Raw genomic sequence first — 144179 nt, forward strand, 5'->3', positions numbered from 1 at the left:
ATTTTACTATAAGTTGGTATATTTCATTGAAAAAAATATAAAAATGTAACTTAGACCCACATTACCCCACTAAACGGGGTAATGTGGGCCTATAGAAACTCAAATTAGTGGTCCTTAGACATCTTTAAAAATTATGTATAAACTTTTTTTGATGTAGTTTACTAAAAATGATATCTAATTATGATTTTAGGTTTTCTTCAAAAAGTATACAAATAGGTAAAAATAGGCTCAGATTACCCCATTTGGAAACAATAATTTAGCCCTAATTGGAACAAATGAAAGCACAAAATATTTTTCAAAAAAGTATTTATCAAAATATACAGTGCATGTTTAAATATCAACTAGATCTGATGCCAGAGCATTTACGACTAGCATTTTTGAAAAAAATGTGAACAAATATAATACAAAAGCGATATAATATTATAAAACAAATATAATACAAAAGTGACAGGTAAATTTAAATTAACATTTGAAACAAAAAAACTTGCAAGATTCTTTATATAATATTGAGGTCCATATTTATACAATAAAATACAATCTTACAACGAACCACTGTTAAATTTGAATAACGAAAATACTTTGAAAACAAAATTTAAAAATCTAATTATTTAGTTAAACAGTTATAAGGAATTTTTTAACTACTTTTATTCAAAACAAAAATCTAAACCAATACCAAAATGTAATCTAACATTAGAGTAAAAAAGAAGAAAAAAAAGAATAACAATTATTTTCATGAAAAATTTTCTAAATTATGTTAACATCAAGTACAAAGTGTATTGACTTGTTTATGTGTACTACACGTCTAGTATGAAGGTACTCGATAACAAGTCTGATTTCAGTCTTCTGCAAGTTCCCTATGACAACGTATAAGTAATTGCAACCTAACTTTTTTTCTTTTTAAAAAAAGTATAATATTTGAAACAGTTCGATACATTGATACATACTGAAACATATAACAAGATGCAAAAAGAATTAGTAAAGTATATTATTTGTAACTATAGAGAGATATATTGCAGCTTTATGCGTTTATTTTATCCAATAGTCGTATCATATTATATTTATATCATTTAACATCAAAGTTGTATTAATTTTTTGGATACTTACTTTGTAGGGTGAGGTGGGGCATGTTGGGACAGTGGGGCACAACGGGACAGTTATGTTTGAAGCTTATATCTCAGCAAAAAACCATTTTTTTCATAATTTTTTTTTGGTAAAACATTTTAAATCATTGTGCTTCACTATTTCAAAAAAAATTTATTTTAGAAATACCAAAATGCATCAAAAGTACCAAGTTTGCATCAATCAGTTTGCGAAAAACAAAATTTTCAAAAAACAAAAAAAAGAATAAATTTGTGGCATGAAAAAATCTGTAAAAATATTTATGCTAAAATAATGAAATTTAATTTTTCATAAAGAAAAATATGTTAGCTTAAAATCCATTTTATTTTTGTTTGAAAAACAATGCATAGAAACATTTAGTTTTGATCAAATATCTAAGATCATGAGAAGTGCTCCTTAAAAATTGTTTATTAGCAAAATGTTTGGGTGCAGAATAAATATTTTTGAAAATATTTCAACTTTTGCTTAAGTTGCTCATAATACCCTACCCTATACTATCAATTTGTTATTTTGGAATGGTTACTTCTTTCATTGTAGTTGTAAAGTATATATTTAGTAAAATAAAAAAAAATCGAAAATTTAAATTGAATTTCTAGAAGTTATTTAATTTCGAAAAAAAATTTAAATTGAATTTCTAGAAATTATTTAATTTCGAAAAAAAATTTAAATTGAATTTCTAGAAGTTATTTAGTTTCGAAAAAAAATGCTTTTCGATTAGCTAAAATATTTTCCAAAAAAAGAAAAAGAAATTTTCATAAAGCTTATCGAATTTTGAAAAAAATAAATAAATAAATAACTTTTAGAAGTTAAATTAATTTCGAAAAAAAATTTTTTTTGATTAACTGAATTTTTTTTGAAAAAAAAGATAAGATTTGAAAAGTGGAGTTCGCGCATTCAGTGAGTGCGTTTAAAATGTTCCCGTAAACAACTTTTGTACAAAGTGAAAAGTACTTGCAACGAAAGTGAAAAGTACTTGCAACGAAAGTGAAAAGTACTTGCAACGAAAGTGAAAAGTACTTGCAACGAAAGTGAAAACTACTTGTAACGAAAGTAAAAAGTACTTGCAACAACTGACTGTTAGGAAGTACATCCAGGAAACTGTCTTAAATCCATCTAACTTTTAGGCTTCGGCCTTTTTCTTCATCCTCAAAATTTATTTAAATTCTAAAAATAGTTCTTACCCTAACAGGTAATACACTTGAATTATTAAAATTATGGTTAAATTAGTATCACTTTTACTTAGTTATTTTTGAATATAAAATGTAGAATATATTAAATGTACACTGGAGTTCTTATTCCTTTTCTTTATATGTAATTATTTCTGTAATTATTTTGTAAGTATTGTAAATATCTGTAATACATCTGTAATTATTGTAAGTATTGTAAATATTGTAATAAATCTGTAATTATTATGTAAGCATTTCTAAATATCTAAATAAAAAAAGTTTAAATTTAAATAAAAAACTTTTCTTAAACAAACTATTGATGGACTCGACTTTAAAGAATATAAATTTTTTTTTTTAAATTACTTAAAACTCAACAGAGTTAATACCAAAGTGAAAATATATTGATTGATTACTTTGAACTTTCAAACAAATGTTTAAAACTTTAACTAAAGCATTGGCCACACTCAACTAGATCCGCATCAGCAGAACTGCGATTAACATTAAATGAAATAAAAAACGAGAGTGACCATAACTAAGTTGGCAAAAAACCTAAAAATATGTTTTTAAGTTTAAATTTTAAAAACTAGTGACAACTTTGTATTTAAAAATGAAGTTTAATTTTCCATGACTTTAGCAATCACTGCAAAGTCAGAAAAACAAAATTGTTTTCTCCAAAACAAAATATCATCTAAAGTCATTATGGTTTGACCATAATAGGAATAATTGTTAATAAATAATGATTCGATCAATCTTAAGTTAATTAATTATAAGGCTTATTTTGTAAAACACCCAATATTTTCAAGCTTATAATCTGCATCAAGTAAGAATAGAAAAATTATCAGATTATTTGTAGCAACCTCTCAAGCATTTGTTTTTAAAAATTACGTTCTTAATGTCTTTTAAACGTCTTTTAAATGTCTTTGAAACGTCTTCTGAATAGTTTTTTAAAGTTTTCTAAAGACATTAACAAAGAAAAAGAAATAATTATACCTTACGAAATGTTACCTTGTATGCAATTCCATCGGTGAGATGATTTCCAAAATAAGAACATTGACAAGCCCGCAAATCTTGATGAGAAGTTTCGACAGTTTGTTCACTATAGGACCCCAAAAGGGATCCTTAGTAACTGATGAAATCCTTGATATGGTAGAAGACAGCGTGAATTTTAGGTGTTAGGCTTGCACCAGTTATCTTTAAGTAACACCTTTTGAAATTTTCAATTTTTTCAGCGAAATCCGGCTGAAGGATGTATCCAAAGCAAGCCTTTGTCTTTACCAGTCCTTTGAGTGAGAAGTTTTTGTTGCCGCGGTGAGCTGGTTTCATCTTGTAATGCAGTATCGACAATGCTTAGGCAAAACTTGAGAACATCAATTCTGAGCTTAACAAAATAGCCACTAGAAATTTTGTGGGAATGAATAACATTATTCATAAGATTTGATAAATCATTACAGTGAGCAACAACCCAAAATGTACCAGAATCTCCTTTTCCGTCCATGATTTTTAATTCACTGCAGGTGAAGAAATCGCTCAAGTGTTTACCTGCTCTTATAAAATTCATGTAGAAATTTGGTTATACTATCTTGCTGCTTGATGTTTGGTTTACTGTTTTAACAAGTTTCTTTAACCCGTTATTTGATAGGCCCGTATTTAACTGTAACCTAAGCATTGTCGATACTGCATTACAAGATGAAACCAGCTCACCGCGGCAACAAAAACTTCTCACTCAAAGGACTGGTAAAGACAAAGGCTTGCTTTGGATACATCCTTCAGCCGGATTTCGCTGAAAAAATTGAAAATTTCAAAAGGTGTTACTTAAAGATAACTGGTGCAAGCCTAACACCTAAAATTCACGCTGTCTTCTACCACATCAAGGATTTCATCAGTTACTAAGGATCCCTTTTGGGGTCCTATAGTGAACAAACTGTCGAAACTTCTCATCAAGATTTTTATCAACATTAGTCGAAGTATAAGCAAAACTATAATCATCCAGAGTACAAAGAAAGATTGTTGCGCTGCATAATTGATCTAAACAGTAAGCATCTTTAAAGAACTGCTGAAATATTATTAGAGATTGGGCAGCTGAAATTCATAGCATACGGCTTATAATGAACATTTTTACCATCTTTAAAAACAGTATTATAGAGTATTTGAATAAAAAGAGTACATTGAGCTATATATTAATAAATATTTTGTGGAGAAAATCAAAAAACAAGCCTTAAAACGTAATCAGATACTATTTTATGGTAATACAATATAAAAAATAGGGTTTAAATAGTTATTTTTTCACTTAATTTTGAAAGTAAATGTATTTAAAATGGTTTCAAGAGTCAATACAGAAAAATTTAAGAGATCTGCTTTTTTGTTTGTTTTACCAACTGGTAGTCATTTGACCAGGTTTTGCACTTTTTAAACCATTTTGGATGTAGTTTATACCTTGGAAATGTTGATATGTTCACGCTATGCATTCATGGCCAGGGGGCCATGGTCTACCCACTTTTTTTTTTGAGGACATTTTGTTTGAGAAATGTAGGCTCTTTTTTTAGAAATGTTGTTTTTTATTTGCAAATACCAATAAAATATTTTTAATAAAAATTGTTGGTATTACATAGTAGAACACTCGTGTAACCATTATTTTAAAATAGTGACCGAATATCAAAGTAATTGGTAACGCTTTGAGGTATAAGTAGCAAAAAACTGACAAAATTTAAACTAAATCTGCCATAAATCCTAAACCAGTTAACCAATTAGACTAAAATTTTGTCAAGAGTTTGGTGTGGCTATTAGGCTACATTTGCACCAATTTTTATCAAATTATATAGAGTGGTTCAAGTTCGCCAAGTGTTTTTATTGGTGCACTATGAAGTCTATGTTTTTATTGGCACACTATGTGTAAAGTTACATTGCGTTATTCCTAAACAGTCAATCAAAGAAAGTACTCTTTATTACGCCATATTACTCCTAAATTCAAATATTATATATAAAAAATCTTAGTATTTTCAATTTTAATTCGAAGATTTCACACATCCAAACATGCAAAACAAGATCAATTTATTAGCATATTTACAAATGCCATAATACGAAACCTTTTTTCAAATTTATTCTAACTTAAAATAAATCTATTAAAAATTTTTTTTATATATATGAATCTCACCTGTATAAACAGAGACATGAAACGGTGATATGAAAATAAAAATCAAAAAACTTGTTAACTACCTAGTGGGCACGGGACATAAAAAACACGTCTTTTGAACGTTTTGGACGTCTTTTGAACGTTCAAAAGACGTCTTTTTTAAATCTGTTTCTCACTGGGTAAAAGATTTTTTTGTTATAAATAATTTTTTTTGTTATATAAATCTTAATTACTTGTTTTTAACTTTTATTGGAAGTTTTTTATAAAATTTTTTATACTCAACTGAAAGTTATTCAAAAGGCCCTCCGTGTTTATAAAAATTGTTACTTGATTCTACGCAGATAAATAGTAAGGAAAGTTCGAGCGCACACTTATTGGATGTGTCTATCGCCATCCACACATCAATCAATAATCTAATACAGTTATTAACAAATCAATTGCGCGTGCAAAATTATTAGTCGGCAATAGAAAATACACAAATTCGTATCGTCAAAAAACTAGTTACAGCAGCTATCAATAGATACAATAACTTACCATTCTCAATACATTTCAGGTAATGCTGCCTCATCTTATTATCTTTCATATAATTAAACTTAGGATGATACCTCAACACAAAGCTGTTGCATTTCCTTCTAGGAAAAGATCACAATCATTTTCAATTTCAAATCATGTGCAACTCTATGCACCAACAATGGTGCATCATCTTTACTTAAACTATTAAAGAGTGTATCATAAAGCTGAGCACACTTCGCATGTGAAGCAACATTTGAATGTGAAACAACATCGAATATGAAACAACATCATCACAGAAGAACATCTTAGAAGCACCTAATATGGTTTTCTAACATCACTTGCATAAAACTGTTACTTTCTGAAAAACCACCTGAATTAAAATAACTAAAAATACGCAAAGCCTAATTTTTAAAACTTTGTAACCCAGATATTTAAGAAAAATAATATAAAAGCAAACTTTGTGAGCCAGATTTTTTCAATTCCCAAATTCAAGGCCCCCGACTTGTCTAAAAATTGGTGAAACTGATATGATGACATCTCTATAATAATAAATTTGTTTTAGTATAAGTATATTAATTTAAACTATAAAAGTCCATCAAGTAAAAGGGTTTAAAAATAAGTGGGCCTAGGTATAATAAACTTTTTTTGAATTGTACCTAGGGTCACTTTCTGAAAATTTGGTTTAAATCCATAATATAGTTACAACAAAGACGGACACATAAACTTGATTAAAAGTTTATATTTTAAAAATCTTAGATTGTTTTCAATAAATTTTTCTAGTAATACATAATTGCAACACTTAAATATATAACAAAATTGACTAATAGTTCTGAACAGAATTTACAAATAAGTCTATGCATAAAATCGAAGTCCCAAAACAACTGTGGGTTTTGAGATGCTGAGACATAGTACAAAATTATCTTCAGAAACATTCAATAATATAAAATATACAATAACAAAAAACTCTTAATCATAAATTATATAAAAGTTTAACTTAAATAGTGGATTATCTGTACTCATACCATAAAGTTGACACTTTTTTATTATAATAATTTATTATTCCATCAGAGATATTCTGCTAAACATTTTCAACAGAGTAATTATAGACTGCCATTTTAATTATATAATTTTAAGATATTTAAGAAAATATGGTTATTGCTGAAATTTAAGCATTTTGAGTCTATACCTAATGGAAACAAGGCTAATTATTTAACGATAGATTTTACCTAGCTAATGAAAGCTTTGCACCGTATCTGCGCATGCGTGACGCTTGCGCGCAACTGATTGTCTACTTATTTAACGATCTACTTATTTAACGCGACAGTGAACGTATTATAGAACGCTGTTGTAAAACCACGGTCTCGTTGTCTCATTTTATTTTTACTTTGATTTAGAAAAGTTAAAAACCGGAACGTGGACTTTAGATTTCGATTATTAAAAAAAATGGAGAAACTAATCGAATGTTTTTGTCTAAAAAAATGCAACACTGTATTAAAATAAAATGAATTAAATTTTACAAAGTATTTTGTTTTATTTTAAATTGTGTTAAATTTTTTTTTTGAAATTATAATTATGTATATATATATATATATATATATATATATATATATATATATATATATATATATATATATATATATATATATATATATATATATACATATATATATATATATATATATATATATATATATATATATATATATATATATATATATATATATATATATATATATATATATATATATATATATATATATATATATACAAATCTGGTTTACTGCAACTGTTGTAGCAGTTTGCATGGCATGAAGGGCGTTCTTTATGTTTATATGGTGAACCAACTTATCCCCTTGGAGTACACCTCCTAGCACCATACAGAAGTTTGAATGTTATACCAGACCAACATGCACTTAACAAAGCTATGAGTGCACATTGTGTTAGTTTTGAGTGGGTGTTTGGTTTAATAACAAATTATTTTAAATTCATAGATTTTAAACAGTCTCAAAAGCATGGCTCCAATCCCATTGGAAAAGTATATATTGTATATTCATTAATACAAAACGCACACACTTGCCTCAATGGGAACGTTGTTTAAGATTATTTTGGTTTGGAAGCTCCCTCACTACAAGAGTATTTTTAATAATTCAAAATCAATATTAAATCATATAGATACTTCTTAACTTATTAAAAAAGTAAAAATATTGAAGCCTGGAAATATTGCCAAACTTTCATGATTCTTTAAAATATAAAAAGATTGTAAAATAAAGACTTGTTTATTCCCAAAAAAATGCTAACACAATAGTTTTGTTCAAAAAAATATAGTTTATTAAAAATAAAAAATAATTTCTTTTTTTAATAACATTTTTAACATTTCTGTTTGTTGAGCTAACATATGATTAAACATATTTTGAATATTATTTTGTTGTTGCTGGGCAGGAACTCTTGCTTCAGGTCTTTCTTCTCGCTCAATGCGCCTATTTTCTTTATCTGCTTCCATTTTTTAACGCAAAAATGTCAATATATCATTTGAGGATCAGCGAGAAGGTTTTGGAGACTTGTCTTCATTATTAAGGGTATTTCGTTTCTTTGTTTCCCCCTTAACGCTTCATAGCAGTATTTCTTACATCTAAAGCTTCTACACAATCTTCATCTACGGCATTTTTTTTCTTGATATTTTTCTTTTTTCTGAGCATCTGTGTCATCACTAATTTCAATTAATTCTTCAACGAAAACATCATGTTTAGTTATTTATTCTCCACCTTCACCAGAAAGTTTTTTTTGATTGATTGCCTGAGCAAGATGCTTTTTTTTATCTTGTACTCGTCTGCTTGTAACATAAAAATCAATTTTGTTTAACGAATCAGAAACCTGCTGCCACAGTTGCCAGCGTTCTTTACTGCTAAGCTTTTGAATTAAAACATCTAAAGCTGCTACTTCCATCACCATTATTATATCTTTTTCGATATTCCATTACGTATTTGTTTTAAATAAAATTAATTAGTTTATATATATTCTAATTCGAGTCAAGTCCTGATCATTATTTGTTGACAGATTAATGTAAACATTGATAACTTATTTTCCAGAGAAAAAACATTCATAGCCAACGTGTTATAAATAAAACTATTGGTCTTAATATATTATAATATTTAAGTTAATATGTCAATAACTTGATATTTACAAATTGTATTTGTATCAAACATAATTTATATAAATTATATATTTATAACTGATATATAATTTTATAATTTATATGTAAAATGCAATATATAATTATATTTGCGTAAATTATTATCACAATTTTATTACATTAATAATGCAAATATATTACCAAGTAAATTAGTAATACCTTTACCAAGTTGTGACATTTAGCAAAAGTATTACTTAAATTAACAATAAAATGAGTTTCACTGATATAAAATAATTCACTGTCATTTAAATATTTCACTGTCATAGTGTATTAGAAATACTTTTGTAGTTTTTGACAGTTGTTGACACACTAATTGTGGTCACACTTATTTGTTGACACACTAATTGTGGTCACACTTATTTGTTGACACACTAAGTGTGGTCACACTTATTTGTTGACACACTAATTGTGGTCACAACTAGTGAAATATATTACTAACATTATACTATAATTTTAGTAATATATTTCACTAGTTGTGATCACAATTAGTGTCACTAAGAGTCAACAACTATAATTTATAATAAATAAAAATAAATTTATAAATAAATTTATAATAAATAAATTTCAGTAACTAATAGTTAAATGATCTTAAAGATTAATAACAGTTCGAATAAAGTTGTATTTTGAAAAATCTTACGCAATAATTTCCTTTTTTTGGCTTGAATTTGATGAAGAATGTAAACAATTGAATTTGATGTTGCATGTGAACAAACATCTGGATTTGAATTCGGCGAAGTATAAGTACTATCCATCTTTAATTAGACGTTTTGAAGAATAAGTGGAAATGGTTCTTTTGAGGTTGAGAACACGACTTCAAAAAATCAAGACGTGAAAAATTATTCCGCACCAGTCTTATTTTGGGATTTTCCTAACACTTTTAACGTTCCCGTCTTGCTTTCTAAATCAGCCTATTATTTGTCATTATTTTATAATTTGCGTAAACTTGAATTTTAACATAATTCATCAGTTATTTCATTATTTTATCTTTTTTGAAACCCATAATACTTTTTATTTTCTGTTGAAGAAATATAGCTATATTTTGCAAAAGTATATTTGCAAGAATGATACAATCATCCAAGTTTTTTGATACGTATTTACAAACTGCTTCTACAACTACTGAGCAGTCAATTTTATTTAATGAAAATTACATAAAGATAATTTTTTTTTTTAATTTTACTTAGGTCCCCCAAGTAGTTTCTATGGCCTTATGACAGAGCGGATGAGCATTTAATTGGAAGTTCACACCTCCTTCCTAACCGATGTCGCAAAACTTGCCCAGAAGTGAGGTTAGAACTACAGATCCTTTGTTTCTGAGGCAAGTGCTCTACCACTGCGCCACGGCTGCTTATAATTTATTGTTAACTTCATTAAAGACAAATTTGTCTTTAATGATTTTATGTCTTTAAGGATTTTAATATTTTGTATTTAAATACTAAAACAACCCTGAGTAAAGATACTTTGTATGATTAAATTCGTCAACTACTGGGAAATTTTTAAAGAAGTTTATTAGTTTTGATTTATTTGTTTGCCAGTTTATGATTTATTTGTTTACTAGTTACTTCTTGTTACAATATTTTTATTTTAAGGTGAATTTCCACTTATACATTTTTCTACGGGAGTGGAAAAGGGATGGGAAAAGTAGGCACGTAAGCATGCGTAGTTTTCCATAGGACAAATTAAAACTTATACTACGCATGCTCACGTAATTAATTTTTTTTTTGTTTCCGTACAAAAACAGATGAGTGGAAACTCACCTTTAATTGGTATATAAATTTAGTTTACAAAATTAATAGCAAAATATATTTTAGCAAAATTTATTTTAATTCAAAGTTATCCAAATAAATTTAAATTGTATTAACTTTAGCATAAAGTTGCGTAACTTTACTCGCAAGAATACGCTGCAAAGATTTCTAGTTTTTAAATATTTTTAAACTGATAAAAATAGAAGTAGAAGGTAAACCAAAAAAAATTAACATACTTAAATGGTACATGAACGGCATCACCGGCGCGGTGAAAAGGATGTTGTTTGCATCTAATTTTTAAAGAAAACCTTTTGATAATTCTTTTGAAAATTCTTCTCTTCTATGTGAAGCCCGATTTACATAACTTGGGTGAATTGACAAGAATAAATTGGCATTGTATGCTACAATATCCAAAATATTAAAAAACATTGTAAATGGCCATCAATTACTCATTCGACGACATGAGTAGCATCTGACAACCTGGTCTAATGTGTCAACTCTACCTTTTTATTTGCTATAATCAAGAACAAGACGTGGTTTTTTAACTTGGTCAATAACAAATTTATTATTTTGATAAAAGGTTGATAACAATATGACTGCTTTTTTTTTCCTGGATACATAAAAAACTGTAGTAAAGTCATTTTGAAAACCAAAAATACCCGAGTAAACTGATTGATGTAAGCCTGGCAATAAACTTTAAGGAATTTATCCTTTATTTTTTAATGGTACTAGTATATGTCATATTACGCCCAAGCAAACCAAGTGCTAGATGAATATTTGAAAAAAAATTGTCTGCTATTATGTGTCTTCCATTTCCATTTAAGTGAATCAGTTAATTCAAGAACCACTTATGTACCTTGTTCAACATCACATACTCCATTTAGCCGACCAAAATATAATTGCAAGTTTATGCAGTAAGAAGACTCAGAATCACCTAATATTCAATTCTACATTCCGTATTTTCTTGTGTTATTAGTATAAACATCTTAAAAGGACAACGTCCCCTAAACGTAACTAACTGCTTGTCAACAATAAGGTAAAAAGGGACTAGTCCCTTTTTACCTTACTGTTGACAAGCAGTTAGTTGACTGTTGATTATAGTTGCTTTTACATTTAGCACAAAACATCTCCATTATATTTCTTAGAGAGGCAAGCTTGTCTTGAAAGCGCCTTTAATTTCTAGTTTCTCTTTCATCAAATAAAGTGCGTCGTTACAAGTTAAGAAATTGATCTCTTTGCATTGAAGCCAAAAAGATAGGGATGCCGTGTAGGATGTCGGTGTTACAACGAGTTTAAAGGCAAAATCTAAACTTTGGCCACAAACTTGAGATGCAAGCTGGTTGGTTTTCAAATAATATTGTGACCACGTCACAATATTATTTGTGGTTGATTAATATCTATTGCGGAAATTCACACCAATTTTTCATATATATATATATATATATATATATATATATATATATATATATATATATATATATATATATATATATATATATATATATATATATACATCTTAAAGGACAGCGGGGTATTTTACTACCCCAGTTGAGTTTATTTTTATTTGTTACAGTCGCAAATTTTTAGAAATCATATTTTAAGCAGTTTCTTCATCACTTTCATCAGAGATGATTGCATCAGCTTCATCATCAGTTGTGATACTATTTTCTTCATCACCAGTTAAAATTTCATCAACTGAGTCATCACTTGATTATAATTCATATAAACCAAAAATAATATTGTTAACTTCAACTGCTTCTTGTTTGTCGACTCAATATACTTATTTAGAATATTTATTTATTTATACTTATTTTGCGTTTAACAAACAATAAAAGGTAAAAATAATGTTCAAAATGTTTCAAGAATTATCATTTACGCTTATTTTGTATCATATTTGTAACATAATAACAAAAATATGCAACAACAGCAACCTCTAGTTATTACAATGCCTATATATGTAATGCATATATGGTACAATTAACTACTAAAAAGATAAATACTATCCCATACCTATTAAAAAAACAACTAAAGAACAAGCAAATGTGTAAATAACATTACTAACATAATTATTTATTACTATATCTACTGCATAGTAAGAAAATATGACTGGGATATAAAAATACGCCAGCTGTCTTTAAACTAACTAAATTTTTAATTCTCTATATTATTGATATACTAGTAAAACAAAAATATTTTACACTAACAACTTCTTTATATAATGCTAAAAGATTCTGAAAAAGTTTGTGGATGTAGCAAGTAAAAACAAACATATATGGGCAAATATATAATAATATGTATTTTTGTCTATATAAACCAAAAAAAAAACCTGAAAATTTTTACTTTTAACAATTAAAAATTTATTTAAATGAAATTTCTCACCAATAAAGCCACTCCCCCCCCCCTTCTTCCTTAAGATCCTCCTCCTTTTTATGATATTTTACTGCCTAATGTAATGAATTTTTACAGTTATACTTTTTTAATTAAAACTATCTGATTAATAATTTTAAAATTCATTATTAAAATTATTATTATTTATCATTAAAAATATTATATTTTCATGGGATTAAACTCGGACTAGGTACAAAGAAATTCAAAATTAAAGTAATTTTTTTTTAAATATGATAACTAAGCAAAAATATTTGAAAGGTATTAGTAATATATAAAAATCACTTTTAAAATTTTCAAAAAATGAGTTTTTGAATTGATTTTTTTTAACTGTGAAATTAGTTATTAGTGGTGCTCTAATGTACGTAAAAATGAATTCTTTCTGCTCGTCATTGTTGGTAACAAATTTTGCATAGTCTTGAATTAGTTTAAGAGCTCGTTCTACTGTTTTGGATTTTTAATGGCTTAACATGCTCAAACATGTGTTGAAAACTTGAGTTAGCTTTCAAAAACTTTTGAAAGCTAACTCAAGATGGAAACTTACCAACCGCCATCTTTGATTAATTATTTAAATAAATTTGTTTTATTATGGTCCTACTAAATCAGTTAAACAAGTAGTTGGTTTCAAAAGAGAAAATTTTTGAAAGCTTATATCATGTTTCCAGTTTTCTCTTTTATTTTTAAGAATTATTTTAAATTTTTTAGGTTAATCGCAATCTGACACTTTATCAGAAAATAGTGAGAGATAAGATATTTCTTCAGTTTAATACCGAAGGCGCCGATTAAATGTTTCAAGGGCAGCAACAGCAACATCATTGTCAATTTTTCTGTAAATAAGCATATTTTGTAGAATCCCAAGTCATTAAATGATTCATCAATTATGTTTTTACATGTAAGCTACATTTTCTCTTAAAACAGCATTGTAAATTTACAAAGCCGTGATAATTTCTCTATACAACTTTTTTCAATTCAGACATTTTGGATGTGTACAAAATTTTACACATTTATCTAGCATAATGGAAATCCCCAACTGTACATTTATTTGTTTTGTATTATTAATTGCAAACAGAGCCGTGTCTAGGCTCCTCCACACCCCCCAAATCGGGGAAGCCCAGCGAATTGAGCAGGTCCATTTGCAAACTTAGAGGCCCTTTTGTAAAAGTAAGGATCCTTATTTTTTTTTTTTTTTTTTTAGTAATACCTAATGAAAAAGTTATTAAGATTTCGGGGAGAGGTTTTTGGGAGGGAACGAGGGGGAGGGGGTTCGGACCCTGACCCAAAATCGCACATTTATCAATGAAAATAACTTTTTTATTATTCTTTTTTTTTTTTTTTTCATTTTTTTTTTTATTAAATAGTTAATAAACTACATAAGTTAATAAACTACATAAGTTAATAAACTACATAAGTTAATAAACTACATAAGATAATAAACTACATAAGTTAATAAACTACATAAGATAATAAACTACATAAGTTAATAAACTACATAAGTTAATAAACTACATAAGTTAATAAACTACATAAGATAATAAACTACATAAGTTAATAAACTACATAAGATAATATAAATAAATGTTATAAAAAAATAATAAAATTATTGAAAATATTAAATGTAAAGAAGAAAAAAATTGTACGGTTTTAAGCGCACAATTTTTTTTCATTTCATTCTTTCTTAGATTCAAAATCCTTTTAAATCTTTGAAAAATATGTTCAAAGTAACGCGTATATAAGCTAGCATGTAATAATACGCAATATAATCAAATTCCATATTCTAAATCACTACCGTCATAGTTGTCGTCGTACCGTCATATATATTGTCTTTTTGGTAGTCCACATCATTATTTGTACATCTGTTAAATATTCGCATACCAGGACAGACGAGTTCAGTTTTTAAACACTTGCATATATTATTATTGCTACAGTCTCCTTTACAGCGACAACTCTCAATTCTATAAGTGCAATTAATGCCGGTACGTTATCAATCATAATGGGCTATTTCGCAATCATAATGTGTTGATTCGTTGTTAAATTACCTTCAAACTTTGTTTTATTGTTTTAAGGCATGATCAGAACCAATATTCATGGGTAAGTTCAGACCATGTTGTAAGGGGCAATTTTTAAAATTTTTCAATTTAGTGAATGCAGACTATTTAATAATTGGGGAGATTTTAAGATGTAATGATTTGAAAGAAGCAATCACACAATTTTAAATTTTCACAACATAATTTTATTAAAATTGTCATTTTATTCAGATGGCCTAACTATATTATCTTCGTTTTCAAACAACTTGCTGTGTTGAATATATAAACTTACAAAAAAAAGACTTTTCTAAACCTTCTAAGGAAGAGGCAATCGCCCCCATTGTACCTTCCCCTGTGGATCCGCCCTTAGCAAAATTGTAGGAAAGAATGCCGGATTATTTTAAAGAGTAACTTTGTTATAGGTATTTCTACGAATTAATGTTTATTTTTTACAGAGCAGCCACTGTAGCACTGATGAATGACGTGCATAAAACTACCGCCCATGACCAAAATAATTTTATTGATCATTTGCAAAGTGGTAGGAGATTATTGCATTAAGCAAAGAAAGATCATGTTTCCAATGTTCCTATCAAGATTCTAGAATACATTAACATAAATAACGAAAAACGAGCTTTGTTAAACTAACATTTCATCAACGTAATTTAACATGTTTTTCATTTTCATTTTAGCATGTTTTTTATTTTTATTTCTTATCGGTTAGTTTTTGGGAGAGTTAAAATCATGAGTTTTACTAAAACAATTTTATATTCCCCTTGAAGAATCTGTCAAAAGGTGCTGTAAACTTCTGTTTCTATCAATACCTGATCAACTACTTTATCATTAAATTATTATTGTACTTGCCAATAACTTTTAAAAAAGCAAATAACATATGTGAATCTCTAAGTCAAAAAATGAAATTTTGTTTGATCTCATTAGCCTGTTGTAGCCGCGTGCATTTTGAATAAAGCTGAAGATCAAGAGCCACAATAATTATTATAACTGCAGTGACTCCAAAGTTAATTCACTGAACAAGCTTTCATGCAATGAAAAGTTTGCTCCAATTAGTTAATCAATCTGTATGAGTTGGTAGACCTAGTGTTACCGTCGGACAGCTGAAAATAAGGAGTATAAAGCACTTAGTGTTGGTAATTTAGCTTCCCTGTGAAACATAAAAAGTTGCTAAAATTCAATTGACGGTTTAAAATGAAGAAAGGTTGATCAATTAATACGGACACTCTCGAAAATAAATGCGGACAATCTTGAAAATTTTTAGGTTCATATTTAAATGTAAAATATTTTGCGCGCTGTAACTTGAGCATCATTCAGTTTTGGAACATATGGCTCCCTGAAATTCAGATTTCCTGTTAGCAGTCATTATTTCAATCAGGTTATTGTACGCGTTATTGATTTTGTTTATATCCATAGCAAAACTATCTTCAATTAAGTTTTAATAATTTAATAAACAAATAATTAATCACTGCATACTATTGCTAAGCTTAGAAGTAGTATTATTATTCCTCATTTGTGCGTGTTTGACTGCGTAAACTTCAAATTATGTAATGTTAAAACATACTTAAACATATATCAAGTTTTACAGTTTGACTTGAAAATTGCATTGCGTCAACCTCTCCCTAATTTTGATCTGTAGCATTTATTTTCGTTAAAAAAAATATATATATATATTGTTTTGAATTTTTATTTATATAAAACGGGGGGATATTTGTTGCGTATGTGTTGTGATTGAGATACTTATGTTATTTTATTTTTTCATTTCAAGTTTTTTTACAACTAAGTTGAGTTCCTGCAAGGAAAATAAGTATACGAAATGTTTATATATAGAATATAAAATCTATAGAACTATAAAATTTTTTTGTTTTGTATTTTAAATAACAAAAATTAAAAAACAAGCAAGCTGATGATTTGAACTTGCCACGCGGCGACCTTCACTTTTTTTAAAAAGGTAAGGGGTTCAAAAAGTATGTTTATATTAAGAACATAATTAAAAATTTTAATTTTTCATTTAAATTAAGCCATTTTATGAAACTTATTATTTTTAAAAATAATTAAAAGTTAAAACTATTTAATATTGATATAATAAGGAAATTTAGAGTTTTACAGCTATTTTACCACACCCCCGTCAAACATTGAAAACCGAGTGCGCTACAATGACAGAATTTAGCAAACCATAAAAATGGTGTTATACTCCGTATGGTATTGGAAGAGTCAACTCGGACGCCTTAAACTTATAGTGCCCGACGCATTTTAGATGTGCACGCGGTAAGTATTTTAATTCTTTATTTAACTTTCATAAATCTCTGAAATATCTTTGAATCTCTCTTTTATCATTATCATAAATACTAGCAGTAAGCAACCCGTAATACGGGTCATTAGTAATTAAATCATTAATTACATTATAGCTTGATATATTATCTAAAAAATATAGTTAAATACAAATTTACCTATAAATAATACTTTAAGTTTGGCACTCTACCAGCAATGTCATGTACAATCGAGTTACAAATATTGTTGAACAATTGTTTAATAATCATATCAAAAAATATCAGAAAGGAACTCGTAAAATATTTCTTATACGTGGTCATTATCAATAGTGGTATTAAGAAATACATAAGTGCTCAATAATTACATAAGTTTAATTAATGCTCGTTTTATTAATTCTTATTTAACTCTCTTTTAAAAGAGAGAGGGAACGAAAGACAGTGTGTCCAAGGCAGCATGTTAAAAACGCAATAAATATCTTTAAGCATAAGAAAAGTTACTGTTAATGATAATGAAAAAAACACAAAGCACAAAATAGCACAAAATAGCTATAAACACAAATAACCATTGTGTTATAGCTATGTCCATTGTGTTATAGCTATTGTCCATTGTGTTATAGCTATGTCCATTGTGTTATAACCAAATGCTATCAGTAAACTAAATTATTTTTCCCTTATTAAGTAAGCTCCAGCATCTCCCTGACTGCTGACTAATGATTAATAGAGTCGACTTTAGAGTATATAAACTTACTAAATCAAAGCCATGTTGCAACAGTTAGCAAAATAATCAAGTAATGAAAAAAAGCAACTAAAAAAAAGAGGGCATAATTATATGTTTGAATTTATAAAAAGTATAAAAATCATTCAAATTTAAGTCTGTTATTAATTGTTATTATAAATTGTAAAACTCATACTTAATTTTGTTCTAAAATGTCTGAAGAAAAATCAAATTAAAAGATTTTAACACGTCTTGACAACGAATTCTGGCAAGTAAGTTTACTGCTCATCGAGCAGCATTTCTTTCATTTCAATGACGAATAATTTTGATTAATATTACTACTACGATTAATATTACTATTGTTACAACTGAATAATAAATAAAAGTAAAAAAATCTTAGGAATAATGATCTTTTCTAAATTAAAGATTATATTTTAACTTAGGATTTATTGAAATCCATATCTTTGTAAAATTTTATATAGATAGCTGTATATATATGCTACTAATTAACATGACAAAAAAATAAAAATAAAAATACAAAGAGATTATGAAATGAACTTAGATGTTTATCAAAAAATATAAAACAATATCTATTAACTTCAATTTTATTAAAGATCAAATAACAATAAAACATGAAGAAGCAATCATGTTTTTTTAACTACATTCAGCAGAACTTATTCATTTTTTCCAAGAAAAATATGCTTATAGATACAGTGAAATATAAAGTATATAAATCATTCAGGTCATATTTTAAAAATCCAGAAAATTGTATGGGTTAAATATCCATAGAAATCCAGAATATATTTTCTCTTATTTTCCTCTTAATTTAGCTTTTAGCTGAGTTGTTATAAATTTCTTTTTTGATTTTAGTATGAGCGATTTGTATGAGACTAATTTTTGTATGAGCGATGAGTGAAAAGCTTATAAAACAAATATATTACAAAATCATATACCTATACTTGTATGTATAGAAAATATTTTGGATATCCGGAGAAACTAACAGTTAAAAAAACATCCTGAAAAATATAATCCCTGATAGTATACTGAAATGTAGGCACATTTAGGTATATAAACTTATATGTCAATATGCAACAATTAGCTTTCTATGTTAAATATATTAAATATATATTTAATATAAAATAAATTCAGTATATAACAAAAAAAATTGTAAATTACACCAACCAGGACCAGCACTAATGTCTAAAAGTTTTTATTACTATTACCCCTCCTAATAAAAAAAATAAAAACAAAGCGAGTTAGAGTGATTAAAAAGCACTTCAGCTCTTTTCAATGGCTCTAAAAAATCAAACATAACTTTCTTAGGTGGTTCCTTATTTCTTAAGAATCTAAAAACAGATAAGTAAAAAACCAAGAACAAACAAACATATATTTATTAAAACTAATATATTTAAACAAATTATAGGGGAGGGGGCTGGGGCATGTGCGCCACTTTTTTGAGCGGAATCTTGAGATGGGTTTTTCACTACCTTCCAGACAAGCAGGAGCTCTGTAACTTTCAGCATTAAATGCAAAATATCCACATTTTGTGTAATCTTGATAAATGTGTGTTAAAAATGTTTCCAGGGTAGATAACCAGAGGGCCACGGGGCTGGGACACCGGGGCCATGCCCCACTTATTTTCTCAAAAAAAAAATTTTTTTAACAAAGTTAAGATAAGTTAGAAGACTTTGTCTTATTTACACTTTTTCCGTTTTATTTAATTATTTACAAAATAAAATACAAAAAAATAAAGTGCCAGGTTTTTTTAATAATTGCTTAGATGCATTAACGGTGTAAGTATACAAACGCCCTGTTGTTCTTACAGGTGCATTAATGCTACAAATTATGTTGGTCATTGGAACCCAGCACTCATTTGCTCTAAATGGCCATAAAGGTTTATTAAAAGAACCGTGTGGGTGCATAAATGTTACCATAATATCTTGCTCAATATTATCAATTTCATTTATCATACCAACCCATTAAAACAAATCATATTTACACAGAATAAATTCACCGAATTCTAATGTATTGATGTTAATTCTAATTAATTTGATGATAAGGTTGAGATCTTTGAATAATAGAAAAAGAAAAAAAGTCTGTTAAATAAACATCTTCACTTGTTCTTTTAAAGCTAATAGTATCTATAGATTCTGGGTTAAATTGATGAAACCTTCTTGTTCCAGAAATTATTCTACTTAGCTGAAAACGTGTTTTCAAAGTAGTGCGCAATTCTATCAGTCTTTCTTTTTCAGTCTTGAAATAAAAAATCCCTTTAATATTGTTTGTACAGTAATCAAACATTTTATTACAATTCGATATCTTGTCATTTATGGGCCTTGGTAGACTTTCATTTGCAGTTAATCGTTTTACAGCGCCACCAATACCATCACATGGTGACTTACCATGATTTGTAGCAAAAAATGTCCACTCTGCATCAATGTTAAAATCATCTTTATGGAGACAGATATTGTAAAGGTTTTTGTGTTTATTTTACTGTGCAGCACAACCGTCTGAAAAATAAAGAATCTTTGAAATTTTAGGATGATATTCATTTAGATTATTAACTATTTGTGTCTGAACTTCATACACAAAACCAGTTTCATGCTCATTGTCTTCTGACATGAAGTAAAACAATTTTTCTTTAAGCTGGTCATCTTCGTTTAATAAATAGAGGGCAACTGGGTGTAATGTGCATTGAGTTTTGCACCAATGATAATTTTGGATTTCATTTTGAATCGCAAACGTGTAGTTTTCTGCAAAGTCGCCTAAAACAATACAACAGTCTTTTGTTAACTTTTCCTTTTGTTGCTTTAGGTATCTTGCTTGACATTTTGCAATGTAGGAATGAGTTTTTAACTTGTTTATTGCCTCTGATAACATCAATTTGTATTCTTCAATTATTGTTGTCTGACATATCAATGTTGTTCTGTTTGTTTTCTTCTACTGATTAAATGGCACCTCCTCCTCATTGTCATTGTCAATTTGCTGTGCATCCAGAAACTTATTTAAAGAAACTATACCTAGACAGTTCGGACATTGATGAATCATGCACTCGTTACTTGTCGCATCACAAGCAACTTTCATTACCAGATCTTTTTAAGTACAATTTAATTGCATAGCGTTGGTCAAGAGTATTCCATTTTGATAGTGGTTGCATACACAAACAGAGTGAGTCCCTGATGCTCCAACAGTTATACACCATTTGGGTCTTAAACTACAAAACCTAGAAAACCCGATAACTTCTTGAGGATATTTAGTTTTAAAAGAAACATACAGTTTTTTAAGATTACATAAAATTAGGCGCTTTAGCATGTGTCGTTTTTTACCAATACTTACATAATCTTTTTTAAGAGCCGTTTGTCAAGTAAATTTTTCATCATGGTATATATTGTTGACTCTATTTAATATTATTTCAGAAAATGTTTTACCTTCATTAGTTTTTTGAACTGCAACTTATTTCTTTTAGTTTGCACACTTTTCTAATTTGGTATTTTGGGACGTTTCAGGGACGTTTCAGGGACGTTAAAATATCGCGCAGCATAATTTCTTGACCAAAACTCAGGTGTAAAAGTTAACATCTGAATTTGAATTTTACGGTCAGAAACAACTAACTTTTCTTTTATTTCTGCTGTTAGTTTGTCGAGATTTACTTTCGCATTTACTTTTATCAATACTTTTGGCATGAGGAATTTTATGTTTCGGTTCTGCTTCGCTAAAATTATATGATTTTGAAATATGATCTTCATACTTTATTTTTTTTAACTTTAATTTTAGCAATAGATAATCGTTGATACTTTTGAATGCCATGAAGTTTTATAGGGGATACATCTATTATTTCAAGACTAACATTTAATGCCTCTCGTGATTGATTCTTTTTCAAAGTTGGACTTGAAACAGATTTCTCAAATTCACAAATATCTTGTTCATTAAATTTACTTATTATAGCATTATAGCAGCTTCGACAAAGTTGATATCCAGGCACAACATTTGGAAAATTGATTCTTAACTGTTTTGCCATATCTAATGTTATTGCATGACGACCTGAAATGACAAGTACAACTTGTTTTTAGTGATTACTTATGAACATGAAAACTGTTTTCTCTTATTTCAATTATATAATGCCCAACCAAACCAGCTTATTTTCAAACTTTTATAAACAAGTAGATTTTAATTTTATTATTCAAAACAGATTTTACAATGACTCTTTATCAACAATTATTTACCGTTGATTGTTTATCTTTTCGATTTATGCTTGTCCAATAAATTACAACATTTTATATGCTTCTTTTCAAAGTTACAATTTTATCATCTGTTATTCCAGATCTCCAAATTAATTCTTCTCTGGTATCTTTTCTATAACAATTAAATTTCTTTAAATCAATCTTTCAACAATAAATCAGATTATAACAAGTATCATTTAACAGTTTTCCAAATTCACATGTATTCTTACTGTAAAACCAACCTTGATAAAAGTAACAAAAAAACATTTAACATTTTATAATTAGCAAATATCAATTAAAATAATAATTTTAAAAAGTAATTTTTTTTTTATTGACGTAATGTTACGACTGGATGTTTTTTTTATCTTTGGATTTTATTTAATTAAACAACTTGCAGTTAACATTTTAGCATTAAAGTATAAAAACTTTTTTCAATTTAAAAAGTTTTAAATTATACAATGTAAAATTCTTTGAAAATCATTATTTTAGATGGATGACTGTTTTTCATACATCTACTTGCAAATCAAAATTCTAAAAAATATAAACTTTCTTCAGATATTATAAGTAAAATCATTGAATATGGAATGATCAAAAGCTAAATGGAAAAAGTATAAATCAAAAAAAAATTTGTAGACAATGTTTTCAAAGTTATTTAAACTTTGTTAAAAATTTTTTTTTGAAAAATTAAGTGGGGTATGGCCCCCGGTGTCCCAGCCCCGTTTCAGAGTTCAAGCTTGTCTGGAAGGTAGTAAAAAACCCATCTCAAGATTCCGCTCAAAAAAGTGGCGCACATGCCCCAGCCCCATAATTTTAAAATGCACGTTTATGGGCACTACAAAAATGCCGAAAGTTTCAGAGCTCCAGCTAATCTGAAAGGTAGTAAAAAATGTATTGCAAGATTCCGCTAGATGCCCAGTTATCCATATATGGAAATCCACCTGCTTGCAGATCAAATTCCTTATGTTTTCTGAAAGATTATTGAATATAAAATGACAAGTAATTTTTTTGTTTGACGAGTAATTTTTGATATCATCAAGATCACATGGGTTTCTTGAGCATCAAAATCATGTATATGAAAAATTGCCTAAATTTATTAAATTGATAATTACAGCTACTTTATAATAATTTTTTACATTTCTGATTATTTTATTGGATTCTTCACCCCTGAAAATAGCCAGGTACAAAATTTTAAGTAAAAATATCAAATATTTTTATAGCTATGTGACTTGGAATCTTTAAACAAAGATCACAATTCTGAGGGGACAAGAGGGGTCTGGCTAAGATCTGTTAAAAGTAAAATGATCATATTTCAGGATTATCTTAGAGACAGAAGCTAAAATTTTTAAGAAATTCTTGTTTTACTGAGTACTCTCAAGTGAATAAAAATCAGCCAAATCTGAGACATATGGTGACTTGGCCTGTATGAATTGACATGGGATTACTCCTTTAAATACAATAACATGACAGCGTTGCCACAAAATTCTAATTTGTTATTCTAAAAAAGAACAAAAATAGTTAATAGCATAACGGAAATTTCAAAGTAGTAATAACCAATTTTATGGAAATAGCATTAGTATAACTTTTTTGTTGCATAAAAAATGCATAAAAATAATTAGGCCTCATCCATGCTCTTATTTCCCTTTTAAAATATAAAACAAATATTAATCAAAATAAAACTGCAAAAAAAAAATAAAGCTAAAAGAAAGGCTAAAACAAACAAAATGTAAACGGTATAAAAAATTAAAAAGAGTGATCCTTTCTACTTTATATCTAATAATGTTATGTATAAATTGCTAAACTATTTTCTATACTTACTTCAATTATAATATGATCTTCATGATGATTACTTATCTTAATATGATTCTTTATGCAATATTTATAAACTAATAAATAATAACTAAATTCCAAAAGGTAAAAAGTTTTAACTTGCTTAATAGATCTTCCTCCGATGACCGCATGCATTTCGAAAAAGCGCTCTTTCAAATTCAGAAAAGCCTAGTAACTAATTAAAACTACTTTAAAACCGAAAGTGAAACGACGTTGAACGTGGACTCTAGCAATTTTATTAAAATTATAACTATTGAATATACTTTTATTTATAAATTGTAAGTAAATTTTGTAATTTTTAAACCAATTATTTTAAAGTTTCTAAAATTTTTAATGTTTTAGTTAATGAAACATGTTCTGTTTTGTAGATGATGTGTTAAAATTGTTTCTCGACAAGCTGTTAACTTTATAGAAGCTGAAGATGTCCTTTTTTAGATATAAGCAAGTTGTTTTTTAATTTTTATTGCTTTTGTTTTTGTTAGATATTCAATCATGTTTTATATGAATCTAACTATTAGTACAGTGTTATTGTCTGGTGGTAATATTCAGGTTAGATTTTATAAAGTTAAATTTACTTTTAAAGCATCTTTCAAATTTACTTCTTAAAAAATTTGCGTTAGCTTTTTTTTTTAGTTTCTAATTCAACAAAATTTTTTGTACAGAATGTTTAAAAATGAATAACAATGTTTGATTGTTTTTTTAATTTTAGTGCGATAGCTTATCACATATTGTAAGTTTTAAATTCTAATTTATCATTATCTTCAGTTTTAAAGTTTGTATTTATCTTAATGTAATGAAGTTATACATTTATTTATAGGTTTTTTAAATAAAATGTGTTTTATTGTTTAAGTTGTTGTGAAGTTGCAGTTTGTATTTTTCTGTCATGGCCAATGACATGGGTTTCATAGTGGAGAAGCACAATCGTCAAATTCTAAAAAAAGTCCTCTATATCTAAAATAGGCAATAAGATTTCTCCTCAATTTATATAAAGGAAAGGGATTACTCTTACTAAAAGCGAAGTTTGAGAAGTTAGAGTAGACAGTGGAAAATGCTTAACTACATCTACTAATAGAAGAGGTATTTAAATGTTTTTAGTGTAACGTGTATATTTTTATTGACCTATTTTTTAAATTATGCCTGTAAATAAATAGATTTGTTTAAAAATACCTTTTTTTTTTCTTTTAATATTAATTTAAATTTGTATTAAATTATGTTTGCGAAAAAGTTTGTTGAAAAGTTGTACATTTAGTTTTTACACTAAACACCATCAAAATTCAAGTCTGCATGCTAACTTGAATTTTGCATGCGCTGGGAGCAGCGCATGCAAAGTATTAAAATGGTTCGAGAAATTCTGTGACAGTGTTAATGATTCTCTGTGTTAAAATAATATAGTGTCATTTAAAACTTTGTGAATACTTTAAAATGCAGTTAATAATTTTCATAATAATCACCAGTTATCACTGAATTAGATATTCATAAGTATTCATAGGTCTATTAAGTACTTACAATATCAAAGAACTTAAAAATCAATTTTTTACTGTTTATATTCTTTATTGATATGTCCTTATCTGTTTAAGAAAACATTATTGTTTTAAATTAAAAGGATCATACTTTAAAAAAATTAACACTTTACTAAATTCTTTTTTTTATTTTTTGTTTGTTTTTATAACTTTACTTTTATTATCTCGTGAGTTTTTTTTTATTTTTAACTGCAAATATCATGTATTAAAACATTTTTAGTTTAGTTGTTAATCTATTTCTTCAGTTTTTTGTGCTCTACCGAATATTAAATGTTTACTTTGTCTACTGGTAAAATATGGTTTTAACTTAGTAAACTCTAATTATTCTAAATTTACTATGTTGATTATTAGCTAATAGTTTAAAAAAGAAATTAGTTTTTTTCAATCAAGGTAAGAATAATTTTATGTTCTGGTCGAATTACAATATTTTTTTGCACCCATATTTTGTCATTTTGTGTGATAGCTATTTTGTCTTTGCAATATTTATTTTTATGAATAAAATAAATTTTTTCTTTTCTTACAGATTTTGATTATTTTTAACAATGCTCTTTTTAACAATGAAAAACATCAACAGGTAAATTGGTTTGCAGTGTTAATCTTTTATAAATTTACTTTTATCATGTCATTATTTTTTTTTTTTTTTTCATTTTAGACATATCTTGCAATGCTTTTTCAGCATTTAGAACAAATAGAGGGCCCACATCTCATAATGTGTGGGCTTAAACTTAGGGCAAAAGCACCTCCTCCCCCTTTATATATATATATATATACAAATTTTTTTTTTTTTTTTAATATAGAGTATGGATCTTGTAGAAAGTAAAGTATGAGGAGAGAGAGTGGTGGATAAAAAAACGCTCTATCTATAATTACTACTTATGTAGTTGGTTAATCTAACAATTGTTAATTGATAATGCTAATTTAGTTTTCAATGTTAATTTTTTTTGTAAGTATATACTTTTCTTTATATATTTTGTTTTGTTATTATGTATAAATAAATTGATTTCCAGTTAATACATGTAGTGTATTTTTCATTTTTTTTAATTCGGTTACTTCTTTTAGATTAATCATATGAGGTGTTTGTTCAATATAAACATGCAATTTAAAACTATTGAAACTGTTATGTTTTGTTAATTTGTTAGTAAATTTGTAACAGAAACTAACTTTACTTTTACAAAGCTATTAGACATTTTTTGAAACCGCAATCCGTAATGGTTCTTATTTTATTTATGTGAAAAATACTCTATGCAAATATCTAACATAAGGTGTCTGTCAAATCAGGGAGTTCAAAAATCTGGATAAAAATTAGGTTATAATCAGAGAAATTAGGTTCAATTTTAGAGAAATCAGGGAAAATGACCCTTAACCAAACCTACGTAGTTTAAGTAAGTTTTATATTGTACACGTACAGGCCCGGATTTAACCCATTTGGGGCCCTAGGCAGATTCAAATTTTGGGGCCCCTAAAATGATATATTAATCCTTTATTCAAGAATCAAGAATGTACTTTTAAAAGCAACTTCAAATATTGACGCTCAATCAAATTTAAAAAAAGGACTTCGGTATGTGAAAATATGTTTTATTTTCAAATTTTACATTAACTTTTTTCTACACTTTTCCTTAGCAAATTCTTCATTCAATTTGTCGAAATCAATTTTTTTCATCAAATCTACATTATTTGATAGCAATGAAAAACTATTTAATGCATTTTGTATCATAGTTGATCTTAAATAATTTTTCGTAAGTCTTAACTTTGAAAAACTTCGCTCTCCAGAACAGTTAGTGAGCATCAAACATAAATAGATTCTTAAAATTGTTTCGCAATTCGGAAACACAATTTACAATTTTTTTCTTTAATAATTTTATATGATGATAAATGACTTATAGGTAAATCTTCACTTTTGCAGGTTAACTTAATATAATTATGTAAATGAATTTGTTCATTATACAAAGCTTCATCAATGTCTTTACTGTATTGCTCCACAATTTTTTGGACGTTAGTTTTTAAATGCTCATGTGATATGTTTAAATTTGTCAAAAATCCAAATAGTGCGAAAATATCCTGATAAGCTTTAGCCCGTTCTTTTAAGTTTACACTGAGTATTTTCAAACTTTTCTCAAATATATTTGTTTGAAATGCTTCTTTAGGAGTCAATTTGGTTTGTGGTGATTGAGAATCATCAGGAAATCTTTTGTTTGTTTGTTGCCTTTTGATTGTGTAGTCGGTGTCTGGAAGCAACTTTTTCGCTTCTGCTTCAATGACATTATAATCGCCAACTAATTTATCAAAAAAATCACCAAGAGGTGAGTATAAATTCGAACAAGTGTCTAGGGTAATTTTTGAATCTTGTAGACATTTTGAAACTAAATTTATTCGACTCAGGACGGTCTTCCAAAAAACTTTTAGTAATGCAAATGCAAATTCGTCCATCTTTCCAATCAGATTTCGTGCCTCCGCTCTCGAATCCGAGTCAAAACTTAAATCTTCCGCAATTTCATTCAAAAAATCTTCTATGTCTTTGTAGTTACGATATATTGTATTCACAGAGTTTGCACGAGCACTCCATCGGGTTTTAGACAAAGATTTAACAAACCTATCCGAAAATTTCTCTAGAACAGCCCATCGTTTGGTTGATGATGAAAAAAAGTTATACATTTGTTGAACTATTCAGAAAAAATGAATTGACTCTATACAACAATCAACACCATATGAACCAACTAAATTCAATAAATGTCCAGCACATGGTAAAATGGTGGCCGACTTATTGATATTCAAAATTTTCGTCTTCATACCTTTATATTTTCCACACATGTTTGGCGCGTTGTCATATGATTGTGATCTACAGTTGGATATGTCCGAGCTGAGAGTTGAATCCAAAAAATTGATGATTACTTCAGCTAATTTCTCACCCGAGTGATCCTCAACTTGCACAAAATTGATAAATCTTTCAATTGTTTCAAATGTTGTATCATCAACATATCTCAAGATAATGCAAAGCTGATCTTTTGTGAAGTATTATGAATTTTTTACTTCGTTGATAATCGACTGTAAAATTTTCTTGGCCATCATTGCAACGAGTTTGTCACAAACAGTCTTTGACAAATAATTAGTTTTTCCAGATCCAACATTCCATAATTTTCCACATTTTCAGATAGAAAAGGGTCAAACTTCGAAATAAGCTCCAGTAATCCTATATGATTGCCATTGGATTCTATGCCGAAACTTTCGTTGGATCCTCTGAAAGCCAAGTTTTTTTCTATTAAAGTACAAATCACTGCTACTACTCGTTTCAAAACTTGTCGCCAGTAATTTCGTTCCTTTCTGATTTCAGAGTCCAGCTGAACTTTTACACTATAATTATTTTTACAGCTCTAAACAGCTTGCACACAACTCTAAACAGCTTGGACGGGGTTATTTTTTTCTTTAATAAGTTTTTATTAATTTATTTTTCAGATCTGCAGCTTATTAGGACTCTTGCCCCATTAATTTTAAAAAAAAATCAAGTTTGATAGTAAAATCTTTTTCTATAGGAAAGAAAGTTGCCTCTTAAATGCGCAAACTTAACCAATTACTAAGCACATTAATAACTTACGTATCTCTATCATGCTCAACAAATTTTTAACGGTGTAATAATGTTTAAAGAAAATTTCAAAGCTTTTTAATAATTTTAGAAATTTTAAAAAAGCTTTTTAAAAAATTCTCTCCCTTTCGTTTATTATAGTATATTATATTATAATATCTTTATATATGTAATGCATATAATATCTATAGGCCTTTAAAAATGTTTTACTTTGTATTCTGGAAAATTGGAAAAAGTTTTTAAAAAATAATGAATGTAAACAAAAGGATTAGATCCCACACGAAGCACTTCAACCACTTTGGCATGCTATAATAACATCTTTTAACATTGTTTATTAAACAAAAGACTTATTTATTAACCTTTATAATACGGCATATAAATGCTAAAAATCAAATTTAAGGAGATATTGCCGCAATAAAATTTTTCAGTAAAAGTATATATGTAAAATTTGATATAACTTTTAATAATTTACATAACTTGAAGTTTACATGTTACCGGGTGTCTGCCAATATTTTAAAGTGGATTTCCCAGATTTTTCCCTAATCTACTACCTGTTTTTCCTGATTTAATTTAAAGTTACTAAAACTCAACTTCAGTAAAATCAGACTTTGATTCTTTTGGAAAAAACCTCTTTAATTGCAAAAATGTAAACAAATATAAAATGTAAATATAAAACCCGCATTTGAAGAACTAAGATAAGTTTATAAAAGTTGCTGAATAAAATTTTACGGCCCGAATTTACTTATAGGCAGACTAGGCACTGCCTAGGGCCCAAGATTTTGGGGGCCCCCAAGCATCAGGAGATCCAATTCCAAAACAAATAAATATTTGAATTGAAAACTTTTGATAAAAAATCAACAATTGTATTGAAAAAAAATTGAACTTTTTATATTGTGAGTTTGCACATAAGCGTTCATAATTTCAAATTATTAATTTGAAAAACATGTTTTTTCTACGGGCGCCATCTCTTAAAAATTACTTTAGTATTTTTTTAGTGAAAACATACACCCCTTTCTTGTTTATTCATAATTTGTGAAATTATAATCTAGGGTATAATCAAATTTTCAAATAGAAATTTTATTCTAGTTTTTATTTTATAAGAATTCTATTTTTACAGAATAAACTAGAAACTTAGATTAAAAATGATTTTTTACTGATAGTACAATTCAATAAAAAAATGTAAGAATTTAATTAGTGAATTATTTCATTCATTTCAGCAAAGAAATATAAGAATATTTAACTTTTTCCTTTATTTTAGAAAAAACTAAAAAATGAAGAGAACATATGAAAGCGGAGCTCAAAAACGTAAGAAAAAATCTGAAAAAGATGCGGAAGTCAAAAAATTACCAAAGCTTGATCAGTTTTTCATTAAAGTAAATGAAAATGCTACTGGATTGGAAATAAATAATTTGTCAGCAACCACTGAAACATCAACTCTAGCTTGTTGTGAATCATCTCCAATAAGTGTAATAACTTTAAATGATCTGAGTGCTCAAATTAATAGACAGAGTGATGCCGGACTATGGGCTGATTTGTCTAAAGAGGATGTTGAATTATGGATTCAAAAGGGGCCTGAAGTCTGTCAGAATATAAATGACACATTTTTGGCTTCAAAAACGTTGTATGCAGAAAACGATCGCTATTGCTCAAAAAACCTTTTCACTGGCAAAAAAAGTCAATGGTGAAGAAATTAAACGAGAATGGTTAATATATTGTGTTTTGCTTTGTGTGCAAGCTGTTTAGAGTTTCTCAGTTTGCCCTAGCAACGCATGGATTTAGAAACTGGAAGAATTCGTTTTCATCGTTAAAAAGTCATGAGAATTCACCCAAACTTTGAAAATTTTGAAAAAAAATAACGCCTTTTTGTTTTATTTTTTTTATATAAAAGTTGTAGTTATGAAGTATTGAACATTAATCGATAACTCAAAACAAAGATTTTTCTCTTTTTTAATGATTGAAATAAAGCGAAGTTATTAAAATGGTCGGTGTGGAATAGACTTACCATGACCAGTATTATACGGGTCATGGTACATGGTATGTTGTTCCACTTATTTAAATCATCACATGTTTTTGAAACTTTTTTATATCGATGGTAATTAATTAACTCATTTCAAGCAGGTATTCTAAATATTATTTAGACTGGTACTAATATTTAATCCTTTGATAATTAGCAACGTATACCGAAACGTTTAAAGTTTTTTAAAATTATTTATAATAGAATTTTTTTTTTTTATAGCTTTTAGGGAGATGAATGCTTAAGCTTTTTGTCTCAAATTTTTAGCATATCTTCCTTTTAATAAGATCTGAGTTTTAAATGTAGCAGAATTTTAATATCTCAAGAAAAAAACTAGTATGGCTGTTTTACCTTTTCAAAAATTGACCTTTTTTTAAAATACCATATTTGGCGGACATGTCCTTAGCACTGATCTCAAAATATAACTATATTTTGATTATATTTTGAGATCAGTGGTCCTTAGATTTTTTTTTTCAAATCTGTTCCATTGAAAATACTCATGCGCCTATTCTAAATGAAATACCAAAGTTTCACTTTGCCTTTTTTAAAAGTTTTTGCTGAATCTTATTCGGCGCAATCATATTTCCTGCTTATTTTGGGTTTTTTTTGGGTTATATGCAACAATCGTTGACCAAAAAAAAAAAATGTAAATTTTTTGTTTTCATTATATTGTATGTTAGATTACTTAAAAAGTTTTCTTCTATTGTCTATATTTAAATTGTGGGGTAATCTCTCTTAAAATGTAAATAATGAATATAGTTTTTCTATTTTTATACCTTGTTTTTCTACCTCTAACTGAAAAATATTGAAGTAAGGATTAAGTATAGAAAAGGTCGGTGTTGATTCCCAAGACCCGAATTTTACGGGTCATGACATCTAGTTAAGTTTTAATAATCATTTTGAAATTCATTTCAACTCTTTGAGCGCCTCGAGCTGTTATCACTGGCTTATGCTAATATAATACATAGAGCTGATCCTCACTTTGTAATCATTTCCTGTATCTAACATTATTTTAATCTAAACAATCTAAAATTATTTCTTCCTATTTTCCAAGTTGAATTATTACAGCATATAAACTTTTTTAAGAATGGAAAACAATATCAAAGCATTCAAATAATTTCATTCTTAAAGGTAAAAGTATGCAAAAATTAAATAACAATAGCAAAACATTTGATACTTGTAAAGCTTTAAAATACATAGCTTTGTCCTAATAGATTTAAGGAAATATTTCCGGGGAAAAATTAAGTTTTTTCTAATTTTTTTTTTCCATAATATAAACTTTGTAAAAATTATCATTAAATGGATTATTTTGTAAATAAAAACGCACAATTAGTGTTTAAGACGTTATTTTAAATTTGACGTAAGTTACAAAGCAAATGATAAACGCTTTTACTCCCAGTTTAATAAAAATCTATTTACCCATGTATCTCTTGAAGTAAAAAGTTTCAACATAAGTTTTTTTACATTATTTTGAATACCTGACTTGTTCTCTTCCGATTGGTGTGAAAAAATTTAATTTGCCTAATTTTTATTTAGTTCCTATGGGGAACAGTTACGTCATACCACCTGAAACGCAAAATGAAAATTAAGTGACACAAAGATCTCATATCAACAAAAAAATTTGCTTGTAACACGTATGTGCACACAAAGTTACATGGTAGCCTGCAAAATTGTAATAAAAATTGAAACATTTTGAAACTTAAAGAATATGATATGAGTTGACTAATAAAGAAAGATTTTTATGAGCCACGGGTAATTTAAAAGCTGTTTATTTATTATTATTTATTTACTATTATTTATATATTAATGTTGATAATAAACGCTTGTTGCTTTTTGTATTGAAAAAGTCAAATTTTGAAATTTGAATTTTTTTTTTTTTTAATATAAAAACACCTCATCTACAGTTTCAGGAGAATTTACAAAGCTTTGATTTGACCTTGATATTTCATGATCTTTGATTCTTGTTCTTTCAAGTTCATTTTTGAAACTAATTTGTTTAAAAACTTCCTGTGTATTTTTTTGGGGGTATTTGTTTGTTTCATGATCTTTGGTACTTGATGTTTTAAATTCATTTATAAAACAAAGTCGTTTAAGGGCTTCATGTATATTTTTTTGGGAGTGATTATTTTTTTCAAGATCTTTGATCCTTGATCTTTCAAGTTCTTTTTTGAAACTAATCCGTTTAAAAACTTCATGTGTTTTTTTTGGGGGGTATTTGTTTGTTTCATTATCTTTGATAACCGATCTTTCAAGCTCATTTTTAAAACTAATTCGTTTAAAGGCTCCATGTGTATTTTTGGGAAGGTAATTATTTGTTTCATGACCTTTGATCCTTAATCTTTTAATTTCATATTTGAAACTAATTTGTTTAAAAGCTTTATGCGTATTTTTTTTGGGGTTCAGCCATATAATTTTTACTTTGTTGAAAAACATAAAATTCATCTGAAGAAAGTTCAAAGCATTTGATAATAAGCAAAGCAAAAGCTTTTTATTTTCAATACTCAGATTACTACTAACAAGTCCGACAGTCACACACAAAATTACGTTTGACAAAAATAAAGAATAGGCTATATTTTTGTTTTCATTGTATGTTTTTGGAAGATTTCGAGCTTTAAACGATTGAATGCCGCATAAAAACGATAAAATTAACACAAAGCATAAATAAATTATCAAAAAGCTGGTTGAATCACAATACCTCTGCACAATAACCAGTTCATTATCCTGTTCATCATCCGGTTCATCACTCACGTTAACTTTAAATTTGCTATTATGAACAACAAATATTAAAGCTGTAAAAATACAAGGAAACAATATAAGAATTATAGCGATTTTAGATCTTAAATAAATCATTTCTATTTTAAAATGTCTGCAATCATTACAAAATCCAAAAATTGTAACAAGGCGAGTTGTTTTAACTAATAAAATAGTAACTATAGAAACGTGCAATAAGCTACTGCAATATATCCTAATAGCACATTTTAAATAAGCTTCTTCTTCAAATGTTAAAAACGGTAAAACAAACCATATAAGATGCATAATCATTTGCACTAATGACAATTCATAGCATGACGAACGGACAATTGGTGTTGATTTCTTTCTGATAAATGTATATATAAAAAATATTGATGTCAGTATGCCAAAACCAGAAGATAACAAAATTAAAGATGGGTTTAGAGATTTCCGACTATCATTAAAACTCCAATAGATAGTTATGGGCTCAACGCATTTTGTTTTATTATGATTGGCGAGTAAGTTTTTTTCACATTTAGTACAGCTTTCATTGACAACTATATGGTCAAATGAACAAGGATAGCAACTCCAACAACATTTTTGTACTTGTGGTATTATTTTACCATATCCTTGTTGGCAAGGACTGGAACAAACAGATATTTTTTTTAAAAGTTCAAATTTTGTGTTATTAATGGTATCTAGACATGTTGCATTGTATGACCATCTATCAACCAATAAAAATTCTGATTCATTGTATGTATAAAGTTCAAAATAAATAGGATCAAAACTTTGGTTTGAATTAAATTGTAAAGGTTTGGAACTATTTAATGTATAAAATGAAATATTTTTGATTATTTGTATAAACTTGAATTTGTCATTAATGTCATGAAGCTCTGTTGGAGCTGAACTATTGCACGAATATCCTTGATATTCGCAAAAGGCTTCAATGAAAACTTTTACAGCGTTTTGAACAACCAACACACCACTTAAATCGAATACTTCTTTGATTTCCTTAACATTTACATTTGAATTGTTGCCAAATCTGCTTCGTTCAAAAATTACTTTCAGCCATTCACTAGAATTTTCATAAGTTAGGCTATAAAAGTAATTTTTAAATGTCTGATCTTCTCCAGCTGTATAACTGATAAACAGAAGCTTATTATTAAGGGTATTTTTGAAGTTAAGAAAAAAAGAGTTTTTACCAACTGCTTTACTTATAATCCATATGCGGTCTGATAAGTTTAACTTTAATGCTTCCTGTAAAAAGTTAAATAATGGTTTAAATTGCCCCCAAAATACTATTACATTTGCTTGGCTTGTGTTTAGTTGTGTTGCAATTTCGGAATACTTTTGTGGGTCGTATGCTTGCTGCAATATTTCCAAAACATTTATGCAAATATCATCTCTTTCATAGTTCTGTTTTAAAATTTCAAGCCCAGCTCTCCCATATGAGCTATCTACTGCTATTACTGAAATATATCTCCAGTTGTATTTTTGTAAAACTTTTTTTATAAATTCAGCTTGAAAGTCATCAGTAGGAACCGTTCGAAAAAAGTTAGGATATAACTTTTTGTCATTTAATTCTAAACTCACCGCTGCGTAACTAATAATGGGAATGTGCTTATAAACTGATGTTAGTTCATGAACGTATATAGAAGTAGATGATTCAGCTGGACCTACAAAACCCAAAATATTTTTCACTTGATTTTGATTCAATTGGCCGTTTAAATCCCTGCAAATGTCAAAAATGCTACAAGAACTTTCATTATAAAATTTGAATGAATCTAATAAAGCAAGGGACGTCATATCCATATTTGTAGGATCATAAGTATCATAAATTACGTAATCAAGTAAACTCTTATTAAATAATTTATTTGCCTCCTCTATTGTATATTTCATAGCTTCCATCCAAGCAATAGTCCTGTTGTCTATTTCATTTGGTGAAGAGCAATTCATAGGAAACAAGCCAACAATTAGAAATTTTCCACCATCCGATTCTCCAATTTTATTTTTTGTGCATTTTTGGCATAAAGCAAAACTAAATAAAGCAAGTAGAAAAAACATATCGATTGCAAAAATTAAGTTAATATAAACTTATTTTGTCTTAAATGTTTGTTTTTCTAAACTTACTATTTAAATTGATTTAATAAAAAAATTATGATTAAACTATTCACCAGAATCTTTAATACAAAAACGTTATGAATGCTAACTAATACTTCAGTACTGAAACTAGTATTTGATGATTTTGATTTACGATAATTCAGTACTGAAAATATTATTTAATGTTCAGTATTTTAATATTCAAACAATAGATAATTTGGTACAAACTTTTATGCTTATAAAAGCCGCATTAAATGAACGGACGTTTTCATTGTCATCTATTAAAGGGATATTCACTCACTTAAATCTATGCGCAATTAAACGTTCTTGATTTATTTATTTATTTAGTTGCTTTTAAAAATTGACATTTCTAGGACATAACCACTTTGTTATATTTTTTTCCTTAAGATATTATGTTACTCACATAACACTATTTTTTTTTTTGGTTAAGAGAAGACGTTTTTAGTTAATAAAAATGTGCTTATTAATGTTCGCAAATAGGGCATAAGTTTAGACACTATTTGGAACACATCATGCCAAATAAAATATATACCATTTTGGCGGAGATATTCAATTTATACAAAGTTTATATCTAATTTTTGCTAATACTGCTTTATTGAAACTATTCACTTATTAATTTATTAATAAAATATTATTAGTTTATATTACATTTATTTATATTATGGTATTTAAACTATCTGAGTTTAAATTAAATCATAATATATACCCTTTAGGGGAAGTACTTGTTTATATTTAATCTATATTTAATAATAATTTATACCGTATAAATGGAGCTATTCGCTTTATGATTATTTTATAAACGATTATGATCTATGCCGTTTTAGTGGAGTTATTTGTTTTCTAAAAATATAAATCGTTTTAGTAGAGCTTTTCGTTTTATACTTCAGTTTGAGTTTAATTATAATTTATACCCTTTAATTGAAATTATTTGTTTTATACTTTTTTTGTTTTATCTCTTTTACTTGCTTATATTTGATTATAATTGGGAAAATATTCGTTTTATATAGGGATTGCAATCCCGGTGGTATTTGAACCTCTTTTTGATCCAGCAGCATTTATGCAACATTCTCCTGTGGTATTTGAACCTCTTTCACTACTTATTATACCTCCTACCTGATGTTTCCTTTCAGAGCTAAAATTTTTCATTGGTTTTTGAATTGTACTTATTTCAGTTTGATCTACGTTGTAGATCAAACCAGCAGTAATATTGTTATTATCAACAAGTTCTGTAAGTTTATTGAAAAATAGTTCAACTTTTTCTCTACGGAAATTGGTGGCTCTTGCCATAGATGTTGATTCAAGTAACCTCAAACTGAAGCAGGGGTGACGTTTCATGAATTGGTAATACCACTTCTTTCCAGCCACGCCTAACTCTTTGTTGAACTGATGAGATGTTTTATTCTTCTTAGCAATTTCAAATGCCAATCTGTTAGGTGTTTAGTTTTAATTCCAAATATACACGATTCGAGTTTCAAGACATGTTCAACTAACTCTTTCTCAATTTCAGGACGTAAATTACTACACCTACCAAAATGCTTAGTTGAGTCATTTGCATATACATGTTTATGTTCCACATGCTTTTTAAAGGTTGGTTTAGGAATTCCACATTTTAAACAAATGGCATTTAATCCGATATCGCTATTACGATAGGCAAAATTACCTTTTTCCATCTCCTCTTCTCTCCATGATCCTTATCTCTGTTTAGACATTTCAAATTTTATTTTTTGTTAAAGGGAATTTGATAAACTTTACACGTGTTTTTTAGCGGTCAAAATGGTAGCGTCGGTACAATTTAGGATCTGCCTTACGGTACAATTTACGCAACTAATCTGACATTCGGTTAATTAAAAAGTTTTACAACTAATAATAAGGTATTTTAAATTCTAGGTAGTTATTTTGAATTTAGAAAAGTTATGCTTTAACATAAATACACTAAACAAATCATATCTTCTACTTTCTTTAATGAAGTACGCTTAGCCATAGATCCCTAAAATACGAAATCTCCAATAACAAACCAACAAGAGCTTAATCTGGCCTTAATGCAGTTTGATGACAAAAAAAAACAGTTGTCTCCTTAATTTTATTCAGCAAAGATAAAAAAAAAATTAAAATTTTTTAATGGGTTGTAAAAATAACGAGTTATGTTAAAAGTACAATATAGGCATCGGTACAATATTAGCAACCTTACCCTACAACTTGCTGTAATTGATGTTCTTTATAAAAAAAGAGAATTTGATGCGAATTAGCCAGATTTTAACAATGAATTTTCTGACAGTGATTCATCCGAGAATGAGGACATTGAGGAAGATTTGTGGGACTGCAAATCTTCCTCAATGAGGAAGATTTGCAGTCCAACAAGTCTTCCTCAATGTCCTCATTCTCGGATCATTATCAATTTTAGGTCTTACATTTTCAACTTTGAACGCGTTATACTTCCTAAAGTCGCATTTTGAAGCTCAAAAAACATAATATATCTCCTTATTTCTAACATAATTTTTTAACATTAATTAACATGTGAAAGTTAATTAACATGTTAAATTAAATAAATTCATTAAATAAATATATTTTTAGTTAAATAAATTGTTGTTAATCTACTTAATACTATATAGATGTTGTATCTGTTTCTTAATCTCGGGATTGATGTTTTTTAATCCCGGAATCCCGGGATTGAAAAAGACCTCCGGAGTATGTTACATGAATGCTGCTGGATCTTTCGTACCTCCTATGCTAATTTTTAAACGCTAGAGATTCAAATATGAGCTCAAAAATGAAGCACCACCATTGACAATTTTTGGATGTTCTGATAGTGGTTGGATAGCCACAGATTTGTTTACTTTGTGGATTAGGCATTTTATAAACTATCTTTGTCTTAAACTTTTAACAGAACATTCATAAAAAAAGAATACTTTTTATCCTTGATGGTCATTCAACACATATAAAAATCTAGAAGCATTAGTTTTAGCTCGAGATTATGGAATAGTAATGCTATCTTTGCCATCACAAACTACTCATAGGCTACAACCTTTAGATAAATCGTTTTTCAAAGCTTTGAATTCTAAATATAACATTGCCTGTGATAAATGGATGCGAAGCTATTCAGGCAGATGTACTACTTAATTTCAAGTGTCTCAACTTTTTGGAGCGACTTATGCAAATGTCGTTGGTATGGAAATAGCTATTAATGGATTTAAAGACACTGGGATATGGCCAGTAGACAACTCAGTGTTTCAGGAAGAAGACTTGACACATTCCAAATTACTCAGAGTTGAGTTCAAATAAGCAACAATCTTTTCAAACAGTAAGTAGTAATTTTCGAGCTTTATATACAAATTGTTTTAATTAAAATTATCCAGTTGTAGTTGGTTATTCAAATTTAACAATTTTTACCTTTTTTTTTTATGTTAACATATTTTTCTAATTTTGAGATTCTAATTAAAGAAATATCAATACTTCCAATACGAACTTCACCACTTAAATAAAAAAAGAAAAATTCCAATACTACTCTTGTATTGACAAGTAGTCCTTATAAAGGTACACTCTCTAGCTCAAGATACTCCTCAAGATGCACTCTCTAGCTCAAGATACTCCTCAAGATGCACTCTCTAGCTCAAGATACTCCTCAAGATGCACTCTCTAGCTCAAGATACTCCTCAAGATGCACTCTCTAGCTCAAGATACTCCTCAAGATGCACTCTCTAGCTCAAGATACTCCTCAAGATGCACTCTCTAGCTCAGTTTTATCAATATCAACTAAAAAGATAGAACAGGGCCGGAATGCTGTAAAAAGGTTCAAGCATGTAAATACATCTCTTCATAGTGAAAGCTGGTTTTGTTACCTTAGTGAAAAAAATATAGAAGAGAATATGATAAAATGTCTTGCTTGTCAAGGCTGGTGTCATGTTGACTGTGCAGGTGTTAATCAAAAACAGAAACAACATATCCGCAACTATTGCCAAAAAAATAAAGTTTTTATGTACTTTACTTTGCATTATTTAGTATAATTGTTTTTAAAACAGTATAGTATATATTATTTTACATTATTTAGTATAACTATCTTTAATACCAGCCTTCCTCCTCTATTCTAATCCTTGCTAGCCCATTGGTATGCATACAATTTAAATAGTAATTGTACCATATTTGGGGATACCTGTTTTTGGCATTTTCAAGAAGAAAAAAAAATTCAAGTTGCGTAGAGTTTACTAAATAAAAAACTTCATTTTTTTAGATTATGGGCAGTTAGGTGTTATGTCATGTTATATCAGAATATTTCCAATGGCTGATTTTACAAAAACCATTCGTTTTAATCAGTTCTTTTAATCCCTTAAATCTGAAATCATAAAATATTTGCGAAGTTGTAAAGTATTTGAAATCAAGAAAGTGGTACAATATTGAATTACAATAGTACAATTAAGGATCTAGTTTCCTTAATTGTACTCTTAGCTCTATTTTTTTTATTTTGATTCTTTGGAACTTAACGCTTTTTAAATTATGAGCTTTTTTTAACATCTTTACAACAAACAATTTATCTACTAAAATAACTGACGATAATTTAACAACTATCGTCAGTTATTTTATACGTTGGTGGATCTGAGAACTGAGTCTGTGAAACAGTAAAAACTTCTTCAGTCCATCTTGGTGTGTACTCTTTTTCAAATGCTTCCTTCTTTTTAGTTATCCTAACTCTATCATGAATTGAAAACTTTGGTTTTATAGACTCTTATCGTGCATTTCCATTTAGATTTAATCAAAAAATACTTTCATTCTTTTTATCGACAGCTTCAACTGGTGTCATTTTAAATGAGGAATGCTTTGTGTTGTTGTATTTATTAACCATTTCATCTAAAACGTTAATATATTTTCTAGTAGAATTAGCTGAAAAGTACTTAAACATTTTATCTTACATTGTTCCATTCCAGCATTCAACTACACAACTTTTTTCTTTATTTTCAGTTGAATATAACTCAACACCAAGCGCTTTAGCATGCTTATTATAAAATTCTAAGCCTTTATCTACCCACATTTTTTGACACCTTCTTTTTTTAAAGATTTTATTTAAAGCATTAGCAACATCAACTCCAGTTTTACTTTTCAATAGAACAATCCATTGATAATAATCCACTTTGAAACAATATCTATCAACATTAATAAGTATTTTATACCATCATTGAATTTGGAAAAAGATTTCATGTCAACTAAATCAGCAGCCCATACTTCATCGATTCCATTTACAACAACTTTTCTTTTTCTGAAATGTTTTACAACTGGTCTATGAAATTCGTTTGCAAGTTTGTCAGTCCATTTCAGATCCTTCGGATCCATAAGAATTAATTTTTTATCCTTGTCTTTTTTACTGATCGTAGGTAGTTTTTTTGAGTAGTTTTAGTTTCAACACCCAATCCAAACTTTGCTTTAGATGATATAATTGGTTTTATAATACCTTGTTCAATTCTTTCACGTATTGTCGGATTTTTTATAGCATCCATTTCTTCGATCATAATTTAATCAGCTAAATTTCTTTTTGCCGTGCCATCGAAGTATTTATAAGCAAGATCGTGATGGGAAGCTGCATTATCAACTATCTATAGGTTTACTCCATTCCTTATATGCGTCAGTAGAAGTTACTCGTTCATCTAAGTTAGTACCAGGACCTGCAAAGTTCATTCCAGGTAAATGCATTTCACCTGGAAACTTTGACCATGGTAGTTTTATTTTACTTGTTGCTGAATTAATCGAACTCATAAATAAATCTCCTCCTGTTTTTGATGATACAAATTGAGTTTTTGTTTTTCCGCAAATACGCAAGTAAAAAAATATTTCTATTGTTTTTACTCACGATATTTTGCAAGTTTAGTGTATTTGCTTTGTTTCTACATTTAACGCAGTACATTTTTATATATAGAAAAAAAGATTTATAGCATTTTTATATATAAAAATGAAAATCTTAATTATATAAAAATGGATATTATAGATTTGTCATGGAATGCGAATAACAATAAGAGAAATAATAACAAGTTGTTTCCTAAGAGTATAAGAGGCATTATTGTTGGAAAGTCGGGTTGCGAAAAAACTACTTTATTATTGAATTTACTTTTGAGACCAGGTTGGTTAGACTATAATAATTTACAAGTTTTTGGAAAATCTCTTTTTCAACCAGAATACAAAATATTAAAACAATCTGTTGAAAAAAAATTACCAAAAGAAATTATTCTTGAACTATTTAAGTTACAAGACAAAATAGAAAAATTAAATGCAAACCCTGAGCTTATAATTGAAGACATTTCAAAAAATTTAAATGAGAAAACGGATATGGAGTGTAAGTTTTTTGAAACAGCAGAAGATGTACCTGATCCTGAAAATTTCGATATTCATAAGAATAATTTGATGATATTTGATGATTTACAATTAACAAAGCAAAATAAGTGTGAAAAATATTATATAAGAGGAAGACATAGTAATGCAGATTGTTTCTATCTTGCACAAAATTATTTTATGTTACCTAGGCAAACTATACGAGAAAATAAAAATTTTATTTGCTTATTTCCACAAGATTCAAAGAATTTAAATCCCATTTAAAATGATCATGTTTCAAGTGATATGTTAAAAAATGAGTTTAGAAATTTTTGTAAGAAAGCTAGGTCAGAGCCTCGTGGATTTGTTATTATAGATCTGTCTTCTAAAAGAGAGTATGGAAAATATAGAAGTGGATTAGATAAGTTTTATATACCAATTTGTGAATTTAAAAAAATATAAAAAAATATTTTCTTCTATATAAAAAAACAAAAATGGCATATTTATCAGTGAGCGGAAATAGCAGTATATTAAAAACTAAGTTTGCCCCTATTATTGAACTTAGAGAAGAAAAAGAATATGAAATGGCTTTAGTTAGTTTAGAGAGATATTACAATTTTCCTAATATTAATTCTTCAAACAACAATTTTTGCGCAAATAATGAATCAACTTGGAAAGATATAAACATTCCAGATGGATGTTATGAAATTAATGATATAAATAAATATATCCAATTGATTATGACAGGAAACGGTGATGCAAGTGGAGAAGTTGCAAATATTACAATTGAAGGAAATAATAATACATTAAGATCAGCTTAAACTATTGCAGCTGGTTATAAAGTTGATTTTACAACTTCAAATTCAATTAGAACTGTTTTTGGTTTTGACAGTGGAATATATTCAGCAGGCTACAATATATCAACTAATATAGTAAACAGATTAAATGTTAATAGTATACGAGTAACAAGTAATATAATAGGATCATCGTATGTAGGAACATAGGTATGTATGGAGGAACTGATAACGTTATATATTCATTTTTTCCAACTGTAGGTCCTGGATATAAAATTGTTCTAGAGCCGTATAACTTAATTTATTTACCAGTAATACTAAAAAAAATAATAAGAGTGGAAAATAAGTTGCTTGATCAAGATGGAAATCTTTTGAATTTACGGGGAGAAAAATTGTCTATTTCATTTCATATAAAAGAAGTAGAATAATTTTTTTGTAATTTTTTTAAAAATTATTTTATGTCATAAAATAATTTTTAAAAAAAAATTTTTTTATGACATAAAATTTTTTTTAAGTTTTTCTAATTGCCCTTGTTTCGCAAGGGCAATTAGAAAAACTTAAAAAAGCAATTGAAGATGGTTATGGAGCTTGAATTAAGTTCTCACATTCAGATCTAAATGGTGAGCATGTATTAGCTGAAACAGATTACCAATTGAATAGAATTTAAAGAGCATATGAAAAAGGTAAAAGCTTAATAATTACTTTAAGTAAAACACAACTAGCACACAATTCTCAAATAGATGGAGGATTTATTGGTGCACTATTACCTTTTCTTGGTACAGCCGGAAAATTTTTATTATCAAGCGTTGCTCCAGCACTTGCAACAGGCTTATTAACAGGAGTAGGTTCAGCAGCTGGATCAGCTATGGTTGATAAAATTGCTGGAAGGGGTGTTGTGTACTCAAAAAATAATGGAATAGGAGTTAAAATGACAGCTGCAGGAAATGGTTTATATTTGAGAACATGGAGTAAAGGAAGTTCTGTAGGTGATGGATTGTACTTACGTAATGGAAATGGATATATATCAACAGGATCAGGCTTATTATTAGGACCAAATTTACCATTTGCTAATATTCCATTTTTGAATATGATTCTGTGATTTCTCGAAATATTTTTTTTAAATGCAATATAAAGAAAAAATGCCAAGAAATAATCCGCCAGTACACAAATTTATTAACAAATATATATACCAGATGAACCTCTAAAAATACTTCTTCATTCTAAAGTACACAAAGATTTGGAGCACCCTTCAGTATTAATAAATGATAATAAATATGAAACATATGCACAACACGACATTACAACAAAATCTCTATCACACCAATATATTCCTTTAAAGTTTGGTATAGTAGTTAATGAAGGTGTTGCGTTAGTTTCATTAAAAGAAAAACTTAAATTAAAAATGTTAAGTTTAAAAAACTCTGTAATATCAGAAACTGTTGATGATATTATAATAAATGTTGTTATAAATTCTGATTCTGATCTATTGATTAAAAAAGGAGATAGTTTATGTTTTGTGAATTTATTGTAAACATTTTTTAAAAAATAATTAAAAAAAAAAAAATTATTTTTGCTTATTAAAATGGAGTTTAATTGCAAAAAGTTGTGTAATAATATTTATTCAGATATACCAAATACACAGAGTGCAAATGATAAAACTTTCAATAAAATATATCCAAATCTTCCAAGTGCACCTGATGAAGAAAATAAGATTATTAGTACACATATATATCGCCTAAACACAATTAGTGAGATTCAAAAGGAAATAGAGAGTGAGAGAGAAAAGAGAAATGTGTTTAGTAAAAAGTATAGATATTTCATAGAGCTGAAAAAATAATTTCAGCAATTGATGACTCATTACTGGCAAGCACTATGGTACTTGGAACTATTGGAATTGGATTTTTAGCAACAATAATTGCAGCACCAGTAGCTATTGCATGTGAAGGTGCAGCATTAGGAGCAAGTGTTTTATCATTAATAGGAGGGCAAGTTAATAAAAAATTAAATATAAAACAGAAAAGCATGAAAAGATTAAAGTACTTGCTGATTCAAAACTAAATGCAATAAGTGACTATATTCCTAAAGCTTTAGTAGATGGAAGTATAGATGACATTGAAGTTAAACTAATACTTAGTGAACTTGAAAAATTTAAAGCTATGCTTGAGCAAATTAAAACAAATTCAAAAGAATTAATTAATGAACAAACTAAAGAATCATTAATTAAACAAGGAAGAGATGAAGCAATTAATATACTCAAAAGCAGATTTAGTAAAAATGTAAATGTCAAACATAAAATAGTGTATTAAAATAAAACGTACATCACAACATAACGATTTATGTTGTGTTTTTTTATATTTCTTATAAAAAAACAAAAACGTCATTTCTAAAAATTGAAGATCCTGAAAAAAGAGACAAAGTTGTTAAAGATTTCTTAGAACTTAATAAAAGAATACAGCAGAATAATTTATATGAAAAGATGGGTGAAACTAATTTACAGTCAGACTTTTTATTCCTAGCTCGTACGAAAATTGTACAAGCTAGGAATAAAAGAAAACATAAATAAACTGCAAGATCAAGCTAATAAATTTACACTCACTTTTTCAAATTCTTATCCTGAAGCAAATAGAGAGATAATGATAACTCATTCTAAAGAACTATTGCCTTATCATGAAGAAAATAAAGATATGAGGCTAGGAAAAATTGCAGCAAGTTATCTAAAAATGTATGCTACTAGTAAAAAATGTACAGATACTACATTTGGGATACGTAATGAAGATGGTATATTCTATATTAAAAAAAAGCCAATACATATTAGTGATAATAATGTAACTATTGATGATGAAACATATTATGGTACTCCTGGTATTTGGGAGTTGTTAACAAAGTTTAAACCTGATAAGGGAATATGTAATAAAGATGACCTTAAAAAATATCGAGATATATTAATACAAACAGATGCAATTACTACTGAAAACCCAAACAAACCAAAGCCGTCTTGTAGTGGAAAATACATAGAAATAATAGCCCCCATTTGGAGAGATATAAAGAAAAATGAGAAGCGTGAATCAAAAGGAAATGGAATTGGAGGAAGAACAAACATACAAACTATAATTCTTCCTAGCAACCCTATTGCATTACTTGAAAGATTTGATTTATGTATAGATGCATTGAACTCAGGTAACACTGGAGCAAGAAATGAAGCTGTTGCAATTTGTGATGAATTACTACGATATGGTGAAATGACTAGTTCACAGTATAAATTAATACAAAATTATTTATAATATATCAGTGTATATAAAAAAAATATACATAGTACATAAAAATGCTAATTGTTCATAATAAGAGATATATAAAGAAACACGTTATTGGAGGAAGTGGTATATTCGAAAGTATAAGAGATTTATTTAAACGAATAATAGCGTCAAATGTAACAAGAGTATCATCAGCTATGTTGAAGAAGATGGCTGCTACTGATTTAGGAAAAACTGCAATAACTGCTGCTAAATCAGCAGGAAAAGAACCTTCGACATCAGCGATAAAAGGTGCTAGAAATGCTGCAGTTGAAAAAGGAAAACAAATAATTGATAAAGCATCTTCAAAAATAGTTTCACAACCTGTTATTAATAAAAAAATTGGTGAAATAATTACAAATTTGGTTAGATCTAATGATCTGATTAACAATCGATCTAAAAGAGCTAATAATAATGGATCTGAAAGATCTAATAATAATGGATCTGAAAGATCTAAAAAAAATAATGCAGATGATATAACAACAAATATAATTAAATTGATGACGGGTTCTGCAACAAGATCAGTAAAAAAAGTATCAAATGAAAATGCTATAAGAATAGAAGATCTAGTTAAAAAAGGACGCGGTCTTCGTCTTGCGTAGTAGACTTGCTAAATTTTTTATAAAGTTTTTTAAGAATTGTCAATCAAAAAATTTTTTTTTTATATTGTATATAAAAAAAAAAAGACAACTTCCAAAATATTAAATTTTACAGAAATGCCAATTGTATATAATGGAATTGAAAGATTTGAATTCCATGAATATGAACCAGCGGCTCGTACAAATCTAAATAGTGATGAAGAAATAAGAATGAACATTGAGCAACAAGATTTGTTCACACTTCCATCTGAAGCTTATCTCTTATTTGAAGGACAACTTGTTAAAGCTGATGGAACAGCTTATGCTAATACAGATGCAGTGACGCTTACAAATAATGGTATTATGCATTTATTCAGTCAAATATCATACCAATTATCAAACCAAGATAGAGAAACTGTTTATCACCTAGGTCAAGCAACTACAATGATCGGAATTCTTAAATACCCAGATGACTTTCAATTAGCGCAAGGATTAAATCAATTGTGGTATTAAGAAATTACAATTACTTGCTGATAACCCAGGGTTTGCAGTAAGACAATCATACATAATTCAGAAACCAACTACAAAAGGAACATTTTCATTTTGCATACCTTTAAGACACATTTTTGGATTCTGTGATGATTACAATAAAGTTATTTATGGGTTTAAACATACAATAGCTCTTAAAAGAGATGGTGACGATGACGCAATTTTTAAGCTTGCTGGTGTAGCTGCAGGAAAAGTTAGTCTTAATAAAATATCATTGTTTATATCACATGTGATCCATCAGATGTAGAAAGGATAAATCTTTATAAATCTATCGAATCAAAAGGGACACTTCCAGTAAGTTTTTGTCAGCGTCAGTGTGATACTATACCTGTTGCACAATCTAGTTCATTTTCTTGGAGATTGAGCGTAAAGACATCTTCTGAAAGACCGAGATAAATTATTATTGCATTTCAAACAAGTAAGGATAGAGACCAAAATGCTAATGCTTCAATATTTGATCATTGCGACTTGAAAAATATGTACATTATGCTTAATCAAGACAGATATCCTGCTGTTGATTATAATTTGTCATTCCCAAATCAGCAATTTTCAAGAGCTTACAGAGATGCAGCTGTGTTTAATGAAAATTTTTATGGAATGAATGAATTGATCACACACAGCAATATAACTCCTTCTGACTATAAAGATTTATACCCACTTTTTGTTTTTGATGTTAGTAAACAATCAGAAAAATTAAAATCATCAACAATAGATGTACAAGTTAAAGCAACATTTAATACAGCTGTTCCAGCAGGTATTGTGGCATATGCTGTTGTAATATTTGATAGAATGATAGAATTTCAATCAGACGGGAATAAAATGAATGTTGTTTATTAAATTTTTGTAAATTAAATTTTTTTGAAAATTGATGTAAAATTTTTTTCTTTATATATTAAAAAGAATGAAATACACAAAGAAGAGTTTAAAAAATCTATTAGAAGAAAGTAATATTTCAAAAACATCTGGCAATCTCGCTACATTGCTAATGATTGCTATGGAAAATGGATTATAGATAAAGAAAATATCATGACTGAAGTGAAGGAAGTAAATGAGAAAAGACCAGTTGGGAGACCTAGAATACATCCAGTGAAGGAAGTAAATGAGGAGAATCTAGTTGGGAGACCTAGAAAAATCGTGAAAAAGAAGAAAAAGAAGTAGATCCAAAATAATAAAGATTAAGAACAATAAAGAAAAAACCAGTCACTGTTAAATTGACTAACATGGAAACAGGAGAAATTAAAATATATAAATCATTATATAGTGCTATGCGTGAGACTAAGCATGGATGGAGATATCTTGAACTACGTGATGGAAAAGTTGATAATGGATTTAAGATTGAAATATTAAATTCTGAAAAATTAAAAAAATAAAAACTTGTCATATAAAAAATGGAAAATATACTAGATGAACCTATTCCAGATATATCATCTTCAGAAATTTTAACTCCTACACCTTTTATATATAGAACATTGACAATTACAAAAGAGCAGGAGATTGCAAAATATCAAAATATTACTTATTATTGTAGAGTACGAGGATGGGGATGTATTTAAAAACAGAATAAATATAAAAAAAGTATAGATGTTTGAAAAAAATTTACAAAGCACATGTAAATATTTTTAATAATAAAAATGCGGCAAGATTTTTTTATTTTGAAAAATCATTTAAATAAAATGAAAATTAAAAAAAAATATCTTGCTATACAAAAATGGAAAATAAAAAAGTCACAGAATTACAACAAATCACAAAAAAGCGAAAAGTTAAATATTATTATAGAATGAGAAAAAGTGATCTCATAAGAGCGTTAATGCACACACCTGTTGAGCGCACACAAACGCAATCTACATCAGTCGAACAGAGAAATATATTAGATGATCCTATTCCAGATATATCATTTTCAACAATTTTGACTCCTACACCTTATATTGCAACTAATACATCAATATCTCGAAAAGAATCAAATAATTCTATTGCAAATTGGATTATGTCTTTTGTTTCTGATAAAATTAAAAAAGGAGCTAATGAAAAGATTGAAGCATTAAAATCTAAAGTAATAGAGTTGTATAATAAGTTTTACAAAAACCCAATAGAATTTAAATTAAAGAAATCATCTGTTAAAAATGTGAAAAAACAATTTACAACTAAAGGGATAGAAGGTTACGATGCTTTATCCTTCATAAATGCTGCTAAAAATAGTGCTATTAAAGTACTAAAAGAAAATAAAAATTTTAAAGTTTATATAGTTCTCTATTGCGAAATGGAACGTACTGATATTAAAACAGGAGAAACTATAATCACATCTGCTCCATTTAGAACGAATAATCAAGTTGTATTAGAAGCAACAGATTTAGACGAGTTTTATGAAATATCAAAGCAGAAAATTTTAGAATCATTATCATTATATCAACAAGCAGGATCAGGTTGGAGATTTGTTTCTGTTGAAAAGATGGATATAAATATTATTGAGTATAATCCTATTAAAGCTAAATCATATATTCCACTTGATAAAAATTTAGCAAATAAAAATGCGATAATAATATAAAAAATGAAGATAATCAATGTTTTAAGTGGTATATTGCAAGAGCATTAAATCCAACAGATAATAATCCTCAAAGAGTAGATAAGGAGCTTAAAAATCAAGCAGAAAACATAATTTGGGATAAAATAGAATTTCCAGTATCCTTAAATCAAATCACAGAACTTGAGAATAACAATCAAGATATCAGTGTCAATGTATATGGTTATGAAAACTCAGAAGTTCATATATTGCATGTATCAAAGAATAATGATTGCAAACATTTAAAAAATTTACTATTAATATCGAATGGTGAAACTAATCATTACTGTTTAATAAAAAGTTTAAGCAGATTACTTTCTTTGTAAACATCTAATAAACATTGCAAAAAACATTATTGTAGAAATTGTTTGTTAGGATTTAATTCAGAAAAATCTTTATCTAATCATAAATGGCATTGTGAAACACATGATTCAGATAAAAATTAAATGAAGATAAAGTACGTGACCATTGTCATATTACTGGAAAATATAGAGGTGCTGCTCATCAAAATTGTAATTTAAATTATAAAATTCCAAAATTCTTTCCAGTGCTATTTCACAATTTATCTGGTTATAATTCTCACTTATTTATAAAGAAATTATCATGAGGAAAATTGAGTTGTATACCAAACAATGAAGAAAAGTATATTAGCTTTTCTAGAGAAATTAAAGTTGATGAGTATATTAAAGAGGGTAAGAAATTTGAAGTTAAACGTAAACTTTGTTTCTTAGATAGTTATAGATTTATGCCTTCTAGTTTAGATGCTTTATCAAAGAATTTAGCAAAAGACCAGTGCAAAAATATCGGAAAATTATACGATGAAGATATAAGTGATGATGATTGCTCACATGCACAAAATATATGGAATGAGTTTAATTGCAAAACATTTAGAGATTATCATGGCTTGTACAATGTTTCAGATATGCTTTTACTTGCTGACATCTTTGAAAATTTTAGAGATGTTTGTATGAATTGTTATAAATTAGATCCTGCTTGGTATTATACTTCATCAGGATTAGCTTGGGATGCAGCATTGAAGGAAACAAAAATAAAATTAGAATTGTTAAGTGATTATGATATGATACCAATGATAAAGAAAGGTATAAGAGGTGGAGTTAGTATGATATCAAATAGGTTAGGAACTTCTAATAATAAGTACATGGGTGATGAGTATGATCAAAGCAAACCATCAACATTCATCCAATATTTAGATGCTAATAATTTATATAGATGGGCAATGAGTAAACCACTTCCAACACATAGTTTTAAATGGGTGGATGAAAATGAAATAGAAAACTGGAAATCAATTCCATGTATATAGAGGTGGATTTAGATTGCCCTGAATATCTACATGACGAACAAAATGATTATTCACTTGCACCTGAAAGATTAAATATTGATAAAGTTGAAAGATTAGTCCCTGACTTGAATAATAAGAAAAAGTATATAGTGCATTATGAAAATCTTAAATTGTATGAAAGAGATTAGGATTAAAGATTACTAAAATTCATAGAGGCATAAAGTTTGAAAAAAGAGCATGGCTAAATGAATACATTGAACTAAATACAAACTTTAAAACTAAAGCAACTAATGATTTTGAAAAAGACTTTTTTAAACTCAGGAACAATTCAGTATTTGGAAAAACAATGGAGAATGTTGAAAAAAGAGTTGATATTAGATTAGCAACAGACAGAAATGAAGCTATTAAACTAGCATCAAAACCGAACTTTGTAAGTAGAACAATATTTGATGAAAACTTAATAGCAATACATATGAAAAGAACAAAATTAAAATATGCTAAACCAATTTACTTAGGAATGTGTATATTAGATTTGAGCAAAACTCTAATGTATGAATTTCATTATGATTACATAAAGAAAAAATATGCTGATCGAACAAAACTATTATTCACAAATACATATTTTTTAGCATACGAAATTAAAACAGAAGACTTTTATTCCGATATTTCTAAAGATATTGAAAGCAAATTTGATACAAGTGAGTTTAACCCAAAGCACCCAGCAATTAATAATGTAGGCTTTAATGTTGGTGTTAACAAGAAAGTAATAGGAATGTTTAAAGATGAGACTGGAGGAGCACTAATTGAAGAATTTGTAGGACTCAGATCAAAGTTGTATTCTTACAAAGCACACGGAAAAGATAACAAAAAATGTAAAGGAGTAAAGAAAAATGTTATTAAAAAGTATATAACACATGAAGATTACAAAAATTGTTTATTAAGTAAGAGAAATCATATTAGAAAAATGAATGTAATAAGATCATATTCACATGAAATTTACACAGAAGAGGTCAAAAAAAAAGCATTAAGCGCAGAAGACGATAAAAGAGTTATTTTAGAAGATGGTATACACACATTAGCATATGGACAATACAAACTAAAAGAAAATAGTTTATCGGAAAAATAGGCCAAAGAGCCCAAAAATATAAATATATATAAATAAAAATGGAAAATGACAATTATAAACTTATCAATGTTGAAGGAAAAATTTTACCTAATGAACCACTAACAAATTTTCAATTGATCGAAGCAGCAAAAAAACTAAAACTAAAACATTTTAGAGGTGTAGGTGTATTTTGTAGGTGTATTTTGTAGGTGTATTTTGTAGGAGATGAATTTCCTAAAAATACACAAAGAAAAGAATGTGGAATATTAAATAAAGGAGATTCAAGTACGCAAGGAATTCACTGGATTAGCTGGTATAAAGACGGAGATAAAAAAGTAAGTTTTGACTATTATGGACTACCACCCCCAGTTGAAGTTGTTAATCATTTAAAAAGACCTGATTATTATAATAGTGATAGAGTTCAATTTGGAAATACCTCGTTCTGTGGACACCTGTGTTTATATGTTTTAAAAAAACTAGAGAAAGGTTGTGATTTTCAGAATATTATTAATAATCTATGGTAATTTAAAAAAAAAAGTATAGTTAAAAAATTTTTTCTTTATATATAAAATGCCTGTTGATAAATTCGGACGCGACACTACTTCAGCTGTAGCTGTAGATGGTTTAACTATATCTCAAGCTACTAACTTGTTCATTAGGAGAGATGGACAAAGCAATGCAGCTAGTAATATTAATATGAATTCTAATAAATTAATAAATGTAGCAGAACCTTCTAGCTCACAGGATGCTGCTACAAAAAATTATGTCGATAGTAAAACACTTTATCTTAATGAATTAGGAATAAAGCCAAATTCAAGTTTAACATGCCTAGGATTAAAACAACAGACTATTCCACCAAATACAGGTGTTGATACAACAACAGTTTTTGTACAATACTCTGGTCCAATTATTCTCAGAAAACTATGATTAGCATTAGAAGGATCAGATCCTAATCATAATGTTCCAAGTAATGTATTTCTTAGAATATACGCAGATCATGCACTTTGCATAGGAGATTATTCTACTTCTACAGATTGTGTTGGAGATAATAATATTCCTTTAGCCCGGGATTTTTTATTTATACCTCTAGGTGGACCATTTTATGCAAACTCTTTACAAGGTTTTAATGCGCATACAGCTAATGCATTAGGAGGATGCTTTACACTAGATTTACTATTTACTACTAGTCTAGTAATTCAATTATAAATTAAACTAGTCAAAACGTTACATATTGGATACAACCTCATATTAAAAGAACTACATCAATACCTCAATCATTGTCACCTATTAAATTATACTCAGAAACATTTAGATTTATAAACATAACTTATGGTAAAGAATATATATTATTAGACACTACAGACAATGCTGGTCTAGGTGTTTATCTTAAATATATTAGAATGCATGTTATTGGAGTATCTGGAAATTGGTGGGAATCTAGAGTACGCATGTATGATGCATACAATTCTCCAGTAAATACTAACTCTGTTATACAACCTTGGACACCATATGATGGACAGGGTTATACAGTATTTCAAGGATTTGATTCGAATAGTGTATGTGGTAGTATATAATCTGGTTTAGAAGACTTTTATCTTTCTTCGTGGAACAGTGCTAGTATTAAAACATTTAATAACGAGTCATCTGGATTATTGAATCAATCAAAAGATACAATTGATTCTACAACTACTATCTCATTTTACAGAAATTTTTCTGATTCTATGCCTAGTGTTCCTACTGGAAGGAGATTAGTAGATACATTAAACTCTGGAGATACACAAGTTGGACAATCTGGAAGTTTTCATATGATAGGATATGCTTCATTTAATGCGTAGGACCTCAATGAGCTTAGATTTCAGTTATGAAATCAATTAGGCTTAGATTTCGGTTATGAAATCAATTAGGCTTAGATTTCAGTTATGAAATTATAGCTTAACTTAGAAAAATTATAAAAAATTACAAAAATTTTTTTTAGCTCAGAGTTTATAGTTTGTAACCATAATATATTAATATATTATGGTTGTTATACTACCATTATTTTATTTTGGCTCAGAAATTATAGTTAGGAAAATAGTTGAAATGAGTTAGGAATTTTATAGATAGTATAATGATTGAAATGACTTATGAGAATATAGATAAGTTTATAACTAAATATAATATGAGTTTATAAAGATATAGTTGAAATATAATATGAGAATATGGATAGGTATATGGTTGAAAAAATTTTGTTCTGGAATGCCCCTTTTAACGGGTGATGCGGAAGTTATCGGACAAATCCTAATTTCATTATTTGAGCATAATAATTAGTTTTTGTGGTTTGATGCGTAGGCATAAACGTTCTATAAAATATAAACTTTATTAATTAAAACACAATTATTTAAAATGAGGTTAAATGCAGATGAACAAGAATCTTTTCGAAAGCGACTAAAAATGTTTTTTGTAAATAAACCTAATATAAAAAAAAAAAAAAATCGTAAATCATTTTGAAAAGGAAGGATTTACTCGAAGTACAATATATGATAACCTAAAAAGACTTGAAACTGTTCAATCGTTTTCTGATAGAAAGCACCCTGGTCGTCCGACATCCTGGACTAGAGAAAAGAAAGCCGAATTAACGAGACTTGTTAACAATCGAAAAGGGGTCAGTCAGAGAAAAGTAGGTATTAAATTTGGTGTAAATCAATCGACAATTGGTCGTCAGTTAAAAAAAATGTATATTAAATATAGAAAACGTGAAAAGACTCCAAAATACACTATAGAACAACAAATAAAGGTAAAGAAAAGAAGCAGGAAACTAGTTAACTAACTCTATAGCACAAAATCGCTTCTAGTCATCAATGACGAAAAATACTTTTGTTTTGCAGGGGACAACATGCCTGGAAATTCTGGATACTACACAAACAACAAAAAGACATGCCCAGAAAGTGTTAGTTTTATAGGAAAAGAGAAATTTCCAAAAAAAATTATTAATGTGGATAGCCATATCTGACCATGGTATGTCCGAGCCATTGTTTCGCACTTCCAAGGCTGTAGCGATCAATTCATCAATCTATATTAATGAATGTTTAGAAAAACGACTTCTTCCATTTATTCACAAGTATCATGGAGACTTTAACTATTTATTTTGTCCAGATTTAGCAAGTTCTCATTATTCTAAAGATTCTCTAAATTGGATGGACCAATATGTTTATTACGTTGATAAAGAATCCGATCCCTCAAATGTGCCTCAAGCACGACCAATTGAAAATTTTTTGGGACATTTGGCACAGAAGGTTTACGAGGGAGATTGGCAAGCTTCAACAGAGCAAGTTTTGATTGATCGCATTAAACTAAAACTACAAGAAACTGATTTAAACTTTTTACAGTCGCATATGAAAGGCGTCAGAGCAAAATTGAGATCAATTGCAGATGGTGGTGTTTTTTCATATAAAAAATAATATATTTTTATTAAAAGATAAATGCTTTATTTAAAAAAAATATAATAGTAGTTTGTTTTTTTATTTATAAATAAGTTATTGATATTTTTATTTTGTCCGATAACTTCCGCATCACCCGTTATACTACTCCTATCAGATCAATAGTCTTTGTTATTCTTGCAGGAGCCATTCGGTCAAATCTACAAACAGCAAATGTTTTGCATGCAGAAAGTATTCAAGCTGGTTGTGTATTCCATCAGTTATCACAAAACCATTGAATTCGTGTGCCAGGACTAAATTATTTAAGTTTTAATTTTCGTAGTTTGATGTTTTAAATTATTTTTTTTGGGTACCGCAACTTTTTCATTTTAGTTTTTAATTAATTATTAAGTTTGTACAGTACAGCTAGGGTTGCCACCTTTAATTGAATATAAACTGCAATATTTTTAAAGGCGAAGAATTGCGTTGTTAATATAATGGAGGGGTATAAAATAATAAATTTTTAGGATAAAAAAATTATGAGTTTACTGAACAATGTTTAGTCCTTACATTGCTGCTATTTAAAAACACACATGTATAAAAGATAAAAATTTGCATTGCTTTATACTAAAAAAGCACTGCAAGCTTCCAATTCAAATTAATGGAGGAGCATTTACTAAGGCTGCAACCCACCTGGTACTTAAAGCTAAGATTTCAGCTAGTTAACTGAGGTAAACTAGCACAAATAGACAGTGAAGGTGAGTTTTTTTTAACTGCTTACAAAAAAAAGAATGGAAAACAGAATCGAATAAATAGATAATGCCCACACTGTACTAACGCTGTTATACCAAGCCATCTAGTGTTAAAAAAATCTTTTTACTAATCTCTGTTAGAGGTCTACGTCAAGATAAATTATAAATTATTTACTATTTTAAATAGATTACTATTTTATGGGATTTGATATGTACGTTGGATTTAGTTTGTCTTCCTATTTATTTATTTAAAAAAATTAATTTGAAATTCCAAAACAAAGCGGAAAAACTTTAAGTTCAATTTTGCTCGGAATTAAGAAAATTTATGGTACTAGAAGTAAAAACAGAAAAGTCCCAACAACTTCTATGAATCAATATTATTTCACTTCTTATCACTGAAGCTTCATTTTATATATAAATATTTCACTTTTAAAAGTTATAAACAAGTTAACTTTATACACGAGACATAAAAAGCTATGTCAATAAAAAGATAAAAAATAAACAAAAAATGACAAAAAAAGAAAAAGATGTTATGTAAGTTACGCTAAAGTCAATATATTCCACTTGGCCATGTTTTCATGCAAAAAATTTTTATGTAACGCCATAAATATCGTGTAACGCAAATGCGATATATCTGATATAATCAGGTATTTCATTAGTATTGACAGTATAATAATCCGCCTAACAAACTCATACATGTTTGTCATAAATTATTATAAAATTTGATCGAAATATCAAATACTACCGAAGTCTTTAAAAATGCATTAATTAAAACAGTTTGTCTAAAAAAAACCATATGGTTTGCAATCAACTATCACTTCTCTCAATGTTTAAATTCGGTTTGTTATAAATAGTTCTTCTATTTACAGTTTGAGCTCGATGATGCATAAGAGCTTTAGTTTGTTTACTCATACGAGTGTTATGTGATGCTTTTCCTTCGACATCTCCATATAAATTTGTTATTGTACCAACGGCTTTTGTGCGACCTTCCCTGAAAATCATTTTTGAACCTTTCTGTATAAACTCTGGCCCCTTAATGAAACTAAAGTTAAAAAGAAAAAAGATTTACGACATAAAATCAACGCGTGGGATTAGGAAATTTAAAATCAGAAAGAAATAAAACAACAAAAATAAATTAAGAAGTAAAAGTTTACAACTAACAATAAAAATAATAAAAAATACCGAAAACGGCAAACAGCTTTATCGCCTGTGCGAAGATGTTCTTTGTCCATAGAAACTATGGTTGCAGTTTGCCTTAAACTTCCACAGTGAACTATATATATATATATATATATATATATATATATATATATATATATATATATATATATATATATATATATATATATATATATATATATATATATATATATATATATATATATATATATATATATATCAAACAAATAAAAAAATTCAGACAAAATATTGTATAAAAATATGCAACGATGTTAAAGTTGTTTCCACATCGCTACGTAATTTTTATAATAGCGATGTTAAAGTTGCTTCAAAATCTGCAACTAATTATTTACAATAGAATCTCGATGTAAACTTAAAAAGCAGTATTTATTTTTAACTGCCTAATTATTTGTTTGGCGTTATTTTTTATTAATTTATTTGTTGAATGAAAGTAGATAAAAGTGACGTAATGAAACTAAAGCTTTTTATGGTATCTATTAGTTAAAGGACTGTTTAAAAGTTTTAAGAGTATATATATATATATATATATATATATATATATATATATATATATATATATATATATATATATATATATATATATATATATATATATATATATATATATAATACATTTACAAATATATATATATATATAAATAATATAAAAGTAAATATATATAAAATACAGTATATAAATATAAAATTGGAACATAAATAAAAAATTTGTTTCACCGTTTCTTTTACACAGTGTTGTAAGAAATAGATTAGAGAGTAAAACAAATGAAATAAAAAACATTTAAGCTTTAAACTACACACACACTTTGAAAAAGTTATTTATATTTTAACTGACTTTATAATACTTTTTTTTGCCTACTCACCCATAGCTTGATAACGTGCACTTATTGTTGTTGGATGGTGAAGAACGAGCACATCTGCATCAAATTCCCAAGTAGCAACTGCTTTCAGATCACGTGATACTAAAACCATTCCTTTTCGAATATCTTGTCTTTTAATCTAAAAATTTTGAGTCAATATATAAGACATTAAATAACTAAGATTAACAAAGGTTTTTCAATAATAGAATACTAATTGCTTTGAATCAAAATCAAATGTTGTTTTGTTGCACGTTTATAATGATGAGTTGAAGTTAAAGTTTTTATATTACTTGTTAGAAGCGATTTTTTTAAACAAAGATGAAAAAAAAAAAAGTTTGGGCGGGCAGTCTATCGTGCCAACTTAAAAATTTGTTATACTAATACTGGTGACGATAACGAAAGTTTAAAAAAAAAAACTACAATGATCTGAGTCTAGAAACAATATTACTCTGAAAAATTGTGTCTTACTGTCCCAAATGTGGAAAAAAAAATACATACTATAAATGAAAATAAATAAAGTATTAAAATTTTAAACTATATAGAAATTTGTCAGAAAAATCTAAATAAGTTTCTTATTATTTAAAAATGGTGACCAAAGAAAGTTAAAACTCTTTGAGGGGACCTTTCCTTTGAACTTCAAAAAGTCATAACTTTTAAACCTTAAAACATCTTTTCACTATATAAGAATTTCACAGATGAATTTTAGTCACATTTAAAAAAAATGCTAATATTGCCTCCAAAAAGATCCCTTTGGACCCTAATTCTAAGATAAGTGTTAAATAATACATTTATTACGGTTGGCATTACAGATTTAAAACAAAAACAAACATCAAACCTCTGCTTAGTATACTTCCCAAAAAAATGTATTAATAAACAGTATGAAATTTTTTTCATTTAATGAACTAGTTAAAAAAACATTTCAAAATTGATTAGAGTTAATCAGATTGTTTTAAAATGCCAAATAATATAAAATGTCAAAAAGATAATAAGTCAGCTAAATTTCTTTTTCAAACAGATAAAGTGACAGAACTTAAAGAAAAAGATATGGTGTTGAGTAGAATATATAAGTTCTGTTTAAAATCATCCAATTTAAGCAATGAGAAGGTTCTAATTGGTATCTGTACTAAATGTAGAAAAGCATTAGAAAGACTTGAAAAAGAAGATATCATACTGAGTATGATTTCTCAAAAGTCAAACTTAGAGTAAATGTATCATCACCTGAAACAATAAAAATATGTAAAAGGTTCAGACTTATTATTGGAAAAAAATTGCCCCACACTTGCACTCTCACAAAAAAAGAGTAATTTTAAAAGAGGAACTGAACAAAGTAGGGAAACCTTTTATTCTTGATTTAGTATTTTGAACATAAAATTTAGAAATTTATGTAAAATATCTAAAATATAAAAACTGAAAACCTGGATAAAAATTATTTACATATTAAGGTATACGAGGTTAAACTTTAATGCTCAAAAGTATTGAAAAGAAAATTTGCCATAGAGGGAACTAAAATCAAAGTTGTAACCAAAATAATTTTTCCAGGTAAATGACGTTTCTGCTTTTGATGTGAAACTGGCAAATATACTTTTTGTAATTGAAGAGTGCAGCATCAACACACCCTTGTCTTTGGTATAACAGCAAAGAAGAAATGCAAGGTTTTTAAACAGACGATGAAAATAGAACTCTGCCACCTTTAAAGACTTTTTTAAAAACTAGCTTTCAGCTGCATCTTATATAAACTGCATTAACTTTCTACTAGATGATCTGCCTAATGGCATAAAGATACAATGTTGAAATTCCAATGGAACTGTGTCAGAAGAATTAATGAAATCTCTATTCATTATGATTTTAAACATTTTTTGAAGAGTGGATACAAAGTTTGCAGTAACCTCAAAGCTAATCTACCTTGTTAAAGCAACAGGCATACCTGCTTTAAAACAGTTTTATAATATATGTGTATTTTTGGAAATTATTATTGATTGTAAATGTAACTAAACACATATATGTAAACATTTATTTGCATTGTTTTGAAAATAATTGAAACAAAAATTTCAAGATTTTTTGTTGTTCAAAAATGCTAACCTACAGATATGAGTTATCATAGTTTAGGACCAATTTTACTTTAAAATTAGGGCTCTAATATTTGTTTTAAAACACAAGCCTCAACGAACAAGGCCACTACGCAGAGAAATAAGGGCTTTTACTCCTTCCTTGGACGCCATTTTTAATTAATAAGAAATTTTTTTTTTTGCAGCGTGTTCCTTTATCACCTATCTTATACCCTGCTGCTACAAGAGAGTGCTACATCAATTATCTTATAGCCTGCTGCTACAAGGAAGTGACACTACATCGACTGAGATTTTGGTTGGGGCAGGCAGTCTGTTAAATAATAAAAAACAAGCTTTTAAAAAAGAGTTTTTAAACTTTTTCTGGTCTTTAAAACAATTTTCTTCTCTCACATACCTACTATATTGCTTATATGAATGCCACTTATTAAAAATTCATTTTAAAAATATGTAACCTTTTTAAGAGAAAATGACGCAGTCTGTCCTGCTTTTACTTCTTTAACAGGAAGTCGTTTTCTATGTATGCTTTTTATAGGTACAGGTTGAAATGCACCAACACCATCTGGACCAAGCAAAAGTGTATCATTAATTTGAATTATACCTTGTAACGTTGTGCCTGAAACAACGGTTCCAACACCCTAATATATTGAATATTTACAATATAAAAATTATATTTTTATATTGTAAAAATTATATTATATTTAATATATGCAATAGCAAAAAAAATACAATAACACACACAAAAACTAGCTCACTGGGACAGAGTAAGTGTCATCAATTTGAAAAATAGGTGGCTTGTCTTGAGCATAATCTCGTCGAATTGATAGTAAATTTAAGAAGCATTTTAACAAGTCAAGATTCTCTCCTGTTACATTTGAAATCTGGAAGATGGGACATATTCTATGAGATATAAATATGTAAACAAATTGCAAACAAATTTTGTACACAAAAAATGCAAAAAAAAAACTGAAAAAAAAAAATAAAAAAAAATAATATAATAAATAAAATGAAAAGAAAGTCCTTAAAGGTTTGAATATCTCAAGATTAAATTTTTTTAGCATTTTATTAAAGCAGATATAGCACAGCAGATAAGTGAAAACTTTTCTTAATAACTTAAGAACAACCTTTCTGAAGTAAAATTAGTTGCAGAAACAACAACATCATCTTGACTAGATACTATTACAGGAATTTTGCGACACCCTGGAGATTTTAATATTCGCATAAGTAATTTCATTGTTTCTTGAAGGATATTAGTTGGACACATGTCTATTTTAGTGACAACCACAAACACTGGTACATTAAGAGCCAATGCTAATCCTAAATGTTCTAAAAAAGACAATGCATAACTTTACTATATTGTAATTTTGTAATTTTACTATATTTGTAAATTTCTTTTATTTTTTAGACTTATTTAAATCTCTTTTTAATTAAACTGTTTCAATAAAGGGTAAAAGCAGGTGCAATGTAACGACTTGAAGATTTGAACAACTTTTGTATTTTCAGTTTTTATGAATTATCTTTTAAAAGGAAAACTATAATTTTTTTTTTTACAAAATTGTTTTGAGTTTTTTGTTTAATCATACAATATAAATCTATTTGGTTTTTAATTTAAATATTTTAACATAAGTTAAAAAGAGTTACTGTGTGTAAAATAATTCAAATTTTGTTCAATAAAATTTTGTTTTGACCTCCTTGTTATAAAAATAAAAACTTTCAGGGCTTCAACTTAATATGTAGATTTTTGTAAGCGACCAGGGCTAACATTTGACTAGGGATGGGCAGGTTTATGGCTGGGGCTGCCTAAATCTTGAAAAAACCCTATAAATAAAATAAATATTTCATCTTGGATTTAAATTTACTTTATGTTTATGAATACATATACATACATATATACTAAAATAGTAGAAAATCATTTATCAGACATTATCATTTTACACTGTGTTTCATCGGAATTAGGAAAAATGAGTTCGGCAATATATTGCTCACCTTAAACTGTTTGATGTCAGCAAAATAAAATTTGACGCAATGGAGTTACAATAAAACAAAATTAACAATATTCTTGGACAAAATTAATAATATTCTTAGAAACAAATTAAATTTACAACACTGAAAAAATACAACTAATGTTATAAATAGGTCCTCCACAATCAAAAATAAAAATGAATGTACATTTATTAAATTTGACATTAATGATTTTTACCCCTCAATAACTGCAGATATCTTAAGACAATTGATTTTTCAAAAATCTACACAGTTTTTCCAGAAGAGACAATTTGTACAATAAAAATTAAAGAAAAAAATAAAAACAACTGCTTTGATGTAACAATGGGCTGACGAAGAAGAATTTTGTGAATATTTGGACTATATATTTTAGATTTATTAGATAAAATAATTATTATAAATAATATAGGCCTTAATTGGAATGATGGCTTAATAGTAATGCATAAAAAATCTGGTCCACAGCTTGGTAAAATTAGAAAAGATACAAGAAAATGTTTTTAAAATATTGGCTTTCAAATCAAAATAAGCATAAATTTAAAAACTGTGATTTTCTTGATGTCACATTAATCTTCTCTAAAAATTCATATTGGCCTTTCAAAGAACCAAATGATGAGTTATTTTATATTAATATTAACTCAAATCATCCACCCCAAATTCTAAATCAAATCCCGATTTCAATTAATAACAGTCCTAATCAAAACTCCTCTGATGAAAATGTATTCAATTCCTCTAAATGAATTTTTGAAGATGCTCTTAAAAAATTAAACTCAAAAATTTTAAACTAAAATTTGACCCTGAAAAAAAAAGAACATAAAAAAGCGAAGTAGAACTAGAAATGTAATTTGGTTTAACTGCCCATATAGCAAAAATGTTTTCACTAACATAGGAAAAGTGTTTTTAAAATTGGTCGATAAGCATTTCTAGCCCTTTAATAGATAATACATTAAACTTTTAATCAAAATACAATTTAAACTAGCTACAATTGCACAAAAAAAAATGTAAAGAATTAGGGGACATCCAAAAAGGTCATCACGCTAAGTTTAACTAATGGCATGAAGTAGGAGAATGTTGGCTTTCGTACGCAGAGATTTTTAGAGTATTATTGCGCCTTATGTTAACGAAAATCTCTGTGGAAGGGAGCCAATAAACTTCTACTTCTGGTTAGAATTTAAATTCTGAATGACGTCCTTTATGGAAGACCCCTTACAAAAGGTCACATTAATGCTTTGCTAAACAAAAAAGAAATTTTGAATGAAAAAACAACAGAATATTGTAATTGTAAAAAAAAAAAAAATTGTCCAACGAGTGGAAAATGTTTATCAAAAACGTGGTATATAAATGTGTTGCTTCCTCTAAGAATGTTCCTGATAAATAATAATTGGCTTAACAGAGAAAGAATGGAAAAAACGCTTTGCTGACCATAAACCATCCTATAAAAATAAAAAGTATTCAAAAGACATCATGCTGTCAAAATACATATGGAAATTGTAAGATAAAAACATAGATGATTTAATATTGAATTGGTCCATCCCTAAAACAGCACCTACATATAACAATATTTCCGAAAAATGTATACTATGCATACAAGAAAAATTTGAAAAATTATATATGCGAAACAAGAATGTTTATTAAACAAAAAATCTGAATTAATTTCTAAATGTAGGCATGAAATTAAGTTTCTCCTAAAAAACTATAAAAATAAGTAAGCTTAAAAAATAGTTACATTAAATTAGAGTCTGATGAAACACAGTGTATAATGAAAAAAGTTTAATAAGTGATTTCTACTTATTTATCATTGCTCTGTTCTTTTAAGAGCATTGAGCACTTTCTTTTGTAAAATACATATCAAATTATTTGTGTGTGTGTGTATATTTATATATATGCGGAGCCGTAAGTGCCGGGGAGGGAGGGGGGTCAGGGGTCTAGACCTCCCCAATAATTTTTAAAAAAATATTTTTTTTATAAGAAACCTATTGTAAAATATATAGAATGACTTTATTTCTATAGCATTTATTTTCTTGAGATAAACATAAAATCTGCAAAAACCTTACATTTTCTACTACTTCTGTTATTATAAATTATTATTTTCAAATTTTTTATTTTTCATTACTCACCCCCCCCCTTTTTTTTTTTTCCATTGAATAAACCCCAGCCCCCCCCCCCCCATATCAAAATTGTGGTTACGGCTCTGATTTTTATATATATATATATATATATATATATATATATATGTATATATATATATATATATATATATATATATATATATATATATATATATATATATATATATATATACACACCTGTCCAAAATTGGTAGAAACTACTTTGAAGCCCTCCAGAAAAACCCTTTTGAGGGATGATTTTTGTAATATTCCTGATCACAAAAATGTAAAATTTGAAATAATCTGTAACCGCTCTTGGAAGAAAATTTGATTTGAAAATTACATCCTACACAAGAGAGGGAAAATGAGAGCATTCTGTTTATTTTGATTTTCTAGAGCATTCAAATTTGAAAGTTTATATTTAAACATAAATATTATCATATGTGTACATAACTAGATTAAAACATAAGGTAAAGAGCTAAAAAACTTTGTGACATTTTCATAAAGTGATGTATTTTTTAGTAAATATTAGTTTTTAAATTCTACATTGCAAAGCATTATTAACCACACATGAAACCACAATCATGTCCATAATATTGATAGGAATAAAAAGAAGTATTCTGTGTGTTCTAAGAAGGAAGAAAGTTTTAAATTACTCATTCCTAAAAAAAAATCTTAGTTTACTGGCAGAATAAAAAAATAGTTTTTACTCCCAATTTAGATATTCTTGCTGTTGTAGTCCACGAGACAAGTTTGCAGCCACTTTCTATATTCTGGATGGTCTACTGGCCTCTTGTATCTGCTCCAATGAGACTTAAAGCTGTGGTGAAGAGCTTCAGTGGCCTGCTCACTATATTTTCCAAGGGAGTCTTGATTCTTTTCTATGAAGTGTTTGATGTGGTAAAACACTGCATGGACTTTTGGAGTAACACTTACTCTGTCAAGAGCCAGATAGGAGGCTTGGAATGATGATAGTTTTTTATAATAGTCAGGTTCCAGGGTCATTCCAAAGCAGGCAGACACCACTGCATCAAATTTTCTCAGTGCATCAACAATGCCAAAAATGTTGAACGCACAGTCTTCTTCTGCAAGCCTTTGAAGGATATCTACATTTTTGAGGAGTTTTCTACACTCATTTCCGGCAAACTGACCACCATGGAAAGGCTGAGGCTTGATGTGAAGAGCCTTGGGCCACTCATCAGCTTTCAACCACTCTTCCTTCAATGCTCTGAACAGATGGTTGACTACTCCAAGTAAGAGATGGAGTTCCATTGGTGGAATGAAGTCCAAGACTAGGACATTATCAGGCAAGCTTAAAAGAGGCTCATGGACAACATCCTTAAAATCTTTGGCTCTTTTGTAGTACTGAATATTGTGCTGGAATGCTTTGAAGCATTTTCTCAATGAACCAAATGTTCGAGGACTTCCACATGCAGACAAATCCTTTGAGTCAACTTCACACCAAGTGCAAGGGTGAGAGCTTGAATGGGACTGCAAACCACAGATAATATTGGCTAACTTCAAATCACATGAGATGAGGAAATGGGCACCCTCAGGATGAATAAGATTCAAAATTTTTCTTACATTGTTGTAGTTTTCTGGAACTTCTTCTGCTACAGCAACAAGAAGTTGATGCTTCACTCCACTTTCTTTAGCTACTTGTGATGTCAAGTTTTTCTTGCAAGGTGGAGACCTAGACTCTAACACTTGCTCCATCTCTTGAATGCCCAGACTGACCTTAAAGAAGCCACCACCTAGACTTGTCTTTGAAGCAGGACATCATTCAGAAGTTCTCCTAGGTTTTTGCAGTGTACAACCAATTGCTTCCTTCTCTGTGATTTGTCATTGCAGACTTCAATGTCAGTTTGAGTGAAATGAGCAGACAGCTTCTTTCCAATCTCAATAAACTTTGTTTTAAAGTTGGGTTCCACAACGTGACTTTTGGTGACTTGGTTTATGGTAGACACCAATTTATTCATTGAGGAATTGGACAAACCAATGTTGACTTGGACATTCACCAGATCTTCTGCTGTCAGTAGTGGGGTGTCTCCAAAAAGTTTTTTGGCACTTGATGGTCCTAAAATAAAGTTGAAAACATTTATATATAGTTGTACTTGTTTGCGACAAGTAAAATAGACACTTAAAGTATAATGATATTATGATGGATAAACAAACATAAGTAGTAAAAAGCGTTTGACTATCTAATTAACAAATTTTGATCTTTGGCTAGGTGCTAGTCTAAATGTGTAAGAAAATATGCATTTACTGATTTGACACTACACTAAACCTGGATAATTATTTGATATGTTTGATTCAACTAAATTCAGCTGTAAGTTAAGTTTGGTGTACTTTATCATGCAACAAAATAAATTTTGTACTTATTCAAACATTGCCCTATCTCAAATTTAAGGGTACATTAAACACTAACTAATCTTTTATTTTATTATAAGAGATAACTAACAAACATATCTCTTTTTACAAGGGGCTTTTTGATAACGTGTCTGTGATTTCTTAAAATAGTAAACTTAGGATAAGAATGCTTAGTCTTAAAGCTTGTACATAACACAATAGTAATTTTAGCATAAATTTATGTACCTTTTGTGAGACACAAAGGGCGGCCACCTCTGTTTTGTGCAAGTTTGACAGTTTCATGTGGAGATGCTTTTTTGACAGTAACAACTGATGCTGCAATTTGCTCACTGACAAGAGAATCCCTCATTGCTAGTTTTCTCATGTTTTCACGAAATGAGAAGTCAGAGCAGTTATGTGATATTCCTTTTCCAAGAATTGACAAGCACTCTGAACATCTTTTTTGGTTTGAAGAAGACTGTGAATGTTCAGAGGAAGTCTCCAGTGGGTGTTTTTCATAAGACTTCAAATGTCCTATTTGACAAATCAGGCAGTCACAGTCCTGTTCCCGAGTTGAAGGTCTGACTTTTATAGTTTCAAATTGAAACATAAGAGGAAGTGAAACATTCTCACCATTTTTCTTCTTTCCGAGAGCAATCCTGCATGTGTCACAAATCCCTTTTGGAACTCTAGAGTCTGATATGTCAAGTTTCATTTGGAGCACAGTTTCAATTGTATTGATCAATCGATTGTTCAACTCTCTTGTACATTTTCTTAAGCAAAAGATACAAACTGTTTTTTACAGTCTTCATGAGTTTTCTTTGAGTTTGGCATTTTTCTGAGACTTTTAACAAAATTTTGCTCAATAAAGGTCTAATTCTAAAGGTAAAGTATCAGAGAATTTGCTATTTCCCGAAAAAAATTTTTGTTAACTTTTAAATATTTTAAATTCCAGGAAAGCTAAAATTATTGCAAAAAAAATTGTTATTTGAGTATTTATTTAAGTATTTGATTGCTATTTTATCCTAAAATGCTGCAAAAATGCAAATGAGATATTAAACCATTGTTTTAAATTATCTTAAAACAGAGAAATTCTTCAAATCAAATTTTCTTCCACGGACGGTTACAGATGATTTCAAATTTTACATTTTTGTGATCAGGAACAATACCAAAATCATCCCTCCAAAGGGTTTTTCTGGAGGGTTTCAAAATAGTTTCTACCAATTTTGGACAGGTGTGTATAATATATATATATATATATATATATATATATATATATATATATATATATATATATATATATAATATATATATATATATATATATAATATATATATATATATATATATATATATATATATATATATATATATATATATATATAATATATATATATATAATATATATATATATATATATAATATATATATATATAATATATAGTATATATATATATAATGCATATATATATATAATGCATATATATATATATATATATATATATATATATATATATATATATATATATATATATATATATATATATATATATATATATATATATATATATATATATATATATATATAAATATATATATATATAATATATATATATATATATATACAGTATTGGACAAAAACGAGTGCAACCAAATAATGCTAACTTAGTTTCTTTATATAAAAGTGCTGCATTTTTTCAATTTAGAGAAATAAATATGTAACTGTTTAGAGACAAAGTTCTTCAAGTTTTATTCATCACAAAGTTCATTATTTGTACACGAAAATTAATAAACTAATCAAAAGTATTAAAAAAAGTTGATTTCCTTCTGGACAAAACAAGTGCAACTCGATAAAATGTTGACCAAGCTGTATTTCGCTATTAATATTTTGTGGCGAATCCTTTGTTGTCGATCACAGCCTTGCATCTTCGAGGCATAGATTCAATCAGGTAATCAATGAAACTTTGTGGAATCGCTGCCCAGGCCTTTTGGATTTGTTCAAACAGTTGATCCTTATTACGAACACCTTTACGATTAATTCTACGGTTGACGATCTCCCACAGGTTCTTGATAGGGTTGAGATCCGGAGATTGAGGCGGCCAATCCACCACCGATAGGTGGTTGTCTTGAAACCACTGCTTGACTACTTTTGCAGTGTGTTTCGGATCGTTGTCTTGCTGAAAAACCCATTTTATTGGCATATTCCATTCAGCATGAGGAAACATAACATCTTTCAGGATGTTTTTATACATGAAACGGTCCATTATTCCATCGTTTCGATGTATTGGACCTAGACCGTTAGCAGAAAAACACCCCCAGACCATTACATTGCCTCCACCATGCTTCACGGTCTTATGGCAGTAACGCAAATCTAGGCGTTTTCTGGCCGGTCGACGTACACGGCAAATGCTATTGCTCCCAATGATGTTGAACTTCGATTAATCACTGAACAGGACAGTTCGCCATTTCTGCACATTCCAGTCAATATGAGATGTAGCAAACAGGAGTCTTTTCTTCTGGTTTTTTAGTGAAATCAGCGGTTTCTTTGCAGGGCGTCGAAAAAACAATCCGGCTTCAACAGCACGTCGTCTGATTGTTCGGTCCGATACAGGCAGCTCAAATTGCTTTTGTATCTCGACTGATGATATCCAGGGATCCTTCTTGACGGATCTGACAATCATAGAATCCTCTCTAGAAGTGGTAGAACGCGGTCTTCCACCTTTGTTATCTGCTGCCAACGTTTCTCGTTCAACGATATTTGGAACATAGTCTTGATACGGTCCATTTTTTCACACGACATTTATCAAAAATACTTTTTTGTGATATTCCACTTACGTAATCGCCAATAATTTTCTTTCTTAGTTCCAATCCAAGACTGTCGGGAGCCATTTTTGCACTTGAAGTCATAAAAATAATAAAAATAAATAATCACGCTTCTTAAGGCTTACCGTGTTACATTTACCTTGTGATGATACATTAATGCTCTGTGGAACACAACGTCTTGGTTGGATATGGACTGTATTGATGTAATGAAACACTTGTTATATTTCACTACTTGTATTGATGTTCTTCGATAAAACACTTTGAAAAAACTCACTTCGATAAACTGCCTTGATAATGCTGACTGATTGACTTCCATATACTGACTGAATTACATGTCGATTTACATGTCTCTTTTATAGTAAAATGAACCTGTGTGAAACTGTTTCGGAAGATTCTAGATGCTTCTTTTCGATGTTTCTGGAAGCTTCTGGATGCGTCCGGATGCTTCTGAATGTTTCTGGATGCTTCCAGATGCTTCTTCTGGAAACTTCTGGAAGCTTCTGCATGCTTCTGGAAACTTCTGGATACTTCTGGATACTTCCTTTAATTATTAAAACACTTCCGTGACGTTGACACGGACCAGACTTAAGAAAATGAAACAAACCAAAAAAGTTGCACTTGTTTTGTCCGCTGCAAAATGGCACTTGTCAACGAAGTTCTGGCTGTGTGCTGTCACCTGTCAGCTGATTGCTCATGTTATGGCATGCTATGACTCCAGACTCTTGAAATGTTTGCTGTGGTAGTATAGTTCGTTACGTTTTTAAGAAATGTACAATTAGGAACACTTTTTAGCATTGTTCGATGTTGGTTGCAAATGTTTTGTCCAATACTGTATATATAATATATATATATATATATATATATATATATATATATTATATATATATATATATATATATATATATATATATATATACATATATATATAAACACACACACACAGAGATATACATATGACACTATGAGCATCATTACAAAAGTAAATAAAGTATAAAACAGAGAAAAAGCAGATTTTTACTTGTAAGGTAAGCAAATTAATAATTTTAATCCAAATAATGTATCCAATGGTCCCAATTATATTTCAGAAGACCAGATCAAAGATGGTTTTAAATGTTATTTTTAAGCTACAAAAAACAGTGGCTTTGTATCAGAATGAGATCTCCTAGTATTATATTTACATAAATCTCTTAAAAATTCAATATAAATATTATTAGAAATGATTTTTAAAACTGTTTACAATACAATGGAGTACTATTCTTGGGGCCCTCTCCCACTATTGCTGTATTAAGTTACCCCATACTTGCTAATAGAAAATAAAAGCTTTATTTGTACTTGTTTTTTCAATGAGTTTGTTTAAGGAAGTAAAAAGCTTTCGGATCGTAGCTTACAAAATAATGGTACTTACCAATAGACACATTGAATAAGATACTTTAAAACTTATCAACTTTAAAGACTAATAAATTACTTTGCCATCAAAAAAATACGTAATTCAACCCCTCACAAGCCTAATGGTGTGTAACAATATCAATTTTTTTCCAAAACATAGCTCTTTTAGCAACTGTTTCATCATATGAAAGTGGATGTCATAACTCTCAAGATGCCTCCACAATTACAATGTTTCATAGTGCCCCATGTATCATGGTGCCCCACTCTCCTCTATACATATAAATTCATATATATATATACATACATATAAATTCATATATATAGATATACATATAAATTTATATATATAAATATAAATTTATATATATACATACAAATTTATATATATACATATAAATTTATGTATATATACATATAAATTTATATATATATATATATATATATATATATATATATGTGGCAGACTGGCCACAGGGAGCACCAGAAGAATTCCCGGTGGGCTGGGATGAATTTGGGCCAGTGGGTCAGCCTAAATCAGGTTGGTCAAAAATTTCAAATTAAGTGAATGCAAGAAAAGAAAGGAAGGAGCTGAAAAATTAGGTGATAAAAAACAAAAGCAGGTTTTATCAATTTTTAACCCGTTTCTTTTTTTACTTTCTTTTTTTTGATGTGGGCCAGACAAATGTAAAATTCCTAGGCCAATTTCGAGCCTCAGTCTAATATATATATATATATATATATATATATATATATATATATATTATATATATATATATATATATATATATATATATATATATATATATATATATATATATATATATTTGTAAACTTATCTAATTTTTTTAAATTTAAATAACTTTTTTATTCAAAAACCCTGGTCATTTCCTAGTAGTTTTGTACAAAAAATTCTGCTGAAGACGATCCATTTTACAGAACTGAATTCGCTTGTAGCAGAATAAAGTTATGAAGAAAAAAACTGAAGTAAAAAGATGTTCAACTGACTATTTATTTTATATAGTTGTATAATTATTTCACGCTCATTAATTAAAATTTAATTTATCGACATCTCATGCATCAACTTTTTTTATAAGAATGAGAAATCTACATAAATTAACTTAAAAAAACAATTAACAACTTTATCTCAGTCAATGAAGAAAGATTCACACAATGGCAAACAAATTAATAAAGAATTACACTGACAAGCAACTAAATGGTGCAATTTCAAAAATAAAATCTGACTTATCATTGTGTAAAGCATAATTTATTTATGGCATTCCATAGGCAACTTTATCTTTCAATGTGAGGAACCCTGTATGCTCTATTTGCATTGGCACAATCACTATTTTAAATACTTTTACTGAATTAACATTAATTGCAATTAGTAACTGACCAAAACAGGATATACACAAAACCTGAAATAAATTGAAATTTTGGGTATACTAGATCAATCTGAAACAGAAACTGATAATTCAGCAAATATTTTACCAAAACTAATACTGAAATTTCAGCTACACAAAACTAATTTCATTAGAAAATGTTTACTAAAAATGCAATTTTACATTTGTTGTTTACTTAGACTTATTGTTTTTTACATTTGTTGTTTATTTTTTTAACAACTTCTTTCCATCTTACATAATAACAATAAATCAATAGTCATAAATAAATAATGACAAAAATTAAATTACATAAAAATCTATACAAATAACTAAAAGCTTGCATCAATAAAATTCTTATTTTCTGGATGTTTTTCAACCAAGATTTTGCTTCTTACCTAATGTATAAAATGTAACAAAGCCCAAATTTTGTTATTGGTTCAAATTGAAGTTTCAGCAAAAACAGAACTTTGATTCTAGTTGAAATGCTTATTAAATTTGCAGATTGAGATTTTGGTAAAAACCACACACAAGTACTTGATCTTCTTGTTAGTTATTTACAATATATGAAATAAATTAATTTATTACAAACGGTAACCATTCAAAGCTTGGTATTATGCTTTGATCAAACACTAAAAACATTGATTAAACAAGAGAACTGCAAGTAAAATTACACCACTAAGAGCAGCTACTTGTACTGGTATAAATATTTCAACAGATGCAAGACTCATTTTTTGAAGCAAACATCAACATGTCATATGCCTTAACCTTGATGAAATTGGGTGCAATGGTGACAAAGGTAATCAAACAATTCTCTAAACTAATTCTGCAAATGTAGTTCCAAGCATTCTTTTAAAGTAACCGGAAATAAATAAAATAAACTAACAGGTAAATGCTGCTGGAGTTGCACTTCAACCATTAATAACTTTTATAGCCAAACACCTTTTTGTAAATTGGCATGCAAAAAGCCCAAACATGCATAATATACAACTTCATTGTCAGTTTGAATAAAAGATAATTCATCTGATCTCTGATTAAAATATTTATTCCAGCTTTCAAAAAAATTTCTATAAACCATGTGTTAGTACTTGATAGCCACAACACCCAATTTAGATTAATGCCTAGTGGATCATTCATTGCAAATATCAGGCTTTTAAAGTTAGTGTGTATTTATAAGTTTAGCGCTAAATATTATTTGAATGTTACACCAACACAGCATGCAACAATTTATCTAAAACTGCTTTTGATCAGCTTTAAAGGGATCTCAAAGTGCCAAGACAAGTTGTGTTCATATTAAAGAGAAAGATAAACAAAAAAATGTTTGGACAGGAGTTTTTTTTAAGTAAAACAAAATAATAAAGGTATTCCAAAAGAAATAAACTTTGTTGTTTTAATTGAATTTTGGCGCCTTCATAATAGGCTGTCTCTTAAAGTCTTTAGAATACAAATAAAATTTTTACGTTAAAATATAATAAATGTTCTCTTGAATATAATAAATATTCAAAACAAACGTTGATCACCTTACATATTTTGAATCTTTTTTTTAATGTATACATTGTGAACATTTTTTCTAGTTTATCTACGCCGTTTGTCACAATGACATTTTTGCTCTCCTATCAAAATCAGATTTTACAAATTCTTAAATTTTTAATTAATAAATAACATCATTTATAAGAGATATTTACTGAATTCTTCAATTTTTAGTTGAAAATAATTATAGATTTTATACTTAACAAATTTACGGACAGCTTTTTATTAATTAAAGCAATAATTAATATTTTATGGCAATAATTCAAGACAGATGACGATTAAAATTGTCAATGTGTTGCAGCAGGCGTTTAAAAACATATTACATTTAACATTTCCTAATTTATGTCTTATTTGGCAAGTATTTTACATTAATACCTGTCTCTTATAATTACAAATCAAAAAACTACTAAAATTGACAATAAAAAGTTTTTCATTAAAAGATTTCAATTTTAAAATTGACTTGATAATGCTACACTTTTTTGCAATCTTGACCAATAATTGTTCGATTTTAAAAACAAAACATGCAATAAGCAATACATGTCTTACAGAATAAATTTTATTAAATATAATTTTGCATGATTAAATAAGAATTTCAAGAATATTTCTACCCAATGAAAAATTTAGCAAATTAATGCTGTAAATTAAACTTTCATAAGGTTAACTCTTTTGCTACCAGCGGTTTTAACAAAATTCTTTATGTGACCGCACATTTTTTTGAATAAAATTTGGATGGTATAAAATTGACAGCTAATTAAAATTCAAATGGTAAATCTCTTTAAAAGCAAGCAAACTATATATCAATAGAAAGCTATACAAATGAACTTTTTAATTAAATAAGTTTTTAACACACATCATTGAACAAAAAGAAATGCAAAGTGCTTAAAACCATTGTTTTATAAATAATAGTTAAAACATTAGGCCCAAACGAAACTCATTGAATGTATAAAAAGAATGTTTTTCTTCAAAAGAACTTTTTAATTACTTAGCTAAATACTTGCACTTTTACAAGTTAAATTTTACAGTGTTAACGCTACTTTATTTTAAAACTAAATTTAAAGAAGTCTTTTTAATCAAGAACTACTCAATATTTTTAACTTTGTCAAGTGATAACTTTTTATAATAACACAATACAACTCTTACCCGTTCTTGATTACGTAAAGAATTAATTAAACTTTAAGAGCAAAAAAATTATGTGTCTAGAGTGAAAATGTACAAAACAAGATTTTGAAGCATACTCAAAAGCTGCTACCAGCAGCTTGCTGTCAAAATTTGAAAAAATCAAAAGATGTTATTAGCGGCTTGCGGTAGTGTTAAAACAAAATATTTAAAAAAAAAATAATCTTAATAAGGATAATAATCATTTAATAACAATAAATATAACACAAAAATAATTTATCGCAATAGAAGAGCTTAAATTATCTGAAATATTTTATTCATATTTTTAATGCGAACTTCATGAAATTTAGAAAATAAAATAATTAAAGAAATTCTACAGTAATTTATGATGAAAAAAAAAACTTTTATATAACAATAAGTAACTAAACAAATTCTTTAGTAACCTATAATAATAAATAAAAAAATTCTATAATTTGATAAAAAAAAGAACTTTTAGATTTCTTATCAAAATTCTTATCGAAATTTAGAAAATAAAATAACTAAAAAAATTCTTTGGCAATTTATGATGAAAAAGCCAAAACTATTGTTTTTTCATCATAAACAAATGAGTAACTAAACAAATTCTTCAGTAATCTACAATTATAAATAAAAAAATTCTTTAATTTGATAAAAAACAGAAGAATTATCAGATTTCTTATCGAAATTCTACAATAACGCCATTTACTAAACTCTTTAGAATTAAACATGCTTGAATAAATTATAAAGTCTGTAGATTGCAGTGTATATTTTAAAGACTTTGAGAGACTGGCTAACATGGAGACGGCACGCTTTAAGTTTATTTTTCTTGGAATACCTTGATTATTTTGTTTTACTTATAAAATTCTGCCCCAACATTTTTTATTATCATTCTCTTTAATATGAATACAACTTGTCTCAGCACTTTGGAATCCCTAAAATAATACACTTTAAGTCTGTTAAATGCTTTATGCCTCTTCAAATTATGGCAGGATTTCAAAACACAGGCTCATTTCCGCTAGACAGTTAAAAAATCTATTTGTATTTATAAAAATATATTACCTGCAAATTACAGAAATATTTCAACCATCAAACAGATCACATTTGTTTACACTTCTGTTCTATATGTTCACAACTTTTACCAACTTTAACTCAACTATCCCAATCTTAACTTAACTACTCCTATCTATTAAATCAATAATGTTAATCTAATTCAAACTGCTTTTTAAGAAAACAGAATTGCTTTAGAAAGCAAATTAAAAGAATAATTACAAGTCGATCATGTCAACACAAAAAAATGCAAGAGAAAGCAAACCTGAAGTGGGATGTCTCAATTTACCTGAGATGTTAAACAAACTCAAAATGGCTGAAGACCAGAAAATTAAAAGAATTTCAACAAAAAAAAATCCTACGTAAAATAATCAGCAACTGGAAAGTCAATCCACTCAACAAAATTAAAGAAAAAACACACAAAAATGCAAGAAGGGTCCAAAATGTTGGAACATCTAATAACCAATGGTTAACATGCAAAAGTTTCAAATGTTTAAGTCGGGTGTGTTTTACACGGTTGCCAAAAATACATGTTTGAGGAATTTTTGGAGGATGAATTTTGTACCAAAAAATGTAAATACTAATAATTTTTACTTCACTTCCTTATCTTTGTAATTAATTTTAATTGATAACTGCATTACTTTTCTTTGTAATTAATAACTGCATTATTTCTAACTTTTCCTATTTTTCTATTTAATTGCATAACCATAGTTGTATGAATAATTAACATATTAATTTAGATTATTATATAATTAAACATTATCTTTTTAACATTAAATGCTTTTAACTTAAAAGCTAAATAAAATTGTAAAATAAAGTTTATATTTTCTTGTAGAGTCAAAAGTTCTTAATAAATCTATATAAAAACTATATATATATATATATATATATATATATATATATATATATATATATATATATATATATATATATATATATATATATATATATACATATAAAATTCATTTTATTCAAAAACTGTTTTATTCTAATTTATAAATTCAAAAAATTAATAATTTTTTCTTTACCTTTTTGAAATTTTTTTATAAAATTTAGAACAGAAAATGATGTCATAATGTTAAATAAGAGTGCCATTTCATGACAACATATAACATCATATTATAAAGTAATTATATAGCATTTAATTATTTTACCATAAACAAGGAAAAATGATCAGATAACAAAAAGAATGAACTTTAATAGCCATTAATTTAATGCAATATTTATTAAGCAACATTTAGGTATAAAAATAAAAGTTCAAAATAAATACAAAGTATGTCTTACTTATTAATTATATCAAAAAAATCTTACTACATTTATTGTACTTATATTCTAAACAAGCTGAGTGCAATTTTAAGTAAATTAATCTAAAAGGAAACAAATAACAACCTTTTGTCATTCCAACAATTCCTGCATTTGCACCAATCATTAACATGCAAAAATCTGGTGCATGACCTGTCATTCCAAAGACAGTAGTTTTAAGGTATTTTTCATGACCAGCAAGATCAATAAAAGTTAACACTTTAGAAGAATCTCTGCATATTTGTGACCAATCTAATGCTCCACCTAGCAAATTATTATTAATATTTTTTAGAAAAACAAATATAAAATAAAATCAAATCATATAATATAAAACAAAAACAAAAATGAAATAAAAAAAATTAATATTACTAAATAGCAAAGTATAAATATATATATATATATATATATATATATATATATATATATATATATATATATATAAAATCTCTATAAACTCTGCTTACAATAGAGATTATAATAAAAGATAATTAGCAAAGAAAAATGTTTGCAAGGGGCGAATTGACTCAAACTTACCTAATTTTGAAAATTAGATAAGTTTGATAAAAACACTTTTGAAAAAAATATTTTTATCTAGTATTTGTATGACTGCTATATACCAAAAGCTAATAAAAAAAAAAAAAAAATTATAAAAATAAAATAAAAATAGAAATGTGGTAAATAAAAATACATTACTACTTTAATTTGAAAAGTGCATACAAATAAATGAACTTTAAGAATAAGCATTTCTTGTTGATACCCATGGTCTGAAAAGTACACGTTAATTTTAATATTGGCTTTGCACTACCTGACAGAAAATAATCGAAGGTAATATTTGTCTGACCAGGTTATTTCAATCATGTATATTTTTGTAATATATATCACTGGGTTATTTTGTGTCAAGATCATTGTAAAGCATAAAACTTTTTTTCATACAAATTTTTACCTGAGAATATAAAAATCAGCATTTGCAATTGCAACTGCTTCAAATAATATACATTAAAGATCGCTGTTGGCTTTGGCTCATCGAAATTTGTGATTACCTAATTTTACCTTGGTGTACTACAAACATTACAACACAGTGTTCATAACAACAGCATTCATAAAAGGAATGCAAAGTTCTATCAACTATTTGGGACTCCAGAGACCAAAATCAAAAAAGATAAACTCCTTGGACTAAAAAATTTTTTCTGACTTGAATAAATTTTACAGATTTATTATCAAATATTTTTAAAGATAAAAAATTCCTAAAAATTTGAGAGTAGACTATTAAAAGTATCTATCATAAATTACACATGGAAGCTAATTTGTCCTGTGAAAGCAAGATGTATTAAGATTTATGCATTGAATTAACCCTAACTGTTAAACATTTATTGTTAGACATGGATTTTATAATTATTTAAGTAATCCACAATCATTACCAATACCATTAAAACAAAGTTTAGTGTCACATACATGCATATACAATAGACACAGCAGTGGTGTAGTTGGTCAGAGTTCTGGCTTCAGCACTGGAGGTTCGTGGTTTAATGCTGGCTCTGTACATATATATGCATTACTGATAAGAAAGAAGGCATGAACTTTCTGGTAAATGCTATTGCGTGGTGGTTTGTGATAAGGCCATAAGAACTTCTTGGAGAACCTAAATAACTAATATATATAAAAAAAAAGCCATGGCTATGCATCAATTAAAAGTATGTGAACACTTATTTTTCAAAATTTTCAGTTATTATTTCCCTTCTTGTCATTAAATCTAGCTGAAATATTTTAAAAATCATTATCAATGACTGTTAAAATAGTGTTACACAGACATATATTAATATAAAACTATTTAAAAACAACTTTTTTTTTCTCCATAAAACTGTGCTTTAACTTTTCTGTTTTGGATATTGTTAAACAAAATTATGGCATTTTTCTAAAAATTGGAAAAAAATTTGCCAACTCAAGAACAAACTGTGGACCAGATATGCTGCATACTTTGCAACCCAAATAGATGATCAATGAAATAACAAGAAATGGGCTCCATGTGTGTGTTGTGGAAATTGTAGATCAGCATTAGAGGGCTGGCTACTAGGAGATTAAAGATAAATGATAATTGGTGTACCTCACTTGTGAAGAGAGCCAGCAAACACATTACAGGCTGATACTTCAGTATGTTTAATATGTCAAGATATAAGAGATTTATTAATCTAACATAAATAAGCTTAACAAATCTTCATTCATCACGCAAGTTCCCATTCTACCATCCTCATCATCTGTCATCATATTTAAATATTGCCCATTGCATATGTGTTGCAGATAATTTTTTATAAACCAGCCAACTACTTCAAAAACTTTAACACTGACTCACTAAGAAAGTTTGTAAAAAATAGTTTGTCCTTAAGAAATCAACAAATATTTAAAATCTTACTTACTATGAGGGTCAGGCTTGTTAACAATAATGCCTTTACTATTAAAACCAAGAATATCATTTCCAACACTGCTTGTTCGACCAGTCTCAGCTTCATGTTTATGTCTGAATAATTTTAAACGCGCTGTTCCTCGGCCATCATCAAGTGAGCCATGAGTAAGAACACCTAAAAGTGTGCTTTTACCAGCATCAACATTTCCCACAACAGCTACTCTAAAAATTGAAATTCTTTTATATATATATTATCTATATATCTATATCTATCTATATCTATATACATACATACATACATAAATACATATATATATATATATATATATATATATATATATATATATATATATATATATATATATATATATATATATACACACACACACATACATAAATGCATAAGCATATCAAGCCTTCACGTAAGAGGCGTGCGGTCGCACACCTTATATGGCCATGCATATTATACTTTGTTTTGACAACTTGGCTAAAGCTCTTTTCATGATTTGCTTATAAAAGCGCTTATAAAAAAGACGCTTAAAAAATAAAGCAAAATTAAACTAAATAATCCATAAACATAAAAGAGAATAAAATATTTAAAAAAAATAATTAAAATAAATTAACTAAAAATTAAAATTTTAAAGAATAACAAAATAAATAGTAGAATAACCAGAAAAAATTAAAACATTAAATGTAAACTTAATTGTAAGCGAAAGTTAGAAAAAAAATTATCACACTCTAAAAAAATTTCTATCAATCTTTATTACTCCCTCCCATGAATAAATAGGCTAATACAAGGGCGGATCCATTGTGAGGGTAAGGGCCATGAAGGTCTTGAGCTTAAGGCTCGTGATGTCCCTTCCCCCTCAGATTTTTAATTTATTTTTTTAGAAATCAATATAATGAACACAACATGATGTTTAAAAAAGTAAGCAAATTAGGCTGTTTAAGCGCCGTGAAATTTAATAAAATTTTGTGGTGCAAATTTTAAATTTTATTAAAAAGTTAATAGGATACAGGGTGTGACATATCAACAAATATGTGCATGTTTGTTAAAAAACAGACAGAATAACAAATATCACCTTACTTTAATTTTGTTTATGCAAACTATGGCGTTTGATTAAAACGAAAGCATTACTTCAGAAGTTTTTTTCCAAATAATTTTGCGATTGATAGTTTTTCATTTATTATAAAAAACACATATTTAAAATAAAAAACAATTAATTTCAGAGACTTTTAAAAAAACCATGCCAAAACATAACTTTTTTCAATAACGTTAATTTTAAGTAAAATAACTAAAAACGCTTTTGAAGAAAGTAATGTTTTAGCATGGTTTTTGCATGCACTTACAAAAGCATGCAAAATTTTACTTAAAATGAATACTTTTGCAAAAACTTCATAAGAAACCGTGATTAAACATTATGAATGCATTCTTTTAAAAAAAGCAATCATAATGTTTAAGCATGGTTTTTTTAAAGTAATTAGCAATTACATTAAAAGTTTAAAGCAAATGCATTTATTATAAATAAAACTTTGCATGCTTGTTTTTTTTTAAATTTTCTTATTTTCCTTTAAGTGAAGTAATGTTTGTTTGCATATAAAAAACACTTGTAAAAGTTTTTTTATTGTGAATTTATCGTTATTTCACACGCAGTTTGCAAATGCGTAAGAAAATAGTTTAAAAAAAAATAAAAATTGAATAAATTTACCATCTTTGATATATTTAATAACTGATTAACTAAAATAACAAATGTTTGAAAATAAAACTCCCTTATTTGTATAAATCTCTTAAATTAGATGTTCATCAATAAATAAAAATATTCATTAAAAAAAAAAAGTTGCACCTTGGGATAGTTAAAAAATAGTTTGCAGATGTGATTATTTCAAGATTATTGTAATTATTTTGTTTAGTAATGTAAATAATTTTTTTAATTAGAAACTATATTTCCATGATAAAACCATTTGGAATTATTTTTTGATAGCTTCTGTACCCATTTTGATTTGAACTCTTATCTGAATATTTTTTAAATGATAGCCTTATATTAAATTGCAATAAAGTAATTAGGAAATTTTGTAGCAGTTTAATTGGAATTATAGAATTAATTAAATTAAAAATCTCATTTACATTTTCTTAGTTTTTTTTCGCGCATTTTTAAAAAGTGCTAAAATTTTTAATTTTTAAAATTTTATAAGATTTAACTTTTTTTAAATTAATTTTTAAAATTTTTTAATTTTTAAAAAGCGCTAAAATTAAAAATTGTCAAAATTTGCAAAGAGCCATGGCTAAGTTGCCAAAAGGAAGTATTTTATGTGTTCATATAAGGCATATATACATATATATACACTAATATATATATATATATATATATATATATATATATATATATATATATACACACACATATAAATATACATATATACACAGGGTAATTCCGTGTCAAATGATTCAGGTCATGTCACCATACATCTCAGATTGAAAATTTTAGCCTTTGTCTCCAAGAAGTTCCTGAAATATGACTGTTTTACTTTTAGCAAATATTGATTATGCCCCTCTTGTCCCCTCAGAATTGCAACATTTATTTGGAGAATTTAAATCACATAACTTTAATAATATTTGATTTTTTTAATTAAAAAATTTGTAACTGGATATTTCTGGGGCTTTTGAATCAGATGAAATGATCAGAAGTGTAAAAAATTATTGTTAAATACCTGTAATTATCAATTTAGATAAATTTAGGCAATTTTTTATATGAATTGAATGAATTTGATTTTATTTAGAATCAATAAATTTACAATCAATAATATTTTTTTTTTTTTTTATGTTTTTACAAATTCAATAATACTATAAATTAGTCAATCATTGATTATAAAGTATATTGACGAAGAGATGCAACACCAGGCATCACTATACTAACTAATGTGTAGGGCTAATTGTCAACAAGACAAGATGCCCATCATGATAGGAAACTTTTGAATAAGTTGACCAAGTGAGTGTCAATTGCTTCCTGTGGTAGCATATTCCAGGACGGTGTGACACGATTAGTAAAAAAGTGATGTCGCTCTTTGCAATCACTGACAATTTGTCTGTGTAGCTGTTTATTGTGACTCCTCCTGCAATATACGTTGTTAGAGATCCTTTGAGGAACAAAAAAGTTAACATCATCAATTTTATTTATAATTTTAAACTGTTCAATAAGATCTCCTCTAGCTCTTCTCTCTTCTAGTGTTGTCACTCTAAATATATTTAAGCGTTGCTCATATGGGAGATGTTTGATTGAGGAAACTTTTGTTGCTCTGCGCTGAACTCTTTCAAGCATATTGATATCCTTTTTTAGGTGAGGAGACCATGCTTGAATAGCGAATTCCAGGTGTGGGCGCACATATGTGATGTAAAGCGCTCGCCAGAGATAAATGCTTCTGCTTCGGAACACTTCTTTTAGTAGGCCCAATTTGTAATAGGCTACTGAGACTGCAGACTCTACCTGGGCACGGACTTTGAGGTCATTTGATATTAGAATACCTAGATCTCGTTCAGTTTCAGTTTCCTCCAGGTTTCGACGAGTGCCTTCTGTGTTCGTCATTGAATAGACTTGATTAGATTTTCTGTTACCTCGACCGACATGCATTGTTTTGCATTTTTCCACATTAAAGAACATCAACCATTTGTGAGACCATTTTATGGCTTGATCAATGTCTGATTGTAAAGCTAGCATATCTTCATTCGATTTTATCATGTTCATAATTTTACTATCATCTGCGTAGAGCTTGAACTGGCTGGTAATGTTGTCCGGCAGATCATTTATAAATAGTACGAAAAGGAGAGGGCCGAGGACACTTCCTTGAGGGACGCCACTTGTAACTTTTTTCCAATCTGATGTGAATATTTTAGCAGTTGAGTGAGTATCAATGACAACACGCTGTTGTCTATTGTTAAGCCAAGCATTTATCCACATTAGTGCTTTCCCGCTGATGCCATATGCTTTCAATTTGCTCAATAGGCGATTATGTGGGACTTTATCAAATGCTTTTGCAAAATCAGTGTAAATCATATCGACTGGATACTTCTTGTGTGCAGCTTCTGTGAGGAAGTCGCGAGTTTCGAGGAGATTAGTCAAACAGCTTTTTCTTTGAACAAATCCGTGTTGTGCTATGCTTATTAAACCGTTTAAGTTACAGTGTAGCATTATTTTTTCATGTAATATACTCTCGAATATTTTGCATGGTATGGATGTGAGAGAAACTGGTCTATAATTTGATGCTCTTAGTTTGCTTCCTTTCTTGAAAATGGGCGTGACGTTAGATTTTTTCCACAGGTCTGGTATAGTGCTGGTTGAGAAAGATTTCTTGAAAACTAATGTTAGTGGCAATGCAAAAGCTTCTGCGCAGTGTTTGAGTACACGAGGGTGAACGTTATCAACACCAAGAGATTTAGATTCGTCTAGGTTTGCGAGTCGAGCACGGATATCAATGATTGAAAAGATATTCTCGTCTAATATAGATTTATTGTCAGTTCGGGGTTCTAATTCCGGCACAGGTCCGTCTGGCTCGTTGACAAATACTGATTGAAAATAATTGTTCAGGGTTGTGCAAATAATTTGAAGATCTGCTGAAATTGTTCCATCGATTGTTTCTATGGAGTTGAATACATATTTTGAGTTGGTTTTGTTTTTGATATGAGCGTGTAGCTTTTTAGGGTCGTTTTTATATAAATTAGATAGGTTCTCTTCATATTTTAACACTGCTAATCTCAAAGTTTTGGTTACATTTCTGCATGCTTCTTTGTGCTTGTCTTTGAGCTCTCTATGTGTATGACAACCAGAGGCAATATATTTATTCCAAAGTTCTTGTTTTGTTCTAATAGCTTTTAAAACTTCGTCTGTTATCCATGGTTCGTGTTTCTTCTTGAAGGGCAAGGTAGTAGACGGAATGAGTTCTGTTGCTAGTTCGTCGTACACTTCTAGGAATAGATTGTAACATTCGTTAGCTGAGCAGTTTTCGAATAAGCTTTTCCAATTTGTTGAACTTAATTTTAGCGAGAAATTAGCGTAGTCGGCTCTGCTCCAGATATAGCGCTTTCGCTGCACGATTGGTGGTACTTTTATCTTGTCGTTCAGAACAAATCGACCCGTGATTAGAGCATGAGATTGTCCCATTGGAGTGTCCCTGAACGAGTCTTCTTCTTTTATTTCTATCAAGAGATCTGGTTTGTCTGTTATTACTAGGTCTAGAGTACTGTTTGGCTCTGAAAATCTGTTACTACGATATGTTTTGAAGGTGATCAATTGTGTGAGTAGGCATTCGTTTAAGCAATCTTGAAATTTCATGTCTCCTGGTCGTTCATTTAGCACGTGCGCTGTTGTCGCCACGCCACCGCCAATCTCAATATACTCATAAAATGTGTTGCTAAAATTAAAGTCCCCATAGATTATAATGAAATCACACTCTAACCTTTGGGCGGCAGCTTTCGAAGCTTTGATAGATGCTATATAGTTTTTTAGAATTTCGTCATTTAGGTCGTGTGGACGATATATACATCCGAGAAGAATTGAGTTGTTGCCAAGCTTAATAACGCGCCACATTTGTTCAATGGAGTCTGAGTTCAATTGTGCAAAATTGGTTTCTAATGTAGTTATCTCTTCTTGTATATAAATGGCCACGCCACCTCCTCTTCCGTCTCTATCTCTTCGATGAATTTGATAGCCTGGTATAACCGTGTCGCTTGTTCCGTTGTACCAAGTTTCGGTGAAGAATAAAATGTGAGGAGTATTTTTAACTTCTAAGTTGTGTAAACGGGCTATGGCTTTGTTGCGTTTGTTTTTATTTAGCGAGCATGGATTGTTGGCCCAAAAGCGGAGATTTGCAGGAGATAGATTATTTTTATTTATTACAGAGATGCTGGTCGTTATTTTGGTGTGTTTTTTTTTAGGTGGACGAGTTTTCTTGAGCGGTGCTTGTTGTAGCTGCTGTATTACTTCTTCGATATTCGTTGAGAGCTGTAGTTGCTGAGGCGAACACATATTTCTTTTGCTCGTTTGACATTGTGACATCAATACAGCATATTTGACCGGTTCTTTTGTGGATGACATTCCGAAACGGTTGGTCGAGAATCCCAGCATCTTTCAGCTCTTCGTTTTTCTTTTTAAGTCTAGCTCGAGTTTCGTTGAACGCTTGTTGCTGAGCCGGAGTTCTGTCTTCTCGTGCGAAAACTCCGTTAAATTGTTGTAGTTGATGGCGATTGCAGAGATTTAAAACAGCGGTTTGTTCCATTTCGTTTGCAAGAGAGACTTGAATAATATTAGAGTTATGAACAGTTTGTTTTTTACTTGAGTTTAGGCGTCGAGCTTGTTTGATTGTAAAGTCATCAAGACCACAAGCCTTGATGAACTCCGTGACGCTTGTCTTGTCGTCTTTGTTCTCGGTTTTGGGTAGACCAACCACAATGACGTTCATAGAACGATCCTGCCCCAATTTATACCCTTTAAGTGGAAATATTTGTTTTATACTTTTTATGTGTTAATGCTTTTTACTTTCTTTAATTTTGATTATAATTGTGGAAATGTTCATTTTATACGAATTTATATTTAATTATTTTAAGTAATGCCTTTGACTGGAAATATTTGTTTTATACTAAGTAATAATTAATTATATTTTAAAACCGCATTATGGAGTGGCTAGTTTTAAAAAATGTATACCACAGTGGAGTTATTTGTTTTTTACATAGTTACACAATTTATTCTGTTAAAGTGGAGTTACTTGTTTAATATCTAGTTCACATTTAACTCAAACTTTATACCATTTTAAATCTATTAATTTCCGCTGAGGCCTGAAATAGCCAGGTACAAATTTTTAAGTAAAAAGATTAAATATTTTTAAAGTTATGTAACTTGAAACCTCTAAATAAACGTTGCAATTCTGAAGAGATAAGAGGGGCCTGGCCAACATCTCTCAAAAAAACAGTCATATTTTAGGATCCTCTTGAAGCCAGAGGCTAAAATTCTCAAGGAATTCTTTTTTTACTAAGTACTCTCAACTGTGTAAAAATCAGCAAAATCTGAGATATAGGGTGACATTTTAAAAAGATTTTTGAGTCAATTGACATGAAATTATCCCCTCCCCCTCACACATTTATAATACACTTTAAGTTTATAGTATTTCTAAAATTTCTAGGCCTATGTTTTTTTTATACAACTCTCAAAACTTTCAAAAAAATAAAGAAAAATCAGTATTAAAAAAAAGATTAACCACTATTAAAAAGAGGCGAAAGGAAAGGGAAAGAAACTTCAGTTACACCCAGGGCTTGTTTCTTAGCAACCAATGATAATGACCTTTTTGTTATAACTTTCATTTTATATTTTTAATTTTTTTTTAGATTATATTTTCAATTTGATAGTTTTTTACAATTTATTATCAATAATTTAATTTCAAATTTTAAATTTAAAATTTTAAACTTGTATGTTTTCTCAGTATAAAATATAATATATTAAAAAAATCATTGTGGCAATAAAATGATAAAAATTTGTCCTATTTTAAATACAACTTCAATCCATCTCATAAATTATCTATTTAAACTGAGTTTGCCATAAAGTGTTGCATTTTTATACTGAAAGATAAATATTAAAATGATTTTTATTTAGATTTGAGGTGTAAATAATTTCTTTTCTATGTGATGAACTTTTTATTTCAGCATGCATACTGCTTAGGGTGTCCCAAAAAACAACATTTTTGAAAAATATATGCAGAGACCCTGCATATGTGTTCTATCTAATACAAAAACACTAGATTTAAAATTTTTTTGAATAAAAAAAATTTTTAGGGGTCCCTCAAGACCCTCGAATTTTTAATGGGTCCCTAATATTTTCAAAAAAATTTTTTTTTTTAAATATGTCAACCTGGTACTCAAATGTGGCAAAATTATATAAAAATTTCAAAAATAATATAGATTTCAAATATAGAATTGCTATTTTTGGTTTTATTACATGAAAAATTACGTTTTTTAACAAAAAACAAAAAAATGCATTTTTTATGTATTTTTATGACAATTTTGATTAAAATTTTTCCAAATTAAATATTATTTTTGAAATTTTTATATAATTTTAAAAAACTTTTTTTTTTGAAAATATTAGGGACCCATTAAATATTCGAGGGTCTTGAGGGACCCCGTAAAATATTTTTTATTTAAAAAAATTTTAAATCTTATGTTTTTGTATTAGATAGAACACATTAAGGGGGTCTCTGCATATATTTTTCAAAAATGTTGTTTTTGGGACACCCTAATACTGCTATATTTTAATTTTGTAAATTAATAATGTTAATGCTATGTCAATTAGTTCTGTTAATTCCTTGCAGTTTAAATATTTATTTTAATTCCATGCAGTTTAACTATTTATTCTGATATTTATTCTAAAAAAATACTAAACAATTTGCTTAACTAATTATTTTATTTTATTTCTTTATCAAAAAGTTATTTTAGTAATATTTCATGAATGAAGCATTTTTAATTTATCACCAATAAAGTAATTATTTTATAAATTATAACAAAAATTTAATATGAAAATTTTTTAAAATATTGCAAATTGCAAAGACATTCCCATCAATGTACATATTTAAACAAATACACAACTATTTAAAATTAGTTAACTTTATTTGAACTTTGTAAGCAATCCACTAACTTAATGAAAGATATTTTTGAACCAGCCAATTTATCAATACACCTAACCTAGTTGAAATAAATGCATAGTGTATGATATGTACTCAGTATATTGTTGACTTATGTATACTCTGTATGTGCATGGTGTATGGTGTGTTCTACAGTAAAATTGAAGCCTTATTTTATCCAAATTAATAATTATTAGTTCTACTTTTTATCCAAATTAATTAAACAAAAAAACAATTACCTGACTTCAAAAAAATCTTCTTCTATAATCTTCATTCTCAATAAAAACTCTGCAATCTTTCCTTTTTCAACATTTTTTTCCCTTAAAAGATTACAATCACAATTAAGCTGTGTACAAATACTCTGAATTGTTGCTATTGATGCGTATAAGTCATCTTCATTGAGTCCACAATCAACGCCATCTAAAAGATAAAAAATTATAAATTGTAAATAAACTTTACAATTTGTTCAACATTTTTTTAACATTTAACATCCTAAAGAGGAGTCCCACTTTAGGCATCTAAATTTGTTTTTTTCCTTAAAACTTAAATTAACAAGTCAATAACTCAAATCAATAATCAGAACTCTTAAATCAAAAATTGTTCTGTTTACACTTTGTAATTTTTGTTTTAAACTTAGTAACTTTTGTCTTATCAAATAAGTGTAATTTAAATGTTTTACAGAAAAATCTTAGTAGAAATTTAAGCAGGGACACAAACTTGGAGATCAGAAGCCACTTCTGTATCTCCAAGAAATTCTAGATCTCTAAAGTTCTCATAACATAAGGGAATCCAAGTTTTTTAAAAGAACAAAAAAATAAACTGGTTTAAGATAATTCTTAACTTCAATTAGTTTGTATTTTTTACATTTAACTTATTGCAATTAATTGCTATTAAACTATTTATATTATAAACTGTTTTATTAATAATATGTTTTATACAATATTTTATTATTAACTGTTATTGAAATATAAAAATTAAACTATTAAAAACATTATTTTATTTGTGTGCGGCAGCAGTAAAGAAAAAATTTTCTATTAAAAGTTTGTTTTTAATTTAGTTATAAATAATTCTAATTAATATAACCACGATTAGTTTTAATAACAGCCTCAATTCAAGGACAAAACTTGGAACAGGTTTTCCAAGTGATGGAAGTTTTTAGGGCTTTTAACATTTAAATGTTGTTGCTTACAAGACTTTAGAAAGTGACCGGGGCCCCGGTCCCAGCTAAACATGAGACTTTTTGTAAATCTGGCCCCAGCAAAATTATAACATTTAGCAGGGGTTGATAGCTGGGGCTACAAATAAATTTATAATTCTTTGTATATTATAGTTTTATACTTACATTTACTACTTATTAAATTCTGGCATATTTATGCCAGTATTAATTAAATAGGGACAGATGCAGAAAAAGTATGCAACTAGTTGAAGCCTAAAAAGAATGAGTTTTGGTTTATTGTAACAGAGATAATAGCTCGTTTGAGCATTGACCATGATTAGAGAAACAGCATTAAAGAGAAAGGCTAAAGCCTGCTGATGCTGCTGCTGATGATGATGATGACAATAATGATGATGATAATGATGATGGCAATGATAATGATAATGATGATGATGATTATGATGATCATGATCATGATGGTGATGATGATGATCATGTTGGTTATGATGTTTATAAATACATATACAAAATCAAACATAAATTTTGAAAAAAAAAAGTACTTTAGGATGTATAAATGTTTATGCAGCCCCGGTCACAAACCTGGCCCAGGCTATATTTTATCAAACCAGGCCCCGGCCCTAGTCAAATATCAACCCCAGTTGTTTACTACAAGACTTGGCATGAAAATATGCCCAATTAGAAAAATCCATAGTATTTAAATCTGAAAAGCTAAGAGGCCAGATTTTTTTGGTCCAGTGAGAAATATTCTTTCAGAGTCATGCCTGGAAGAGTTTTGATGTGTGACAGAGTGCACCATCCTGCATGAAAACAAAATTGTCACTATTTTTGAATTTACCATGTATACATGGAAGCACATGGGGTTTGAAGACTTAATCTAAACAATCTTTTGCACCCATTTTGAAGCCTGTAGGTAAACAAATGGAGGCATTTTGAGGCTGTTGGAAGCTACCAGAACAAACACCATGATACAACTGTGGTGCTTTGCCTGACTTACTGTTTTGATGAGGTCAGGACCATCCTGATTATAAAGGGTCGAAAGATACCGCTTAGTTCTGCTGTTTGAGACTGGATAAACTTTAAAATATTTTTCATCTGAAAACAAAATGATTTTGACAATGACATTGTTCTGAATAATGCATATTGTAAATGTTGCTACCTATGTAAATCCAATTACTTGGTGTAACTTTTGCATTCATATTCTTACCATTTAATGAAAGTTAATAAAATAGCCAACCTACAATTTTAGTTATGAAACTCTTATAACAGTCACAACATTAAAAAAACTTCATTATTTACTTGTTAATATAATGTCAAAAACTGAAAGAACAGGTTCTCAAGAAAAAAATATACGTAGATAACTGTTATTGAAAAATTTTAAAAAAGTTATTTTCAATGTTATTTACAATACTTTAAAATTTTTATTATTAATAATTTTGAAATTTTTTATTTCATTTTTTTAATTAATACGAGATAAGAAAAGGTCTCAGATTAAATCCACACATGTTAGAGTTTAGCACATCCATAAGAAAAACTTTTTAAATTAAATTCTATTAAAATTAAATTCTAAATAAGTAAAATTAAAAAAAAATAAAAAATTTCCTTTGCATTCTCGGAGCTTACAAACAAAAAAAAAAAAAAAAAAAAAGCAAAAAAAACAACATAAAGAAATAATTTCTTAAGTTACCTCCAGCACCTACTTCGTAAATAGCTTCTCCATGACCTTCTAGAAGTAAATCACGAATTTTAGACAAGATAGCATCAAACTGAATAGCATTTGGACTAATTAATGAAGTCTAAATAAATTTTGTTTTAAATATAAAAAATACTTTAGAGTCTTATTATATCTAAGGTAATCCAATACAAAATAAGAAAATAAAAATATAAATTAAAATAAGAAAAATAAAAGTAACAAATTTTCTTTGAGATAAATAATTAACTTTTTATTAAAAAAAACAACCTGATGTATATTTTAGTTTATTTTATGCAAATTGTGTTGGCTTATATAAGGGTCAAATCATTATATTTCAAACAATTTAAAGAAAACTTTGTGGGGAACCATCTCCGATTTTCCTGATTTTTACATATTATTATGTGCATTATGTAGATAGGTTAAATTTGAAATTTCAGACTTCCAAGTACAACGGTTCAGAAATTATAGCCTTAGAAACATGACACAGTGGCCCCCCTTGATTTACAAATGGTCAAAACAGACCTACTTAAGAGCTGTATAACTTTTTTCTCACTTTCAACAAGTGTCTCATTTTTTCTATTTTCTGGATAGCTCTCTCTTTAAAAAAGTGGTTTTTATTAACTTGTGTTAAATTAGAAAAAAATTGTGACCTCCTCAACTTTGGAAAAAATCCTAAAATTGCTAAAATATGTCAAATTGAAACTAACTGTAGCATTACTCTATTCATCCACAAGTTTTACAGATAAGTTTTCTGATTAGCTACTAAATAATAAATAAATGGGTAAAATATAGGCAGCTTGTTGCAGTTTAGAACTTAAATACATCTAAAAGCAAAATGTCCACTCCCCTAAAAAGTCCATTTTTCAGCCATTTTGAGATGCTTGTAAATTTTTCTAACACTTTGTTTTGATCTAAGATTAACAGCATATAAGACCATTAGACCCAACTATCTGAAAATGCAAACATCATAAACTTGTCGAATCCACATTAAAAATGCCAGCATTTTTAAATTTTTCAATCATCAACGGTTGAATGTGTTACTAGAAACCAGTGCCCCTCTAATCTACCAACTGGCCTATGTGAAGGGTGCAACTAATTATAAGTCATTTCAAATTTAACCTATCTACATAATGCACATAATAATATGTAAAAATCAGGAAAATCGGAGATGGTACCCCACAGGCGATTGGTTGAAACATAATGATTTGACCCATAAGTTTTGATTAAATCCGAACCTTAGCTTATTTTTTAGGCTTTCGCCTTAGCTAAAGTTAACTGTAAAGTGTAACTCAGTGTAACTGTAAAGTGTAACTCAGTGTAACTGTAAAGTGTAACTCAAGTTAACTGTAAAGTGTAACTCAGCCTTATTATAAAACTTTATCATCAGCCTTATCATAAAGCTTAAATGTGTAACTTTAGCCTTAGCCAAAGTTAATGTGTAACTCAGAGTGTGAGTCAGGAAATTGGGAGTGGTCAACAGTAAGCATAACAATTAACAACAAATATTTCAGTGGCTTGGAAAATAAATATGTAAAAAAAAATGAAATTCTAGATAACCGCCTACATATATTTTTTGCTATAACTTTTTATCAAACAAAATGCATCCTTTGCATACATGTTAAAACTGTTCTATTATAATTATATTATACTATGTTACTATATTATAAATGCAATATTAATTATTTATATTATATTATGTTGGAATTGCCCTAATATATATATAGTATTTTGCACATTTTTGATTAAAATATTGACTTAAAACTACAAAAAAATTAATGTTAAAAAAAAAGAAGGTTTTTGTCATAAAAAAGTTACTTAATATCTAGATATTAACTGTCCTAGTCAATATATGCACTGAAGCTCGTATGGATTTTTGTGCAAACCCTCCTAAATCTTGCCTCAAAACTAACGCTGTTCCTTTGATTCAACTAGAAAAACTGATGAAAAAATGTCCAATATCACCTACCTCCTGTTGTAATTAATTCTTCCATTCCTTAAGTTTTCTGAATAAGTTGGTTTTTGAAAAATTTAAAATTAATGACAGAAAAGATGTTGTTTTTTTTATAGTCCTACTCTTTTTTTTTAATTTAATTTCAACAACAAATAAAAAAAAGTAGAAAAAATAAACTAACTTTAACTTTAATAATTTTAGAAAGAATTTTATTATTTTATTTTAACTGTTCTGTTATTTCATTTTTGTTCCTTTTTTTTCTATTATTAAATTTTAGCCTATTATTAAATTATATTTCCTGAATGTGTAAATCAATAAATATATAACAATGATAATAATAAAAATGAGTTTCTTTTAAGAGTTTTTTTTTTCAACTTTATATAATTAACATATTGTGCGATATTAAAAAACTTAAAACAGAAATTTCCTTAAAATTTAGAAAGAATTTTGAATAAAAAAGTTATTTAAATTTTAAAAAATTAGATTTTTTCCATCAATTTTTCTTACTCCTTTTTTTTTACAAAAAAACAAACAAACAAATTCTTTGTAAACATGTTATAACTTAAAACCCTGCATCAAAAATATTCATAAAGTTTTTTTAATTATAAAAAAATAAACTCTTTATAAGATGTTGTTTAAATGATGTTGTTTAAATGATTTTTAATAATGTTAATTCATTTTTTTGATAAAATGAATCATTATAACAAAACAAATAGACAAAAAAACTAAAATATCAAGTGACGCTAATATAAAATAAAATTTAACAAGAACTATCTTTTAGCTAATAATTTTTTTTTTTTAAATTTTTTAAAAAAATTCAGCAATTAATATTGTTATTGTTTGTTATGAGAAATTGTCTAAATAAATATTCTTGCTGTTGCAAGATGATAAAAAAAAAGTTTTTTAAATATGTTTCTTTTATGATTTCTTATTTTAAGCATAATATATCTTTTCTTCTTTTTCTTTTGTTGAACATTTTTGATGGAAAAGTTAAAACTTATTACATTTGTAAATAGTGTGAATATCAAACATAACTTTTATGCAAATTTTTTTACGCAATCACTATTTAAACTCAATAAGTGGTTTTTATAACGCTAAATACTTCATTATTAACTTTATATATATTAGACCAGTTTGAAAAAAAAATTGAAAAGATAATTGACTAGATGCTTAAATGATGTTAATTGATGAAAAAAATAACTCCAAAAAATTTCATGACCTTATTCCAACATTAAGTGACAGCTCAATTAACTTTACTTATCTACTTTTGTCAACTAATCTACTAAATTTGATAAAATAACTCATTTGTATACTACATAGTGTTAATTTAACTTTTGTTTACAACTATGTTTGTTTTATTTGGATCTAGGCATTCCTTAGGGAAAAAAGCTAATTCATCTAAGTTTCAATGAATTTGATTAATGACAAAATTTATACTATTATGTAAATATGAATATATGTGAATTATATATAATTTGTATTTTTAGTGAAAAAAAATTAAAAAAAGTCAAAATGTCAAAGAAGAAGGTTATTAAAACAAGATATGACACTAATGTGTGGCTAATTGCTCATCAATTCTAGATAAAATAAGTTGTTCAAGCTGTTTGTCCACAGTTCATCTTGTCCTATGTCAACTTTTTTATGACTCAAAGACAAACAAAATGGAACTTTCACAAAGCTGTTCTAATACTATTGATGAGGTTTTACAAATTTGGTTTATTGCCATAGTTCCAACAACACAAAAAAGCAATGCCATTGCTAAACTAAAAGTATTGTATAACTCTTATGCTAAAATATGAAAGAACAAGTCTTGCAGAACCGAAAAACAGTTAAAATTTGAAACCAATTTTGATAAACAAGTTGAATAAGCTGTTTGATGTGGCCCATGCAACTTGTGACAGACTAATAGAAATTCAACAGAATATAATGTTTCTACAAGACCAAAGAGTAAACACATTATTTAGAACTTAAATAACATGAACAAAATGAGTGTATCAACATTCCAAGAAGAACATCGCAAAAAAAAAGGCAACTAAAGTGAACAAATATACCAAGACTGGATTGGTTGAAAAAATTCAGATTCAAAATATGAAGACTCTGGTGATGAGGAGCTGCTATTTAGCAAGTATCACCAGCAAAAGACTAAGCCGTTATATTTGAAACTCTAACTAAACAAAATAAAAAATTAGCACCAAAGCCACATAGTTTTATTGATAGCTCATTATAATAAACGACTGAGGTTGATATTTGACCGAGACTGGGGCCGGGTTTGATAAAATATAGCCAGGGCCGGGTTTGTGACCGGGGCTGCATAAACAATTATACATCCTAAAGTTTATTTTTTAATTCAAAATTCATGTTATATTTTGTATATATATATGCATACATAAACATCATTATGTCAACATGATCATCATAATCATCATTACCGTCATGATTATGATCATCATCATCATCATCATCATCATCATCATCAGGTTTTCGCTTTCCTCTTTTATGCTGTTTCTCTAATATAGACAATCTAGAGCATTTTCTTTCTTTAACTAAACCTCATTCATACAATATATAAGGCACTCTCTCTCTTTAAGTTTTCTTATTTCTACCACTACCATTTTCTCCTAGGGCTTCTACCTCTCTACATGGTGATGCCTAAATCACTTTAATCTTCCTCAACAAACATTGTCCAATAAGACCCTTTTTTCTAATTTGTCTAGAAACTATGCCTTCTTTTCTTTGTCGTGTTAGAGTCACACCACACATTCATCTGATCATCTTCGATTTTGGGAAATACTACACCATATAAATACAAAAGTATATATAAATATGAAAGGATATTGTTTGCTAGCATCTAAATAAATAGCAAAAATATATGCTTATACCCATAATATGTATGCATAAAGCGCATCTTAAAAGCTTTTATTCCATCTGGAATCTTCTATTTCTTCTCTTAAATATTAAGTCAAGCTTCATTCTACTCCACATTTTTTACCATCTTGAGCAGTTGCTTTATTAAATAGTAATTTTTATTTAACAGTCAGGGTTTATTAAACAGTCATTTTTTTGATCTTTTTTACAAAAACATCTCTTATAAACAAATTTCCTTTTATTGTTCCAATGTAAAAAGGTGCTGTTTGATGTTAAGCTCTGTTATTTTAAGTTTACTAAATCTTGTTTTTTATCTCAGATGTTAGGATCTACAGACTTTTGGCAAATCCTAAATAAGTGGTTTCAATTTTTCATAACTCTAGAAAAACACTCTGACCTCTTCAACTATACTACGGTTAGTCATCACTCTTTTATTAGTTTTTTTATATAAAGTTTTAGAGATTAATAAATTATTTCTTTCTAATTGCAGAATTTAAGTTATTCTTGAAGGCCAACACTCAGGTAATTTATTTCAGGTAACTTTAAGGGTACCACAAAGTTCTATCTTTGCTCCTGTAATGTTTCTTATCTACAATAACAATCTTCATGAAAAAACTTTACATCTAAAGTATCTCTATTAGCTAAGGACTCAACTTTATACTCTTGTCTTGACAAAAAATCTTCACTTTTTGATCGCTTAGAACAAGCGCTAGTTTTTGATCTGATCTCTCTTCTGTAACAGCCTAAGGCTTGCAGTGGCTTGTGGATTTAAATCTTTTAAGGCAACAGAAAACATTTACTTACTGCAACAAAATATTTATATATTTTTGACATTCGTATATTGACGAGAATAATCAAAATAATTAATAATCAAGTTTCAATTATTATTCATGTATATATATATATATATATATATATATATATATATATATATATATATATATATATATATATATATATTATCAATTCAATGAAAATTTTTACCTTTATGTTTAAATTAAATTCTTTTTTTTTTTCTTGTTCAGATTCACATAGTTCTTCTAAAACTTCTTTTTCAGGAGCAAAAAGATTACAATCATCAAATTCATTGGAAGCCATAGAATACTAATTTTAGCTTTTAATTTTAAAATTTATACATTTAACTTCATATTTATTGTTTGTATGTGTTTTACTGTTATTTTGGATAATGTAATTAAACAGTTTGTTTCACAGTATAAAAAATAAAAAGTTTACAGTGATAAAGTGATATGATAAAACATTTCGTCAGATTTATTATTTCGTCAGAATATACTGACGTAAGATCTAATGAAAGTCTGATGCAAGAGTATGTAGTTACATTTCGTGAATTTATTACCCTTTATTATTGTTTTATTATAAAACAAAAAAAATACCAAACCTGACTAACTATAATGAGTTAAAAAACTTTGTACTATTATTGCCTTTAATTAATTAAATATTTTTTTTCAGATTAAGTTAGAAAAAATGTAAGAAATATGTAATAAAATGTGAACTTTATTTATAGAACAACACTGTGACTTTAAAGCAATTGTTAACTTAGAAACAATAGTGTAAATAAAATTTAAAAAGATAATAAACATTATTATCAAACAATTATGTTTGTATTAAGACGGTGGAAGATAACCGAGTCAAGAAAAAAGCAAGGCACTGTTTTTTTTTACTGTTAAGAGTTGTAATGAAGTTTTGAAAATTATATTTAAAAAAGAAAAGTTTCTTTAAATGTTAAAAAAACCTGAAGCAAATAGAAATTATAACATCTAAAGCTCTTATTTGGACATAATACGCTGATAAAATAATGCTAACAGTTAGCATGATTGTATTTGCGTATTATGTACAAACAAGAGCTTTAGATGATATGAGTTTTTTTAGCTTCAGGTTTTTTTAATATTTAAAGAAAATTTTCTTTTTTATAAATAATTTTTAAAACCTTTTTACTACCCCTAATAGTGAATCTAAAAAACACCATTCATCGCAAAGGCTTTGTCTCAAACCTGCTAGAAACTCGGGACATCATGACGGAAGCGATTCATTGCAGCCACGCAGTAGACGTCATATAGACAGATATGGCGAAGGCGTTTGACAAAGTGCCACATAAACACCTTCTTCACAAAGTACGAGCCTACGGTATTCAAGGCGCGCTCTTAGACTGGATCTCAGCTGGGTAACGGCATCACATCTAAATGGCAAGCGGTCATTAGTGGCGTGCCTCAAGGCTTGGTCTGGGGGCCCATTGCTCCTCGTAATATTCATTAATGTCCTGCCAGACAGCATCAGTCATCATATAAAACTGTATGGTGACGACAGTAAAATTGATTGATTGTTGTTTTGTTTGCACATATATTGAAATATATGTAATTATATGTGTAAATATATCTATATTAGATTTAACTTCTAGCTCGTTGTTTCAAATTTTCTATTTAGCTCGTTGTTTCAAATAAATATGAATACCAATTGTATAAATGAAAAAATAATTACCTATATGCTAAAGTTTCTTGATCACCTTCAGATGATTTTTTTCTTAACGACAGAAATACTTGAAGTGCTTCAATAGACATAATTTTTAAGTTTTCCAATGTCATTTTGATTAAAAGTGTAGCATCCTCAGGATCATTTAATACTGTTTCCGACATTCTTAAATATTCTTTTCCACGAATAAACAACAAAAATTGGAAAAAGTGTTATCAGTAGTCAATACTTTCTAATTAATTCGAAAAGTTAGAAGAACATTATTGCTTGTTTACTTCGGTTAAATGTTTGTTTGTCTCCTAAAACTATCCCATTCCACAAATCGCGTATTATAATCATATTTAATTTAAATCAATTACTTAATGAATAAAGAATAAAAAATCAAATAAAAGAAATGCAATCCTCATAACAAAATTTACCCTTTACAAACAACAAAATGTCAAATTTGGCTCAAAATTATAATTTATTTTTCTAAAATTTCTAAAAAAGAGCAAACATAGGTTATAGAAAACTGTTAAAGTACATCCGTCTAAGGCTGGCAGGAAGAGACCTAGCATACCTGAAACAGATACAGTAGAGGTCAGAGACAACAATGAAGAAGGCGATGAACAAAATGATGAATAAGATTCTAATTATATTCCTCCAGACAAAAAAGTTAAGAGAAAATATGAGAACACCACTGTGGCTGTTAACTTAGTTAAGAAGTCAAAACTAAATATTAAGAAATCAGCAGAAGTTTGCAAAAAATTATCTGAATATGGTGTCAATGTACAAACCCCATCTAAATCTGGGGTTTATAGAGCTACAAATGTCAGCAGCTCAAAAAATGGAAAAGCACAGGATAAGTAATTTAAAAAATGAGAATTGGGTGTTGCATTTTGACGGTAAAAGAATATCAGAGAAGGAGTATCAAGTCTAGGTTTTAAAAAATGCACAAAAGGAGGTGAAACTAGCCATTTTAAAACTAGATGATGGGAAAGCTATTAGTATTTACAGTGGAATAGTTGAAGTGTTGGATAAATTTCAACTATGGAGTAGTATTAAAGTTTTAATTTCTGATACTACAAGTGAGAATACTGGGAGTAGAAATGGAGTTGTAATTCAACTGCAAAGAGAATTTGAAAGAAAAAATCTTGAACCTTTTCAATTTATTAGTTATCAGCATCATAAGTTGGACACAATTTTGAAACATACTATGAATGAAATTCTTTACAAAGGAGTGTCAAAATTGCCAGAATTACATTACAAATTTATTGAAAACTTGCAAAAAATTAATGAAAATTTGAAGTCAAGCTTCAAGCAAGGTGAACAAATTTGAAGTCAAGCTTCAAGCAAGGTGAACAACTTTGAAGTCAAGCTTCAAGCTAGGTGAACAAATTTGTAAAGTGAAGACTAATAAATGAAGAGATGACATGAAGTTTTTGTTCGAGTTGGTATAAAGTTACCGATACATGAAGGTGAATGGCAGCTTTCCAGCTATAAACTTCAAAAGTCTGCCATCGTTGCACAACGCCAGATGGAATTCAAAAGCAACCTATGCCCTTCTGTTTTCTAAAATTTTGTGCAAATAAAAATTTTTGAGCGCAATTACAAATTTTTTGTGAGGTAAAAGAGTTCAAACGTAAAAGAAAACCAAAGTGGAGCCTAGTGGCAGCCAGATTTATGAAATTAATAAAGCAAACATATATAAGTTTTAAAGAATCTGAGTATAAAAGCAAGATGTAGCAATAAAAAAAATATATTGTCAATTAAAAGCAAAAGTTAGACTTTAAAATATAACATATTAAGCATATTTACAATTGCTATAAATATGCAATATATACAATATAAATTACTTACCAATTTTAGTCTAACAACTTTTAAAATCTAGATAATATAAAGAGTTGTAATATAATATTTTAAAAAAGCACAATGTTTCATGTAAATGTTATTTATTTCCATTGATGTTTTATACAACATTTTTATCTTTATAATTTTTTTTTCTAATTTACACTCCCGTCTACTTCAACCACAGCATTAGTATATTCATTAAAACTTTAAGTGTATATAAACGGTTTTAAATTGTTTTATATAATCTTTATAATGGTTTGAAACCATTTAGACATCAAAATTCTGATTTTAATTTTTTATCTTTTTTCCAGTCACTGGCCCACTGTGGAGTGTGGATACATTGACTGTCTAACATAGGGACAGGCGCAGTAGAGTGTACATGCAAGTGCATACGGTTTTTAGTTAGGACAAGCAGTCCAAAAGGGATAAATTATTAATCTTGTAAAAAGCCTACCACTCTAGTTAAATTCAAGAACATATAACACTTATTTATAAAAATTAATTCCTTATTCAAAAAATCAAAAATATTAATACGTGATCGGGTGCGTGCGCGTGAATGAGATACGTATGCTAAAAAATTCTGACTAAAATACCTATTTTTACTTATGGGTGCACAATTAAAATTGTTATAAAAATTTAACTTTTCCATTTTTTTTATTGCATATATGTATCACGACTGTAACTTAAGCTTATTTCGCTAAACAAAAGTTGTTTTTTATACTCCGGTGTGGTCCAGTGTGGTACGGTGCAGTATTCGTATACACCCAAAAATTGACTAATAGTTCTGAGCGAAATTGACAAATAAGTCTATGCATAAACTCGAAGTCCCAAAATAATTGTGGGTTTTGAGATGCTGAGACAGTACAAAATTAACTTCAGAAACATACAATAATAAAATATACAATAATAAACTCATAATCATAAATTATATAAAAGTTAAACTTAAATAGTGGATTATCTGTACTCATACCATAAAGTTGACACTTTTTTATTATAATAATTTATTATTCCATCAGAGACATACTGCTAAACATCTTCAACAGAGTAGTTATAGACTGGCATTTTGATTATATAATTTTAAAAACTTTAAGAAAATATGATCATTGCTGAAGTTCAAGCATTTTGATTCTATACCTAACGAAACAAGGCTACTTATTTAACGATAGATTTTACTTTCCTTACGGAAGCTTTACGCTATATCTTTGCAAGCTTGACGCTTGCGCATAACTGATTGTTTGCTTATTTAACGATCTACTTATTTAAGGGAATTTCTAAAACAGGTCAGGGTAACAACATCAGTTTTTACTATGTCTAATAACATCTGTCCAACAACATCTGAAATTTCATTGATGTCTAATAACATCTGTACAAAAATTAAATGAATATTACAGATGTAGTTACATCTTTTAAGTTATCTAAGAATAGCAATATCTGTGAATTATAACTTCATCTGGAAATTCTACAGTGCAATTACATCTGTAGATTCTTCAGATGTAGTTTCATCTTTTAAATTATCAAAGTGTAATAACATCTGTGCAACTAGATCTGTAGATTTTATTAAATAATAATTATTTTAACCAGATGTTGTTACATATAGGAATTTTTTCAGACGTAACTACATCCGGAAAAAATATTAACTAATAACGCATTTTTTTTAACTAGATGTTATTACATATAGGAATTTTTTTAGATGCATCTTCTTTTCGAGAAAATTCTTCCAGATGTTATTGGACATGGAGAAAAATTAAGAGATGTAGTTAGATCTTCCTACAGATGTTATTAGGGGTCGTTCAATGATGTTGATGGCATCAACATCATTAAACGACCATTAAACGATCAGACGATGTTGGGCAGATGTTGTTAGAGTAAAAAAAAAAAAATACAGATTATCTTGGAAAAAAGTGTACAGATGACATTAAACTACTTCACAAATGTTGTTGGACAGATGTAGTAATCTTTTCCTTCTAATCGCCGAATTTTAAACAGCCGAAACGTCAAAAAACCTTCAAAGAGAAACTGAATAAAAAACGGAATGAAAGCAATGAAAAGCCTGTAATCAACCCCCGCATTAATGTTTAAATTAATGTTTTGAATTTTATTATACAAAATTCAAAATAAGTAAAATTAAAAAAATAGTGTAGCAATAAATTTTGTATTGGTAGGCATCTGTGTGTCGTATACCAAAATAAGAGTGACTTGAAACAAGTAAGTTTAGTGGAATTTGCGCAATAAGAGGAAACTCTGTCACTAATGTTAAGTATAAACTTTTTCTATTTGTTTCTTTATTCTGTGTTAGTTAACACAGATAAAAAAGATTAATTAATCTGTGTTTTTTTAAAGATCTGTTTTATTTAACAAATATTAAGACATTATACTCTAATGTCCTAATTTTTAACAGAAAAATTTGAAATGAAAGAATTTAAAGTTTTCCTTTTAGTTTTTTTTAACTCAAAAATTTTGTTTAATATTATGTGATCTTTGAAATATGTCTGTTTTAATAGTATGGTTGATTCATCACTTTGACAAACCTCAAGTACTTTATCTTACTTATTTAAGGAAAACAGCCATGTTTTCCTTAAATAAGCTGAAACGATGGCTAAGCATATTTATTTTATTGACACTAAATATAGAGTAATTAGTATAGCAAAAAGCTTCAATAAAGTTTGTTAAAGAACTTCAATGAAGTCCATAAAAAATATGCTTTTTTTTGTTTTGTTTGTTTATTTATGTATAGAAATTTGACAAGGAATGCAAGCATTCACTAGACTACCGACCTTACAGATCCTACAAGAATCCTATAGGATTAGTTGCACAAGTCCCTGCAGGACCTACAAGAATCTTTTTGAAAAATCTTGTAGGATTTTAAGGAATTCTTATAGGATGAGGTAAGATCTAGAAGAAATTTTTAAAAGATCTTGCAGGACTAATATAGGATTCTTATGGGATGCTGTAAGCAAATTTTTGATTCGTATATATATATATATATATATATATATATATATATATATATATATATATATATATATATATATATATATATATATATATATATATATATATATATATATTGTACTATTAATAATAGTATTATTGTATTCTTATTATTATTGTCTTTCAGAGCAGAATGTATGAACTGTATTATATTTCAAACATTATGTTCTTATATTTTTAATATAACTTTACGTGTAGATTTTAAAAGATAAGCGCAGTATGTATAACAAACCTTAGCTATTTATTTTTAAATATATACTATTTGATGTCAGGTAAAAGAGCACACACTAAAAGAATCTTCAAAAAAATGTAAATAAGAAAAAGCATTTGAGCAATTTTGAAGAAAAGATAATTAATACTGAAAAAGGATTTATCAAAAAGTTGCTTTTTTTTTGCATTGAATGCTAAAAAATTACAAAGACAGCTTTTCAGATGTATAATGCAACAAAAAATTTGCCTAAAATGTATTTAATGATTTACAAGCTGCAATCATCAATCACATTTCAAAGATTACATAATTAAAGTAGTCTTAATTCTGATAATAAAGATTTAATTCTAAATGAAAATCAAATTTAAATATAATTTTCATAAATATAAAATGTTTAAGTTCTATTGTTTGTTTCATTAACTTTTGCATTAACTTTGCATTTTTATTCATCAAAAATATATGAATATTCTAATCATCTACTTGCCAAAACCATCTTCGTTTTTCATGATGCATCTTATCAAATACACTCACTCTCAGGTCTTTTCTTATCTTTTAGAACAATGTCACACATCTATCTGATCATTATATCGTAGAATGTATTCATTTCAAACAACTTGTTCATATAAACAGGCAATAGATATCCATAGATACAATTAAAGCCATAGGTACAATTAAATTAAGATAAGAGAGTTATTTATAGCAACTTAAAATTCTACTACAGGAGGCTGAATAAGCTCGATTTTCATTAGTGCCAACTGGCATAAGTGGGAACAGACAGAGTGCGAATAAGTGATATAAGCGAATAAGCGAACAGACAAAGATAAGGGAATAAGTGAACAGACATAAGTGCGAATTGGTATAAGTGCAAATTGGTATATGTGCGAATGAATTGGTATATGAGCAAATGAATTGGTATAAGTGCGCCAAAAGAGTTTGAAAATATCGGCCTATGTGCGAAACAGCTGCAAAAACTAGAATAGGTGCAAATCGGCATATGTGCGAACTGGCAGTAGTGCGCCAAAAGAATTTGCTAACATTGGCATAAGTGCAAACTGCCATTAGTGCGAACTGGCATATATGCAAATTAGCAATAATGCGCCTAATAAATTTGCTAAAAATTGGCATCAGTGCGCCTAATAAAGTTGTAAATATTAACATAAGTGCAAATTAAATTTTCGCACTTATGCCAACTGGCGCTTATGCCAATTTTAACAAATTCTTTTGGCGCACTTATGCTAATTCGCGTTTATGCCAATTCGCACTTTAGTTTTCAGAATGTATCTCATACATTAAGGTAAATTTATATTTGAAAACATTGGTGCGCTGTCAGAGTTTACTCATATTAAATTAAGTTTATGTATTATCGATACACACTGAAAAATAAAAATTAATTTTTCACAACTTGACTATAGTGTTGATCTGTATTTAAAAAAAAAATTACATAATAGTTCAAACATAATGTTAATTATATTTTTAGAATTTACTAAAATATGCCCTGTACAAGCCAGAAATGAGGTTTAATATAACTTTTAGTTATTTATTTAAAATGTTTTTAATAAAGTGAACTTTATTTAAAATTTTGATCCATTATTTATATGTATATTTATGTCATGTATATTTATATTTTATATGCCTGATTAAAATAATTATAATAACTCATTCAATGTATATTATGATATTTTAGGATTTACAAACAAACGTAACATTTTGAAGTTCTTCTCAATTTTATTTTTTTAGGATGTTGAAAATCTGTTTTCTGATGATGAGCTTAATGTAAATATTTGATTTTTTAATATGTTTGGTTAATTATTTTACCTTATATGTTAAATCTCATTAATTATAATAAAATTATAATTTTTAATTTCATGTTTACAGATCTTTGCAGTGATAATAATGTAAGTTTTCAGAATTTATTTGTAAAAAATATTTCTTACATCGTATAGTTATTAGTTCAACACCAAGTAAAGTGTGCACCTACATAATAAAATTACAGGTATCGGAGATTTCTATTTTCTAAAATATTAATATTGAAATGTTTTACTTATTTTGTGTAATTATTTATTATAGTTATTTATTAAAGATTTTGTTTGTGTGTGATAGATATAAATTTGTTGCATATAAATTGAGATAAATAATATTTTTTGTTGTATATTTGCTACATTATCTAGGCTAGGAAAGAAATTGCTGCAAATTTGAAAGAAATTGCTCAATCGAATGAGTATGTTTTTTTTAGGTAGCAATGTTTTAAATTATAATTCTCACATTAATACGTGTAAGCTTATTATGTTTATAAAAAATTTGTATTAAAGGAACTAGTCACTTGTCCTTTCTTGTTGCTTTTTTTAAAATGTTCTCTTAATTTTTCAAATCACTTATGCTCACAATTATCTAATTTTCAGTTGATTTCATTCAAATAGTTTTTTAAATATAAGGAACTTATTATGATTTCAGGCAGAAAATGTAGAGACCAGTGGTGAAGAAGACAGTGGCATAGAATTACATTCAATCAATGTAAATTCATCATATTATATATTGTTTTGTTACACTGATTTTCATTTAAACTAGAGTTTTTTTTCCTTTAGAGTTTTGTTGATGATCCAGATGAGGTCAAGTTAATTCTATAGCTTTTCTGCTTTTTTAACAATAAATTGACTATAAATATACGTATTTTATAATTTTAATTTTTTGTCCTTTTTATATATTAATTATTTTCCTAATTATATAATTATATAATAATTCGCAGTGGCTACGGTACCGGCTGCTGGATCTTTAGCTCTAGCTGCTAGAGAATTGGCTGGTCTGGGTTCTAGCTAATGACGATGACGTAACTTTCAGTTGGTTTACTTCACATCCGCAATTAGAAACAAGTAGTTCTATTAAACCAGCTGGTATTTTGATGAAAATGGATGTTGGAAATCTGTTTAATAATCCTTAATGAACATTAAAAAAAAATTTAAATATATGTTTTATGCGTTCGTAATTTATTAAAACGGATAAATTACATTTTAGTTATTTGTTATACTTTACTTGTTAAGGTTTACTTGTTAAACTTTAGGCACTGTTTCAGTTGCCTACCCCAATCATTTTATGATTAATTTCGATAGAAAATTTCATGCTAATTAAGGATCGTATTACAACATTGATCTTAAAATTTGAATCAATTAAAACTCTTTCTTGCTTGACTCATTATTCAGCAAAGTCTCATCCTTATACTGTAAATGTCCCTGCATGCTCTGCAAATTTTTATTTGTTCAATTTTTCTTTCTGCACTTCAACTCTTTTGGAACTCTCTCCTATCATGTTTTCCTGACTACCTACATTTTTGATAATATTATTTGTTTTCTAGTAACAAAAATTACTTGTTTTTTATTATTAATGATTTTACTCCCTAAAACCATTATAATGCTTTTTATTTTTTTTAACTTTTCAAAATTGCAATGGTTTTTGTTATTATTTGATGCTTTTGTTTTTTTGGAGTTACTTTTTTTTGTAATAAACAGCAAATAAAGCTGCAAGCATATGTTTAGAGTTGATGGAAAACAAAGTGTGTTTAAGAGCTAAAAAGCAAAAATGACTGCTTAAATCCAGAAAATTATAATTTATTGGTAATTTTATATTAATACTCTGTAACGTTACCCCGCTCATATCCATACCTTTTCAGAAACAAGATAAAACATTGTGATACCATATATTAAAACAGTTTGCAAAAAAACATTTTACATTTCTACATACTCTAGCTGATTAATTTGGAATTGGTTATAGTTGTAGTTTTATTTAATAATGCAAACTATTTATTTAAATACAAACTATTTATTTAAATACAAACTATTTATTTAAATACAAACAATTTATTTAAATACAAACTGTTTAATTAAATACAATAGCTACATTATAACATAATTTGTTTTCTACAAATACAATACTTATATTACTAATACACTACAGTTTTTAATATTTAAAATATATATCTTGTGGCAATACGTTGCTAGAATATTTTCATCTTTCTCTGACATAAATACACAAACATTGGTATCCAATTTTTTGTTGGCACATATGGTTCCTCGTCTAAATTGTTAGTATTTTATTGAAGGACATTGCATGGTAATGAATTTTAAGTTCCTCCCAAACCTGCAAGAGCTGCTATATTGATTGATTTAGAAATAACATGCAAGAGAGTGCTGTTACACAGGGTTTGGGTTGGGGCATAGATAAATCAGTAGATGTATTATCACATATTTTTCTAAATCAGTATTATATCTAGTATCCTATTTTTTTGAAAATTCAGAACCCTATTCATTTATCTAAACAGCTTTTATTAAAGCAATTAAATTTTGTGGCAAGTAATTGGATAAAAACATTTTTTTTTTTCTTAAAACTAGTTTCAGTTTAAAATTTAAAAAATTAAGTATAATGAAAATAATGTTAAGGTAATCATTATGTATTTAGCTTGTATTTAATTTATTTATAATGTATATTAATATATAGTGTATGTATAATTTATTTAATTTGTATAATGTATTTAATTTTAATTTATTAAAAGACAACACAAATTATATAATTCAAAATTATCTAAAAAATTAAAAAAGCTATAGATGTTTCTAAATCAACTACAGATCATATAATAATAATGGTAGCAAAAAGATAATAAAAATTGGTTATCGTACTTGTTTCCATTTCGATTACAATTATTTCATTACAAGCATTAAAAAGACTATTTCATAACAAGCATTAAAAAGGCTTCTTAAAGAGTAATCCTTGTTCATTATTGTTTTGGTTTAAATTTAAAGCCATTATTTAAAAAAATAAATTTCACTAAAGGATTATTATTCAAACAAGTAATTAAAGAATCATTATTCAACCTTGGTTGAAACCGGCTGACAGTTTTAATGAAGTTACGCATCATCATTCAACATGTAGCTTTATTTGCAAAGATAAGCTCATTAAAATGTTTATATAATTAACAAAAAGGAGCAGCAATTCACAACTTATTTCTAAACAAAGCACGGAGATTGTCATGCTTTGCATAGCTTCCAAATCATGGGAATCCCCATGCTTTGCATACTTGGCAAAACAAAGTTTCAGCCAAAACACTCAGTCAATGTTTAATGTGTGTATACTAAATATACAACATAAATGCATAACATATATCGCTTTTATATACTTATTCAAACCAAAAAGTTTTTTTTTTTTATTTGTGGGGAACTTTATGAAGACTATTTAGTTCTAGAAGTTATGCAATAATAAAAATAAGAAGTAGCAAGAAGATTTATATACAATGAATACATAAATATAACATCAATGTAACATTTGAATATTAAATAAAAATATTTAATAAAAATTATTTTTTAATGTTTGCAATCTTTTACTTTTCACACTGCTGAAATAGTTTATATTTTAACTGATATTAGACTAAAATGGCTTAATAGCACTATATATTTTAACTGAAATTAGACTAAAATGGCTTTTTACAAGATAATAAACTCAGTTAATTTAAAGTTTTCCTACTTAATACCACACTATTTTCTATAGAAACGATTAAAGAAAAGAAATAACCAACCTTTTTTTATAGCGTAAACATTTCAGAAGTAATCTTTTTTTTTTATCAGCTCATGTTGATATAGCAGGTTGCGAGCATTTCATGAATTCAAGAAAATTCATCTATCATGGCATATCATAAAGGCATGCCATGACAAATTAACAAAAATTTTCAAAGTATCATGATATATTAGTATAATAATTGTTGCAAGCTGACAAGCTTCCAATAAAAACACCATGCAGCTTGCACGACCTAAATTAAGACATAATAGATAATAAGCGGTCAAATATAATTAATTCACTAATACAAAGAGCTAATGACAGGTAGTAAACATGTGTGGCTAATATTTGCCTGGGGTTGGCTTTGATAAAACATACCTGACATAATGACAAGGTCTTTAAAATTATTGATACTTTTTTAGACAGCGCCGTTTAAATTCAAAATCAAGAAACTTTTTTTCTAATGTAAAACATTTCAGAATTTTTCAGGAAAACATCATTACAGTCCAGGAGGAACTGCCGCCCAAACTGTTTAGACTGCCGAAACTTAAAAAGCTGAACTTTGCAATATATGTATATATATATATATATATATATATATATATATATATATATATATATATATATATATATATATATATATATATATATATATATATATATATATATATATGTATATATATATACAGATTGAAAAATTCAACCTTTTAGGTTTTGGCAGTCTTATACTAAGGGCTTGACAACGAAAGCACTATATACCTCAGCATTATATAGGCAACAATTTAAAAGTTACACTAAAGTTTTCTTGTTATTTCTTTAATGAAAAACGCTTTTATTACATGTTATTTTGTTAGGTTTTAAAAATTTTTATTTGTAGTTTTTAGGTAGAACGTCACCCTTTCTAAAAATGATGAAATAATTATTTGATCAAGAATAAAATCCACACTAACCCTTTAATTCCTACCCAGTCTTCTCCGCTTAGCCTGCGCTTTCGCGCACAAGTTTTTTTGCGCTCGCCTACACGCCCGCAAAAACTTTGGCAAGCACATAAAAAAGCGCTTGTCAAAAAAATAAAAGCGTTTTATTTTAAATCGCAATAAAAATTTTTTTTGTTCATTTGTTCAACTTTTATGAAAAATAGCTTTTTTTAACCTTTTTTTAAATTATTTTATAAATAATATATATGTATTTATTTAAGTGTTCTTTTTTTTATATTTATTTAAATTTAAATAGCAGAAAAACGAAGAATTTTTTAAATTGCGCAGGCTAACTAAAAATAACCATCCTACCAGCGCTTTTTCCGGCGCTGGCATTAAATTTCAAACGGAAAAGACTGCCCACCCTTCTTTGTATGAAGCACCAGTGTTTATTGTCAAATCAAATTCACTCCTATTTCTATAAAATCACATCATTCTTTCTGTTAATTTGCAAATAATAAATTTTTGTACATATAATCTTGTAATATAATGATTAGAAATATAAAAACTAAAAATATCATAATCAACAAAAACAGCAACTTCATCAATTATATTAATAACGCTGTAAAAAACATAGAAAGCTTAAGTTTGACTATTTTTCAAATCTTTCTTAATATATATATATATATATATATATATATATATATATATATATATATATATACATATATATATATATATATATATATATATATATATATATATATATATATATATATTATATATATATATATATATACATATATATATATATATATATACATATATATATATACATATATATATATATATATATATATATATATATATATATATATATTTATATATATATATATATATATATATATATATATATATATATATATATATATATACATATATTAAGGTGGTTCTAAAAACAACTTCTTCTAAAAATGACTGCTGGCATCCCCTGAATATGTTGTATATAATTAAAAAAATGCTAGATTTAAGAAATTTTTGAATAAAAAATTTTTTTAAGGGGTTGCTACCGACCCTCGAACATTATATAGGTCCCTAATATTATTAAAAAAAAAAGTTTTTCAAAATTATGTCATGTTGGGTCTCAAATGAAGGGAAATTATATAAAAATTTTAAAAATAATAATCATTATATAATTAAATTTTTATTTAAGATTTTAGTAAACAAAAAGTTACTTTTTTTAACTAAAAATGAAAAAGAGGGAATTTAACAAGATTTTTTGATTATAATTTTTTTTATCTATGTTTTTTTTATAAAATGATTAATATTTTTAAAATTTTTATATAATTTTCCTTCATTTCCCATAATTTTCAAAAAATTTTTTTAATAATATTAGGGACCAATATAATGATCGAGGGTCGGTAGCAACCCCTTAAAATATTTTCTATTCAAAAATTTCTTAAATCTAGCATTTTTTAAATTGTATACAACATATTTAGGGGGTGCCAGCAGTCATTTTCAGAAAAAGTTGTTTTTAGAACCACCTTAATATATATATAAATATATATATATATATATATATATATATATACATATATATATATATATATATATATATATATATATATATAATATATATATATACATATATATATATATTTATATAAATGTATATATATATATGTATATATATATATATATATACATATATATATATATATATATATATATATATATCTATATATATATATATATATATACATATATATATATATATATATATATATATATATATATATATAATATATATATATACATATATACATACTTTGTTCTTGTATCTTTTTAATCATTATTTTGTTTTTTTGTTTTTTAAATTTTATGTATCTTTAATTTTCTTTTTTTTTTAACTATATATACAGATTTTTTTAATTTCTTTTATTACTTTCATCTAATATATTATGACATTTGTCACAAAACCATTCCTTCTTTTGTTTTTTTGAAATGCAAACACATTTGAAATGATACCACTCTAAACAGCTTTCACATTCAATGCTTTCACTGGAAGCTGTATTTAAATTGCAAAATGGACAATTCCATATCGCCAGTTGCCTTTGTTGCAAAATTGCATTCTTTAGGCTATTTTAGGCCAATCTGGTTAAATATGGTTTTAAAATGAGTATTGATGCAGCATCATTCAAAAATGCAAAAGGAAGAATGCCAGGCTTTAATTCTAAATCACCAACATCTGCTTGCATTTCATGAGTAACATCTTCAACTTTTCCCTTTATGAGAATACCACCCAGATGAACTAGATAGCAACAGATTGCAAATATATACAAAATGATATATCATTTAATTGTGGATAAATTTTTTAGAATTTTCATTATTTAATTCATATGATGAGTTATTATATATTTTACTTCTTTTACAATGAACATCATTAAATAACCAAGCAAGTAATATAATAGATTTTCAAGAAAAAGTGAAGATTTAAATTGAAAAAGGAAAAATTCTAAAAATAAGAAAAAACTTTAAAAATAAGAGATTGTTTCATTAATGTTGAGGTCTAGTAGCTGTTGTTTTACAACGCATTTAAAATGGATATTGAGAATTTAGATTGTCTTAAAGAGGTTTTCGGAATATAGTAGTTCTTGATAGATTATTTTGTTTGATATTTGTGATTAATAAGGCGAAAAAAGTTATGAAAGACTTCAGGGGCCAGATCATTTTTGAGTTTAAACATGAACTGAAGAATGCAATAGATATTTTGTTCGTAGATATTAAGAACTCTCAGTTCCTTCATTAAATGTTTAGAATTGGCATTTCTATTTGCGTTTGTTAATATACGGCATGCTTGTTTTTGTTTTTATATATTAAATCTAGTTTTGATTGGTAGGTACTAGCCCAGGCAATATTGCAGTAGTTAATATAGCTATGTATATATGCAAAATAAAAACTTTTAAGGTATGCATTATTTAAAATATATCTGGTTTTATGCATAATTCCAATGTTTTTTGATATTTTGTTTTTTAATATATTAATATGGTCTTTCCAGCTAATATGTTTATCTAAGAATACCCCGAGAAATTTAACTGAGAACGCTCGGTTTAGTCTAACTGTCTAATAAAATACCTGGAAGTTTTAATGGTAGTTTGTCTGAATTGTATGGTTTTGTGAAAAAGATATAATTACTTTTCTCAATGTTGACAGAAAGTTTGTTTGCTTTAAACCAATCGCTCAACTCTTCAAGTTCCTGATTTACTGTATTAAAAAGTGTAGTAATGTTAGAGTGGGTATAGAAGGCTTGAGTGTCATCTGCGAAAAGAATGAAGTTTAATATACTGGAAGATAAAAATATGTCATTTATATAGACTAGGAAAAGCAGAGGTCCTTGAATAGACCCCTGAGGAACACCACATGTGACGATTTCAAGGGGAGTGTATGTTTTATTGTAAAATAAGGCTTATTTACGGTTTTTTGATAGCAACTGAACCATTTTAAATTTTTATTTTTTATACCATAATTATAAAGTTTGTATAGAAGGATCTCGTGGTCCACTGTATCGAAAGCCTTTGAAAGGTTGATAAATACTCCAAGGGTGTGTTTGTTTTTGTCGAAGCCACTTAAAATTTCGTTAACTAATTTTATTTTAGCATGTTCAGTTGAGTGGTCTTTTTTAAATCCGTATTGACTATTGTAGAGGTTGTTATGATTTTGAAGGTATTTAAAGAGTCTATTATACATTATGCGCTCCAATATTTTTGAGAAGTATGGGAGTATGGAGATGGGTCTGTAGTTAGATAAAGCCGAGTCATCTCCGCTTTTAATTACTGGAACTACGCGTGCTAATTTTAGGCGGTCAGGAAAAACTCCATTTTTTAATGAGAGATTAAAGATATACATTAGGGGATACTCAATAACGTCCTAAACGTTTTTAACAACTTTAGAGTCTATGTCATCAAGACCAGAACTTTTTCTGGACTGTATGGTTTCAAAAGCATTCCAAAGCTCATCAGGAGATAAGTCATACTCATCCATAGTAAAGTCTACTTTTTTTAAGTGTGATTTAAATAGTTTTTTACTTTGAGTTATTTTATTTGCTAACGTCTATCCAATGTTTATAAAATAATTGTTAAAGCTTTCAGCAATTTCTTTTTTATCACTGATAAATATGTTTTTATCATTAGTATTTAAACGTTTAGGCAGTGAATTACCAGAGTCAATCTTTTTTTTTCTATTATTTCTTTTATAACATCCCATGTTTTTTTGTTATTTCCGATATTGTTTTGCAATAAATTATAATAATAATTTTTTTTTGCTTGTTTTTTGTTTTTTTCAAAGAGGTTTTTATAATTTTTGTATTCGTTTTCATTTTTGTAAGTTTTTTTTTTAAGTATTTTTCATAGAGTCTTTGTTTTTTTTGGAAGATTTAATAAGACCTTTGGAAATCCATGGACTTTGTAAGCTTTTAAGTTTAATTATTTTTTCTTACTTTGGAAACGCTTTTTCATACGCATCAATGAACTCTAAGTTAAAATATTCATAAGCGTTATTTGCGTCTTTGTAGTTGATGAGTTGATCCCAATCTACCGTTGATAGATAGTTACGAAAGGTTTCAATGGTATTTTTATCTATCTTTCTTTTTGTAACGCTTAATAATTTGTTTGATTCCTTGATTGATTTTTCTTTGTATATTGAATTTGATGTGAAAAATATTGGGAAATGATCACTTATATCAGTTCTTATGATTCCGCTTTGAGTGTGATATTTCGAGAAGTTATTAGTAAAAATATTGTCTATGAGAGTTTCAGTTTGACGAGTTATGCGAGTTGGTTTATTAATTAATGGTAAAATATTGTGCTGATAGAGGAGATTTAGAAAGCGTTCGACTTTATTATCATTTTTTAGGTTTAAAAGGTTTATATTAAAATCCCCCATTAAGTATATTTGTTTATTACTAACGCTTATAAATACTGTTCTAAATAGTTTACAAACGTTGTTATATTTCCGCTAGGTGGTCGATTGCGGTTAATTAAACACTTTTTTTGTTACGAATCAGTAGTTCTATAGTTAACAACTCACATTCTGCATTACAATTACTAAGATTTTCTAATTTTTGAAAATAAATTGAATTATGAATTAAAAAACATATTCCGCCTCCTCTGCCACCAACTCGGGTTTGATGAATTGATTTGTATCCAGGTAATTGAAGATTCGAGTTAACGGAATCTTCAACTTGACACCAAGTTTCTAAAAGACATATTACCTGAATTCATGGTTTATGTTTCGTAACATAGCTTTAATATTTTCAAAGTTTTTTTTAAGACTTCTAATGTTTAGGGTTAATGTCGAAAATAATGGTTGCGTTGTGTTAAAATAACAAGATACTTCCTCAACATTAAATTAATAAGAGTCAATTTCAATTTCAGTAAAAAGATTTATATCAGGATCTTTATTTTTATTCAAAAGCAGTGAATTATTTTTATCAAAAAACTTAAAAGTTTTTGCTTTATTTGTTTTGTCAGCCATTTGTATTATAAAAAATAAAAATATATTTTTGAAAACGAAAATTAATATTTTTATTTACTTAGATCTTTCTTGGTAAAATCACTTTTGAACTTAATAATTTTGTCGTACCTTACAGCGACGTTCTCTCCGTTTTCTCTCCTTAGCTTCGCCTCTTAAAATAGCTTCTTTCTTATAATTGAAGTCTCTCGAGTATAATCTTCGTTTATATAAATGTTTAGTCCTTTGAGTCGGTGGGCTTCTTCCAGGATTTTTGTTTTGTCTTTAAATCTTAGTAATTTTAGAATTATAGTTCTTTTTTTTCCGTCTTTTTTATACCCTGTGCGATAGGCTTGTTCGATCTCTACTTAATTTACTTCCAAAGTTTTAGAAAATAATTTTAAAACTTTATCTTCGGTCTCATCCCAGGTTTCGTTAACACTTTCCGTAATCCCTTCAATTCTAAGATTATTTCGTCTTGAGCGATCTTCTAGTATTCTATTTTTCTCATAAATATTTTGTATTGGGCCTTCTTTCTTTTAGTTGTTACTTACCGTTTTGACTTTCTGTTCAATTAAATGTTCGTGAAAGTTTTATTATTTTTTATTTTTTATTAATATTTGAGAAAATTCTTTTAGAACATCATTTTGTAAAACAGCATGCGCAGAGATACGCTCACCAGCAGTGATAAATGTATGATCTCTTTCTTTTCGCATGCAATCAATTACAGTAACAAAGGTCTTTGAAAAAAAGAGGAAGAGGGTTAAGTAAATTTAGAAAAACTTTAACTCTTCAGTTTACAGACTCTAATCTATCTCCAAAAGTTAATTTCTGCTGTTGCCAACAATACACCCATTCAGTTACGCAATTGTTCCAGTTATTTTCAAAATAACAAACTACACTCTGTGGCATTTTGGCTATGAAATCATGTCTCTTTTTTTCAAAGTTTATTTCAGATGAGACATAAGCCATTTTTTGAAGGAGTTTCAATGGATGTATTCGCTGGCTTTCTGAAATTTCTGTTTTCAAAACAGTAACTTCTTGACTCATTGCTCGTAGAACATGAAATAAGCATAGTAATAACACTGCATTTTGAAAAGTTGTTCTAATGAAGTATCTTTCTGCCATGTCTTTATCTGTGAAAATAGTGACAGTTTCAGTACATTTTTCATTTCTAGATTTAAGTGTTTCTAGCACTTCACTGAGTGTGATTAAATCCTCTGATGCAGTTACAAAAATTGTTACTATTTTACTTTCTCCATTTGGTCCTACAGCCAGCATAATATATAATGAAATGCGTAAATTCGTTAATTTGTAAGTTGCATCCATCAAAATTAGCTCTGGATACAATGAAAAAAATCTTTTCATTTCTGCATCTTGGAAAAAAATTGATTGAATAACTCCACTCTTATTGCATTTTATGTCCACATCCGCACCTACAACAAAATATAAATCTGACTAAAGTGAAGCAACTTAAAGTAATGCAATATAAATCATAATCTAAAATCTACCAAGGTGATATATCTTATTATTATAAGTTGTTATATTATATAAATTATTACATGGTGGTTATATAAATCAAGTTTAATATAAGTAATATTGTGTGTTAGTGGAATTGTAGTGTTAGTATTAAACAAATAGTGTAAAACAAACATTTACAAATATCTATAAAACAAGACTAATTGAAAATCGAGTAGCTAGTAATGGTGATTACTAGCTACTCGATTTTAAAGAGTAAGTTTTTTAATAATTTTTATTTGGCTTTTTGTATTTAACTTTCACTTTCTTTGAATAATTTTATTTTGTTTTCTTTACAAGTGAACACCTATTAAATAATGATAGTTACACTTCTTGATATCTGAAAGATAAAAATCCCAGCCTTGCAAGATGCAAAGTTTGTTTTAAGTCATTCTCATTCTCATCAGCAGACATAGGTATAAAGGCTCTTGATGTACATGCAAGAGGAGAAAAGCACATATAGCGATTGCCTAAAGAGGGTTTTGATGTTTTGTTCATAGAAACTTTGCAATCAATATCACAGAAGCCTGCCTCATCAAAGCAATGTGTCATTTCAGATTTGCTTCAGAAGGAAGCAGTTTTGAATGCAGAATGAATTTGGTGTTTAAATATTTTTCAAAGCAAATACTCTTTTAGATCAAGTGAGAATAATTCTAGACAATTTCCTTTGATGTTTCCAGATAGAGAAATTGCCAGCAACTTTTTATGTGGTTGAACAAAATCTGGCTATATTGTAACTCATGGCCTTACCCCTTATTTAAAAAAAATTCAGATAAAAGATCTTAACCTGCTGGATAACTTTGTATATCTTTTGTTTAATCTTACAAAAAAGTTGTAAAGAAAGGTCAAATGTACTTACATGTGCGCTATTGAAATGAAGAGAGGAATACTATTTGTACAAGATATTATACTTCAGAATTCATGGGAAAAGCTGTAGCCCCAGATATTCTGATAATGTTTAAATTCTGCATTACTAGTTTAAATGCTGAATAAATGCTTCTGGTTTCTATGGATGGCCCTTATGTGATTAAACTGTTTTTGGAAATGCTTAACAAAGAACGTCATAACAATGAATTAAGTACACTCATTAATATTGCCTGTGGTTTACATACTATTAATGGTTTACATACTATTAATTACATACTATTAATACTATTAATTAATATTAATCCTTACAAACTGGTGCTAAAGCTACAGATTGGAACTTAAAGAAGTTAATGTCTTCAATGTACCAAATATTTCATTAAAGTCAATCAAGAGCAAGTGATTATGAAAGAATAGCTAAGGCAACAAGTTCAGATGAAATTATTTGAAGAAATTAGTGGCAGTCTAAATACATTTTTTTGGTAGGTAGTATTTGATCCAGATGCAATTTTATTGCTTTTTATGTAATATATTTTGTTTTATTAAAAAAGTATAAAAATATTCTGAGATATTCTTTTCATATTATTTTTAAAATTTTGAAAAAAAAAAAGTTCATTCGATTAGATGTTTCTTTTAAATGACAAAACCACAACATCTTTATTAAAAATAGATTTGTTTAACTGCGCTAACCTGCTTTCAACCAGCAAGATCGATGTTAGTTTTTCATTGAAGTATTATCTCCAGCAACTCAAGAGTAAGAGAAAGATTGCTGATGTTCAAATTGACAAGTTCAAAAAAGAAATATGTGATTTTCTTTTCTCAATGTGTACTCATATTATTGAGAAAAGCCCTTTATCTTCACTGGTTGCTCGCTGTCTGGTGTGTTTTTCCCCATCATTTATGGTTGAATATCACAAAAAAGTGTGTTTATTTTTTTGACAAACTGTTGATGAAGCTTGTTACTTTCAAGAAAATTAGAGCTTCTATTGGTGATTTAGCTAAGAAAGAATATTCCAGTTTGTGTAAAAGTGTGGTCGTTGGTAACAAAGAAGTATTTTTGAGTTTTGATAAAGATAAGGATTGTTTGGTCTACTTTTTGTGGAAATACACTGATTTAAAGAAGTATGCAAATCTACAGCACATGTTCAAAATTGTCCTCATTTTATCGCAAGGACAAGCTCTAGTTGAACGTGGATTTAGCAGCAACAAAAGTCTGATCGATGACAATATGTCCCCAGACACTATAATCTCTTTACGTACAATCCAAGATTACTTCACATTTCATGGGTTCATAGCTCATAAAGTTGAAGTAACAAAAGATTAATTAGGTTACTGCAAACAAGCAAGAAAAAAGTATTTTATGATCAATGTTCAAAAGCCCTGTCTGTAGAAAAGACAGTTTTGGAAGACATTGAAGTTGTCAATACTTAAATTTGACAGACATTATCTATAATTGAGAAGTTGAAGAAGTCATCTAATGAAATTGGAATCCGTGCTGAAAAAAGAGTAGCCTTAGGTTTATGCCTTGAATATAAATGTTTTTTTTGTTTCTATCACTAAATGTAATGTCATTATTTAATGATTCCTTTTCTATTTAGATGACATTAAAGCTGATATGTCATAATATAATGCATTAAAAAAAGCACCTTGCAAAAAACAAGAGTTACTAGAGAAGCTATATGTTAAAAAAAAGAAACTTGATGGAAAAAAAAATGAACTTATATGTTGATGACGATAATATATATATATATATATATATATATATATATATATAAATATATATATTTATATATATATATATATGTATATATATATATAAAAGTATATATATATATATATATATATATATATGATATATATATCATATATATATATATCATATATATATATATATATATATATATATATATATATATATATATATATATATATATATATATATATATATATATATATATATATATATATGATATATATATATATCATATATATATATATGATATATATATATATATATATATATCATACTTACTTTTTCCTTCAAAAAATTGTCGTTCGCGACCGAATCTCCTTGAATATTAGGAAAATATCTCCTTAAATCTTCTTAAAATCCTCAATTTTAGCCCCAGTTTTAAGTGGGAACCCTGTGAGATAAAAAATGCAAACTTCTGCATTCTATTCCAATATAAAAATGTAAGACTTTATAGGTCTTTGTCTAGTTTTATATTACAAAATTTGATAAATAAGTTATGTTGTTAATGTCAAGGCCTGTATATATATATATATATATATATATATATATATATATATATATATATATATATATATATATATATATATATATATATATATATATATATATATATATATTATATATATATATATATATATATATATATGTATATATTTATACATATATATATCCAAATAAAATTAGTATTTCAGACTCACATTGCCCATATTTTAATAAACGTCACCTGTTTCATTTTGAACATGCTCGTGAATAAGCCATTTATTGCTATGTATCTTTAACATTTGTTTCACATCTTTCTCTTGATCCTCATTTAGTTTCCTAACTTTCAACTATTTCTAGGTAATAAGTAATTTGAAAAAATCATTAATTTCATCATTTTTTTTCTTTATGTTCGACTATCTCGAACATAAAGAGATAAAAATCTTGATTTTTCATATTCTTTAATTGCTAGCTTAAGCTCATTAAAATTATTAAAAATATCTCCAACATTCGTTCTACTAACAGTCAGCTCGGATAATACTAACGATTAAGTCGATTAATTTAAGTATATTATGTAAGTTTATATTAAGTAAGTTTTATAAAATCAGAAGCCGGTTTTAAATCATGAAACGCTAAGAAACCGGCTGCTGGTTTTCTAATTGTTAGTGTTACGTAATGAATATAAGTTATGTCATTGGTAAATTAGCTAGAACCCAGACCAGCCGGTACTCTAGCTGCTAGAGCTAAAGATCCAGCAGCCGGTACCACTGCGGTAAGCCACTGCGATAATAATTATATTACAACTATGTTCTAATTATGTAATAATTATTTAATTGATAATTATATAATAGTTGTTTTCTAAAGTTTTTGTATAATAGCAGGTGTTTTTTTTTTTAATTTTAAATGTTATTATATATATTTTTTGTTCTCATAAATTTTGCGCCTTCGTACATAAAACTAATATGAAGTTAGTTGAATGTTCCAACACACAAAATAAATATAATAAATGGAAGTCATAAGTTAAAAGCAGTCAAACAAAAAAATCGTATCAAAAATTGATAACAAAAAAACATATATCATAGAGATAAAAGCATTTTTATAGTGTAGATATTATTTTTTATTTATTCTAGAATAATAGTAGTGATAGTGATTATCTACCAAACACTCTAATTTAAGTAGTGATGATACTCTTAATGAATTTGAGGAAGCAGATGTTACAAGGAAAAGTGTTGCTGATATTGTAGCTGTAGATAATGAAATTCCAAAGATAAATACCATGCTACAAAGTTGTCTAGCGCCTTGGAACTATTCCGAAAGTTTCACAAGTTGTATGACTTCAAAGTTGAATAAATTTGAGTAGATTTCTACTGACAACTGTACTGAAAATGTAGTTGATACAGTTGTCTGCTAAAGTCAAAGTGATGCTGTTGGTAAATAATTTATATAATTTTGTTAGAGGTTGGTTGGCAACCCTGTTTATGTCTAATAAAGATGAATAATAACTGATCATTTCACTCTTGATTTAAACAGATTGGTTAATATAATATAATTTAGTCTGAAAAATAATTTTTGGTATTCCGAAACGCAAATTTGGTCGTAAAATGCACTTTTGTTTATTCTGTCAAAAACGAACTTGAAATTCTCCTAGACAGTTTCAAAATATTCATAAAACAGAGGACGAAGTTACAGAAGCTCTGTTACACCCATTAAATAGTAAAGAAAGACGTCATGCTTGGAAGCTAATTTCCAGACAAGGCTATTACATTGCTAAGATAGATCTCCTTAAGGTAAGTTAAAGTAATATTTTTGTTGTTAGAGAGTCATCAGCTAAAGTTATGGAGTTCGTACCTTACAAAAACTGCCGTGGTATGTTAAATGCTAAAACCCTAATAAATGTACAACAAAATATATTGATATAGGCTCGAATAAAAATTTATCTTCAAGTCGAGCTTTGTTTAGCGTTGCTGTTGGTGATAAAAAATTTAGTAAAGTGCATCAGCTAATACTTTCAAAGATGAAATGAGATGATCTTCACCTTATTATTCGTAACAATAACACATTTTTAATGTACGCAATTGTTAAAATACCAAAAAAACAATAAAAAGGCAGATATAATGACATTGGGTATTCTTTGCGTCGCCTTGCGCGAATCTTGAAAATATTTCGATAAACAAGAAAATGCTGTTGAATGTGTTTTTGTATTACCTGAAAATCTTAATCTTGTTAGTTCAGCAGTAAAATTCCTTTCTAACTATAATAGGCCCAGAAATAAAGGAAATAAACCTAATACTATCCTGAAGACTTAATTTTGTTTACGCAATCTAGCACTTACTGTCAGAGCAATTGGTTTAAGAGAAAGCTCTACCTTACAATTGATAAAAAGAGAAACTTTTTAGAGTTGTATGATAGCGATTGGCAAATTATGGCAGAAAATACAAGATCAGCTTATGAGTCTAATAAAACAAATCAACCAGAAGAACTGTCACTGGAAAGTGTTATCATGACTTTAAGAAAATACATTTAGGATGCAATTGGTGACCGTGTTTATTGCATTGAGTTTTCGAGTTTTTAAAACAAAGATATAAAGCAACTGGCTAAATTAACTTTGACCCGAGTGGTGGTGACGCGGTGGTGAAATATCGAAATTAAAACAGTGGTAAGGTGTTGAGGATGGAAGATGAAAAAGGCAAACAACCTTGATTAACATTAATTAATTGCAACCTTGATGACCCTGTAGAAGAGATTCTCGTAAAACATATACACGTTTGGTATATTAAAGGAAAAACAAAAAGGGCAAAATTAAAAATGCTTCGTTGCCTATACTTTTTAAATGTAGGCAACGAATCATTTTTACTTTTATCTACTATCTTACTATTTCAAGTGAAATAATAGATGCCATTAGACTTATTTTAAAACATTAGTCACATCTAGATGTTGGCGATAATAATCTTTATGATTTTGAATATGGTGACTTTTATTTTAAAAGGTTGGAACACTCTTCAAAATATAACTAAGAGTATTTCAAATCTTCAAATGCCACAACTTATAACACCTACAAGAACACGAAAACTTTTGGCAACAATCATGCAGCTACTAGATATGAACAATGGTGATTTGACATGGCTTACAAACCATTTTGGTCACACTAAAGATATTCATATGAACTGGTACCGAAGGAAAGATGGTACCATAGAACTTAAAAAGTTGCAAAAGGTCTTGCAGCAATAGATGATAGAAAGTCTGTTAAGAACAAGAAGATTGATAATGTGCTTAATAAAAGCAATGCAATTTTAAATAATAACTATCATGCTGTTAATGTTTCAATGGATAAACAGTCAGGTAATAGTTTATAGTAATATTTAACAAAAAAAAAGACTTCAATACATTATTATAATAGTTATATGCTAAAGAGTTTGTGAAAACAAGTACTTTTTGTAGTAGAAAATATATTTTTGTTAATTTTTTTTTTAAATTTTAAGTTGCATTTTATTTCTTTAAAAAACAAACTTTAAAAAATGGTAATGATTTTTCTCAAGGAAAAAGAAAACAATACACAGAAAATAGTTATAACTGTGATGACGTGGTAAAACCTCATAAAAAGGTATCAGTTGCTATCACAACTAGCAACCAGACAATCTCTAATGGACTTATTATAAAAGGACAAAAATAGACTTCGACAAAGCACTAATTGCAGCAATTTTAACTACAACTATCAAAAATGAATTGTCTATAAAAAATGTTTGTCTTTCTAGACAATCATTTTAAAAACGGACACTAAATGAACAATCTCAATTTTTTAATGAGGTATAGAAGATCTATTTAATATATAATTTGGACTTATAACGAGTAATTAAATTTTCACTGCAGCATCGTTTCAAAAACTGAAAACGAGCACAAAATTAAAAATACAATTTTTCTAACAGAAGTTCATTTTTTAATTTTTTGTCCAGCGTGTGCTGTTGATTAAAAAGTTAATGTCTATTTAAAAACCTCAAAATGGACTATTTTGTGCTCAATTGAAGTTCATTAATTACTCAGTTCAGTTGTTTTTCAATGTGCGTGAAAATTTATTTTTAAAATGCCCTCTCCAGTTTGGGATTACTTCAAAAAAGTTGAAGGTAAGTTTATCATTTAAAAAATTTTCCTTAGTCACTAAAATCTTTATCACCTTCAATAAAATTATTTTAAAAATATGTGATCAAGGAGTTGTCCTTTATAAAATGTGGATTAGTAAGTAGAAGATTCTAATAGGTGTTAAAATTTATTTAGGTTTGTGAATAAAACAATAGTGAAAAAGAAAAATGTTTTTTACTTTCATTTTATTGATGAATATGTACGCAAGTTTTAAACAATAATTAATCATGGGCAATGATCGTCATTTGGAGTTTTGATGTCATTTCAATATTTTTTTAATATTATAAATTTACTACATAGCAATCTTCAAATAATACGGTAATGAAAGATTTCTGGTTTTATGAAATCAAGTAAATTTAGACAATATCATAGACACCAAATAGACAAAAAATTATGCTTTGCAGACTTATGAAGTGAAAATTATTTTTTAACTGAGCAATCTTAGGACACCATCAAATATTTGATAGACACCACAAGGACAAAAAATTAAACATTTGTTGTGTCCATTACAACATACAGAATTTTCTATGTTTGTGTTGTAAGTCTATCCATAGACTAGTCTGGTTACTAATCACAACTGGTTTAATTGCATTGTTTTATTCATATATATAAATATATATATATATATATATATATATATATATATATACATATATATATATGTATATTTATATATGTATATATATATATATATATATGTATATATATATTTATATATATATATATATATATATATATATATATATATATATATATATATATATATATATATATATATATATATAATCAAGCATATCTTCTCATAACTGATATGTGATTTTAATCAAGCATATCTTCTTATAACTGATATGTGATTTTAATCAAGCATATCTTCTTATAACTGATATGTGATTCTAATCAAGCATATCTTCTCATAACTGATGATATGGTTATATATATATATATATATATATATATATATATATATATATATATATATATATATATATATAAATATATATATATATACATATATATATATATATATATATATATATATATATATATATATATATATATATATATATATAATCAAGCATATCTTCTCATAACTGATATGTGATTCTAATCAAGCATATCTTCTCATAACTGATGATATGGTTATATATATATATATATATATATATATATATATATATATATATATATATATATATATATATATATATATATAAATATATATATATATATATATATATATATATATATATATATATATATATATACATATATATATATATATATATATATATATATATATATATCTATATATATATATAATCAAGCATATCTTCTCATAACTGATATGTGATTCTAATCAAGCATATCTTCTCATAACAGATGATATGGTTGATTATATATATATATATATATATATATATATATATATATATATATATATATATATATATATATATATATATATATATATATATATATATATATATATATATATATATATATATATGTATATATATATATATATATATATATATATATATATATATATATACATATATGTATATATATATATATACATATATATATATATATATATATGATTGACTTTCTAATCCTTATTTTTTTCTGTAAGTGGCACTTTTTCAGGGTTTGAAGGCTATTTATTAAAAAAAAACTTGGGTTATTTGCAAAGTTTTTAAGGCAATAATTAGCTCATTGTATTCACTACGAAAGGCATTTCTGTTAACTTTAGCACGTTTCTGCATGTAGACTTTCTCGCAGGACTAAAACTCAATTATTTTCTTTTACAATGATATGAGATTTAATGCCGCGCAAACCCGCCTAAAAACAACTTTTCTTAGTTTAAAAATGTCTTTAATTGTAACTTTTTGAGTTAATACATTAAAACAACGGTATTTTAAAATCAAATTGCATAACTTTATCATAAAAAAATTTATTTGTTGTAATTAAACACCATTTATAAAAGATAATGTCATAAAACATCTTTTAAATTGATGTAACTTAAAATCTATCGAAATATAAAAAAAAAGGAAAGAGAAATTAGAAATCTTTATGTTTACTTAAAATCTAAACTTATATATGCCGTCATCTAAATTTATATCCGTGAGATTAGATAGTCCTGTTTGATAGTGTTAAGTTTTTAAAGCTTTTTTCATCTTACTTATCATATTTCACCAAATTTATTATATTTCATTATATTTATCGTGAGTTAAAGCCGCTACTTATGTTTTATCTCAATTTATTGTTATTTAGCACAGTTATTTATCCGCTTTTTAGGTACAGCTTAACAACTCTACTTTTTATGGTAATGGAAAGTATTACAAATATAAATTCATAAATATTAATATTGAATTTTCTGTGCAAAAAGAAGATAAAGATGTATATTTTCAAATCCTTAATATCAATTTATTTTTTTTAGTTTGACTGAAATATTTCGTAGATCTAAATGGGAACACAAAAACTTCCCCGTTTCCTCGGCCAAATATTATATAACTACAGTATTACCGTGAGATCAATGAACCAATGTAATTCATTTAAATGTTATTTAGTAAAATGTCTGTAGGGTACAAAAGAAAGCATGAATCTGGAAGTGAGAAGCGAAAGAAATAAGAAACAAGGAAACTTACAACCTTTCTTCAAACAGGGGAATGGGCTGTTATTTTTCAGATGAAGTTTTAGATAGCACAGACTCAACTTTAAATTTTCCTCTCAGTGACGAATTCTGTACAAAATAGTTTTATCTAATAATTGACAGACAGACAGAAATTTTTATCATAAATTTTTTCAATATTAGATGTTGAGACGACTTTAAAAAATGCAACGGAAGATTATTTTTATGTATTTTAGTATCGGTTCTTCTTTGCGAATAAAAGTAATGCATTCTAATAATATATATGTTCATATTACATTTTATAACTTTGATAAGAAGAAGAATTTAATAAGTCCTATGAAGGATTTATTTCGAGTATAGTTCTAACCTATTCTTTTTTGGGTTTTAGTAGTTATTAAAAAAAAGGGTCAGAAAATGTAAAAGAAAATATAAAAGAAAAGGGTAACATAAACAATGGCATGGTATTGCTCAATATGAAACTCAAAAAATGTAGAAACAGCATTACAACTAGGTTTGTTGTTGAAAAAAGCAGAATCTCCTCTCAAGCCAAATGTTTTACGCCAAATTTAAGAAATCTTTAATTAACACCGAAACGAACGATTGCAGCAAGACAATAGTACATTATTGCAAAAAAATTTTATATTTAAATATATAAAAGTTTGATAAGTACAACAGTTTTTTTTGTTAAATACAAAAATAAATTTTAATCTATTTGTCTTTAAAATGATAATTCTTTTTTCTTTGCATTGCGTATATTGCAGTTTAAGAGCTTTTAATTTTATAAAATGTTGGTTCGGATTTTGAGTTTTAACAAAAATATCTTTTTTACTTCTCCTGTAATTAAAGCGCATAATTTTAAAAGTTCAAATACAGGCTCTTGATTTTCTTTACAGGTTTTTATGCATAGTACACCCAAAAATTCTCGTCTAAAACAATTTTCACAACAAACTCTGTGAGTTTTCGCATCGTTAATTTTACATAAAACTTTTATTACTAATTTTTTTAAATGACCGAAGAAATTTTTTCCCTCTTTTTATAAAAAATTTTCCATGGTTAAATTTGATTTGTTTGAAATTAATTTGTCTTCTAGTTGTATATCCATAAACTCATACGCATGTTTAAGTCCTCTGATATTGCTTATGTAAATTCTTTTTTGAATAAAACTTCTTATTGTGGGAATAAGTATTGTTCTTCATTACATATTTTTTATGGGGGATTATATCTCATTAAGGTATCCAGATATTTAAGATATCAAATGATACCTTAAATATCTGGATTTAAATAAATTTTTCACTTAATAAAATTTTTAATTTAAATAAATTATTTACCCCATTGACTATTTTAGCAAATCAATATTTATTTAATAAATTTATATAAAATTATGCAGTAAAACTTCTTTTATTAAAATGTTCAATTATTTTATTATTTTTATAGTCATTATATTCCAGTCTTTCTTGATTTCTTATATAAAAGTGGAGTTGCATGTCTTTTTCAAATAATGCTTTAGCATTATTATCTACTACAGAAATAACTTAAACTTGAAAAAGGAAAAAATTGAATTACGTTTATATGTAAATAAATCAGAGGTGTGAAGTCATGCCACTAAAAAAAAGTGAAAGTTTAACAGTCTGAAGAGTGAAGGTAAGTAGATGTTTTGAGTAAAAATATATTCTTAGGAATGAAATAAAAATGCAATATAGTAACAATATAATTCTCCAACTACTGTCATTCCATTAAAAATATTTTTGTTAAAAGACAATAAAATATTTTTTTAACTGTTACTTTACTATATTTGACTACAAACTGCGTTAAACAAAAAACATCGCTGCTTATTTGATTTAAAACACTAGGATAGTGATGATTTTAACAAATATACGATGAAACTTTAATATTGTTGTAGTTTGTTATAATGGTATTTATTTGTTTGTTAGTTTAAACTTCATCTATAACTAAAAACAAATGAATATTAAATCTTAGTATTGGAAAAATGTCTTAAAGTACTCAAACTACCAAAACAAAAATAAAAACAACAACAAAAAAAAAAAACTTCGATTCCTATGTTGCCCTTTTTGATTGCTGTTTTGATTATTGCACATCAAAAAGTTTTGCCATTTTTCTAATATATATTCATGATTTTTTAGATTACTTATTTCGTCAAATAATCTTTAAGAGCTTAATTATAAAAATGAGCAGTTAAAGGCCTCATTACACAGCTCTACACATTATTATTATCTTGTAATGAAAAAAAAAAATACTTTGAAAAAAAAGTTACAACAACGAGTAAAACATTAGTAAAAACTTTTTTAATTTTAAGGTTTTTTTTTTTAATATTTCTTTATTGTTTTTTCAATTTTTTTAACTGAATTCTTTTTTAATGTAACATCGAGTTTATCCGATTCCGTTAGTATGACTTTTGCAGCAAACGCATCAAAAATTTCGCTTCCTTTAGTTTGGTCGAGTTCAATTTTGGGTTTAACTTCGCATTTTAGTAGTAAAATGATCAATTTGGATTTGTAATATTCGACAATAAATTTTTCATTTTGATATTCTGTTTAATATTTTAAATTGATAAAAATTTACAGAAATTTTTAAAATGACTCTAAAAAATAAAATTTGTAATAAAATGTGATTATAAAGTAAATCGTTAAGAATTCAAAATATGTTCAAGTAACACATTTGAATTTTTGTCTACTTTCGTAATACAATATTCTTTATAAATGTTGACAAGAGAGCTATTTCCAAAATTATTTTCTTGAATTTTTTATATTTTAGATACTTCATCTAAAGCGCATATAACGCAATCGCTATAAACTTTTTTTAAAGATGCTATTCATTCTATTTTTAATGTAATACTAATAAATATAAGTATTATAATATGTAATATTTAAAAAAGATAAAATATAGGAAAATATTTTTTTATTTTTTTATTTTTGAAACCCATTTCAAAAAATGTAAAAAATGTTTGTAAAAAAACAATTTCATGACAAAAGTTTTATACCTTTGCCATGAAACTTTAATTGCAAAATGTATGGAAAAGAAAAGATATATAAAAGATATTTCACATTTTCATTTTTCAAAAGATTTGCGCACATTATAAGTTACATTTTAATGAGTCACTTTCATAACAAATTTTTTAAAAATGTGATGTAGTTTTGCAGCAATAGTTAAAAATAACGAAATTTTTTTTCATGAGAAAACTTTTTATAGTTTGGTCTATCGATTTAAAAAAAAATTTAGATTATTTTATGGCATAAACTAAAAACGCCTTTTTATAAATCTTCTTGATTATAAAATTGCATATCCTTAAAATTTAATTTCTTTACATCTTATTTTGAAAATTAGAGCTTTTCAATAATGTCAATTTCTTTTATCACAAAAAATGTTGAATAATCTCTAGTTTTTCTTTACTGTCTAAAAAAAAGATAAAATTCCATTTGTCTAAATTTTAATAATTTTAAACCCATTCTTCATAACTTTAATTTAAATGATAAAATTCCAAATACAGGATATAATTTGTTATCTGGATAAAAAACTTTAAAACTCGTTTCAAATAGCGTATAAGGAAAACGATTTGGATTATATCACTATTTTAAATGTTCGCACTATTTGTGTTTATATAATAATTTTCAAAACCAGTTTGAAAACAAGTAATAACAAGTTTATCTTGTTATTTGTTTTTTTTTTATTGAGTAAATTTTACTGAGATTATATAATTGAAATATATATATTTTCAGTAATACATACTCAATTACTCAGAATATACTGAAAAATATAACAAAATACATTGATATATTAATATTACTGATAATAAAATATATATTAATATTGATAAATTACTATTATTGATAATAAAATATATTGATATAATAACATTTTTGAGAATATAAACTTAAAAAAATATTTGCTTTTACGCATAAAAAATTTTCTATTTGTATAAACTTTTAAACCGTTTTAAAAAAATAACATGCTAACTCGATTTACTTTTCTGTTTTTTTTCCCCACTAACTTCACTATCTATTTATCTTCACTATCTATCTATTATTAATGTTTATGGTACTCTTAGGCGCTAAAATTTTCAGCTCTTCAGAAAATTTTGATTTGTATTTCTTGGAACGCCACCTTTTTTAATTGTCTATCGTTAATATTTGGTAAATTAAAATTCTTTTTCCTCTTCCTTAAGTAATCAAACAATGAAACCAATACCCGTAAATTGTTTTAAAAATTTGCTATATTTTCAAACAATTTTGTAGGCATTGTTTTGTATTTCAAATGTGTTATTTTAAAAGTTTATTTAAAAACGCTTCTATATATTTTTTTTCTATATACTTCTATAATCTTTTCTATGTACTTTTCTATATACTTTTTCTATATACTTCTATATACTTTTTTTGAATAGAAGCTTCGTAATGTTTTTCTCCTTGCGTTGTTTTAAAAGCTTGATCATCTTAATTTATTGTAATATCAACTCAATATCCAAACATAACATTTACCAAAGTTCAGTTTCATTGCTTTACTGATGCTCCACCGAAATAAAATTTTAATAAATTCGGTTTTAGTATAACATATTCATTTGTTAAAAAATTAAACTGGGCAGTAGACGGGTTGCAAATGTTTACGACTTAAGAGCATGCGCGGTAGTAGGTAGGCAAAAATATATAATAAACAAGAACTTTATTTGGACTACTTAATAAAATTTCACCTACCTATGTCTTCTGACTTCAATTCTCTAGCCAATCCTGACGAAGAATTTTATTTTAAAAGTTGATATTAGAAAATAATGTTTTGTTTTCCGATCCTTATGGCATTGAGGAGAAATTTTGAAGAAATAATGCTAGTTTGTTTCTTGAAGTCAGTTAAGGTGATATATATACATATTTCGTAGAGTCACAAAGTTTATACAGCAAAGAAAGTATAAAAGCGTATAAATCCCTTGAGGGTTTTAACTATTTTGTCGGTGAACATATCCAAGATTTTTTTAATGCTGATTTAAATGAAGAGTCTGAGTTTTGTGCTTTAAAAAAAAGGTAAAAAAAATAATTTCAGTGAAATCTAAAATATAACTAAGAGATATACGACTACAACAAATTTTTAACCAAATTAATGTTGTTATTTTAGATCTTACCAAGTCAAAGACAACGGGAAAAAATATCAATCTATGAAGTTTGTATATATATTCATAAATCTAAAGGATATATTTTAAATGGAAACTACAGTTGTGTTGTTAAATATGTTTACTTAAGCAATTGTTTGGTTTTTATAGTAATATAAAATAGGTATGTTTACTTAAGCAAGTTTTTTTTTTTTAATAACATAACATTTCATTAAGATTATTTAGGATTATATTATGATTATGTTATATTAGAATTATATTAATTAGGATAATTTGAAATGATTAATTAGAAATATTAACTAATATAATGAAAATTGAAGTTTTTAACTACTTATGTTTTAGATTTGGATCAGCTTGCAGTCATATTGCACCTCTACTTTTTAAAGGCAAAGCTGGCATAAGACTTAAAATCAATAAAATTTCTTGTACAAGTTTGCAATGTGAATAGAATCGATCTAAAAAGCATGTTAGTCCGACATCATTAGCTAACTTAAATTTTTAGCTGCCCCCCTGCCCCACGCCTCCCAAAAAAAACAATTGCCCTTACATAATCAACTACCCAAGAATGTTGATGAAAATTGTTATTACAGTTTATAAGCAATATGCTGGTATATCAAATTCTAAGTTTAATGAACTAAAAGAACTTTGTGCAAGTACTTTACAAGCTGTTTTTACAGCTATACAGATTTCTAGTGGAACTGATACAGCAGAAAAAAACTGATTAAATGTCTCAGAACCTTTAACATATTTATTCGAAGTAAGTTTAACAAACTTTTCAAAAGAAGTTTTTATAAAAAAAAAGATAAACAAACTTTTCAAAAAAAGTTTTAACAAAAATGATAATTTAAACTTTACAAAAAATGTTGTACCAGAAATCTTTGAACAGATTATCAGACACAGCTTGTGCGCAACGTTTTTCACAGTGTTGGAAAGACGTAATTGTGGAAGGATTACTACCTCCTACTTTTATAAAGCATGTTACTTGTTAAAAAATGATAATAAAAGTTTTATTAACAAATTCCTGCAGTATAAATCTTTTGAAGGAACAATAGCTACAAAGTATGGAACTGAAAATGAAGGTAGATATTGATTAAAAAATATTTCCAAATTATGTCAGAACAACATGAACATTTAAAAACAACTTTGACAGGATTGAATGCCATTGAAAAATTTCCTGAGACTGATTCAAGTTCTGGTGCGTTTGTAGAATGCTATTTTCATGGAAAAGGCCTTGTGGAAATAAATGCCCTTACTATTGTGTAAATGGTTTTATATATCTAAAGAGTGATAAAAAATTTCCATTGGATTCTAATCATGTAATCAAAATAAAACATCCTTACTCCTACCACATACAAGGTCAAATGTTAATATGTGATTTACATTATTTTGATTTATTTATATAGTCTCCTAATGAATTTTACTCCCACTGCTTATCAAAGAATGAACCGTTTTGTGAAGACATGCTTGTTTAGTTAAGTAATGTGTTTATTTTGAAAATTTTAACTAGGTTATTAACTAGAAATTGTTTACCAAAGTCAGAATATTTTAGTAAAGTTCACTGTTTATGTCAAAAAGCAAAACCTGGTCAAATGGTTCCATGTGTAAATATTGATTGCAAATATGAATGATTTCACTTTACCTGTATTGGAATAAAAGGAATTCCTAAAAGAAAATGATACTGTCCTCTCTGTCTAAATACAGAAAAGACTATGTAAATTTAAGATTTATTTTTAGATTGTAAATAATATATATATTTTATTATATATTTTCCTCACATAAAATATGTATTTATATAATTTTGTGAAGAAAGAAGTATTCAAATAGGGTGGGGAGGGGTAATATGGGTAGAATTTTTGATATATTTTTTTCTAATAAAACTTTTTTTTTTAGTTAAAAACCACCATAAAAACTTTTGTTATTTTTCTTTACATTCAGGGTGTATACAATAAAATCACAATGAGTAGAAGGTAAATATATTTTCAATAACTAACTTATTAATCCTTTTTTAACAACACCTTTCATATATCCAAATTACCCCACTGGTGGGGTAATACAGATACTCATATTATATTTGATAAATATATCACACTTATTGATTTTTACGTATTTAAAAAGTCAAAGTGTATTAGTTATGTTTTCTTTTACTTACTGATAGAATCTTCTTTTCAGCTTTATTCTTCTCTTCTTCTTGTAACCTTGCGACAATATCTTGTGCTGTTAAAATTTCTCCCTTTTTGGCCTGGACACGTGCTCTGCGTTTTTTTGAATTTGCAAGTGTTGTCAGTGTAGGTTGACTTGGGCTAGGTGTAGGTACAGAATCAATTTCAATGGAGCAAAAAAACCAACATCAAGAGGTTGTAATGAGTAACTTGTGTTCGGAGGTAAACAAAGTAAAAATATATGATTGTCCAGAGCCTTTTTAACTGTAGAATATGTTATATGGCTGTTGTGTCCATCACAAAGCAGCAACACAGGCTTTTCATATTCCTTTACATGTATAATAAACCTGTCAATCCAACTTTCAAAAATATAGTCCTCATCCAACCGGATTTTGTTACATCATACATTTCACTTTCTGGTCCATTTTGACACCATGCATCATAAAGGTGGATGGCTTTGCAGACGACAAAAGGAGGAAGATACTGGCCATTTGGTGACCCACAAAATAGTACAGTATACAATGATTTACCACATGATAGAGCAACGTAATAGACTGTTTTTGATGTTTTACGAACAAAGATTTTTCCTGCTCAAGAATCTGTACGTAAACCTGTTTCATCTAAATTAAATATGCAATGTGGTCTATCAAATAAACTATTATCGTTCAATGTTTTCTCATACAACTCAAAAAAATCTGTCAATGTTTTTAGAGAAAGATCATGGGCTCTTGCTTGTGTCAAAAGTTCAGGTTTTCTTTTTCCAAAAACTACATTCCATCTTTTTTCAAAAGACATGCACCAGTCTTTCCCTGGCTATTCATCTTTGGATGGAGTTTTTTTGCCAATAAATGTTATATAGGATTTAACCATCAGTTTGATATCTTCTCTATTTTGTGGAAAACCCTTATCAGCTAAGTAAATCAGGGCTTCTATTAGAAGATTTTCCTCAGTATTATTTAAAACAAACTCAGACCGCTTCCGATTCTTTTGTAATTCCTTTGGATTTGATCATGGGATCGTCTGTATAATGTCCCATAAGGAATTCCAGAAGACTTTGATACACAGCATACTGACTCTCCTACCTTAACAAGCTGTATGGCAGTCATTAAATTGCTGTAATCTGTAGACCAATAGTCTTGCATTGGTATTCACGAGGCATAATAATTTATTTCAGTCTTATTATTACATCAAAAATATTTTAAATCAAACGTCTATAATTTAATCATAAAGTAAAGAGGAATACAAAAATAAAATATAAAACATCTAGATAGGAGTTTAAATTTTACCCTAGCCATTCAGGGAAAACAAATTTGAACTATGATCCTAATGTAAGTAGTCCAGAAGCATTGTATAAAACTATTATCTGTAACTAAAAAATGTATAATATTATATTAAAAAGCAAAAGTGAGTACAAGTGTATATTTAAATGTCGTATAGCCTATGATTTTGTAATAAAAAACTATAATGTTAGTAGGATCATATATATTTTATATATATCCATTTTACCCCACTATTATTTTACCTGTAAATCCATTTTACCCCATTTTAGATTTTTGTTTAATTATCAATATGGGTTAGAGAACTTATAAATTAAATTTTACATATTGTTACATCATAATCCAAATAATAAATATCCATCATTAAACTTCCATAGGTAATATTACTGAAGTCTGCAGACAAAGGTTTTAACATAATGTTTTTTATATTTTTTTCAAAACAACATGTTTTACATATTAACTATTTATGTAAATCAAATATAAACATTGTTAACGCAAAAAAAAAGAAGCCAATTATGTGGAGAAACTGTTGGTAATTTTCAAGTTTTAGAATTATGTATAGATAACTTTTTCCATGGATACTTATTGAATATATACATATTACCACAACAATCCATATTACCCCACCCTACCCTACTATTTTTATATTTTAAATAGAAATTTGTTTATAATTGTTTAAAAATGTTTGATAACTGGTTAGAGAAAGCACTTTTGTTTAAATTAACTGTTGCACAAATTGATATAATAATATCTTTCAATAAGTCTACAAGCATTATCTATTTGTGTTTCTGTGTATTTATCTTGTTGTATTGCTCTGATCAAAAAATTCCTTCTTTTTTTGTTTTTATTTATTTATCTGTATATATATATATATATATATATATATATATATATATATATATATATATATATATATATATATATATATATATATATATATATATATATATGTAATATATATATATATATGTAATATATATATATATATATATATGTAATATATATAAATATTAATAGCGCAATGAATATTATTAGTGCGCATAGTTACGCCTATTGTTCGTATTGTTAATTACGGTTCTGAATTCTGTAAAATACACTATTTCTTAGTTTTTAAGTAGATTCAAGACTTTTTTATGCGCAGTTATATATTCCATGCGATCTTATGAGTAAGGTCAACAAGCAAACTAGAACTGAAATATTTTTATTTTCAAGAAGAATTAATGTTGTTCATTGTTTAAAATAAAAATTTAAATAATCGTTTGTTTGTTGTTGGTAGTTTTTATATTTCAAATTTTTATAGCCTGTTTTCATTTTTTAAAAGAAGTTAGAATTAAAATTGCTGGTAAAATGGTTTTTTTAGTACAATGTTTCTTTTTTAGTAAACTGTTTCAGTTTTGTCGTTAGTCTTTTTAAAACATTTTAAGCAAGTATTGTTTTATTTTCTAGAGCAGTTAAAAGGAGCTGATGGCTTTTTTAGTAAGTTCAATTTATTTTCTTATTTATAGATTAAGATTATTTTTTGTAGAAAGAATAACGAAAATAAAGTTTTATTTATGTATTTAATTTGAAAAGTTAAATAAAATAAGACTGTTGTTTGTCGTCATGTAAGTTTATATACATAGGTTTGCGTTTATTTCAATCTATTTTATATTTCTCTATATCTATATGTAAATTTTATATTCTTAGGAAAAATAATAAGGAATAGAAAAATTAAAAAAAATTCTTCTGGAATTTGTCAAAAGAATGTTGTGCTTTAGTTTCAGGTATCTGAATATGTATTTATTAGAAATTTTTAATTTTGTTCTTAAATGGTTCATCTTTTTCATTACAATGTTGTGAATTGTATTTAATTGTAATTACATTAAAAATAATTGGTGCTAATAAATGTTGTTTTATAGTTGTTAAAGGTTTGCATATATGTTTATATTATGCTCAAAGTTAAAAAGCTTTTGATAAATACGTGTATGTGGTGATATATGTCATATAATTGTTTTATAAATGTGTTTATATAAATGTGTTTTTATAATAGTATGAAATGTATTTTATCTAATGTGTAAATGATTGTTAAATGAGGTGTTTTTATGTGTTATATAACATTAAAAAAAATATTGTGTTTCATAGTTAGTATAACTATAAAACACAATATATTTGAGATATAGATCTAGAGCAAGATCCGTCAACCTTATCAGTCATGCGTTGTTACTGCTTTAAGTCTAAGTGTTGTCTAGCCTTCAATATAACTATTCTGAAAATACATAACATTATCTTTGATAATTTTTTGCGTAATGTTGTTACCTTTAGCTTATCTTTATGTTAGAGTCTGTTGTTAAAAATGAATAATAGGTTGTTTCATTGCTAGAACTCACTGCTTTTGTTTCTTAATATGAATAGCACAGTGAATATTATTGTTATTAGTGCGCATAGTTACGCCAATTTTTCGATATTAGTTACGGTTCTGTATTCTGTAAAATACACTATTTCTTAGTTTTGAAGTAGTTTCCAGACTTTTCTTAGCCAAGTACTTTCTTAAAGAAGTCACGACCTTTCATGGTACGAGTTCAAAATGTTTAAGTAGACATTAGGTAGATAATGTTTAGTAGCTTGAAATGATAGGTAGTATAAAATCTTTTTAAAATTTTATTATGTAATTAATTAATTGTAATCTTTTTTTAAATTGTACATTTAAATTTAAAGCTTCGTGTTATAGATGTTAATACTGAAAATATAGAATACTATAATTCTTAGACGGGGTCTTGCGTTAAAAGATATTTATGGGTAGTCATGCTTTCACATGCTTTTAATAATTGGGACAAAAGCCATGACAACATTTTGTTATAAATAAAATTTATCTATAGTATTGTTAAAACCTTTGCTCTTTGAAAAAAATGTTTCTGGCTTTTCAATAAATGTATAATAATTTCTCTTGCATGAATGAATTGTGGTTTAGGATATAATTCTGTTATTATATGTTTGTTTTTCTATATTTAATATAGCATTAATCATTTTCATACATTTTTATTTAAGTTTAATTGTTTATAATGTATTAAGATTTAGATTATTAGAGAATTTATGTTTACAGAGTTGTTATTAATCAAAATCGAGTTGTTGTACCAAGGATATATAATAAGGTATAGAAAAAACTAAAAAAACTCTGTTGGAAGTTGTCAAAAAAATGTTGCGTTATGCTTAGTTTTAAGGTATCTGAATATATATTTATATTTTTAAATTTGTTCTTAAATGGTTTCATCTTTTTTATTACTTTAGATAAAAATATACTGACATTGCCAAAAAATATGGATAAACCCTAAATTAAATTGTTATAGGTTTTTATTTTAAAAATATTTATTTTAAAAAATAATAATAAATTATTTTTAATTTTAGTTATCAATTTTCGACCTCAATGGGAAACCAGTGGTTAAACTAATGAGTTAAATTATACAGGTTTATATATCATATATTTTAAAGTATTGTACATTTGAGTTTTTTATTAATAAATTGCTTTACATTACATAAGGCATTTTGATTTTTTTTCTTTTTTTCTTTCTTTTAAATAGTTAAATAAATTTGTTTTATAGATAGGAAACCAAGTAAGATTCAAGATTATGTTATTTTTTATTAGTATTAAGTAATATCTTCGTTGTTAGAATTGCAGGGTTTTGTTGATTTTTACATGAACATTATTATTTTTCTCTTTATAGATATGTTTACCACTTTGTAGATATGTTTACAACTTTAGACTATTAATATTTTGATATTTTAATTTCTTTTCTTTTTTTTTTCTTTTTCTTTTTAAAATAATGGCGATTATCAAAGTTGTTTATTTTATTCTTATATTCACTTAAAATAGTAGTAAATAATTGTATAAAAAAGATCATAATTCTTTAAATTCTTTTGTGTTTATTTGTTAGTACAGTAGTAATACCACTGTTAATATGTTTAATGATAATAGTGAAATTTAAATGGATGATATTAGGCTTAGATAAATTATTAGAATAAATACTATCAACTTAAAAATAATTTATAATTTAATAAAATGATTAGGCAAGCTGAAATTAATTGTCATCAAACTGTAAGAAATGCTGCTCGCTAAGAAGAAACTAATTTATACCTAAATTACAACATCATGGCTATATGAGTGGAAAGTTATAATCACATAAATGAATCACCTAGATGAATTATTCTCAAAATTTAAGAAATGTTTCTAGACAAAAAGAATGTATTGCATAGCAAGAAGTGATACTATTCTAGATTAAAATTATTTAGAAAAAATGAACCAGATCTGTCAGCATTGCTGAGCTAAAAGATTTCTTGATGAAGCTCATTTTTTATGTTGCTTTAATAGAAAGGTAGTTTTGCTTCCATTTTCACTATTTCCGCAATCTTTACTTTACAAAAAAGTATTTGTAAGTTTTACAAAACTTACAAATACTTACAGAAAGTTATAAATATCGTAATTCCAGTATCAATTTTTTAAAACATATTACAATTTAATATGCCTGTCTTTGTTTTGCTATATTTACTGATATGGTCGTTTAACCTATGAATCATATGCCGCAATGTAATAAAACATGTGGTCAAGTTTTTCATTGTGTACGTAATCTTAGGCCAGATCAAGATATTTCCCCAACATTATCAACTGATTATCTCTGACCCACTTGCAGCAGTAAATTTTAGAAAGCAATAACAACAAACTCAACTTTGCTTACAAACTGTAATGTTTTATTTGCAAACTATAGTTAGTGAAGTTGCAGTTGTATTCGTTGGAGAAGATAGTGTTCCACCTGCTTCCAGGGAAGTTGTTTACCCAAAAGGTCATTTAGAAGTTATATTAAGTATGTCAGCTAACTTAAATCCTACGGCTTTTTCACTTTTTTCCTAGAAATAGCATAATTGGGTCGCAAGCCTGAACATGCAACATTGGTTAGAAATTATGTTAATCAAGGCAAGAAACTGTTTCAGCAATATGCTGCTGATGCATTTGTTAAAATTGAAGAGCAGTGTTTTGCTTTCATAGAAATAACCAAAGCAAACTGAGAAGCATGCAATATGATGCCTTACATGAAGATGTAAGCAACCTTGGTAACAAACATAATGTCAGACCATTGTCTGACATTATGTTTGTAGGGTGCGTTATAGTTTTCTATTTACTTAGGAAGTCTTAAAAAAAACTATGAAAATGCTATGGTTACAATTAAAACGTTAAAGTAATAAAAAAATCTGGTAAGTCAAATCTTTTTATTACTTTTGCCTGCTGTCTTTGAAACACAGTCTGTCTCCTCTGTTTAACGAAAGTTTATTAATAAAGGAGATCACTATTGGAACACTCTGTTATTATTAAGCTCTAATGTATTTTTTGTTAACGTAATGGATTTTGACCATGTTTAGAAAATGTTTTACGAGTCACTATTTCATGAACACTATAATAAATATAAAAATTAATGCTCCCCTTTATTAATAAACTTACTTATACTAAAATACCATAATAAATCTGTAAAATAATGCTTTTGTAGTTTGAGATGATCTTTTTTTTTCTTTTGGTATTGGTAAGTTGTACTTGGCTTTCCTTATCTGGTGCTTGCTGTTATTAAAAATAACCTAATATTTAAAGTTACGCGGTCTTTACTAAATGCCATGACCAATAAACGCTCAAGGTTGCTATTGTCCCAATTTTTACGGAGGAGAGCACAATGCCAAACTAATTAAAACTTTTATAGCGTTCTTCAGCGAAAAAACCGGGACAATGGCAGCCTAAATAGATGAATTTGTATTTTGTATTTTTCAGATAATATATCAAGTCAAATTGTTATTTATTTATTACTAACCCGTATAACGGGTTGCTTACTGCTAGCATATTGATAAATGCTGTATACTGCTGGAAATACAACTCTCGTCTGTTTAGGAGTGATCAATATCTTTTAAAAAAAATAAATCAAATAATATTAAAATATTTTAAATAAAAAAATACAACTTTATAATGGAACTTAAAGTTTCATGCCATTCGGTAATCATCTGCCGTATTATTCAAATATAAAAAAAAAAACCGTTATAAAAAATACAACTTTAGCGTTACAACGGCATCTGACGTCAAGTATATGTGATCCGATATTTGCTCCTCGCCGGAATCAAAGTTAGATAGTAAAAAATTTTTTCTATGCCTACAAACAGAAACCAATTCACTTTTTTTGTTAAGTAGTAATCGACTATCAAAAGCCATAAGAAACTATTTTTCGTTGATGCATAGGTTTCACTTTTTTGTAGACGGATTATAAGATTGGCATCTTTTAATTATGTTCCACTTAATTGTAGGCATGTAACCTGCGTCTTTATGTTTCCAGATTTCGTTTTCAGTTTTAGTTGATAGAATAAGTAAACATATTTTATCAGATATTATTAGGAGCCTAAGAAATATTTTGCAATTAAATTAGTGGAATAGTACACAAAATGTAATAAATTGGTTCAAAAACATCAATGACGAACATTTTTATAAATTACTTTTTTTCGACTTTGTTGACTTTTACCCTTCTATTAAAGAAAAGCTATTTATCGACTCCATAAACTTTGCAGAACAATACGTTTCCATTGATGCTGATCATAAGTAACATTTAATTACACGCGTGTAAGTCTTTATTATTTAGCAATGACCAAGTTTGGATTAAAAAATCAAGCGGTTTGTTTGATGTTAATATGGGTGCATTTGATGGAGCGGAAGTGCGCGAGTTAGTTGGTATTTTTTTTCTCTTCCAGATTTTGCAATTTTATAAAAAATCTGATTTTGGATTATATAGAGACGATGGCCTAGCCGTGTTTAAAAACGCAAAAATGGTCCAAAACGGTCCAAAAATGAAAAAAATTAAGAAGCATTTTACTCAAATATTTAAACAAAACAACTCCTGTATTTCCATGCAATCTTATATGAAAATTGTTAATTACCTTGATATCACATTTCATCTTAATAACTACACGTTTCAACCTTATCATAAACCTGATAGTACGTTAAATTATATCCATGTTAGTTCCAACCATCCACCAAGCATTTTAAAACAACTACCAACCTCAATTGAGCATAGATTATCTTCCAATTCTTCAAGCAAAAAAAGTTAAAAAAAGACTACTCCTATTTATAAAGACGCATTAGAAAAGTCTGGATTTCACACCAATCTCCAATGTCATTCAAATCTAAATCCTTCTAGTACTAAAAAACGAAAAAGAAATATTATATGGTTTAATCCTCCTTTCAGTAAAAATGTAATAACAAAAATTGGACACTTTTTCTTAAACCTTATTGACTTGCATTTTCCATTACATCATAACCTAAACAAATATTCAACAGAAACACAATAAAAATTAGTTACAGCTGCATGCCATATATTCGATCAATTATTATTTCGATCAATTGTTAATTGAGGTAGTGGTGTAGTGGTAGAGCACTCGCTTCATAAGCGAGAGGTTACAAGTTCAATCCCCACCACGTCCCTGGTAGTAACGCACTCAACTTGTTTCTCCGCGCAGCGGCCTTGTTCGTCAAGGTTCGTGTGTTTCGGAGTTATAGAGTTGAGAGAGGGTTATAGCCACAATTAAGTAGCCTCCTCGTCTGTTGTGGCCTTCTGGGACTTGGGGAGGTGAATTAACAAACAAAAAACAAAAACAAAATTTACAAAACCAAAAAAATTTTGTGCAACAAGCTCACCGCTAATGATATAAATTGCAACTGCATTAAGAAAACTGCATGCACGTTAAATAACCAATGTCCATCAAAACATGTTGTATATAAAGCCACTTGAGCATCACCTAATCCCAGTCTTACGGAAAAATCTTACATCGGTATCAGTGAAAACGCATTCAAGCTCAGATTTGCTAACCACCTTAAATTATTTGATGCAAACAGGTATAGGAATGATACAGGACTTTTCAAGGAAATTTGGAAACATAAAGACGCAGGTAACACACCTATAATTTTAATTGGAACATAATTAAAAGATGACAATCTTATA

At 27.5% G+C, this 144179-nt stretch overlaps 3 protein-coding genes across 3 annotated transcripts; 1 reads left to right on the forward strand and 2 right to left on the reverse strand.

Annotated features, from left to right (window-relative positions):
- Positions 1 to 33299: 33299 nt before the first annotated feature.
- On the reverse strand, positions 33300 to 36215 carry LOC136083542 (extracellular calcium-sensing receptor-like). The gene has a single exon (XM_065802946.1). The coding sequence runs from the start codon at positions 36213 to 36215 to the stop codon at positions 33300 to 33302; it is 2916 nt and encodes a 971-aa protein (XP_065659018.1).
- Positions 36216 to 55702: 19487 nt separating this feature from the next.
- On the forward strand, positions 55703 to 56170 carry LOC136083544 (uncharacterized). Its single transcript, XM_065802947.1, has one exon. It carries the CDS (start codon positions 55703 to 55705, stop codon positions 56168 to 56170), a length of 468 nt encoding a protein of 155 aa, XP_065659019.1.
- A 1072-nt stretch (positions 56171 to 57242) lies between these two features.
- Positions 57243 to 98147, reverse strand: LOC100210963 (GTP-binding protein 1). Its single transcript, XM_065804206.1, has 11 exons — positions 97773 to 98147; positions 91967 to 92075; positions 89345 to 89525; positions 80464 to 80672; positions 78140 to 78316; positions 62125 to 62326; positions 61756 to 61900; positions 61456 to 61638; positions 58941 to 59076; positions 58063 to 58153; positions 57243 to 57922 (listed from the first exon to the last, which is right to left on the reverse strand). Exons 1-11 carry the CDS (start codon positions 97884 to 97886, stop codon positions 57688 to 57690), a joined length of 1782 nt encoding a protein of 593 aa, XP_065660278.1. The 5' UTR covers positions 97887 to 98147; the 3' UTR covers positions 57243 to 57687.
- Between the last annotated feature and the right edge of the window lie 46032 nt (positions 98148 to 144179).

The sequence above is a fragment of the Hydra vulgaris genome, chromosome 08 (assembly GCF_038396675.1).
Source record: "Hydra vulgaris chromosome 08, alternate assembly HydraT2T_AEP".
NCBI classification, from domain to species: Eukaryota; Metazoa; Cnidaria; class Hydrozoa; order Anthoathecata; family Hydridae; genus Hydra; species Hydra vulgaris.

Bases quoted from the DNA above. Each gene is read 5' to 3' on its own strand.
- LOC136083544 (XM_065802947.1), top strand. From the start codon at position 55,703: ATGTGGATAGCCATATCTGACCATGGTATGTCCGAGCCATTGTTTCGC.
- LOC100210963 (XM_065804206.1), bottom strand. From the start codon at position 97,886: ATGGCTTCCAATGAATTTGATGATTGTAATCTTTTTGCTCCTGAAAAA. The intron at 92,076-97,772 runs GTAAAAATTTTC...AAATTTATTTAG, and splicing joins AATTTAATTTAAACATAAAG to ACTTCATTAATTAGTCCAAA. The intron at 89,526-91,966 runs GTAACTTAAGAA...TTTATCTTTTAG, and splicing joins TTACGAAGTAGGTGCTGGAG to ATGGCGTTGATTGTGGACTC.
- LOC136083542 (XM_065802946.1), bottom strand. From the start codon at position 36,215: ATGTTTTTTCTACTTGCTTTATTTAGTTTTGCTTTATGCCAAAAATGC.